The sequence below is a fragment of the Beta vulgaris genome, chromosome 9, assembly GCF_026745355.1.
Source record: "Beta vulgaris subsp. vulgaris cultivar EL10 chromosome 9, EL10.2, whole genome shotgun sequence".
NCBI lineage: Eukaryota > Viridiplantae > Streptophyta > Magnoliopsida > Caryophyllales > Amaranthaceae > Beta > Beta vulgaris.
In genome coordinates, this window is record NC_079210.1 from 43798571 (window position 1) to 43942749 (window position 144179).

Genomic DNA, 144179 nt, shown 5'->3' on the forward strand with positions numbered 1-144179 from the left:
CGAAAAGGGCATGTGGGCAATCCTTAGGGTTGGGCCATTCATCCAAGCTGAATGGAATCATGGGTAATAACTAATAAGAATACCCCATCTTAGCCAAATACACATATTTTTCTTTTAAGTCTTGATGAAAATGAATTAATGCTCCTTTTTAACAGTGGACTTCCATACTGGCTAAGAGAGGAGCCTAACATCACATACCGAACAGATAATCCTGCATACAAGGTGATCATAATTAATACTTCTTCCGTTTCGTTTTAAATGCAACAAATGAATATTTTATATCTCACAAATAATACCCCTTTGTTGCATTTAAAACAAAACAGAGGAAGTAACAATGTTTTTTTTCTTTTGACGGTATCATAATAGTATTATTAATGTTAATTCTTCATAATATTGACAAAAGAAAGTTAAATAGTTTGGACTTAGTTACGTAATAAGCTAAGTAACATAAAAATTATATATTATATGCAGGTGAATATGGAGAGATGGGTCACCAAGGTGGTTAACCTAATGAGGGATAACAAATTATATGCTCCACAAGGAGGTCCAATTATCATGTCTCAGGTGATCTACATTAGAATTAGACTGCCTGCTTTAATAATTTGCTCAGATCATATAGTAGTATTAGCTAGACAAATTTACAAAAATATCGAACGTTAAGCAAAATAAGCTAAAGTTACCCTTTTCTTTTATAGACCTAATAACTTTTTAGAGTTTTTACATGTATTTGCCGATCTTTAATTATTTTAGTGTTTTAAAATTTATGTAACAACGATTAAATTGTTTGATATAAAAGTGCGATCTTTTAAATTAAACTAGCAACGTGACAACTAAATTCATACGAAAATTTATTTCTCCATGGCTTCTCCTTCTATAGATTGAGAATGAATACGATCATGTAAGAGACGCTTTCAATGATGCGGCGGAGAGATACATCAAATGGGCAGGAACTATGGCTGTTGGCCTAAAAACTGATGTTCCATGGATCATGTGCAAATCTAAAGATGCCCCCAGTGAAGTGGTAAGATGAAAAAGGAAAATATAGTTCAATTTTCATTTTCTATAATTGAGATAAAGAAAACTTCATATCTAGTTTTTGTATATCATCATTTGTAAATGTTTTTTTTAATATCGAGGTAGATCAATGCATGCAATGGTAGGCATTGTGGAGATACATTCAAAGGTCCAAATACTCCCGGAAAACCATCTTTGTGGACTGAGAATTGGACTGCTCAGTAAGTAAATTTTACTATTGTAATTTGTCTACTAGTAATTTTTACCAAGTGTCACTTTGTTTTTTGTTTTGTTTTGTTTTAAGTTTCAATTTATCCTTAATATCTAAATTAAAGTTAATTAAAAAAAATAGTTTCTAGTTTTTTTAATGTCAATTATTAGGTTAACTCTAGTACTCTACTCGGTTTGGAGAAGCATTTTAGCTACCTTAAAGGATAAGGTGCTAACATATTTTAGGTGCTAAAATGATTAGTAGTGTTTGGAGAGCACCTACAATAAAATTTCAGGTGGCTAAAATGACTTAAATAATAAGTTAAAAAATTAACCCTTTCAAAATCAGGTGACTGAAATTTCGGAAAATCTTTCCAAAATTTTGACAACAACTAATTTTGCTAAAATAATTTATCAACTCAATCAACTAATTTTGCCAAACAGTTAAACTAATCAGTTACCTTATCATTCTAACACCTTATCAGTTTCAACTTTATCTTATCAGTTTCAGTTAACTTATCAGTTTTAGTTTATTTTCAGCTAGTAATGCCAAACGGATAACTTATGACTTTAGAAATCTCATAATCCAAAAACTGAAATTAATACCTAACAGACCCTAAATAATTAGCTATCTTATGTTTATGTTGAATGAAAGTTCTTATAATCGTTTCATTTAATTACAGGTATAGAGTTTTCGGAGATGCTCCTTCTCAACGAGCAGCTGAAGATATTGCCTTCTCAGTAGCTCGTTGGTTCGGAAAGAATGGAAGCCATGTCAACTATTACATGGTATATATTAAACTCCTTGTTTCAACCATTTCAAATTATCAAACATTTTTAGCTACGGTGACTAGGATCATTTAATAGGATTTCAATGTAACCCACAACACCAGGCTCGTTAAGAAAATAGAGAGTCCCAATTTTTTTTTCAAAAACCCACTACTTTTCTCTCATAATAGTTTACAATATTTACTTAGTATTTATTAATCCTTCTCATCGAAATTATAAAATTGTATCATCTCTCATTTTGTAGGTCTATTAGGCCTATTCTCTTCGACATAAAACAACTAAACTGAATTGAATTGAACTGATTGCAGATGAACTAAACTGAATTGAACCGAATCGAACTGATTGCAACTAAATTGAACTGAATTAAACTGACATTAATTAAATTATAACTAATAGAAATGATAATTGAAACTGAACTGAACTAATTGCAACTGAACTGAACTGAATTGATTGCAACTAAACTGAATTGAACTGAACTGAAAATAAATAGGGGAGAACAAACCTTTAGTACAAAACCACCTCTTTCTTTTAGAAGACCTTGATAGAGTACTAAGATGTTCAATCCACAATTTTTTTTTGAGACACCTTAATTAATAGTTGAGTTTTTTTCAATAACATGCATAGCATACCCATTTTCACAACAGGACTCAATAATATTTGATTAAATTTTTTTGTGTGTTTATCTTCATAACTGCGACTCTTATATGCTTATTATATTTTTGTCATTTATGTAGTATTATGGTGGTACAAATTATGGGAGAACTGCTGCCTCATTTGTGACCACGCGTTACTATGATGAAGCTCCAATTGATGAATTCGGTACTCAGCCGTTCTAAAATTCTCTCCTCTCAAATCAATACTACCTCCGTTTCAAATTAATAGTTACACTCCCACTTTTCACGCATGTCGATGTATTATTTTGAGTCTTTATATCTCTAACTTTGTATTTGTAAAAAATATAAAAAGTCGATATTCTAAAACTACATATCAAGACAAATCAAACAAGACCCCACATGACTATATTTTCTCTTATCCATAACTCACAAATGATAGTCAAAGGAAAATTTGTGAATAGTGTCAAAAGTGAAAGTGTAACTATTAATTTAAAACGGAGGTAGTATAAGATTATTCCGCATATCTCGTGCATCAAATAAATCTCACAATTCAACTCATACTCTTTATTGATGATTGTGGATTTGTGATTAGGTCTTGTAAGAGATCCAAAGTGGGGTCATTTGAAACATTTGCACCAAGCTATATTGCTAGCCAAGAAACCCATCCTGGAAGGGACTTATCGTATCCAAAAGAATGGTGCCGATTTTGAGGTATAAGATAAAACATTTCACAATACCGAATCTAATTACATTATTAATCGAATATTAATTTCGAGTAAAAGTAGTTAGATTCAAAATTTAGCAAATAAAGGAGGCTAAAGGACACACCATTTGTTATTAAACAAAAGAGGGGAAGGACATTTTAGTAATTCCACTTGCGTATTTTGGTAACAGATGGTTTGTTGTTTAGCCATACTCTTATTAGTCTTAGCAAATGAGCGCGGTTTCTAATGATATTATTATATGCAATTGGCAGGCAAATTTCTATGAAAAGGGAGACCTTTGTGCTGCTTTTCTATGGAACAACCACACTCATGAAACAAAAACAATGAGATTTAGAGGCAAAGAGCATCAAGTTCCACCTAGGTCCATCAGCATCCTCCCAGATTGCAAGACTCTTGTCTATAATACTGACTATGTGAGTATTATCAACGACAATGTCTATAATACAAAAGAGAATTAATTTGCCAAATGTAGACCTTATCATACTAAATATATACACATCGGTAGAAAGCAATGTTATTGTGACACCTTCGTTCACCTGAAAAACAGGGTGTTGTGTCGTGTTGTGTCCGACACAACACTTTATTTGGATACTTCATTTTAAACTAAAAACTTACCTTTTTTCTACAAAATAGCAGAGTCGGACACTTGGACACTCGTACCTGAGTAGACACTCAATCCGTGTCTGTGTAACATAGATAGAAAGAGATTGTGGAACTTCTTAGCAGACAAAACTATGTACTTAGCGCGCCACCATCGTTTTATACCAGCAAAACTGGTCTTAGTATAAGCAAGTTCAACCCTTTTGATGCTAAAATGATATGCTTTCTCTATTAATTTGACGAAACAGATGGTATCTCAACACAGTGCAAGAGAGTTTGTAAGGTCGGAGAAAGCTCATGCGAATCTGAAATGGGAGAAAACAACAGAGACTCTACCAGGTCCAGGCAAAGGCATCTTCTCCAGGGAACCAAAAGAGCAATACGTTACTACCAAAGACCAAAGTGACTATCTATGGTATAGAACCAGGTAAATCATTAGTCACCAACAATTCTATTCTAAATCGTACCAATCTAGTTGCAACATAGTCGATGTTATTTTACAGTCTCCAATATACACTTGTGACCATTAATATTTGAATTGTGTTATTTTTAGTTACAAATATTGTTATCATGAGTTCATGACAATATACAATGAAACAAGAAGATAAGATGATACTTTCCTTGTGTATTATGAGTAGTGAAACAATCTGATCAAAGATAATTGACTTTGACTATGAAAATGAAAAATAAATGTTGTAATTAATATATACGGACCGAGTAAATATATGTTCAGTTGGTCTTGTAAAAGACCGTCTAATTTTGGCCTTGTTTGGCAATTGGCTGGAAGCTGTTGGCTGTTGGCGGTTTGGGTTGGCTTGTTTGACTGACTGTTTGGGTTGGCTTGTTTGACTGGCTGTATCATGTGACTGATTTTATAAATATGTTTGGTAAATTTTGTTGCTGGTTGTTATATTGTAAAATGACCTAAATACCCTTCATTTAATAAAAATGTAGATGTGATAGATTTTGTAAATTTATAGATTAATTAGGATATAATGGTAAATTGATTAATAAAAAGCCAAAAGCTGGCTTAAATAAAGCCACTACAAAAAGCCACTTAGCAAACACAAATTTTGGCTCTTTGACCAAAACAAAAAGCCAACAGCCAAAAGTTGGCTAAAAAGCCAAAATCCAAACACCCCTTTAACTTAAAATTAGGCACAACCCAAGCTCAATATTAAGAGGAGAACATGCCACCTTTTTTTTTTTTTTTTAATATAGTGACTAGTTTAATCTATTTAGGCACTAGGTTAATCTATTTCGAGACCAATTTAATCGATTAAGTAATGACATTCTTTAATCCATTCAGTGACTAGTTTAATCTGTTCGGTAAAACTACTAAGTTGTTTTTTTGAAATTATCTGTCGTGGTTCGATAATCAAGAAAAGAAAAAGGAAGGAGAAGAGATCGAAGTGATGACTAGGAATACTAGGACAGTGTTCTGTTAGAGTAAAATGAAATGGACTTGTTAGAAAAATCCAGTGTTAGATTCGTCTAATTTTATGTTAAAATTAGACAGGCTATTCTAATGATTTGTGATGTATGTTTGCTACATTAACTTGTTACATGTTACCTAGCCTAACATTTTTTTGTTCCTTTCAAAAAAGAAAAAAAAGCCTAACATTCTTTTTTGTTTTTCTTCTGGGATCTTGAATGGAAATTCCACCCTCCAGTATAGATTTAGACAGTTCGGATTTACCCTTCAAAAAATCATTCCGACCCGTTCTACAGGTTCTGAGTCTCGGCCACGCTTTGCTCGCCTATGTCAACGGGGAGTATGTTGGTATGCTTGTTACTTCTTTGGAATTGAGTTAATGTTAATACACTCCTACTAAATATAGATGCCCTTTGATAATTATTATCCCTAATCTTTTTACTTTCTAGGAACTGCTCATGGAGTAAAGAGAGAATACAACTTCCCATTCTCAGTTGCTGTAAGATTGAAGGAAGGATTAAACAATATCTCTGTATTGGGTTGCACAGTTGGAATGCCGGTAAGAACAAGATTACTGACCTTTTACGCAAAAATTTCTTTTCCCTAGTTAAGGTAATTTTATTTAAGTATCAAAAAACATGTTACGACTTACTTTTACCCAAACAAGCAGAGACTAGAGCAAACCGTCTAGGATGGACTCCTCCAAACGAGAAGAATAAAGAAAAAACTAATATGACGACAAGCAATCATTTACAACTTTTTCTATATTGGTTATAAAAAAAGGATAAAGTTACAAGAAATAGATAAAAATCGAAAAGTTATACAGAGAAGTACTTAAAAGTTAAGAAAGATCGCAAGTGGTATGTTATGTTGTACACTTGTTTGTATGTTTTGTGGTCTAATATTATGCATGCATCAAAGAGTCCAACCTGGTTAGTTTGTTCGACTTTGAGTATGATTAGGTTATATGATTTGAATGATGAATGAAATTATTACTTAGCGAAGAAAAAAAAAAATTATGCATGCATGTAAGTCGACTGATGATGATATTGCTTACTTTTTTATCCATACAAAAGGATAGTGGAAGTTATATGGAGCGTAGGTACACAGGGATCAGAACAGTGGAGCTATTAGGTCTTGGTACCGGGAACCTTGATATCAGTTTCAACGGCTGGCATCACACGGTAAAAATTAAAGATAATAGAAAAAACACTGAAAGAATATTCATATTTGATATATATATATATATATATATATATATATATATATATATATATATATATATATATATATTATATATATATATATATATTTTGAAATAATTTATTCGGATTTTCTTTTTCAAATATATAGGTTGGTATGGAAGGAGAGAAGCTCAAGTACTTCACTGAGGATGGTGCAAAGAAGGTCAAATGGTCGACCGCTGAAAAAGGACCTGGGGCGCCTCTTACTTGGTATAAGGTAGTAATTATATGATGCTTTTTTGCCAAATAATAATAATAATAATAATAATAATAATAATAATAATAATAATAATAATAATAATAATAATAATAATAATACAAATAATAACACAATAACAAGAACAATAATAATCAAATTAAAACAAGATGATGTTTACTAAAGAATTAGAATATTACAAGTAACAATAGCAATTATGTCTTTCAAAATCTTACTTTTAAAAACTAAGTTATACTACTATAAAGATAAATAATACATACACATAGTTTTGCTTCATAATGGAGTGAGATAAATATTTGTATTTTCCCCTTTTAAGTTTAAACTTTGACTATTAAAATTTCTTGCATATATTTTGATATTTTAAATTTTTTTATAAAAAGTACTGCATTTTCCAATACTAATCTTATCATACTCCTTCGTTATGTTTTAAATGAAACGTTTTTTTACGCAATCCAACGCGGTTTTTTAATCATTAATATCTTTAGTTGCGCACACGTAAATAAAATATAAAGGAGTTATTATTTGATAGTATGCATCGAGACGAATCTAACAAGATCCCACTTGATTATGTTTTTCTTTATAAAATTGCGATAAATTGAAGTCAAAATTGATCAATGAATAATGTCATTTCACCCAATGTTTCATTTAAAGCAGAACGGAGGAAGTATATATTTTACAATTAAAAGGAATTACTCAGTCAATCTAATTGTAAAAGATTATGATAATAATATTGAAACAGAAGAGAGTATCAATCTTTGAACTTTTTCCGATAACAAAAATACAAAATGATGAAGGTCGATTACCTATGATCATCTTTTTTAGGCCTACTTTGATGAGCCAGATGGAGATGGACCATTGAGTCTTCGGATGCTAAACATGACCAAGGGAATGATGTGGATCAATGGCCAAAGCCTTGGGCGTTACTGGTCGTCATATCTATCAGTAATCGAAGAACCTTCCCAGGACGAGTAAGTGATCAATATATAGGATTTATGAGAATCGTTAAACATCGCCTCAAAAGTAATTAAAATAGCCCCAAATTCATTTTTATAAATTGTTTTACCCTTCCTCTTTTCCCCACCATCCACCACCATCTGCCACCCCTTGCAACCACGCGCCATCACCTACCTCCCACTGCTACTCGCCACCTCCTCCACCACCCACCTGGAAGCAGTGGAAATTTTTTAGGGCAATGAGCGAACGTTTGGCCTGGACGTTCGCCACATGGAGCGAACGTCGAGACCAGATGTTCGCCCATCTCTTTAAAAAAAATTCGACTCCTTCCAGGTGGTTGGTGGGTGGCTGTAGCAATGGGGCGGTGGTGGCGGCAGGAGGTGGATGGTGGTGGAGTGAGGTGGCTGGTGGTGCGGGTGGTGGTGGCGGCAGGAGGTGGATGGTGGTGGAGTGAGGTGGCTGGTGGTGCGGGTGGTGGTGGTGGTTTTAGGGAAAAAGAAGGAAAATGTTAGAAATATAGTTTTAACTTTTTTTAGGGTGATTTTAATTATTTTTGGGGCGATGAATAGAAGTTCAGGGATTTATGTAACGTTCTATAATGAGATATGGTCGATTGACATGACATATATGTACAAGTGTGTGAAATAGTTGTGTTAACCTGATGTAGGTTAACCTGGCATTCAATATATATATAGTGTTTACAATACAGACATATGACTAGTAAAGCACCATTCTACCCTTTACATATAATATTATCCTCTGTACATATAATAATATTATCCAATAATATATTAAGCATTTTTTAATGTACATCTTTGATATATATTGTAGCAAGATATATGAAATACTTAAATATGTATATTATACGTGTGTCATAGGTACCACCTCCCAAGATCATTTTTGAAGTCTAAGGATAACTTGTTGGTTATTTTCGATGAGGCCGGAGGAGACATTAACACAGTTCAAATAGAAACAGTAAACAGAGATAGTATTTGTAGCATAATAGATGAGGACTGGCCAGCTGATGTGTGGTCTTGGAAGAGAAAAGGAAATGAAATTGTGCCTGAAGGTGACACCCCACAAGTTAAGGCATCACTTAAGTGCCCAAAGGACAAGGTCATCAACCGTGTAGAGTTTGCTAGTTTTGGCAACCCTATTGGTGTTTGTGGATTTTATCTTCTTGGCAATTGCACCTCTCCTAATAGCGTTAAAATCGTTGAACAGGTAACATTTAATTTAATCAAGCCTTTAGTTACCATTTATGATAATTTACGTTTTTTTGTTGTTGCTAATAAGCGACTAAGTGCATGTGATGTAGACATGGAAGATTCAATATAAGATTTGATATATTTACGTTTTTAGTGACAATTTTTCCAAATTCTTTTTCCTTTTGTTGCAGAATTGTTTGGGAAAAGAGAGTTGCACAATACCTGTTGATAGGAAACTCTTCGACAAGGATAAAGATCCTTGCTCAAATATCAACCCGAAAACCTTGGCTGTGCAACTTAGATGTGGCCGCAAAGAATAAAATCTTTTTCTCCTTTTTGTTCTTATGAATGGATGTGGTCTATGAGTGCAATGCTATTCTGATATTTCTCTTTGTTTTCTAGAAACTAAACGTGGTAGAATACTTGTACTATAATATAAGTACGTATGTATTAGGTAGGAAGTTTCGAAACCGTTAAAAGCCAACTCGGTGAGGTAGAGCTTGGCATGTCTCCCAATCAAATGTAATCTAGACTGATTGGAGCCTAGAAATTTTTTGGAAGTAATTCGAGAGCATTGATTGATTGTACAATCTTTAGGAGGGTCACTAATCGACTCATTATGGTGTCGTGAAAATTTGGAAAGAAACAAGTAGACTACTCTGTAGAAGTTAGTGATTCTATTAATTGCATCTTTGATTCTTTGTTAACCTTTGTAATTTATGTTGTTAAATATTTGTAATGAATATTACTATGAAACTTATCATTGATGTTTTCAAAATTCACTATATATGTAAGTTCTATTGACTATAAGTAAGCATTACTGGGGGATGAGTGAAAAAAACCCTAGCCTCTTTCTCTCCCCTCTCTCCTAAAAAACCCTAATCACTTTCTCTTAGTTTGGTGATGCCATCATCCTTTCGATGGTGGTAAGCCCCCAATTCTTCTTTTTCTTCTAGTTTTCATTGTTTTTGTTATTAATAATCTTCCATTCTCTCTTTTTGAGAGTTTTCTACCCAATTTTTGGGTTCTTTCTCTCCTTTTATGGGAGTTTGGAGTTTAGTTTTATTCTCTTCCCACGTGGAAGTTTAAAAATTGGTATGAAAAATTGTTCATATTGGTTAAACTTCAAGACCATCAACATCGAAGTATTGGAAATTCGGATGCGGTCAACATGGTTAAATCAAGAATTTTCTTCCCCAAACTATGTCAGAATGATAGACTTCCCCATCAATATCTGCGTGATCTAGCAAATACAAGGGGGCTGCGCTGTATTGCTCGATTTCGTTCATTGTAGTTTATTCGTAGACAAATTTGATTTGATCTTGTCTAATTATGTCTTATTTTTCTTTAATACTTATTGTAGACGCGTTTGGCCATCAATTAATGAAATTTCTCTTTCAAAAAAAAAAAGTTCTATTGACTATTAATCTAGGAAGCAATAACAAACAATACTAGAACAACAAATAACAAAGCAAGAAAGAACACACAAGAACTTTTACGTACGTGGAAACCCAAAACTGGGAGAAAAACCACAAATATGCACTAAGAACCAATTAACCTTCAAGAAAGATTACAAAATCGCTCCAAGAACTTTCTCTAGCTTTCTCTCTCTTGAATACGTGAATAATGATGAATAATACTGTAGGATACGATAATAGACGTATTAGGGCATCCTATTTATACCCCTCGGGAAAAACGCGTTTTAGAATCGAAAATGGCCTAAACACCCACCGCCCGATCGGGTCGGGTGAGACCCGCCAGATCGGGCACTTAATGCCAAGTCAAAAACGCTCTCGGGCCCGACCGGACGAAACACGCCCGCGTCGTAAATCGTTGTAAAGTCCGATCGGGCGAAGTGGTCAGGAGCCATCGGGTGAAGCACAAAAACAACCCAACTCTTGTTTTCGTTGCGGGTCCCTTCTTCAGCATTTTGAGTTCTCCCTTACGTAACCTCATCTCCACACCAATACACCTCCATGAGCTCCATATTAACCATATCCCAAAAATCTCCCACTTAGAGATAGGTGTAAGTGAAAAAAATTCATACCTTCATCATCCTCCCATTCATCTAAACTCCTAATGCACCACCTTCGCTAACACTCAACGAAGACCAATGAAGGTCCTGCACAACCTTAGTTTATCATAATTCACACTCTTAGTGAGCATATTCGCTGGTTCTTAGCACCCAACACTTTCTCCAGACTCAACTCATTCTCCTCCACTAAACTCCTGATATAGTGAAAGCGCCTACAAATGTGCTTATCCTACAATGATACATGGGTTTCTTAGCCAAATGCACTGCACTTTAACTATCACTATAAAGTATCACTTTTTCCTGTTTAATCCCATCTCCTCAAGAAAACCGATAAGCCATATCATCTCCTTACCTGCCACCGACATAGCCACATACTCAGACTCTGTAGTAGACAAAGAGATACACTTCTGTAACTTGGACATCCAACTCACTGCAGTACCCCTACAGTAGAGACATATCTAAACGTACTTTTGCCTGTATCGATATCTCCACTGAGATCAACATCAACATAACCTTCAAGCTTTACTCCCTTCTGCCAGAAACAAAGCCCTATACTTGAAGTGCTCTTCAAGTACCTTGGTAACCACTTTACAACATCCCAATGTTTCTCACCTGGATTAGAAACAATCTACTAACAACTCCCACTGCAAAAGCAATGTCTGACCGTGTGCACACCATGGCATACATCAAACTACCAACAGCTGAAGCATAGGGAACATTGGCCATCCGCTCTTTTCTGCTTCTGTAGTTGGTGAATGCTCCCTTTTCAATTTGAAATCGCTAGGAAGCAGCGAATTTTTGGGTTTTGCATCTCCTACATTAAACCTCTTCAGCACCTTACGAATATAATCCTTCTGAGACAACTTCAACATACCAGTAGACTTGTCCCTGAAAATATTCATGCCTAAGATTTGTGTAGATTCACCCAAATCCTTCATCTCAAATACCTGTGACAGCTTTCCCTTCACACTATTTATCACTTCCATGCTAGCTCGTACCAGCAATCATCATATCATCAACATACAAAAGTAAGTAATCATAATCATTTACAAACCTCTGAAAATAACAACAATGATCACTATCATCTCTTTTGAACCCACTGCATACATGAACGTGTCAAACTTTATATGTACCACTGTTTAGGAGCCTGCTTCAATCCATACAAGCTCCTCTTGAGCTTTCACACTAACTTCTCCTCACCCTGAACTTAGAAGCCATCCGATTACTTCATGTAGATCTCCTCATCCAGATCACCATGTAGAAACGCGATCTTAACATCCATCTGCTCTAAGAACAAATTTTCAGCAGCAACAATAGCCAACAAGATACGAATGGTACTCAACTTCACAACAGGAGCAAATATTTCATTATAATCTATGCCCTCCTTTCGAAAACCCCTTTACTACCAATCTCGCCTTATACCTGACACTTCCATCAGGCTCTTTATTCAATTTGAAGATCCACTTGTTGCTAAGTGCTCTCATACCTGCAGGCAATGCAAACAACTCCATGTCTGATTCTTTTCCAAGGACTGCATCTCATCTTTCATGACTAGCTCCCACTTAGATGAGTCAGTCGAGTTTGTTGCTTCCCTATATGATTCTGGTTCACCTGCATCAGTTAGTAGCAAATAAAACATAGAAGGTGAATATTGAATAGGTGTTTTGGACACCCTTGTAGATTTTCTCAAGTCAACTTGACAGACTATTCTCCCTGTACTAGAACTGGAGCCTCTTGGTTGTGTGCTAGTAGCACCCTCTGAATTACTTGGCTGTGGGATATCTGACTCATTTGAATCAGACCCTACAAGAGTGTGAGCTTCATCTCTATGTTGCTCAACCCATTCTGGAACAATGACATCCCTTCCATCAATGCCTCCAATCTCCACAAACTCCTTCTCCTGAACTCCCACTATCTCCGTAATCTCAGATTTATCACCATATACATCCTTATACAACTTAGTCTCATTAAAAGTGACATCACAGTATCTCAAAATCTTCCTACCTTTAGGTTCCCAACATCGATATCCATATTTCTCATAACCATACCCAATAAAATAACATTTAACAGCTTTTGGGTCTAACTTGTCACGTTTTTCAGACTGAACATAAGCAACACAACCAAATAGTTTTAGAAAAGAAAGATTTACCTGCTTTCCATTCCAAACCTCCTCTGGCAACTTGAACTTCAATGGAACTGATGGTCCTCTATTGATCAAATAAGCTGCTATACTAACTAAATCTGCCCAGAACGTCTTTGATAGCCCTGCATGCAACCTCATACTTCTAGCCCTCTCAGTTAGTGTCCTGTTCATTCTCTCCGTGACTCCATTTTGTCGAGGTTTCCCTGGAATAGTCCTCTTCCGAATGATGGCGTTCTCCTCACAAAATTTTGTATACTCTGCCAATTCATACTCACCTCCATTATCAGACTTAATACACTTAATCTTCTTTCCAGTCTGATTCTCAACCTCAGCTTTCTACTTCTTAAAGGTTTCATGAAGCTCAGATTTCTTCTTCATGAAACAGACCCATACCTTCCTGCTGTGGTTACCAATGAAATTAACAAAATATCGTGAGCCTCTAAGGGATCCGACTGGGAAAGGACCCTACAAAGCAGTGTGTACCAATTCTAGTTTCTCAGATTTCAACTCTTTCTTGGCTTTTGTGAAAGTAACCTTTTTTTGCTTGCCATAAACACCACTCTCACAAAATTCCATGTCAACTGATTTCAACCCTGACAACTTAACACTCGAAACTAAAACTTTCATCCCTTTCTCACTCATGTGACCAAGTCTAGTATGCCATAACTTCGTCTTATTTACTGTAGCTGCAACAATCATGTCTGTACACCCTGCTAAGTGTATGAAGTTCCCATCTTAGTACCTCTAGCTAAATCATGGAACCTTTGGAAATTTTCCACTTTCCCTCACAGAACACAATTTTGTAGCCACAAGAGTCCAATTGACTCACAGAAATCAGATTCTTTGCTAGGCCTGGAATGTACCTAACATCATGCAGTTTTAGTGTCCCTCCATTAGTAGTCTTGACCACCACATCTCCCTTCCCCATAATATCCAAGATCTTATCATTAGCAAGATAGACCTTTCCTAACTTCTTTGCCTTGAAATCATGAAATAGCTCCCTCATGGGTGAAGAATGAAACAATGCCCCCGAATAGGATCCATGACTCTATGGAACTATCAACACTCAAAATCAGTGCCTCCTCAACCTCATTTGATGCAGAAAATATCGAAGAGTTGTCTTTATCCTCCTGGTTTCTCACTATGGTCAGATTTTCCACCCTTCTTCTGGAGATGTGGACAATCCCTACTAGTAGAATAATTGTTATTTGCTGCGGTCAAAAAGTGGCATATTGCTGCGATTTTGGCCGCGCATCAATTAAGGGGGCAGCAATAGGTAATTAAGATATTGCTGCGGTTTTAAACCGCAGCAATATTTGAACATATTGCTGCGGTTTTTGGGTAAAACCGCAGCAATATGCTGTAATTATTATAAAAAAAACAGGAATATCGCTGCGGTTTCTTGCGAGAACCGCATCAATATGTTTTTTTAATATTAGAAATACAAGTATATATATATCACTGTATATTTTATAGTTATTTTGTAACACAGAGAGAAATATATACAAGAAATAAAGAAATCCTTGATACTGGAATTGAAACTAGTAATAAAAAACATAAGGGACTGTTCGGTATTACCATGGTTTAATGTTTTTTGGTTTTTTGATTTTCAAAGTCATATGATATATATCCTATAATGAATAAAACATTAGTCAAATTTAATGGGAACATGATGATTTTGAAAACTGACAACTGAAAAGTGAAAACCACTTTTTTCTGGTTTCCAGATTTTGGTTTTTAGTTTTCCAAAAAGGGTAACGAACATGCCCTAAGCTTTGAGTCTTGAGTTTCTTCATGGTATTAGACCGAGGCTGTAAGATCTGATTGAGAAACTCAAACATATAAAGTAGAACAAGAGAAGAACATATCAGTTAAAATGACTGAGAAATCGAAAGAGAAGAAAGGTGAAAACCACGAAGTTCATCTCATGAATCCTTACAAGGATCCACTGGTTTTAGGAGTAAATGAAAGCTCCACAACTACATTGGGTACCATTGTATATTTTTTCAGAAAGCAATTTTGTAACTAGAGCATGAATGTCAAAAGTACTTTGGCTTCTAAGAATAAGCTTGGAATATTGGATGGAGCATGTGTGAAACCAAATATGAAATCTGATGATTTTCACAGATGGGTAAAGGCTGATTATTGGTGAAGAGTTGGACTCTAGCCACAATGAAGCCAGAGATGCAGAAAGTTTGGTATTTGTTGAATCGGCAAAAAGAACTATTGGAGGAGATTGTGGAGAGATATGAGCAAACAAATGCTCCACAACTCTTTCAACTCAAGAAAGAACTATGAGTTACAACAAAATGATCGGTTAGTAGGGGATTACTATTGTAAACTGAAGACCCTATGGGATCAAATATTCAACCTGGAAGGAATACCAGTGTGCAGCTGTGGAGTGATGAAGAGTTGCAAGTGCAATGTTCTTAAGAAATTGATGGAAATGGAAGCAACAAACAAGTTATTAAAATTTCGAATGGGTTTGAACAATGGGTATAATCATATGAAAACAAATTTCCTTTCTATGGACCCTCTTTTGCCAGTTAACAAAGCATATAACTTGGTTCTACAAGTTGAAAGACAGAAGGAGATTTTAGGAGAAATCAAAATGGGAAATGAGGTGAGTGCCATGGTAGCATTTGGGCAAGAGAAGAGTTTGGGACTCCTGAATTATTTCAACAAGAAGGAATATAAGGAGAAGAGGATGAAGAAGGCTTTAAAGAAATGTGATCACCGTGGGAAGAGGGGTCATGTGAAGGATGAGTGCTTCAAGATCAAAGAAGCACCTGAGTGGTATGAAAATCTTCATAAGAAGAAGTATAAGCAGGCATCAAATGTGACAAGAGAGCAAGGAAGCAGTGAGGAGAACACACCCTTCGATGGACTAGGGAAAGAAGAAGGAAGTGGTAGCATAGTGGACAATGCGGTGATATCAATTGTGGTACAGGAGGTAATGAAGGCAATGGGAGAGAAGCAAAGTTTTAGCAACTTGCAGGTAAAATTTCAGCTTCAAATGATAAGAATGCATGGATTGTAGACTCAGAAGCTAGTGACCATATCACTGGCAATAAAAACCTGCTTGTTAACATGAGAATGTTAGCGAAACATGTGAAACTTAGGTTACCTGATGGGATAGTGAAGATAATGAAGGAAGTAGGAGATGTGAGATTGAAAAATGACATTTGGATGCTAAATGTATTATATGTGCCTGATTTCAGAGTTAATTTGCTCTCAGTGAGCAAGTTATTACAAGGAAGCATGATGGAATTTGTGTTTGATAAGTGTTTCTGTCTAGAAATTAAGGGTTCTGATTCCTTTGCTTAGGGAATACCGGGTCAGATTCGAATGTCCTGAGTCCAAAGTCCGTACGCCGGAATCCTGCAAAAGTAACGGTTAGACTGCCCCGGGGGTTGTTCCGGGATCGCCTCTCCGACGCTCAAGTCAGTGATCAAGCTTAGAGAGATAAAGTCTAGAGAGAGATGCTCTGGTTTGTTAGGTAAGAATTCAATACCTTCTCATTGATGAGGGGGTTGAGTATTTATAGTGCTGGGGATTCCCAACTGTAGGCCAGCTGGGGGCACTGACAGCTGGGATGCACCATCAAGGTGGGGCCCACTGGAGGTTCTAAGGCCTTTATTGGGCTGGATTATCCCTGGTAAGCCTAACCCAGGAAATAAGCCCAAACAATTAGCCCCACGCCAGGAATGGGAAATATTGAGGCCTTGCTGAAATGTTTCCCGTTCGTGGCGGAACCTAGACAGTTTGGAACCCAGGCTGACCTGCTACTTAGGCAGGAAAAGGAGGGCACGCGCCGACCCAGTCTCCTCAAGGAGGAGGGGTGGCTAGAGTGCCGACCCGGTCTCCTCGAGGAGGAGGGGTGGCTAGAGTGCCGACCCGGTCTCCTCGAGGAGAGGGTGGCTTGAGTGCCGACCCGGTCTCCTAAGGAGAGGTGGCTAAGTGCCGACCCGGTTCCTCAAGGAGAGGGGGCTTGAGCGCCGACCCGGTCTCCTCGAGGAGGGGTGGCTGAGTGCCGACCCGGTCTCCTCAAGGAGAGAGGTGGCTCGAGTGCCGACCCGGTCTCCTCGAGGAGAGGGTGGCTGAGTGCCGACCCGGTCTCCTCGAGGAGAAGGGTGGCTCGAGTGCCGACCCGGTCCCCTCGAGGAGAGGGGTGGCTTGAGTGCCGACCCGGTTCCTCAAGGAGAGGGGTGGCTTGAGTGCCGACCCAATCTCGTCAAGAAATGGAGAGGTGTGATGAGTTACGGCTCGGACTAGGGACCAATGAGCTCCATGCTAGTCCGAGCCGGTGCCTACCCTCGCTAAGTCAGTCTGGGACTTAGGGGACTTACTCAACCAAGGAGGAGGCCTCCAGGCCGAGCGGTTGGACGCGGCTCGGATGAGGGGCCAATGAGCCCCATGCTTGTCCGAGCCGGTGCCTGCTCTCGCTAAGTCAATCTGGGACTTAGGAGACTTACTCAACCAAGGAGGAGTGCCTCCAAGGGCCGAGCTATTGGACGCGGCTCGGATGAGGGGCCAATGAGCCCCATGCTTGTCCGAGCCGGTGCCTGCTCTCGCTAAGTCAATCTGGGACTTAGGAGACTTACTCAACCAAGGAGGAGTGCCTCCAAGGGCCGAGCTGGTTGGACGCGGCTCGGATGAGGGGCCAATGAGCCCCATGCTTGTCCGAGCCGGTGCCTGCTCTCGCTAAGTCAATCTGGGACTTAGGAGACTTACTCAACCAAGGGGGAGTGCCTCCAGGGCCGAGCTGGTTGGACGCGGCTCGGATGAGGGGCCAATGAGCCCCATGCTTGTCCGAGCCGGTGCCTGCTCTCGCTAAGTCAATCTGGGACTTAGGAGACTTACTCAACCAAGGAGGAGTGCCTCCAAGGGCCGAGCTGGTTGGACGCGGCTCGGATGAGGGGCCAATGAGCCCCATGCTTGTCCGAGCCGGTGCCTGCTCTCGCTAAGTCAACTGGGACTTAGGAGACTTACTCAACCAAGGAGGAGTGCCTCCAAGGGCCGAGCTAGGTTGGACGCGGCTCGGATGAGGGGCCAATGAGCCCCATGCTTGTCCGAGCCGGTGCCTAAGGTTTTGACCACTGGCTGAGGTGACCGAGTGGGTAACCTTGAGCTGATGAACTGGCAATCTTGAGCTGGTGAACTTAATAACTTCTTGAAAACCCAAATGCCACGTGGCAACGGTGGATTATTGGGTTCTTGAAAACATGGTGCGATTCAACTTCTGGTTATTTATGACTTTGTGACGATTGATATTCCGAGGGTTGTGCTTTTGAACAGTTTTGGGCATTTGGGAGGCCCATTAAGGTGGTGAACAAACAGGCCCGGTCCAAGAGGTGACGTGGACACGGGACGAGGATTTTCCTATAAGTAGGAGAGGGGGAGAGATTTTTGTCACTTTTACAATTCTCTCTCTCTCTCTAAATTAGTTTTCTGCTCTCTCTCTCTCTACTTTAGAGTATTTCTCTCTCTAAGTCCGGGCCCATCTTCTTCGTCCGACCAGGTACGCACTTGTTTTGTTTTTTTCGCTAAGTTTTTCTTCTCTTTCTTTTAATAAAATCGGCCGACCCCCTTCTGTTGATAAATAATGGGGAGCTCGTCCGAGTCAGTGACACCCCTCCCTCACCTCCTTATAATTTAGCCGAGGAAGTGAGGGTATGGGAATGGTATTGGTGTCAACTTTAATAAGTTGCCCGGATCCCTCGGCTGTGCCTGAGGCGCTTTCCCTCCCAAGTACTCCTTCGCAAGCCGAGGAGGAGGAGGCCGAGGGTACCATCCCCCTACCCTGGGAGGTGTCCCTGGCCTATCTCTTCGAGGAGTTACTTAGACAAATATTTGTCTGATGGTGTAGTTAGGATAGCTATGCCGGGAGAGGAAGGCGAAGCGTCGACGTCCGGGAGGCTCGTATATCCGGAGCTTGATCCGAAGGGCGGACCGGGAGCAAAGTTTCCACTTCCGTCTTTAATAAAGCTTTGCTAGAAGATGCTCGAGGCCAAGCGGCCAAATTTCAAATAAAGGACCCTTATTACTTGTCCGACCCGATGCTACCATACCATCTTATCTCCACCGCCGGTTGCACGGCATTTTATTACAAGGCAATGGAACTAGGTCTAAGATTCCCGCTGACCCAATTTGAGAAAGACTTCTGAACGCCTACAATTTGTGCTTGGGTCAGCTTCTCCCAAACTCTTGGGGCGGCATTTTGCGGTTCAGGTGATCTGTGACATCATCGGTGTCAACCGACCCTGACCCTTTGGCGGCACATATACAAATTGTTCGAAATGCCAGCCGGGGATCATGGTCCGGGCTGGTGGTGCTTTCAGGCTCGGCGGGGCTACCGTAACCGTCTTGACCTCCCACTTCTCAAAGGGGTTCCGCCGAGGGTTCGCTTTTGTGTAACTGGTGGGGAATGGGGCATCCCCACCGTCCCCGTCACCGAGCCAAACCACTGTTTGAACTTCAAGGTGCCTGAGCTATCCGACGAGGAAGCCGTGGCCGCTATCTACTTTCAGCTGGAGGCTAAGATAGTCGACGTGGCGAGGTGTTTGTAGCGGGGAACTGGCTCCCGAGCTGCAAATTGTTCAAGAACGAGCATTTCCTGGCGGCCTTCGGCTTGAGTCCGGCCTTTCCCAAGGGTAATTCGGCAAGAGGGAGTCCGGTTGACTTATATTTATGCTTATTTCGACATATTGCTCTAACTCTTTTTCCTTTTGCAGAAGCCTCCCTAGCCTTCCTTAAGGAGACCGACCAAGAGATGGCCGAACGATTGACTTCCGCTGCCCTGAAGGCGGCTCGGATTAGGGCCGAGATGAAGGCCAACAAGATTAACAAGCCTGCTAAGCCAAAGGTGAGCACCTTTTTCCTCCGACCCGGTTAAGCTTTAGATTTCTTAATTTCTCACCAACTTTTAATGTGCTTTGCAGGATCCTTCCAACCCTAAGCCGAGGAAGCGCAAGGAGCGCACCGAGGAGAGGGTGGAAATGACGGAGAAGGCCCTGGCGAAGGCCCGAGCTGAAACGGAGGCCTCGGCCAAGAAGGCGAGGCAGGAGCCTTCTGGGGAGGTGAACAGCCCTCGCCAGGCTTCGGGGGATGACCACATCTCCCTTCGCCCGGAGGATTTTGAACCTGTGCGCAGTCCGAGCCATGCGCAGGGGACCTCGCATACCGAGCAGACCTTATCCGAGGCGCCGGTTCCCTTTACTCAATTGTCCAAGATGGACAAGAAAGAACGGATTGCCAGTGCCCTGGAAATACTGGTTACCCAAACCGACCGAGATCACATCAACGCGGTGAATGGGCGAAACGAATCGAGCGAACTTTTTGGCTCCTGGATGGACGTAAGTGCCTTAGCCTCAGTCATTATTTTATACTTTTCTGTTCTATTTTCTAACTTCTCTGTTTTGCAGTTTTCCATCCGGATGACGAAAGTAGCCGAGGACCGGCTCGAGCTAGTGAAGGAGGTTCAGAGCCTGAAGGAGGCGGCTCGGAAGCACTTCGACGAGGTCTACCAGGCCAAGGAAGCCAAGCGTCTGGCCGAGCTCCGCTTGGAGGAGGCCAACAAAAAGATTGACAAGGGCGAGGCGACTTGGAAACAAGAGAGGGAAGACTGGAAGGTCGAAAGGACCAACCTTTCTCTTGCCAAAGAGAATGCTGAGTCCGCCAAAGTTACGGCCGAGACCAAGCAAGCTCAGGCCGAGAAGGAATTAGCAGAGATCCGGCTCAAGCTCTCGGCGGCCGAGGTGCAACTAGAAGAAGCTCAAGCGGCCTCTTCTCGCTCTCAGGAGGAGTGGTTCGACGCCTGGCAAAAGTCGGACGACTGTACCGATTTCTGCGCCGACGTGGGCCAATCTTCCCATAAGATGGGCGAGGACGAGGCGCTTGCTAGGCTTAAGGTTGCCTTGGCTGATTCCTGTCCCGAGGCCGACTGGAATTCAATATGGTCCCGCTACCAGGAGTTGTCCGAGGCCGAAGCCGCTGAGATGAAGGCTAAGATGGCTGAAGAGATGAGCTCGGACAGCGGCTCTGATGATGAAGAAGAAGAAGAAGATGCTGGCAGCACCGAGCCACCTCCCTCAGAGCAACCTGCTGCCGAGCAACCTGCCACTGGTCCTTCTAATTAGCTTAGGATTTTATTTTCTTATCTTCGGCCTTGTCGGCCCTTTAGCTTTTCTGCTTTCGACCCCCTGTTTTTGTAAACTTTTGGTTGTATTTTACAACTTTTGATCAATTGGAATACAACTACTATTTTGCAACTTTGCCATTCGTCGCACATTTTTCGTTATTTGCAATATTACAACATTCAATAGACAATAAACTGGTAGGGTCTGATTCAAATGAGTCAGATATCCCACAGCCAAGTAATTCAGAGGGTGCTACTAGCACACAACCAAGAGGCTCCAGTTCTAGTACAGGGAGAATAGTCTGTCAAGTTGACTTGAGAAAATCTACAAGGGTGTCCAAAACACCTATTCAATATTCACCTTCTATGTTTTATTTGCTACTAACTGATGCAGGTGAACCAGAATCATATAGGGAAGCAACAAACTCGACTGACTCATCTAAGTGGGAGCTAGTCATGAAAGATGAGATGCAGTCCTTGGAAAAGAATCAGACATGGAGTTGTTTGCATTGCCTGCAGGTATGAGAGCACTTAGCAACAAGTGGATCTTCAAATTGAATAAAGAGCCTGATGGAAGTGTCAGGTATAAGGCGAGATTGGTAGTAAAGGGGTTTCTTACGAAAGGAGGGCATAGATTATAATGAAATATTTGCTCCTGTTGTGAAGTTGAGTACCATTCGTATCTTGTTGGCTATTGTTGCTGCTGAAAATTTGTTCTTAGAGCAGATGGATGTTAAGATCGCGTTTCTACATGGTGATCTGGATGAGGAGATCTACATGAAGTAATCGGATGGCTTCTAAGTTCAGGGTGAGGAGAAGTTAGTGTGAAAGCTCAAGAGGAGCTTGTATGGATTGAAGCAGGCTCCTAAACAGTGGTACATATAAAGTTTGACACGTTCATGTATAGCAGTGGGTTCAAAAGAGATGATAGTGATCATTGTTGTTATTTTCAGAGGTTTGTAAATGATTATGATTACTTACTTTTGTATGTTGATGATATGATGATTGCTGGTACGAGCTAGCATGGAAGTGATAAATAGTGTGAAGGGAAAGCTGTCACAGGTATTTGAGATGAAGGATTTGGGTGAATCTACACAAATCTTAGGCATGAATATTTTCAGGGACAAGTCTACTGGTATGTTGAAGTTGTCTCAGAAGGATTATATTCGTAAGGTGCTGAAGAGGTTTAATGTAGGAGATGCAAAACCCAAAAATTCGCTGCTTCCTAGCGATTTCAAATTGAAAAGGGAGCATTCACCAACTACAGAAGCAGAAAAGAGCGGATGGCCAATGTTCCCTATGCTTCAGCTGTTGGTAGTTTGATGTATGCCATGGTGTGCACACGGTCAGACATTGCTTTTGCAGTGGGAGTTGTTAGTAGATTGTTTCTAATCCAGGTGAGAAACATTGGGATGTTGTAAAGTGGTTACCAAGGTACTTGAAGAGCACTTCAAGTATAGGGCTTTGTTTCTGGCAGAAGGGAGTAAAGCTTGAAGGTTATGTTGATGTTGATCTCAGTGGAGATATCGATACAGGCAAAAGTACGTTTAGATATGTCTCTACTGTAGGGGGTACTGCAGTGAGTTGGATGTCCAAGTTACAGAAGTGTATCTCTTTGTCTACTACAGAGTCTGAGTATGTGGCTATGTCGGTGGCAGGTAAGGAGATGATATGGCTTATCGGTTTTCTTGAGGAGATGGGCATTAAACAGGAAAAAGTGATACTTTATAGTGATAGTTAAAGTGCAGTGCATTTGGCTAAGAAACCCATGTATCATTGTAGGATAAGCACATTTGTAGGCGCTTTCACTATATCAGGAGTTTAGTGGAGGAGAATGAGTTGAGTCTGGAGAAAGTGTTGGGTGCTAAGAACCCAGCGAATATGCTCACTAAGAGTGTGAATTATGATAAACTAAGGTTGTGCAGGACCTTCATTGGTCTTCGTTGAGTGTTAGCGAAGGTGGTGCATTAGGAGTTTAGATGAATGGGAGGATGATGAAGGTATGAATTTTTTTCACTTACACCTATCTCTAAGTGGGAGATTTTTGGGGATATGGTTAATATGGAGCTCATGGAGGTGTATTGGTGTGGAGATGAGGTTACGTAAGGGAGAACGTCAAAATGCTGAAGAAGGGACCCGCAACGAAAACAAGAGTTGGGTTGTTTTTGTGCTTCACCCGATGGCTCCTGACCACTTCGCCCGATCGGACTTTACAACGATTTACGACGCGGGCGTGTTTCGTCCGGTCGGGCCCGAGAGCGTTTTTGACTTGGCATTAAGTGCCCGATCTGGCGGGTCTCACCCGACCCGATCGGGCGGTGGGTGTTTAGGCCATTTTCGATTCTAAAACGCGTTTTTCCCGAGGGGGTATAAATAGGATGCCCTAATACGTCTATTATTGTATCCTACAGTATTATTCATCATTATTCACGTATTCAAGAGAGAGAAAGCTAGAGAAAGTTCTTGGAGCGATTTTGTAATCTTTCTTGAAGGTTAATTGGTTCTTAGTGCATATTTGTGGTTTTTCTCCCAGTTTTGGGTTTCCACGTACGTAAAAGTTCTTGTGTGTTCTTTCTTGCTTTGTTATTTGTTGTTCTAGTATTGTTTGTTATTGCTTCCTAGATTAATAGTCAATAGAACTTTTTTTTTTTGAAAGAGAAATTTCATTAATTGATGGCCAAACGGCGTCTACAATAAGTATTAAAGAAAAATAAGACATAATTAGACAAGATCAAATCAAATTTGTTTACGAATAAACTACAATGAACGAAATCGAGCAATACAGCGCAGCCCCCTTGTATTTGCTAGATCACGCAGATATTGATGGGGAAGTCTATCATTCTGACATAGTTTGGGGAAGAAAATTCTTGATTTAACCATGTTGACCGCATCCGAATTTCCAATACCCTGACAGTCCGACCGGGGTCCTGGCCGATCGCGACTTCTTCGTCCTCTTCGGCTGGTTGAGGGCGTTCATATTGCTTTGGGTTTTCAGTTATATACACCCCGAGGCTGGTTGAGGGCTGACCCCCTTCGTATTTTCTTTTTTTCGAGTCCTTTTGGACGTCGTTGTCCGAGTCCTTTTGGACGTCGGTATTTTTGAGGCTATTCACATAGCACTCTCTTGCGGCCTGTTGGTCGCCTTGAATTTTTCCTACCTTCCCGTCATCAGTCTCAAACTGCAAGAGGAGCTGGTAGGTGGAGATGGCGGCCTTGGCCTTGTTTAGCATGGGCTCCCCATTATTATGTTGTAAGGCAAAGGGATGTCTACCACCAAGAAGTCGATCGGTAGGCTTCTCCCCTTACCCTTTTCACCCATCCGAGTGGGTAGTTTTATTGATCCGACCGGGTGGACAGAGTTGCCCCCGAAGCCTATGAGCGGCTGAGCCATGGGGGTAACATCCCGCTCGGTATACTTCAGCTTTTTGAGGCAGTCAAGGGTGATTATATCAGCGGATGACCCGCTATCCACCAATACCCTCTTTACCTTTGTATTCGCTACCTTGAGCTCAATGACAGGGGGTCGTCGTGCGGAACACGCAACGTCCGACTGGGTTCCCCAAATGTCATGACGGGGCAGCTCACTCGGGGGAGCTGAACATCAAGTACCTGATGTTTAAGGTTCTGGAGGTGAGCCTTGCGCGCTCGGCCGGTTAGGCCTCCCGACGCAAATCCTCCAGCGATGACACCAATGAAGCCCTCAGTGTCCCCACTGTTCGACTGACCCACCTTTTGCTTTCCCTTTTCCTCGCTCGAATGTTTGAGGTAGTGGTTGAGCTTGCCCTGGTCGGCCAGACCGTTCAAGGATTTCTTGAGCTCCCGACAGTCATTGGTGGTGTGTCCACATTCCTTGTGGTAGTCACACCACAAACTTTTGTCCCTCCGAGACGATGATGTCCGGATGGGCGTTGGCCTAGGAAGCCAATTTTTGTTCCGGATGTCAAAGTAGATTTCCTTCCGGTTTTTATTGAATCGGGGGTCGTTGCCATTATCGGTGAGCCGTTCCCCTCGGCCCCCTGTTCTTTGATGCTTAGGCTGACCCGCATGACTCCCTTCATCCTTCCTTTTCTTGCCACCCTCGTCCGAGTAACGGCAGATATCCGTTGCTTGGATGAACCTCTGGGCCCGAGCCATGGCTTCCGAGTAAGTTTTGACTTCATTCTCGGCCAATGACCATCTAGCCGACCCGGTTGGAGGCCGGACATGAGGGCAGCGAAGGCTACAGCGTCCTGTAGGTCGGTTATTTTGAGAGACTCTTCATTGAACCTCCTTATATAGTCCGACAAGGACTCATTCTTGTCTTGCTTCACCCCCATGAGGTGAAGGCTGGTTTTTCTTTGCCTCTTTCCCGCCACGAACTGATGGATGAAGAGGTGCTCCAATATGGCGAAGTCAGTGATGACCCCCGCCGGCAGTTCTTGGAACCAATTCAGAGCCAACCTCTAGGGTGGTAGGGAAGAAGCGGCACCAAGTGGCCTCGCAGCTTGTCTGCACGCTCATTTGAGCCTTGTAACTAGCCATATGATCATCTGGGTCGGTTAGGCCCGCAAATGGCTCGATCAGGGGGGTTTTAATTTTACCCGGAGGTTGGGTCCCTAGGATTTCCTGACTGAAGGGGATCAGGAACTTGAGCCCTCCTCCAGCTAGCTTAGGGGGCTGAGAATGAGCCGAGTCCCCTTGGCCCTCTCGGTCATTTGCTTTCTTCCTGAGGAATCCCGAGCGTCATAGCCTTGGCTGAGGTGCTTCTTGTTGTTAAGGAAATCTCGGGCATCTTGGGGTTTCCGACCCGCACCCCCCCTTGGGGATTTAGACACGTGGGTCTCTGCATGCTGACGGGCCGACCCCTGTCGCGCTGACTTTTCTCTTTCCCGGTGGCTCGGGTCTCTCGCATCGGACCGTGGCCGGCTAGGCTGCGGATCCCGATTAGAACGAGAGTTGTCCCTCTGAGAGCGGACAACCGTGCGCTCCCTGGGCTCATGCTGATTGAGTGGGACGACTTGTTGTGGTTGCCTTTGTTGGAGCATGGCCATCATGTCCATCATGCCCTTTTGGAAAGTTTCCTGGAGCTGAGCCGTGATAAGGGCCAGATCAGACGCGTAGAGTGGCTGAGGCTCCACACGCTGAATGTGCTGAGACACCGACCGAGGGTCCAGAGTTTGGACGGTAGGTGATCTCCGAGCCGGGGAGGGGGTCCGCTCGGCCTCCCGGTTATGTGCAGGAAAGTGACCTCGCTCCGGTCGAGGATTCGGAGGATCCCTATTGTGCGCGGGGGAGTGACCTCTTTCTGGCCGACCGATCTGGTCAGAGGCTTGCTTAGCGCGAGTGTTCTTTGGTGGTGCCATTGTCAATTGGCGTTCTGAGCTGTGTAGCTGAGTGAGTAAATCTGAGTGAGTGGTGGCGAAGTAACTTTTTGTACTATCCCCACAGATGGCGCCAAACTGTTTCTGTCTAGAAATTAAGGGTTCTGATTCCTTTGCTTAGGGAATACCGGGTCAGTTTCGAATGTCCTGAGTCCAAAGTCCGTACGCCGGAATCCTGCAAAAGTAACGGTTAGACTGCCCCAGGGGTTGTTCCGGGATCGCCTCTCCGACGCTCAAGTCAGTGATCAAGCTTAGAGAGATAAAGTCTAGAGAGAGATGCTCTGGTTTGTTAGGTAAGAATTCAATACCTTCTCATTGATGAGGGGGTTGAGTATTTATAGTGCTGGGGATTTCCCAACTGTAGGCCAGCTGGGGGCACTGACAGCTGGGATGCACCATCATAGGTGGGGCCCACTGGAGGTTCTAAGGCCTTTATTGGGCTGGATTATCCCTGGTAAGCCTAACCCAGGAAATAAGCCCAAACAATAAGCATGGGTGCTATTTACATGACCCTACCACTAAAGGAGAGTAGATACATGGCATAAATGAGCAAGATCTATATAAGTTGAAGGAAGGATCAGAAGATGGGAAGAAGGAGAGAAATGAAGATTTTTGTAATGATGCAGATGCTGGACAGAAAGAAGAAAAGAAAGAGAAAGATAATGTAAAGTTGGAGCTTTTCCATGCTATATTAGGACATATATATTTATCTAAAATGCAGCACATTCATTTTTGAAATTGTAAACACTTAAAGCACTATTTTTGTGACATTTGTGCTCTTGATAAGCACCACAGGTTACCATTTATGCTTAGTAAATCAGTTGCTGAAAATGTGTTTGATATGATTCATGTTGATTTGCGGGGACCTTATAAAACTAAGGCTATAACAATATCCACCTACTTTCCAAATATTGTTGATGACAATAGTAGGGTAACCTGGACACATTTGTTGTCAAACAAGGAACAAATAAAGAAAATTTTGAGAAATTTCTCGTGAAATGTTGAAAATCATTTTCACACCACAGTTAAAACTGTAAGGAGTGATAATGGTACAGAGATTTTTCAATATGAATGTGGGAAATTTTTCACAGAAAAGGGATACTTCATCAAAGAAGTTTGCCAGGAGTACCACAACAAAATGGGAGGGTAGAGAGAAAACATAGGTTTCTCCTAGAAACTGCCAGAGCCATGAAAGTACATGCTAATCTACCAAACTACTTGTGTGTGTGTGTGGGGGGGGGTGTATTTATCTGCAACACGCCTTATTAACCTTCTTCCTACTGCTGTTTTGAATTGGAAGACACCTTATGAGAAAGTGATGAAGAAAGAGCCATGAAATTCGAGGAATTAGTATGGGCATTGTAATCTCTTTTGGGATCATGATGCTGGTTTTGTTGAATTATTTTTTGCTTTTATTGCTTGCTTCATGTTTTCCTTGATGTGTCTTGTTCATTTTTGTCCTTTTCCATTGGTGGGTATTTTGTTTTTTCTCAATATTATGATTGACTATGATTTAAGTGGAAATCGGAAATGTTTAATTTTCTAATTGTCACATGTATGAAGTATATTCTTTATGTATTAAGTGAAGTCAATAGCATATCATTCATCCTCTTTTTCAAATGGAGTGATTTGAGTGAGCATTTATAGGTGTTGCGATGTTTTTGCCGTGTAGATATTTCTCTCATTTGTGTCTGCTCAAATCTATCTGAGCATATTGAGCTTCTATACTAGTGATGGCAGGTTTTACACCTAACCAAACACACTTTGAAATTAGTGATGGCAGGTTTTATACCCAACCAAAAACAATTTCTATATTCTATTGTTTCATGCCACTGCCCCCTGCCTAGCCTCCCCATCTCCTGCTGCACTCCCCCTGCACACCCCAACCCTCCCCTCTGCTGCACCCCCCGTACACCCCTTCCCAGAACCTGCCTCCTCCCTTGTACCCCTGCACACAACCCCCTGAATATGATATATTATATGTCTAATGCATGCATTAGAAGTTTAGAATAACTCCTTGTGCTTTCGTCAGGCTTAGTGTTTTATGCATATTGGTTTCATCATGTTATGTAGATTTTCGTGCATGCTTTGGTGATTTTTCTTACTCTTCTACCTGTTACATGCAAGTTCTATATGTTGGTCTTAACTCATTAAAGATTAGCTTTTCACTAGGAAAGGCAAGCAAAGAACTTCATCCAATATTTTTGTAATATATATATATATATATATATATATATATATATAATTATTATATATAATATATATATAGTGAGTTCATATGAGAATGCATACTTATATGAGAAATGAGAATAAATTTTACACACCATAACTCTTATGAATAAGTGATGTAAGTCTAATTAAAAAGTGATGTAACTCCAAAAACAAAATATTTAAAAAAAAATTCAAAACAAAACAAATTTTTTTAGAGGGATATAAATCTAATGAATAAGTGTTGTAACTCTAAACCAATCGCGTGGTTGAGATTCATTCTCATTTCTCATGTAAGGAGCATTCTCATGTGATCTTGCCCCTATATATATATATATATATATATATATATATATATATATATATATATATATATATAATATATATATAATATTATATATATATATATATATGCAAAATGCAAAAATGCAAAAAGATTTTTTTTTTTGGGTCACAAGATTTGCGGTTTTCATCAAGATTTGCCCTAAGGGTTGTGTTTTTGGCCCGAAACCCTTGGGCAAAAAGGAAGGACCATTGCGGTTTTTGACCGCAACCTTTCACTACCAAGGGTTGCGGTCTAGGCCTAAAACCACAACCTTCCAATATGGAAGGGTTGCGGTTTTAGACATAAACTGCAAAAAGAGAATTTCGATGCTACCAAGGGTTGCAGTTTATGTCTAAAATCGCAACCCTTCCATATTGGAAGGTTGTGGTTTTAGGCCTAGACCGCAACCCTTGGTAGTGAAGGGTTGCGGTCAAAAACTGCAACGGTCCTTCCTTTTTGCCCAAGGGTTACGGGCCAAAAACACAACCTTTAGGGCTATTTTGACTTCAGCCCTTGACGTTTTTTCAACTAGTGCACGTTAACTCTTTTTATGTTTTTATTGCTTTTTACTTCTCATTTATAGTTTTAATTTTTACATTTATTGTTGGATTGAAGTTAACTAGTGAACCCTAGGTTTTCTTAAATTGCATTTGTTACTAACAATTCGTATCAAAGCTTGAGGTTTAATTTGGGAGGTTTCTAGTTGATTTTCTTGAAGAATATGTCAACAATGAAGCTTAACATTGAGAAGTTTGATAGGTTCATCAACTTTTGGACTATGGCAATTGAAGATAAAGACAATTTTGATTCAAAATGGTGTTCACAAGGCTCTTTAGGGCAAGGCTGATATCATGACGGCTTGTCATCTAAAGGAGCACTTTAAGTCTGAATGCTACAAGCTGAAAAACAAGCAATTGAGGGATGATAAGCCCGGGAAAGGCAAAGAACCCATGAACTCCGCGAAAGTAAGCTATGTTGATTTTGATAGCGAAAGTGATGCTTTGATTGTCACTCATGGTAGGCTCAAGAGCAAGAGCAAATGGATAATGGACTCGAGACGTTCTTTTCATGTGACACCCTACAAATACATGTTCACCTGATCATAGAGATAATGAAGGCATTGTCACCATGGGAAACAATGCAACATTAAGTAAAATGACATCATTCATTGATCAATTTTAACTCCAATTTATCGCTATTACCAGAAAAACATAGTCAAGTGTGATCTTATTAGATTCGTCTCTATGCATACTATCAAATTATAACTTTTTAAATATTTTTTACGTCTGCACAACTAAAAATATTAATGATTAAAAAAGCGCGTCAGATTGCATGAAAAATCAAACGTTTCATTTAAAACAAAATGGAAAAAGTATATGATAAGATGCTCATATGAGAGAATAATAGAGATTGCGAGAGATACACATTGTTTTTTATATGTATATATTACATATTATATATATTATTAATGTAAATCAACATCAAATTGAAAAAACGCTTTGGAAAAAAATGAGTTTGTACAAGTTACATATTTCATATCGTTCAAAATATGATCTCCTCTTGCATGAGCTACTAATGTTCTCACCTCTTTCGGGCGCTAATCTATCTAATCAAACAAGTTTTGATATATTTTTTCATGGTCCAAGGTGACCATTTTAATCTACTTACAACATCAATAAGTACAAAAGAAAGGGATACAAATTCAAAAAAGAAAAAAAGAGGGAAACAAATTAGGACCTCAATAAGTATTAAACCTTGCGGCTGCACCTCAATTGCACGGCCAGGCCTTTGATTGGTAATTCAGGACAATTGTTCTTGCCTTTGTCAAAAAGATCCCTATCAACTGGAATCGAACAGCTTTCTTTTCCCAAACAGAGCTGCTCACAAGGCACAACAAAAGAAATGAGAGTGTTAATAGTTTGACAACATATAGCTTTTTTGAACGCTTTTGCAACAACTAATTTTTCTCGTATGTTGATTGTTTAAAAGATATCTGATATCATGACGACGAAAAGTTAGGACAACTCATAATAGCTAATATGAAAACTAACAACTACCCGAACAATACTTTTTTTTTGTAGACACAAACGATTTATCCGAACTCTTCTTATTACAAAAGTGATTAGCTAGCAAATATGAGTATGCATTAATGCACCATCCAAATTCATGTAACTAAAATCTCATCATTGAATTTGTGATATTCAAGATCGAGGTAGATTAATTATAATGTTCTTTGGATTTACCATTATGAATTACATTTGAACGAATGTAAACAAAAACCACAAGAAAAGAGGGTAGAATATGCTTGCCTGCTCGACAATCTTTTGAGAGTTCGGAGAGTTGCAAGTGCCAAGGAGGAAGAAGCCACAAACACCATAGGGGTTGCCGAAGCTAGCAAACTCAACGCGGCTAATGACTTTATTTTTAGGGCACCTAAGTGTTGCCTCCGTCTTGGGTTCTTCAGCCACAGCACGGATATCATGGGCGTCCCTTTTCCATGACATTACGCTGGGTGGCATGTCCTCTGATATTAAGCTACAAATCACATCTCGGTTCACTGTCTCGATTTGAACTGTGTCGATATTCCCACCAGCCTCGTCAAAGATAACCAAGAAGTTGTCCTTAGGCTTAAGGTATGATCTTGGAACGTGGTACCTGCAACCACATCAATGGCACACTAGTAACTTCTTGCCCGCAACATGTCTACAGTTACTAATAAAAAAGTATCCAGGTGAAACTACTAAAAGATTTTATTGGTACATCTTAGTACTATGAGAACGTTAATGTGTTTTTGTTGGGTCTATTTATGGCCCAAATTCCATATGGCTTATTTGGTAAGGCAGTGAACATCAAAATATAATGCTCCATATGGCTTATTTGGTAAGGCAGTGAACATCAAAATATAATGCTCCATAGCATTTTCTAGAACACTAATATATTTCATATGATACGTTAAATATTGTGTGTGTCTATCTCTTAATACTTTTCTTGCCACATATTTCCAACTCTATTGTTTTTCACAATTTCTACATCTTTAATTTGCTTCCGCTACGCACTCACAACCCTAACATGTTTGTTGGTACAAGAACGACTGAGTGGTAAAATTTTATAGTTCCATTACAAGATTTTGTAACACAATTAATTAGTTTTGGTAAAAAAATGTAATTATGTTAACGGAATAAATTGAGAGTTTTCTTGATCTTACTCGCTTTGAGAGGGCGCGTTCCTTATTGTGAGGAAGCTCGACCAGTAACGTCCTATGCTTCGGCCATTGACCCAAACCACACCTTTGGTCATGTTCTCCAGCCTGATAGCTATCGGATCATCTCCCTCTGGGGCATCAAAGTGTGCCTACCAAAGAGTTTAGCTAGCTAATTATTATAATCAATCAATTATTAGGAGATATAATTGACTAACACGAAAATTTTAACCGTTTTCTTCATCTTAAGCATGAATTTTTCTCTTGAAAATCCAATCCTTTATTGCACTTCTTGTCAAAATAACAGATTTTAGTGGCACTTTCTAGCCAACAATTTGCCTAAATTAACTTGATGAATTTCAACAGTAAATATTTTTCTTTGTAAGACTACCTTATACCAAGTAAGATAATCACCAGCTCCCTTTGCCGGGGTCCATTTGGCTTTCTGTGCTCCTTCCTCAGTAAAGTATTGAAGCTTCTCTCCTTTCAAACCAATCTGCATGTAATTATCTCACATTTAGGCACTCTTAAATCTTAATTTATAATTCAGACTTCTATCTACACCATATTTTCTTCCAATAACACGCCAAAAAATATAACAAAATTAGTACAAGTTTAGTAAGGAAGCGGATGAGACATTTATACCGTGTGATGCCACCCATTGGAAGAAAGATCAAGTTCTCCTGTACCTAAACCTTGGATTTCCAGAAATTTTAGCCCTGTCCACCTTCTTTCCATATAACTACCGCTATCCTTCACACCAATGACATAAAGGTAATTTGATTAGTCATTTTGTAAATCTTGTTCAAGTTTGTTAAACATGTGTGCAGAAAAAAGTCTATTAGCCGAATTAGGTAGGTAATCAAATTGTTCTTAATACTCTTACACTAGTTGGTAGGCAGTAATAATTGACGGGATTGATAATTAATGACCTGTAGTATACACCGTTTCTTTTTAATCTACACACTTGACATGAACCAGTCCTTATAAAATTACACTATAAATTTTATTAATATTACCCTCATTAACTAACGCTTACTAAGTGGATCCTTAACGAAAAACCTATTAGGATGCCTTGAATACAGGGTTTAAAATGATCGACCCAATATGAGAGTCTTGCCTTTAAGAGCTATTCTATTTATTCAGGCTATTAGAAGGGAGTGTTAGATAAACCCTACTAATCATCTGCCTCTATTATGCTCTAATCTGTACACTCTTCTCTCAACCTAGTTACCATATTGTTTTTTTGACGGGTAGTTACCATATTGTTAATGAAACACGTTAATGTCAATTGTTCTAGATTCGTTGTTTGATTTGCTTTCGTTATAACATAGAAGTAATAAAGACTTAGATTGAGGGCACTAGTAACGTTTGGTTTGCTTTCGTTACAACATAATGAAGAATATTAAAGTGCTCTTACCGGCATTCCCATTGTGTTGCTCAAAATGGATATATTGTTGACACCTTCCTTTAATTTGACAGGTGATTGGAAAGTGAAGGAAGGAGCTCTATGGAATCCATGGCTGGACCCTTGAAAATAGAAAACAAAAGAAAATATAGAACTAGAAATAATGATCAATTAGACTCTTACTTATATTTTGTTTAAAGAACCAATAAATTATAGTACTAATCATACCTATATAATGTCCATTGACAAAGGCTTGCAAGGAGTGACCAAGATGGTAAAGTTGTAAGACTGGTTGAAGGGATTTTCTGAAAGGCAAGTCAACACTGTCCAATTCTACACTGGAAATAATTGGAAATTCATTCGTTAGAAATGTTAATTAGGAAGTATAATATAAGTTTGTTAAGTAAGCAAAAGCAATAATTAAAGCCTTAAACTTGTGTTTTGAAATTATCGGTTACCTAGTTTTGTACCACATATAGTCAGTTCTGTCCTCAGCAGTATGAAACTGCTCCAAGGGCATCCTTGAGTAAACATCACCTTTAGATGGGAAAGTTTCAGTGGTCTTCTCCCAATTCAGATTCTTATTAGCTATCTCAGACCTAACAAACTCCCTTGAACTATGTTGCGCTACCATCTGTTTGTCACATTGAAAAAGCAAAAGGGTGATCAAGTTAATTTTCATGTGTTCAGTAGCATTACCTAATTCGCTACACTCTTGAGTCTTGGAACTGCTGTTCAAGAAAGGCGAATTGGTACACATACAACTACAAGTGGTATACTTTTTAGGCTCATTCAACACAATTCCATAGAGCATAAGTATCCTTTTTTCTATCGTGAATTCTCAACTTGTTGAAATAAGTTTCAACAAAAATAATAATTTGAAATCAATTTATAATTTAATTTTTAGAAAGAATGAGTTTAAGGAAGCAATAAGCTAAGCTGAGCGAAGATATGATAAGTTCAGCAGTTTGAAATTAAGTTTGGAGTAAAATAATTGAGAACATATCAATACGTTATGTAACACTGCAAGTTCCAAGTGACTTGCTTTTACTTAATAGGATCGGGATATAGTGCAATTAGGAAAAACTTACGCAGTCTGAATTGAAGACGACAGTCTTGCAATCAGGCAAGATGCTGATGGACTTGGGTGGAAGAGTGAATTGTTTGCCTCTGAATTTCACTGTTTCTTTTGCATGAGTGTTGTTGTTCCACAGGAAAGCTGCACAAAGCTTCTTCCTCTCGTAGTAACGTGCCTGATCATTTCATATATATTTTGCAAATTAATTAGTAACAATCATATAATATTTGATAATAAACAAGAATGTATGCATGTATTGTACCCTCCGTACAAACGACTATAGCAAAATACTAACAAGGGTGTAATTGTCCTTAAAATCTATCGATCATTATAATATGAATAAAAGGGTGTTTTATTCTTATTCCAACTTTTCTGAATTTATTGGGACATACCTAAACAAACTGTTGGGGTTAAAATATTGGCCCAAGACAAATCAAGGAAGAGGAGATAGAAACTAAGGCGTGTATTGGGAGTTGGGACAGCACAAGGCCCCCAAAACCCATCTTCCACCATAAATACTTAAATAGTCCATTTGACATCAAATGAAAGGTGACTTCAACTAACTAAACAAACTCATACATTTGACAATTCTCTCCACTCTCTTGCTTTCTATTGCTTAGCCGACTGACTTAAGCATCGGAGAGGGTTTGCCCCTAAACCCCTGGGTTAGTCTTCTTGTTTTGCAGATGACGACCCAATTGGAGATTCGACACCACAATCCTCAAATCTGTACCCACATCCACATTACTATTTTTAGCGAAAACACTTACTTTATTGAAACTATTTCAACATGAAGATAATGCAACCTTTAGTTACTGGAAAAACATGAAAGGTCACTTCTACTTTTATCCATGTGATTATTTGCCTCTGAATCTACCGATCTCACACGCAATATGATTGTACAGTAAGTAGCTTACCTCCAAATCCGGGCCGAACTTTTCAACACCATATCTCCCTTTAAATATAGCCTTCTTGCTAAGTGTTATAGCACGGTGAAGATCCCGCAAGTGTCCCCATTTGGGTCCCCTTATCAAACCTAACAGTGAGTAAATCAGAGGGACTAGTAAGAAATCAAAATCCTAATTTTTGGGTTGCTTCATCTTATACATATACAGGGAGTACTCCTGAGCTCCAAAGGGAGTAATATATAGCTTACCAAATTCATCAAGTGGAGCTTCATCATAGTAGCGAGTGGTAGTAAAGGCGGCAGCAGTTCTTGCGTAGTTTGTGCCACCATGGTACTGCAACAACAATAATTATATAAGAATAATAGCATACAGAAGTAAAGAAGAATCATTTTTTTTTTTTTCAAATTAGCTTACACAACTTTTCAAGTCAAACTTCACAAAACGTTGGGCATATATTTTCATCAACATAAATAACAACATTGTCATGTGGGACTTGATCGATATGCATTTTAAGAGCATTGCATATTCACTATAAACCGAAGGCTAATTTTTAAAATTAATTTGCTCATTTGGAGCTTTCACCATTAGGAAATTTTTCTCATTTGTGGTTCTTCAAAGACAAATGAGCAAGATATTTCCTTCGATGTAACATGTTCACGGTATAACCAAACCAGGTATATGATAAAAGTTGTTAACATTTAGGATGTTAATACATGATCAAAATGTGTAAACTAATTTCAGTCGAGTGGATTATATCAGATGATTGGATACCATGTAATAGTTGGTATGACTTCCGTTCTTGGAGAACCAGCGGGCCACAGCAAAAGCAGTATCCTCAGCTGATCTTTGAGAAGGTACATCTCCAAAAACTCTAAACCTATAGTTACATAAGAAACACACAAAATATTATTGATCATAATAAAGAACAAGAGATGAATAAACCAAGAGATTTAAGTTCTGAGTGTTATACTTTACTCAAGGAGCAATTAGTAGTTATAATTACTTACTGAGCAGTCCAATTCTCAGTCCACAAAGATGGCTTAGTAGGTGCATTTGGACCCTCGAATGTCTCTCCACAGTGTCTACCATTGCAAGCATTGATCTTTTCCCAAAACAAAGATAGCAGCAATGATCAAAGAAGCAAAAGGAGTTTAAGACATCTAATTCTGTTTCTGATCTTTTTAACTTTAAGCCATGATCTTTTCACAGTTTCGTACTAATAAGATTACTTTAATCGACTCAAATTGATTCATTAATATATTCTCAATATATATATATATATATATATAACCCGTTATAGTTGAAAATCCTAGCTGAAACGGATAAGTTAGCTGTGACCGAAAAGGCACCAATTAAAAGCAAATAAGTAGCTGAAAGTGATAAATTAACCAAGAAAAAGGAGAGGTTACCACTTCTCCGGGAGCATCTTTTTGCTCGCACATGATCCATGGCACACCAGTCATCTGACTAACAGCCATGTTTCCGGCCCAATTAATATACCTCTCTGCAGCTCCATCTCTAAAAGCTCCTCTAACGTGATCATACTCGTTCTCAATCTAGGCAAATTAAACAAGGAAGAAATTTTACGCTTCGCCAAAACTGTCCAATGTTACTAAAACAAGACCTACCAATAATAAAATTGAATTGTATAATACCGTCTTACCATAAAATTAGTGTAAATTCACCCCACTTTGTTCTCTAAAAGAGTCACTTTATAAGTTAAAAAGAGGTCAAAGGATCACTTTTAAATAACAGATCATGTGCCTTAAAAAAGTCAATTGTACCATAAGTGACCCCTTCAAACCAACCAATTATCAACATCTCACCAGATTTCCAGATTATATGAGACTGTTCTTAAACAAAAATAAATTGAACCCACATAAGAATTTGGTGCAAAACATGCATGAAAATTGAAAACCCAAAAGTGAAGGTATACCAACAAAACCCAATAAACCTTGGAAAACTCAATCAACTTTTTAAGTGAAATCCCCTAATAAAAATGTACTACCTCCATTTCTTAATAAGTGCAACATTTCCCTTATTTGGAATAGTCACAATAAGTGCAACCAAGCTCAAAATGGTAAAAAAAGTTCAATATTATTACAAATATGCCACCAAAAAGTAAGAGGGGACCACAACTTTTTTATTTCATCACTTAAATTACTCTACTTTATTGTGGTCCCAATTTTCTCTCTCTACATTCCTTGGTAGTCCCCCACTTTCTCTATGTTGCACTTATTAAGAAACGGAGGAAGTATATATTCTTTTTTAGCAATTCAAATTTGTTATTGAAAATCAAAAAAATGTAAAAGTCTTGTGTATAAATGTTACACCATTGTTATTGTACAACAGATACCCCTCACGCACCTCTCATAGTGAGATGTCAAAATAGTATCTTACAAAAATTTTGATAATAAAGCTAAGTTAAAGTGGTATTATGATAATAAAGCTAAGTTAAAGTGGTATTAAAATAGAGTACAAAACTTCAATTTGATACCAAGATTATATTTTAGAACCAAATTACTCTATTTTGGCACTACTTTGACTTAGGTTTAGTACTAATTTTTTTGTAAGATGTCATTTTCCTTTCTCACTCTTTTGCTGCCATTTTCACACCCCAAGCTACCAACCTCACTCGAGGACACAGAAAATCAGAAAGAGCGAAAGAATACGAGGGAGGAAGAAGGGGAGAGAAAATCAGGAAAACCCTAACATTTGCTCCTGGTTTCATCGGCAACATCTCAGACCTATCTTTGCTCCTTGCTTCAATCCTCGACGGAATTCATCGAGTTCCAGCGTCGGAAGAATTTCAACCCTTTCTCTTGTTTCAATCCTAAATTAATCGACTTTAAAGAAACACCAACAACAACTCCTAAATTCATCGAAAGATAATTATACAAGAATCGTCGACGACAGCGCATGATTCTCGAGGTCAGTGGAAGAAGTGCCGGAACCCTAGCTTTGCTCGTTTCAATCCTCATTCCAGCCACCGCCCTCGCTCGACACCACGAAGAGGAAAGAGAAAGTGAAGAATATCAGGAGAAAGAGAGAGGGTGAACCGGTGAACGTGATGCACAGGGGAGGACGGAAATGTGTTTTTGGAATAATGATAATACACATATGGGGTGTTTGTTTAGGGGGATTAGGGGGTGGGAATGGGATATTATATCCCTATGGGTAGATATCTCATGTTTGGTTGAGGGGATATCTAAATTCCCATGGGAAGGGGAATGGGATTAAATCCCCTCTAATCCCACCAAAATAAGACATGGGGGGGCAGGTATTAGGGAGGGGGATTATTTTTGTTATGTTAAAAGACAAATTTATTCTTCATTAAAATATACTTCACCAATATTGCTTGCTCTTCTTTTGCTATCCTTCATTAAAATGGGTAAATTTGTAATTTAGCAATATATTCCCTACTTAATCCCACTAACATACCAAACAAGGGATTGGGATATATTTAATGAATTCCCACCTTCTAACTCCCCTTCCCAATCCCATCTTCTAATCCCCAAACTCCCAATCCCTCATACCAAACGCCCCGATAATGAGATGACAAACTAGTATTTCAACCCAAACGTTACCTGGTTTGGTATTGTGTTTCCAACTTGATATGTATTTTTTCCATTCGCACTAAAATATATCAAGGAAAACTTAAAAATTTAAGTGAAAGTATTGAGTCAGACCGTTTGACCCAATATGTTCGTCGGACGAAGGAGAATGGCGCGGCGGCTCCTTTTCTTGCTCAATTCTCTACCCTGATTTGATGCGAGTTTTTGCTTTCAATTCTAATTCTTATGATGTTGATCAAATGGTTGATGATATATGATTATAGCTTCATTGATGATGATAGTTGCATTGGTTGATGTCGATGTCCATGAATGGTGATGAACTGATGAATAATATTCGTGACTTCAAAGTAAACGATGCGTTCACAATGATAAAATCCACCATTAAGTGGAGGAAGGAGTTTAAAATCGATGAGTTGCTAAAAGAAGATTTCAGTGATGATTTGGAGAAGATGGTTTTCATGCATGGATTTAGCAAAGGTCATCCTGTGTGTTATAATGTTTATGGTGCTTTTCAAGATAAGGAATTGTACCAGAAAACATTCTCTGATGAAGAAAAAAGGCAGAGATTTATGAAATGGAGGATACAGTTGTTGGAGAAAAGTATTAGGAAGTTGAATTTCAACTAAAAAAAATTAAGACTAACTGAAAAAAAATGAAGACTAACTGAAAAAAAATTAGAAGCTAACTGAAAAACATTAACTGAAAAAAAATGAAGACTAACTGAAAAAAAATGAAGACTAACTGAAAAAAATTAGAAACTAACTGAAAAACATTAACTAAATGATAACCAACTGAAAAAAAATGAAGACTAACTGGAAAAAAATGAAGACTAACTGAAAAAAATGAAGACCAACTGAAACCCAAGTGCTTCTAACTGATATGGTCCGACTAGTTGTATTGTGTCAGACGAGTATGACACAATACCTTCACAACATTTAAAAGGTGCAAATATAATAATGTGTCACTTATAATAACAAGAGGTTACGGGTTCAATCTTGTTGCAAGTTAATTTTACTTTTGTTAATTGAAATGATTTATGTACACATTTGACAATTCTAGTGGATTAACAGAAGTGTTACGTGACGTGTATACATGGTTACGTACGCTTTTTATTATATTTGCATAAATGATAATAAAATAGGATAAAATAATAAATATTCTTTAGATAAATGACGCAATATGGATTTATAATGATATCAGTATGTGTAATAATTATAATGTATATAAAGAGTTGACAAATGGCAATGAGATAAGGAGAAATGATTTGCTAAAAAAAAGTGCATAAAGATGAGTAATAATGATATCAGTTATGTCTATATTAAACTATATAAAGCTCCACCAAAAAACTTCCTTGAAAGACAGGACTCTCTTCTCCCCCCCGACGGAGAAACCCTACCATCTGGTTTCGCTCCGTTGCGACGGCGCCCTCCTCTGCCATGGCCGAGGAGATCGCAAATTCTGTTTCTAGACTTCGGATTGATGAGGAAGAGGATCAAATACTGGACCTCGAAACTATAAACCCTAATAGCGAAAATCAAGTTTCTCTCCTGCTTATTGGGAAACTGTTAACTGAAAGATCTTATAATGTAGATGCGTTCAAGAAAACGATTACTACTGTATGAGCGCCACAACATGGTCTCGTAATTCGAACCCTAAAGCCAAACCTGTTTGCGTTCCAATTTTACCATTGGCGAGATATGGCGAAAGTGATGGAGGGTCGCCCTTGGTGCTTTGACAATATGTTGGTACTACTAAAGGAGGCAGAAGGCGACGAACAACCAGATCAGGTAACTTTAAAACACTCACCCTTCTGGATTCGTCTCAAAAATCTACCTTTTAATATGCGATCTGATGAAGTAGTAAAGGCATTAATTGGAAATATGGGGGAAATTATTGATCTTGAAGAAGATGTTTTAGGCATTGGACGATATAGACGAGTTAAGGTAATGTTGGATATATCTAATCCTTTGAGGAGATACCAAAAGCTGAGGGATAAGAAAGGTAACGAACTGCAGGCAGATTTTGCATATGAGAGACTCCCATTTTTTTGTTTGGCCTGTGGAGTTATGGGGCATGCGGAAAAAGACTGCCAGTTTGTTCTAGATGAAGATAAGAATGAAAGTTTAGGGTGGCACCTGGGGTTAAAAGCCACACCTAGAAAAGGGAGGACTAAAGAAGTGGAAGAAGAGAATAAGTTCAAACACTGTAAGAAAATTCTGTTTGAGAAGAAAGAAGACGAATTGACACAAATGAAGTTGGTGGCTTTAAAGGAAACTAAAAAACTCCCCTGCATTGAAACCAATGAATCGCGTGGGTTGACTAATACCCCACCTCTTGATGATGTTGATAATGATGTTGGAAAGTTGGACTTGTCACCACAAAGCACCATTACTCCTTGTCCCCTTGTCTCCCAACAAGGGCACATCCCCCAAAAAGATGACACGTCCACTGGTGTAATGACACAAAATGAGATGTTTATTTTTGCAAGTGTGAAGGAGCCCAAAGCAGGTAAACAGAAGGCATGGAAACGAATGGCCCGTGGGCCTATGACGGAGAAAGGAGATAGCCAACACATGGACTTGGATCAAGATTGTAAGGATAATAAGAGGCCCCAAGAAGATCCTACAATGGAGGTTAATAACATGGAGGTCACTATGAAGCGCCCAAGCTAAGTGACTCTCATACATTGCTCCCGTTTCTTTGGCGGAGGTTGGTTCATACCAACCCCGCCTAGCATTATGAATCTACTATGCTGGAACTGCCAAGGGATGGGTAACCCTTGGACAGTTCGACGACTCCGAAAATGGAGTAATCTTCATACCCCTGACTTAGTTTTTCTCTCAGAGACTAAGCTCAGTAAAGCTGCTGCTGAGAGGATTAAGGATCGTATTGGATACTCAAATGCCCTTGGAGTAGCCAGTACGGGACGAGCTGGAGGTTTATGTGTGTATTGGCAGGAGGATAATTTAACTTTTGATCTTGTTTCTTTCTCAAGCCATCATATTTGTGGGAACATCATTAAAGGAGGCCACTCTTGGCGGTTTATAGGTATCTATGGATGGGCAGACTCGAGTCAGAAGTACCGCACGTGGGAGCTCATACAATATTTGTGTGATGGGGTGCAAATACCTATATTGTTGGGTGGAGACTTTAATGAGATCTTAACTCATGATGAAAAGGAAGGAGGAGCCACTAGAGAGAGGAGAGAGATGGATCGTTTTCGAGAGGTTCTTAATACTTGCGAGCTTCGGGACATTGGGTATGTGGGTACTTGGTGGACGTGGGAGAGGGGAAAATCTGCGGAAACCCGAGTGAGAGAAAGTCTCGATAGGTTCATTGCATCAAACTCTTGGTTGCACCTTTACCCTGAAGCTAGAGTTGAACATCTGCTGCGAGTGAATTCGGATCATACACCCATTATGGTGAGTACGACAAGGAGATATAAAGGGGTGCAAAGGAGAGAGAAAGCATTCAAGTTCGAAACGGCGTGGCTTTTTGACGAATCATGTGAAGGAGTTATTCGGGAAGCTTGGAATATACCCATGGATGAGACTATCCTTCATAAGTTGGGTAGGGTGAGCGAGAGCTTGAAGAGATGGAGCAGTGGTAAGTTTGATAAGCTGGGGAAACAGATTGAACAAGCAGATAAGGCACTAAGCCTGGCCCAACGTCGTGATATCTCTCAATCAAGCTGTGAGGAATGTGAAAGGCTGGAACATAATTTAGAGGACCTGCACCGCAAACATGAAGCCCATTGGTACCTCAGGTCTCGGGTTTTGGAAGTGCGTGATGGTGACCGGAACACAAACTACTTCCACCATAAAGCTTCACAAAGGAAAAAACGCAACAAGATTGAGGGTCTTTATGATAATTCAGGGGCTTGGCAGGAGGATACGGGGAATATCGAAGCAATTATTGAAGATTACTATGCCACGCTGTTCACTTCGGCGGGCCAATCTTCTCAAAATCTCCAACAAGTTTTACAGCATGTCCCGGCTACCATTACCAGTGACTTCAATGAGCTCTTGTTGAAACCCTATTCTACAGAGGAGATTCACGCAACTTTGCTACAGATGCACCCTTGCAAGGCCCCTGGGCCGGACGGTATGCACGCTATCTTTTACCAAAGGTTTTGGCACATTGTTGGTAATGATGTAACTAAATTTATCAGTAATGTCTTGCATGGGTCTGTTTCCCGAGTCTTGTAAACAAAACAAATGTTGCTTTAATTCCGAAAGTTAAATCTCCCCGTTATATGTCTGAGTTTAGGCCTATTAGTTTGTGTAATGTGCTGTACAAACTAGTGTCTAAAACTTTGGTGATGCGTCTAAAGTCTATCCTTCCCCAAATTGTAACTGAAAATCAGAGTGCTTTTGTACCTGGTCGCTTAATCACTGACAATGCTCTGATTGCTCTTGAGTTATTCCACACAATGAAGAAAAGAAGCAGGAGTCGCAGAGGCACTATTGCTCTAAAACATGACATGAGTAAAGCTTATGACAGAGTTGAATGGGGATTCCTCCGGAAATTGCTGCTTACTATGGGGTTTGATGGACGATGGGTGAACTTGGTGATGGAGTGTGTTTCGACAGTTTCTTACTCGTTCATTTGTAATGGACGGGTCTGCGGGGAGGTCTCTCCTTCTCGGGGCCTTCGCCAAGGGGACCCCCTCTCCCCTTATCTGTTTATTTTGGTTGCTGATGCTTTCTCTCACATGATACAGACGAAAGTTAGAGAGAAACAGCTTCACGGGGCTAAAGCCAGTCGCAATGGGCCCGACATTTCTCATCTTCTGTTTGCAGATGACAGTCTCCTTTTTCTCAACCACCCGACAGGAATGCGAAATTATAGTTGATATTCTCAACCAGTATGAACTAGCATCCGGGCAGAAAATTAATTATGAAAAGTCGGAGGTGTCTTTCAGTAAAGGAGTTCGAACTGAGCAAAGAGAAGAATTGATGATGATCCTAAATATGCGGCAAGTTGAAAGGCATAGTAAGTATCTGGGGCTACCTACTGTTGCAGGTAGATCTAAAAAAGTGATGTTTGAGGCTCTCTTGGATAGAATATGGAAAAAGTTACAAGGGTGGAAAGAGAAGCTACTTTCTCGCGCAGGGAAAGAGGTTTTACTGAAATCGGTGATCCAAGCAATTCCTACCTATTTGATGGGGTTTACAAACTCCCTTCTGCAGTAACGAGAAGATAAGCTCGGCCATGGCTCGTTTCTTTTGGGGAAGCTCGGGTTCTGCTCGGAAGGTGCATTGGAAGAGTTGGGAAGCGATGTGTAATCCGAAATGTTTAGGAGGGTGGGTTTCAAGGACTTGAAGGTTTTTAATGACGCCCTGTTGGGGCGACAAGCGTGGCGATTAGTTCACAATCCAAACACACTCATGGGCCGGGTAATGCAGGCTAAATACTACCCTAATAAGTCTTTCCTTGAGGCTAGGTTGGGATTTGCAGGGAGCTATTCTTGGCGAAGCATCTGGAGCTCCAAAGCCTTAGTGAAGGAAGGAGTGGTGTGGCGCATAGGTAATGGAAAGAGCACGAATATTTGGAGCGATCCTTGGTTAATTGACGCAGATGGCTGTTTCATTACTAGCCCCCAAGCTCATGGTATCTCGAAGGTTTGTGAGCTCATTGACGAGCGTAACAAGGAGTGGAACTATGATCTGATTTCACAACATTTTAATGAACGAGACCAAAGATGCATCATGGCAATTCCCTTGAGTGTAAGAGAGCAGGAGGATTGTTTGACTTGGGCCTACTCAAAAGATGGCATGTACACCACAAAAACCGCTTACATGATAGGGAAAGGGGGAAACTTAGATATGTTTCATCAAACATGGGTGGAGATATGGAGTATGGAAGCATCGCCAAAGGTAAAGCACTTTTTATGGAGACTCTGCACTAACACTCTCCCAACTCGAGCGCTTCTAAAATATCGCCACCTTGTTGATGATGCGCTATTCCCATGCTGCGGAGTTGAAGAGGAGACGAGCACACATGCTATTTTTACATGCGCACGTGTGCAACGGCTGTGGGATGATAGTGGATGTGGTCGGATGCTAGCCTTGGTGGGTGACTCCTTTTGCGATATGCTGGCAGAATGGAGGAAAGAAGGAGCACAGTTGAAACAAAAGGCTGCAATGTTGGCGTGGAGTATTTGGGTGGACCGAAATTTCCGAGTGTTCGAAGGAAAGGTGACCCCTCATGTGGTTATGCTGGAGCGAGTTGAGCGAGCCATGAAGGATCATGCCTTGTATGCCAAGCGTGTATATGCTGTCACGGTACCTCGCCAACAACAAAGCCCTCGGCATTGGGTAGCACCACCTCCTGGTGTGGTAAAGTTGAATTTAGATGCGTCATTGGCTAACGAAGGATGGGCAGGTTTAGGGGTGGTAGCGCGCAACGACCAGGGGCAAGTGATGTTTGCGGCAACGCAACGAGTTCGTGCTTGGTGGCCACCAGAAATTGCGGAGAGTAAAGCTCTCCTATTTGCTATTAAGCTTGCTCGCCGTTATGGATATTTGGATGTGATTCTAGAATCTGATTGCCAAGTGTTGGTGTCCCGTCTTTCAAAAGCTGTGGTTTATTTTTCGGATTTTGATACTGTCTTAGCGGATATTTTATTGCTTTCATCAGATTTTAATTCAGTTGTATGGTCTCATGTTAAAAGAGATGGGAATTGTGTCGCCCATCATCTTGCTAAATTAGTGCCTTTTGGTGTTGAACAAGTATGGGAGAACCACTGTCCTCAAGAGGTTTCCCCCTATGTACTCTCGGACTTTTTGTCCCTTGATTAATGCACTATTTAGCGTTTCCCCTCAAAAAAAAAAAAATTGATATCAGTATGTCTAATGATGATAAATTATATAAAGAGTTGAAAAATGATAATGAAATGAGAAAAATGATATCTCAGCTACAAAATGATACAAGATTGTTGGAAAATGACATACAAGTCAGAAATAATAACATAAAGGAGTTTTACAAATGACATAAGACACCTCAAAAATGATATGCAGTACACAATTAATGACATGAAATAGTTTTATAATGACATGAAAAATGACGTATAAGTTAATATAATGATATTATTTTCTACGTTTTTTTCACTAGGTAGCCCTGTGGTATTTCAAAATTCATGGGGTACCCTGCTGTTTAAAAAATGCACCATATAACCTTACTTTGGGAGTAAAATGCACGAAATTTTCTTAATGACTAACGGTGTTAAGTTTCCGTTAGTCACTAACCAACCCTCTAATTCTAATTAAGCTCTCTAACGCTAACCTCGAAACCTTAACCCGAACCTTTAGCCCCCTAACACCTCACCCCTACCCTAAGCCCTAACCCTAACCTTAACCCTCTAACCACCACACAGCCTACCCCCACCCCACCCACATAGTCCGGCCTGCGGCCGCGACGTGCGTGAGATCTTGAATCATGAAGAAATTGTCGTCGGAGGTCGAACGCGAAAATCGCCAGATCTTCTACACCGGTTTCTCTCTCCTCCTGAGTCCAAGACCATCGATGGTCGAATACGAAGCCCATTGCAGGCCCTTGACCACGAAGACCATCGAAGCTTCTATGAAACACTAAACTCGATCTCATCACTCTCCGATATTGCATAGCTTCAACGGCAGAAAGTCGACTCACGTGAAAACTCGCCTATCTCAAAAGCCGAGAGCTCCACCACCATCGTGGGAGGAGAGAGAAGAAAATGCAGGTTTTGGAGTTGGGGATTTCACACGTGTAAAGGTTGTTATACCATTTCTGACGGTATATACATTACACCCAAGACGGACTCAATAAAGACGGACTCAATAAAAATTGGGTGAAAAAAGCACTTCAAAGCCGAAAAATTTAGACTAGATTAACCCATTGGCAACATGATTGTAAAAAATGGCTACCTGAGACAAAATAATTGGACCTCCTTGTGACGCATATAGCTTGTTTTCCTTCATTAAAGATACAACTTTCGTCACCCATCTTTCTGTACTTTTCTGTATAGAAAGTACAATGAAAACTTTGTCAAAATAATTTGTAAATATTGCAATATTTGAAAATAGTTATGATTAGAATTTGACAATTTAGAATATTATTTTTCACTGAACATATAAAGAAGGCCTCAGATATTATTTTGATAAATCCACTTGCAGTAATCACATGCCAATCATTCCTTTATATTCCATGAAAGACAAGCTATCGATTTCGCATTTATCCTATAATTACCATGAATGTCGGGTTATCCGTTCGATATGTGATGTTGGGCTCCTTTCTTAGCCAATATGGGTATCCTCTGCCATAAGATCCAACATTTCGCAAGGTCGTTAAAAGAATGAGAAGAACGTTCACAATGTACAAGATAATAACATGGTATTATTCCTATTACCCGTTATTCCATTCACCTTGAACGAATGGCCCAACCCTAAGGGTAACCCACATGCCTCTCTCAGCAATTAGTTTAAGGAATCTTACAACATCACTTTGGCCTGTGAAATTAAACTGCAAAAGCAATGCGAAACGTAAGTTGCTAGAGAATGAAATTCTACAGAATTTGAAAAGAAAATCAAAAGAAGTTCTTAAATTGACCTACATCACATTTCAATGCAATTATGCATACCCTCTTAGAAGATAGAAATCTAGTTAAAAGCAAGTATTTGACATCGTTATAGCCAATAAGTAGAATAAAATGTTCGTTACCTCGCCCTTAACAGGTTCATGCACATTCCAAAAGATGTATGTTTGTATAACATTCAAGCCGCCTTCTTTGCATTTGTCGAGGATATCCTCCCATTCCTAATATACCAAAGCAAATAACATCATCTACCATTTAGTATTATACCATGAGAACACAATATAATTTGCACGATTATGAGTCATTTTCCCATATGGCCTCGACGACCCCTTCGCTATGATCAATTAATATACTACCTCCGTTTTACAATACATACACCATTATCTTTTTTTAGATAATTCACAATACATGCACCATTTCTTCTTTTGGATGTTTTACAATACATCCCCTCCTTTAAAACATAATCACATGGGTTTAAAAAGGAATCACAACAGTACTCTCTGTCCTCACCCTTGGTTTGTGTGTCGTATAGAAATGGTGCATGTATTGTGAAACGGATGTAGTAGTTTCGTATTTCGAATAAATTGGAGTAATTTTCATTTTTACCTCGACGGGAACACGAGGATAATGGACTGAACCAGAGAAGAGGAACTCTCTATTGCCATGGATCCTCAAAGACCGTGAATCGTATGTAACTTCACCAATTTCTTTTATCTTGTCACAATGCACCACGACCAAGAACATAAGGCCTATGATAAGTGTATTTATATGACTTTCAGCCATGATTGGCTTTTTTCTCATGTCCTAAATGAAAAATAAATATATTAGATTGAAAACCAACAAAATGAAGGTGAAATATAGTAATGGGTGTTTTTAAGTTGTTTTGAGCAGCAGCATTATCTTGATCATAAGGAAGAAAATTATTCAAATTTTCATTTGAACTTACCCTGTGCAAGAAGCACCAAAAGAGGCAAATGATTTGATTTTGGTTCTTAATTAGTAAAATTGATGGATAATTACTATTTGTTTAATTTCATTTTGATCCTCTTTCTTCTCAGTTTGCTGCTTGATCTATTTGTGGATGTAGGAGATACAAACAAGTTATTGATCTAATAAAAGGTGTTTGACTTATTCTTTCTCCCCCTTTGCCCCTAATAACATTTTAGGTGTATTGTTCTTCGGGAGTATGCCAAATTAAAATTAAGTTCCTGAATTAGCAAAATTTTTTGTTTGTTTTGATGCAAATAACAAATTATTTGTGCATGGAAAGAATTAGTAAAGGGAACCTGAAATGAGAGAGGGAAGAAAAGGCCGGCTATGCTCCGCGAGTAAGGAAAACTATCATTTATTAATAGGAAAAATTCACAAGAGAGGGTCAACTATTACCTATTTTCTTCTATAAGTCTCAATTAAGTATAGATTATTTCCTATAGGTCCCAAGTTTACTATCAGGTGATTTTCATAAGTCCCGAATTACTTATAACCAGTTTAGAAGGTAAGATTTTTAAATGTTTACCATCTTCGAACACTTTCAGCAAGTGACAAAGACATATAAGATGGGGCCAACGTTTTAAAATCTTACCTTTTAAAACGTTTATAAGTAATTCATGACTTATAAAAATCACAAGATGGTAAACTTGGGACCTGTAGGGAATAATCCATAGTTGGGACTTATATAAGAAAATGGGTAATAGATGACAATTATTTATGCATGAAAAGAGTTAGTAAAGGGAAGCTGAAATGAGAGAGGGAAGAAAAGGCCTTAGCAATAACTAGTTATTAGGTCCGGACTATGCTCCGTATGTAAGGAAAATTATCATTTATTAATATTATACTTTAAAATAAAACACTAAATTTCATTTGGTTTAGTAGTTAAAATTTTAGTATATAAACTTGAGGTTAGGGGATCAAGCCCTATATGTGGATTACAGAGAGTAAAATGCCCTTAGGGAGCGCGCCACATGGCACTATTCCTTGTTTAAAAACGCCTCTTAATATATTAGTATAGATTTTAAACACTAGCATCTAAACTTGGCATGTTAAATTTTTAAAGACGGGCAATAAGTTATAGCAGAATATATTCTAATTTAATTTATAAATAATAGATATGATAGAAGATATCTTAGGTATATTTTTATGAGAATGAGATCAGAGTGTTCCCCCCCCCCCAAAAAAAAAAAGAATGAGATGGGAGTGTAGGATAGTGGAAAGAATTTGCTTTAAACTAGTGATGGCCACTGGTGCGGGTTGGGCGGGCCGGATCGTGGGCCTTAGTGCGCTAGACTGAGATTTCACGGCCCAGGACCGGACCATGAAATTCATGGGTTGGGTGGGTTGGTCCGCGGGCTGAAAAATCTTGGCCCACACCGGTTTGTTACTGGTTTTCACGGTTCGTGAAGCGGTTCTGACGGTGCGTGGGTCTAGTGGGCTGGACCGGGCTGGTGGGCCGGCATGAGATTTTTTTTTTTCAAAATTATTTAATCATTGAAATTATTCATTATTGTTATATAAAATCTTTAAAATGAATAAAAATATATAGAATTATTAGAATTAATGAATAATTTCATTATTTTAAAATTTGATTGAATTATAATATATGCAATTTGATTAAAATATATGCAATTTGATTAAAATATATACAATTTGGTTCAATAATAACTTGAATTGGTGAGGTCCTGTTCATGGGTTGGGCTGGACCGGTTTCGTGGTCCGAGCTGGGCGGTTTTAGTAGCAGGCTTTAGTGGGCTGAACTCAAGAAATCAGGCCCACGACCCACCCACCAATTTCACGGTTCAAACTGGGCTAGACATGGCTTTTTACAAGCCCCATCCACATGGCCCACGAGGTGGGCTGGATTGGCCCGCACTGTTGGCCATCTCTACTTTAAACTGAATGATCGTTCCCATACTAAGAGTTTAAATAGTATGAAGATACAAATTAAGAAGAAAAGTTCAAGGATTACTAGAGAACAAAGAGAGTACTATATAAATGAAGAAGTGGTAACATCTATAAAAAAGAAAATTATTAAATTATCGACCAAATTTTACAGTGACGGTATTGAGTAGTTAAAAATCATTCACCTTTTATTTAAAAATATAATAATATCTACAAAAGAACCTCAATAATTTACATCACTATCAAAATAATTTTAAATAAAAAAAACATGTCCATTTGTATAACTATATAAGATTGTCGACGCATGCGTCGCGTGCATATGCAACTAGTAGTATTATGAGGCAAAAGTAAATGAAAAGTAATAGGATTACTCTGGAACAAAAGGAGTATTAAAAATTAATTTACATTAATAGTCACATAACATACAATGTTGAAGCACTGCTCCCTTAATATGATGAGACTTTCGTGACGGATCATTGAATATTGTCATTTTTGTGCAATTACTCCCTTAACAATACAATTTGTCAAAAACTAACTTCTAAATAGATAATGCCCACCAAAATTCACCATGGCACATGGTGATCTGATGGATGGTGGCCAGATGGTGGCCAGTTGGTGGCCTTGCAATGCAACGGTGGTGTAAGATGATGTGGATGTGATTCCACATTTTAATGAAGTTTTCAAAATCTCAAAAATCTTGAAAGAAAGATTGGTTCTTGTCTTCTTGATGGTTTCTTGGTTGAATATTTGATGAACACATTCGAACAAACTCGAACAAAAGGATAGAGCTACTTGATCGAACACTCTTGAACTATCAAATAGGGTTTTGATTCAATTAAGTCACTCCTGGTCTAATTAATCAAGCACTAACTTCAAAACACTCCTGAAATGATGTTAATGGTTTGTAAGCAATTAACTCACATACAAGCATAAAACTCACGAAATAAAATTTGTCTATATTATGAATGAAACGAACACAACCTATATCTATATATATAGGAAAGAAAAACAAACTCCTACTATGCTTAGGACAAGTCCCTAAGTCATACTCCTAATACAACTTGAAATATAAAACATAAAGCAATAAAGATATAAAGAGTCCTTATAGAACTCAACTAGGCATGCTTACACACGCCAACTAGCATTCCTAACAGGTCTATGAATGTCTTCTAAACACATGTTCCTTCACTCCTCATGTCCACTCGAATCTGCCCAAGTAACATAAGTGAGAAATTCTCGTTTAGAAGCAAACAAGTTGAACCTCATAGTATCCAACACCAAGATAATTGGTTCCTCTTGTTCAAACGCCTTTGAATCCACATCATAAGACAACAAGAGAGAAGGGATGAGCAAGGTTGCAAGGGGGAGCAGAAACGGTTGCATGGTTGAGTGACAGTAGTGATGTGAATTGTGATTTTATCTGAGCCTCTGCTGAAATTAAAGAACGAAAAAATTTCAATCAGTTTTTTTTCTGAAAAAATGGTTGGTCACATATTCTATCCTAATATTAATTATATTAGTCGTTAAACACACAAGTCATAAGCCAATTTAAAACCAAGTCAATCAATTTTTAAAAGAGGCAAATTTACTTGTTTACCTCTGTTAAACTACCATTGGGCTACTTGATGTGTATATGGATGATATTAATAATGATAGTATATGCTGTTAAAGTAAGTAGCGTTCCTTTGATCAAATCGACGCTAGCTCATTCTTTTTAACTGTTCTCCTAGCATGTATGGTGAATTACAGATTTTATATAGTTATTTATTTTTTGTGCAGATTTGGTAGAGTTAGAAGCAAATTGATCCAACAAAAATATAAGGGAAATTTCATATGATACCACTGTAATTTGGACTTTTCCATTTGGTACCCAAAATATTTTTGGATTCTATATGGTGTCATTGTAGTTTAGACTTATTCTCTACCATAGCAATCCGTTAAATAAAACATTAGTTTTGGGTTGAATAAAGTTAGTAATTTGTCTCGTCTACGTGCCTTGTGCATCGAGAATAATTCAACTAAGGTTTGGAAGTCATTTTGGCTCTTATGGGTCAAGATTGAAGTTGAAATTAGAGAAAATGACTATACCACATTTTATGTCTCAGGAAATGCCTACTTATTTTCTTTACCAAATTGGACCTTAAATTTAATTGTTAAGGACAAAAATGACTCCCAAAATCTTAATTACGCAAAATTAGACAAATCCACAACCCTATTTAAACCCCATATTAATGTTTTTTTTAACATAATATTACGGTAGAGAATAAGTCCAAACTACAGTGGTACCATATAGAATCCAAAAAAAAATAGCTACCAAATGGAAAAGCCCAATGTACGGTGGTACCAAGTGGAATTTCCCAAAATATAATATAGTACAATTTATAAAAAAATAAATTTCATAATTTGGGAAATATTCATACAAAATAATATTTTAGACTAGGGGTACTCGTGCTAATAAAGTTGAGCAGCTCTTGAATTGCGAGCAATTCAAACTCGACTTAATCACAACTTGGTTAATACTCAATTCGAGTTGGCTCGACTCGAAGTTGAACTCAACTCAATATATTAACTCGAATTCATAAGCTTGTAAGCTGCTTAATAAATTCTACTGATCAATAAATTCTTAATCATGATATACATCACAATATTTCAAATGTCAACTATTTTTAGGATAAAATGTATATTAAGCTAAATATTTGTAAGTTACTTGAAATGATATTAACATTAAAAAATATAAGGTAATAGATTAATAAAAATAAAGGAAAAACTTATTGCGAATAATTTAGGAGAGCTAATCAATACATATATTTGCTCACGAGCAACTCGAGCTCGACTCAGAACCTTAATGAGTCGAATCGAGCTAAAGAGTTTCAAATTCTATAGAAATAGCTATGATCGGTACTTTCATATCTCACGAGTTGAGTAGACCATAGATCAGCTCGTGACTAACTCGTTCGATAAGCACCTCTATTTCAGACTAAAAGAATCAACTTCAAAAAAAAAAAGGAATTATATATATAGGATCTCTTGTAGCAACATCAAATAAGAAATATAGCCCATAAAAATTGGAATATATAATATCTAAAAAACCTAGGCCTTGGAGGGAAGGGAGGTAAGCGTTTTTTAGAGATTTACTTACATTAGAAAGTGCAAATATCTCAAAATTGGAGCTTTATATCTACAAATTGATTGACCAAACGGCACATACGATCATCAATGAAAGAATATGAGTTATAAAAGGCTTCTAAAAGAAATTGCCACATGTGTATAAGCATATAATTTACAGTTTTCCCTCTTAAACAGCTAACCAAACACTTTTGAGAGAATAAAGAGGACTCAATAGAGCTAAACCAGGTAATAATCAATCATATGTCCTATGTTAGGAATTAACCATCCATTTCTTTGCTTTTTTTGGGGTTATTTTTCTAAGGCTATTCCCATTTTCATAGCAATCATTGGTTTGTGTGTGTATATATATATACATACACCCCTTGGGTTGTAGTAAAACAAAATTTCTTTTTTGCTCAAGCCCAGGGGTATCCTCTTCCTGTCGAGGGAAGAGTGACCACTCACAATTATTGCCAAAATTTCATCCTCCATCCCCTTTTTTCTAAGGAAAAAATATGGAGGAATATCATAGATATATGCTTATATTAGCCCTTGTTTTCTTCATCCCCGTGCAATGTAAGGAAGTGAAAAGATTCAGTGATGTTACCTACGATTCGCGGTCCTTGGTGATTAATGGCAATAGAGAGCTCCTCTACTCCGGTTCAGTCCATTACCCTCGTGTTCCCGTCGAGGTACAAAAGAAAACTCATACACCTTGAGTAGGTTAACCCTGACATTCAATATATATAATATTTATACAGGCCTATGACGAGTTACAGACTATTCTATCCTTTTACATAAAATGTTATCTAATATATATGTTGTTAAATTCGTATGCTAATTCATGAAAAACATGCATGATCGGATTCTTGGTGAAACAGGAATGGGAGAATATACTGGACAAGTGCAAAGAAGGAGGCCTTAATGTGATCCAAACCTACGTGTTTTGGAACGTGCATGAACCTGTTAAGGGCCAGGTAAACACAATTTGGTTTCAGATATTAATTCATTTGAATAACATACGTCAAACCAATTAATAAGCAATGTTTCAAACTCCTCGCTATTGCAGTATAATTTCACTGGTCAGAACGATATTGTTAGATTCATCAAACTTATTGGTGAGAAAGGCATGTGGGTGACCCTTAGGGTCGGACCATTCGTTCAAGCTGAATGGAACAATGGGTAATGAAAATACAACACCTTATATCTCTATATATTCTACCATAAGTTCTTCGTTGCTATTATACCATAACATGCATGACAATGTTACCTTCCACATCTTTTAGAATGAGGAAAATTCTCTTTTAATGGAATTATGGGAACAATTCTTAGGAAGAATTCTTGTATTACTTTATCTATTGTTCCTAACTACTCCCTCCGTCCCATAATATAGTGCTTGTTTCTTTTTTATACGGTCTTCAAGGTGTAATTTTGACCTTTAATATCTTCAATTCCGTATTAATAAAAAAATATAAAAATTTGATATTATGAAACTACACATCGAGACGAAGCTAACAAGATCCTACGAAAATATGTTTTTTTATATATACAAATGAGAATATTCGATCAAAGATTTTAAAGTTTGACCCACCAAAAATGAAGTAAGCATTATATTATGGGACGGAGGGAGTATTTATGTTTTCAACATGTATGGCCTATTATCAACTCCCCACCCTAAAAAAATCCTTGAAGATCATTAACAAAAATTAGCAAAATTGAAATAATTAATGATTATAGCCATGTTGCAGAGGATACCCATTTTGGCTAAGAAAGGAGCTTAACATTGCATACCGAACAGATAATTCAGTGTTTAAGGTAAATATAATGATCTCAATTACAATACATTACTCCAAAGAAATTTTCGATATCGAATTTTGGGGTGCTTACAAATATGATATCTAGGCACATATGGAGAGATGGGTCACCAAGATCATAAGCTTAATGAAGGAAAACGAGTTATTTTCCTCACAAGGAGGTCCTATTATCCTATCTCAGGTGAACAAATTAAACATCTAGCTATAATTAGCTAGATAACAATTTAATGATCATATATGAATATTATTAGTTGAAGAATTAGCACTTGTAACAGTTTATTCCTTGATTAGGTGGAGAATGAGTATGATACTATTAGAGAGGCCTATAGATTCGGTGCTGCGGAGAGATATATCCGCTGGGCTGCAGATATGGCTGTTGGACAGAAAACTGGTGTGCCATGGCTCATGTGCAAGCAAAAAGATGCCCCTGGCGAAGTGGTAATTTTGTTTTTTTCTTTAAATATGTTCTTGTTATACCCTTTTGGGAAAGTAACCATTATATGGAATGAGAAAATATAGTTAAAGTGTAATCACCAACTTAGGCTTTGTCCTTCCTATCTCATGTTAATTGATTACTTATTTAGAAGAAAAAAAAAACATGAGTAGATAGAAGTACAAGTTTAGTTTAGGGCGAATAAGCTAATGATAAGCTAAGACTTATATAGTTTGATTAATGGTTTACAATAGCTCATGATTTATATAGCGACCGTCTAGTCAGTATAAAACGACCAAATGCGACCACCATCATAGCTGACATTCTCTCACTATTATCAGATCAATCGAGACAATAGAAGTTATTTTTATCCAAAAAAGTTATAGATAGATTTCTTTTCATTAAATTACTGGAAAAAAGTAGCCATCTTTATATAACGTAAGAAAAAAAAATGAAATCCGAATTATAATTGAGAAATTTTATGTTTGTGATAAAACCATTTAAATCATGATGTTGCTAAAACCGAGGAAGAATGTTGTTAGGAAGATGCTAGTTAAATTGAACGGAAAAAATACTATTGGAGCTTTTTTTTTTTCCTTAAAACTTAAAGTTTGTAATTGATTAAGGTGATAATAAAGAGTGTTCGGTTGATTCAATTTTGCTCATTTTTCCCCTTCTTGGTACAGATCAATGCTTGCAATGGTAGACATTGTGGAGATACCTTTTCAGGTCCAAATGCACCTAACAAGCCTTCTTTATGGACTGAAAACTGGACTGCACAGTAAGTAGTTCTTACTACTAATAAAACTAATTAAGATATTCTCCTGTTTTTTTACCCTTGTTTTTCCATAGTTTTTAGTAGACATATTGGACTATAAAATCATTTATGTGTGTATTAGTAATAGAAGACCTTAAAATCTGATGCTTTAAAGATATACTTCAAATAGGTATTGGGTTATTTGACCCTATTCAAAGATTAATTTTTTAAAAGAAAAATGAAATCTTAAACTATAAATCTAAAATCTTGACCATTTGCACCCACTAATAAAATAAACAAAAAAATAATAATTTGCACCTACTGATGTATTACTCTGATTCTACACTGGTATTGTATTTCCGAACTTGATATACATTTTTTTTCCATTCCTATTCAAATATATTAAGGAAAACTCAATATTTAAAAAATACAAATATAATAATGTGGACACTTAAAGCATGATTAAAATTTGGTTGAGATGGTAATCGTGTCATGTATAATAGCAAGAGCTTACGGGTTCAAATCTGGTTTCAAGCTAATTTTACTTTACAGAGATGACACATGACGTGTATACATTTTTCACATTTTGTTTGTTTATGTAACTATTCAGATTTAGAGTTTTCGGAGATGTACCTTCTCAAAGGGCAGCGGAGGATACCGCCTTTGGTGTGGCACGTTGGTTCTCAAAGAATGGAAGTCATACGAACTATTACATGGTATATAATTAACTAAGTACTCCCTCTGTTTTTTTTTTTCATTCCTACTTTTCTGTGCGCGTCTTCCAATATACGTTTTAAAACTTAAATATCTTCCATTATATATTACTCCCTCCGTCCCATAATATAAGTCCTGTTTCCTTATAAGGTGTCCCAAATTATAAGTCCTATTTCTATTTTCAATTAATAATTATGCCCAAAATACCCTCATGAAAGTAATTTTATTCTCAAAATGCCCTCATAATTTCAGCTTCCAATGTACTATAATTAATGACAAATTGGAATCTTCTACCCTATTAAACTCCTCTACACATTAAACCATGCAACATTAATGTTCAGTTTTTATTTTTTGTTACAAAGATATAATAATGTAAGTGTTTCCCAATAAAAATAAATAGTTTTATCCAAAATAAAACAAGATTCCACTTTACCTTAATTCCCGCGTAAAAATAGAATGAGGACTTATATTATGGGACGGAGGGAGTAGTAAAAATTATAACGATTGAATATTAATAAAGTACTAATTGAGATGAATCAAACAAGACCCCACATGATTATGTTTTTTCTTATAAATTGAGAACATTTGAGAAGATTCTCTCTATGCATGAATAGTGTCAAGATTCTAAGTGAGAAAGATAAAAAAAAAACAGAAGGAGTAATGAGCAAAAAGGCAAATACAGTATTTTCTTCGTTTCATATGTATCTTCCTAACTAGTTGACCTTTTCGAAAACCATTTAACTAGCGGCGAAGCCAGACTTGGTTGTGGAGGGAGAGAGTTTAACAACGAAGTCTAAACATAATTGTAAAGGGGGTCAGTTTACCAATAAAACAAGATTCAACCATTGATTACCATTGGTTTTCTTCAAAACTATGTTGAGGCCTGCAGGGTCCATGGCCCTATTAGGCCGCAACATAGCCACGCCACTGATTTTAACCCACATACCCTAGTATTTTTCAATAAAAGACAGTATATCTCTATTATATAAGTGAAGGGGGAGGCATGGTGTCCTCTTTTGAAAATATAAAAATGCCCTTAAAAAAAAGAAAATATTAGGAAAGAAAGAAGATAGAAGCTATTTTCATATTAAACAAGCTAAGATTAAAACAAATAATTACCTAATTTAGACACAAGTAAAAAAATTGAATTTGATTGAAAAGCTTTACACAAAAAAGTTTCAAGATCATTGATAAAATGAGAATCTTCAATTCTAAAATGGTTACCAAATATTGATAATAATAACATTACATTTTCACCGCATATTATTTTACAGAATATCAAACTTATGCACTCATAAAATATTGCTTATTGCCTACTATTTACAATTTCTATCATATAAGGAATGGTAAGGGAGTGATAATTAGTTCTAATTAAAACATTAGCAATCTACCCCTTAAACATATTAAGTTCACTATAATTTTGTTTTAAAGAACACAGTAGTTCAAAATCTACGATTTTACATGTAAAAACATGTCAATTCAAAAACAACATTTTTTATTTCACATTATGTTGCGCATAAAATTGTGATTAAGCATAAGAAAATGATATCATCTTTTTAAATTCCTACGCGTGCCCAAAATAAATGCTAAAATCTATGCATGCACGCATCGCGTGTCAAAAATGCTAGTATTATCTAAAAGGAAGATAATTTTGAGATAGAGGGAGTACAATATTAGAAAATTCGAACATTCTTTTTTCTTTATACTACCATCTAATATGAATTGTCGGTTGACGCAGTATTATGGTGGTACAAACTATGAAAGAACCGCTGCAGCCTTCAGTACCACTCGCTACTATGACGAAGCTCCACTTGATGAATATGGTAAAATAACCCTCATAAATCCTCTCCTGGAGCTAAATAATACTACAAACTATTAAACCATAATATGCACACACAAAAACAAAGATGAAAATTGATCATGAATCATTATGCTTGATTAGGTTTGAAAAGGGAGCCTAAATGGGGACATTTGAGAGATTTGCACCGCTCTTTAGCTCTAAGCAAGAAGGCTATTCTTGCAGGCAGATATGGTGTCGAAAAATTCGGTCCAGATTTGGAGGTAATACATGACATTCTTGGTAATGTATTTGTGTAATGCTGTTGACTGTTGTTAGAACTAACAAACTTCTCATTTCAACAAATCTAAGGTATTGCAACTCCTAGATTTTCATTATCATTTATTACTAGCTAGTTTCACTACAGCATGAGTAGAAATGAGAATTTGTAAACTATGAAACAGATCATTAGGATAATTGTAGTAAACTATGTACTGTATACCGTAGTTATTGGCTAACTAACTAGCTTAATTGCTCTTGAAATATGCAAACATCAGGCACGTTACTACACAAAAGGAAAGCTTTGTGCAGCTTTTCTATGGAACAACAAAACTCATTCATCAGGAACTGTGAAATTCAGAGGAATAGAGCATACTCTCCCACCCAAATCCATCAGCATCTTGCCAGATTGCAGGACTGTCGTCTTTAATACAGATTATGTAAGTTCTTTATTGAACCTTTTGAACATTTAGTATTACACTAAACATAATCAATCATGTATACTTTAATGATAACACTAATGCAAACTCTTGGCTTTTTAAATTAACTTGATCAACAGATTGTAAGTCAACATAGTGCAAGAGAATTTGTTAGGTCTGAAAAGGCTCACAAGGGTCTGAAATGGGAGAAGACTCATGAGCACATACCAACTAAGTTTGATCGCTACGCAAGGGATCCACAGGAGCAGTTTCATTTTGGTGAAGACAAAAGTGACTATCTATGGTACACTACTAGGTAATGTTATAGATCAAACATCCTACTATATTTAGTTGTAGCGAATTCTTGTATTAGATAGTCAGATCAGGTGATTATTTGCTAGAAAGTTTGTTATTCAGAATACGTATAAAGATTAGGAGACTGATCAAATATGTTTAGTCAGATCGTTTGATAAGAGACCAGTTGATTTACAAATTTTTGTATTTCCAGGATAGAATTGGACAATGTCGACTTGCCTTTAAGAAAATCATTTCAACCAGTCTTATGGGAAAAGCATCTGGGGCACGCCGTACATGCCTTTGTTAATGGAGAATTTGTAGGTAAGATTTCTTAAACTTTCTTGCAGATAATGTTTCTTCCTTGATTAAGAAAAAGAACACTCTTTGGTGACAATGTCTAGCATCTTCCTATTTTAAGGAACCAAACATGGAATCCACAGAGATCCAGGTTTCACTTTCCAGGCACCCGTAAGATTGAAGGAAGGTGTCAACAACATAACAATCTTGAGCACTGTGGTTGGAATGCCGGTATGAACAAGCCTTTTATATGAGATTTTATTTCGATCAAAAGAAAACAGTTTTGATGAGTAAGTTTATCATGTCGAAATCATTTCAGTTTGGTAAAGATCAAGTAAGAATTAGTATATAGATTATAGCATAATCATGCTAGTTATCTATTTGCACTACTACATAGTAAAACACTAGTATATCAAACTAATGTTAGCAAAATGAAGAAGAAACTAATGAGAATAATTTACTGCATTGATATAAAGGATAGCGGAAGCAATATGGAGAAAAGATGGACAGGGCTCAAAAATCTGGGACTCCTAAGTTTGGGTACCGGAAATCTTGATCTGTCATTCAATGGGTGGCATCACAAGGTACAAACATCATCTGATGGTCTTCATTATCTCCTCCGTTCCATATTAGTTGCAATAATCTAATTAATTCATATAGATGTCAAAGACTCAAAGTACTACATTAGAGACGGTGAAGGTCAAGTATTGCAACTAATATAAAACAGACGAAGTATAATCTTAGTGGATACATCAGAACAAATGATGCATAAAACCTAGTTGTAAATTGATGAATGAAAAATTAAGGGCCTGAAAACTGTACTGATTAAATGCAGATTGGTATGGAAGGAGAGAAACTTCAATACTTCACCGAGGAAGGAGCAAAGAAGGCGAAATGGACTCCAGCAGAAGGAGCAGGGGAACTCCTCACTTGGTATAAGGTAATACTTCAATTACACCCCAATTGTTGGAAATTAGAGTATGACTAATTACATTTTGGTTTAGTAAGTTTCACTTAAGTACACTATTACCACTTAAGCTAATTGGCATCTGTGTTTCAGGCGTACTTTGATGCACCAGAGGGAGATGAACCCCTAGCTATAAGGATGGAAAACATGACGAAAGGAATGGTTTGGGTGAACGGAAAAAGCATAGGGCGATACTGGTCTAGCTTCCTTAGTGTAAAGAAGGAGCCTTCTCAGAAAGAGTAAGTAAAAACGATCACTAGTTGCAACTACGAATAAACAAAAGTACTCCCTCCGTTCTGAAATATACTTACTGTACTCGAATACATTTTGAAAAGGTATCACATTCCAAGAGCATTCCTTAAGGCCAAGGACAACTTGTTGGTGATCTTCGATGAGTCAGGTGGGAACATAGACACCGTTCAGATTGAAACAGTAAACCGCGACATCATATGCAGCTACGTAGGGGAAGACATGCCTCCCAGCGTGATGTCATGGAAGAGGGATGAAGGGGAATTCTTAGCTGCAATTGATGACTTAAGACCCAAGGCATCGCTCGAGTGTCCTAAAAATAAGGTCATTAGTCGTGTTGAGTTTGCTAGCTTTGGTAATCCTAACGGTGTTTGTGGTTACTTCCTCCTTGGAAACTGCTCCTCTCCGCTAACCCAAAACATTGTTGAACAGGTAATAACCAAATTTTATGTTCAAATACTTTGGAGACTATATTTTCATATGATATATCATATTGTGATATAGTTTGAAACATGAGTTTGGGGGTAATTTTCGTAACATCACATGATATAGAGTCCACTTCTCTCTTATTTCACGTATAGAATATTTATGATTTTTCTATTTGAATACTCCCTTTTATATTTTGGTGTTGTACAACCAAATTTTATTATTTCTGACAATTCTTTTGGACTTGTTATATGTCACATCTATTTTTCCATTATATATATCTAGTAAATACTAGTATTTTGTAATGTCATATCGCATGACTTATTTTACTAACATAGAGATAGATTTCTCAACCATTTATCTTTAACATAATCCAATAAGTGTTCAAACTATTTTGTGACGGGTGATGTGAATATACCAATGTATGCAACGGTAATAAATCCTAACTCTTGTCTTATTTTGAGCAGCATTGTTTGGGAAAAGAAAGATGCACAATTCCAGTTGATAGGAAACTCTTGGATAAAGACAACAAGAAGTGTGCAGGAGTATCATCAAAAACCTTGGCTGTGCAAGTGAGATGCAGCCTCAAGGACTAGAAGAGCTTCTTTTTATTTTGTTGTTATCATTTTTTTGAGAAAAACAATGATGGGGAACCAAGACAATTAAGTAGCTAAAACAGGATTTATTTTGATGGGGGTATATAAAATTTGTTTAGTTTAACAAGAGTGGTCACTCACTCCATGGCTGGAGCTGTGAAAAGAAAAAGTCAAAATCAATTAAATGAAAATTTAGACTATATATGGGTCTTATGTTCAATTTTTATGTTATTTATATAATATTAATAAACGCTTTTCTACCCCTACCCTCGTAATTGATTCATAGGAAAGAAAGTTTGTAGATTAAACGATGAATAGGAATTGAGGATTGATAATAGTAAAATCAAATAATTATTATCATTTGTCAATTCCTTATTCGTGTTGATTTGTCTTGTCTTATACTCATTCTCAACTCTAATACCTGCTACTCATATTTTCAATATAATCCTTATTTATATCTAAAAGCTAATTGATACATGGGAATGAATGTTTTAAAGGTTGGATAGGATTAATGGTAATACAAATAAAATACTTGTAATTTGCCAATCCCTTGTTTGATTGGTGTTGGGAATATTTCTTTTTTACTTTCATTATTGCCAATCTGGTCATTCTATTTATCATCTTAATGCTCAATTGTAAAACCTACCCCTATCTGAATAAAGACCCCTTCTACCTCCAATCTCAATGGTGTTTGGTTTAACATGAGATAGATATCCTAGGAAGTTGTTTCCATATATGATCATAGTTTGCACTTTCAAAAATATATTTTTTATTAATCATGAGAGCAAGAATTTCCACTTGATTACGACGCTTGATATTTTAAGGTGAGAATATCGAGAGTCTTGAGGTATTCTCGCACAGAGTCTTTGTGGCAAGACTCAACTATAATTAAGTAAAATTTTGGACAGTCTTGGGTTGAGTTTTGATATTCAAGACTCTTGCATGCAAAGGGTATCTTTTTGGTCAGTAAAAGAATGTCATGTGTCTTTCTTTTTTTTTTAGAGTGAATCTGAAAGGAGTATGAGGAATAAAGTATAAAATTGAAATGAGTCTAAAGTGAATCTGTAGAACTAATAAATATTGAAAAGCTAATGTGACACAGTCTAAAATTTGAAATTGAGTCTAAGTAATAAACACACCCTTAGGCAGTTAATTCCTCTATATGAAGTAGAGAAAGTATACTCCCATATCTGGTATGGGAAAACTTTTCCCATACCAGATACTTGATATGATTAGCTGAACTTCTAAACCTCGCCCCCACAATTACTTAAAATCGCCCACAAAACAATTAAAATTACATTGGTAACCTTTTCACCTCAAATTTCAGATCCAACACCACCACCCTCACCTCCTGCCATCCCCCACAGCAACCTTTCTCTCTCCTTCGCCGACCTCCTCTCACTTTCGTCGGCCTTTCTCTCTCCTTCGCCGGCCTTCTTCACCTTCGTCAACCTTTCTTTCTCCTTCACGGCCTTTCTTTCTCCGTCGCGGCCTTTCTCTCACCTTCGCCGGCCTTCTCTCTCCTTCGACCTTTCTTTCTCCTGCCGGCACCTTTCTCTCACCACCATCGCCAACCATGGCCCAGTAAATCTCGAATTTTTTTTTAACCATGGGGGCGAACGTCTCGCCTGGACGTTCGCCCCATGGCCCGAACGTCGGGCCTGGACGTTCGGGCCATGGGTGAAACGTCCAGGCGAGACGATCGCCCATGGCTCGAACGTCCAGGCCTGACGTTCGGGCCATGGGGCGATCGTCTCGGCGAGACGTTTGCCCCATGGTTCAAAAAAAATTTCGACGCTAGGTTGGTGGCGGGTGGCAGAAGGACGGAGGTGATGGGTACTCAGAAGATCATCTGCGGCATGTTTACAAGAAGGTAAACTCGGTTCATCTGCGGCTCATTGTACCATTTTTCTTGGTCGATTGTGTGGTGGGTACTCAGAAGATCAGATGTTGCTTGTAGAAAATAACTCCAGTTTGCATACGCAGAAGATCAGATGGAGGTGGCAGAAGGACGGAGGTGATGGCGGGTAGTGGGAGGTGGTGGGGGAGGTGATGGCGGGTGGTAAAAAAAAAAAAAGGGTAAAACAGTCCAATAAAATAGTCTCAGGGCGATTTTAAGTAATTGTGGGGCGATGTTTAACAATGCCCATGATTAGATGTAGTTCAGATATGATTTAATAGCTAACTGATATGATAAGATATTGTTAGGATATGATATAAGATTTCAACTAACAAGCCCCCCAAAAAAATTAAGAAAAACAAAAAATTTATAACTACTTTTGTCATCAAAATTACATAAATGTCATGGTATCGGCACATATCCGGTATGAGAATATCATTGCTCATATGAAGTACTCCCTCTGTTTTTTTTTATCATTCTCACTTTCCTGTGCGCGTCTTCCAATGCACGTTTTAAAACTTAAATATCTTTCATTATATATTAGTAAAAATTATGACGATTGAATATTAATAAAGTACTAATTGAGACGAATCAAACAAGATCCCACATGACTATGTTTTTTCTTATAAATTGAGAGTATTTGAGAAGATTCTCTCTAAACATGAATAGTATCAAGATTCCAAGTGAAAAAGATAAAAAAAAAACAGAGGGAGTATAACTTAATGAAAGTACAAGTTCTTATTTTTATGCCAACCAAAATCCTGTATCTTCTTCCAATATCGAATGACTTCTACTACCTACATTTGTAATGTCAATAAGTAACCAACATCATCTCCTAGACCCCTTCCCACTAATAAAACATGAGAATTTTTTGTCTCAACCATGGAAGATGCTCGATCAAATCAGGAAACTGGTTTCTCCATAATCAAAGATAGATCACACAATAATTCCTTTTGGAAAAAGTTTTGGAAGAGAAATATATGGCCTACATGGAATATTTTCTCTGGAAATTTTTCAGCAAAGAACTGGTTATCAAAAACAATTTTAGAAAAATAAAATTCGAAGCGGACGGGCTTGCTTGATGTGCAATGAACAGCAAGATGACGATAACCATCTGTCTGGAGAACGTGAGATAACAATGAAGGCCTGGAAATCCTCTACTCTTGGTTATGAAAACTCAAAGTGGAAGAGAGCTGGTATTGGAATTTGGGCTAAAAAGTAGAAACTACCAATGGATGCTAAGGGAAGCTGACGAACAAGACGATATAATAATAGAGTTCATCTCAGATCTCAATAGCATGGAATATTTGGCTATCAAGAAACAAAAAGGTTTTCAATCTGAATCAGAAATCGAATCTAGTTGATATATAGTCCCTCCCCGTCTTTATTAGTTTATCCGTTTCTTTTGCATAAAATTTTAGGAGAAACAATGTTGTGTGACATAGAAAGAAAAAAAAACTATTATTTTATGTTAAAATTGAATGTGTGTATGATGGAAAGCTAGTTGTCTCATTCCAAAAATAAAAACAAAAGAAATGAGTAAACTAATAAGGGACATACCAAAAAGAAATATGGTAAACTAATAAAGACAGGAGGTAGTACTTCATAATGCGACCAATCCGCTGTAAAAAAAGGACCCAGATTACAAATCAGTGCATTACGAGGAACCCTCTCTAAAGCAACAATATTAAACGGCAATCGGAAGACAATTCGATCAGCCCAATTTAACCCTAATAGTTAACGGGATTCGGAAAAGAGCCTAGATCAATCAAGAAGATATCTGGAAAGCGGCGTATAGCTGGGTCTTACTTTAAGGATCACACCGCCATAGCACGAGATAAGGAGATTATTTATGGTTCCTCCTCAACTCAGAGTATGCAGCATTACAATGGTGTCCAGAAAGCGCGACAAATAGGTATAAAAAGCTTGAGAGTTCTACTTCTAACAGACTCCACTAATCTAGTTCAGGGGGTCTCATCAACATCAACAAAGCACAAAGAGAAACGCTGCCCATCAAAAGACCTTAATTTGGAAGTTGAAGATACGGAATTCACCGAAATATAACTGCCTAACTGGTCTCTCGACAACATGTATAAGAAGCCCATATAATAATCCTTTAGAGGAAAATCTTATGGTGTCCATTATAATTTGTTTTTCAACTGCCAAAAAAGGTCTTACGACCAGGTCACATTTTGTTGATCTAACATTAAAGAAATATTGACAATTAAACCATACGCAGTGACACACACTACCATATCATAAAAGATCAAATGAATAATTATAAGAGATCATTTGAGAACAGATTATTTCCTACTCATAGTCTAGAATACATTAAGTGTTCCGGAAAATGTAGGAAAATATCAAAGCATTAAAACTAATATGTACATGCCTGAAAGCGACAACAAAAGAACTTAACCCCCATTCATTCCATCCAAAGCCGCCGCTCCAAATAAAATTCACCTAAAACAATTTCCTTAGCAACTGAAATTGGGTAGATATACTTGGTACTACTGAAAAGATGATTGCTTTAGCGATCGAAAACAGCAAGAAACTCAGAAGACCACCTGAATCTATATGTGTGAGGTTAGAGGAGGAATTATATACAAAATGTACTACAGATCATAAACATGTTCCAAATACCTAAACGAACCCCAAAATTCAACCAGGCCGTCTCCAAAAGTTTCAAAATAAGAAAAACCTATATGCCACCGCTTTCGCAAAGGCATTATTTCAGCACAATACATGATCTACTTCAAAGAACATATTCAGCCCAAGTAAGAATGTCTGTAGCCATACAAACCTCGTTCTGATAACATGAAGACCCCTCACGACTCATGACAAATCAAACGATCCTTGTCCTTCATTGATAGCATAGAGCAACTTCTTGTACATAACCTCCTGCTCGGCAAATACAACAAATTTGGTGTTACTTCTCTTGAAATTATGCTGATAACATATCTGATACTTACGCCATTCTTAAAAGTTGCAAACACCTTGACATTTGCATTATTCACAATTCCACATCCCCCCATTATGACCACATCTTCAACTAATCATATGTTAATTTTGTACAATGGTATTGCTTTGTTCTTTTTTTCTTTTGAATTGAAAATGGTATTGATTTGTCATCATGTACATTTTGAAAATATCAACGATTTCATAATTTTTACTAATGAGTAATTAAAGATGTTGGTCAATGTTATGATTTAGCAATCATAAAAGTAAAAGTGTTGCCCTTTGTTTCCAAAAAAAGGAAGTATAAGGATCTCCAAAGGCAGCAGTTGGGACTTGGGAGACAAGTTACACAATACCTTTGTTGAGTAAGGAGGAAGCTTGAGGTAATTAGCGCAAGTCATGACACTTGGTAAATCATCATCTGCAGTTTCTGAAGCGCCTGTTCCATTTGAAGCTGGGGTTGCAGTGGAAGAATGCTGTGAAAAGACACAACAAATTTAGAGAAAAGCTGCTTGGGTAAATATGATAGAGAATCAAGAGAAACTGAAGTATGTCGGACATAAAAAAATTATACATTACCTTCCTCACAATAGTCAACTTGGGGTTCAGCACAGCCAAACCACCTGGTGGAAGACGTGGAGCACCGGTGACAAATTGACAAAAAGCACGTTGCTGATCTGGTGTGAATTCGCCCATAATCTCAAGCAACTGAAATAAGTAAATGATTCAGCATTCAGTGGAAAGTAAAGAGTAAACTTAGGCTTGTAGGAGTTCATTCAAGTTAGGAAAAGTACATTAACTATTGCAGGGCTTTTGGCTGTGTATCCATGATCAAATTTAATGTGATCAACAAGCATCTCAGGCTGCACAAGATGACAATATCAGCCAAACATTGTAAAGATAATTATTTACAAAACTGCCCAAGTAAACAAAATTTGAAAGCAGTTTACCTGCCACAGCTCTCTACGACCACAAAGCAAGCAATCAAGCTCATCTGGAGAAAATATCTGTAAGGAGGTGACGTCGAAGACCTGATCACAAGATATGATGATTAGTTAATACAAAATACAAGCCCACAACACAAACAATATCCCAAATGCATGAGATGATCCAGGTGACAACTCAACAAATCAGCCCTACACAATAAATCACCAGGTCAAAATTAACTCACACAAGTACTTCACGAACATAGCAGAAACATACTTCCTCCATTCTTTTTTAGTTCTTTTTTAATTGTAACATTTCTCTTATTTAGAAGTTTCGAATTAATTGGTGATACCTTCTCTCTATGTCTCTCCTATCACACGGGTCCCACTTTTTTCCCTATTTCGCATGGCTTTTCTTAGAAATATGTGCCAAGGGGTGATGTTGCAATAATAATGGAACGGGGGAAATACTAAGTAACAACCAACGTGCACCAACCCCTTCTAAGCATTGAAACATAACAAGCATTATCACCCATTTCAAAAGCACTGTGAAAAGCAAGATACATCAACGCAGCATAGGCTAGTATAGAGTGCATCTGTACAGAGTACTGGGTACTCCACAGTAAAGTAAAACAAGTTGTCAGAGACATCAACTGGTTGAAACATCTAAAGCCCCACACTAACGTAAAACAAGTCGTCAGAGACATCAACTGGTTGAAACATCTAAAGATAATTTGAAAGGAAATTTCCTACTCCCTTTGTTCTCAAATAAATGCATCCTTAACATCTTAAGGAGACCGGTGTCATGACGAGAGAGATAAGAGGTGTCATGACGAGAGAGATAAGAGAGATATAAGAAGAGTCCGTGCGATGAGGAAAGAACGGTAGAAACCACAAATGAGATAAGCCTTGTTGCATTTAGTTTAAAACATCCAAAAAGGGAAAGTGTTACTAGTCCGTGAAAATGCCTGTCTTGTCAAGGAGTTGGGTGCCATCTCACCGAAGCGTAATTTATCTGATTCGGTTATTTCACCAAATACCCCCGACAAATCAAAAAATTCACAATATACCCTCAATGTTTCAACAATTCACCATATACCCCTGACTTTTCATTTTTGTGCACCAAATACCCTTTTTTTAACTGTCGTTAACTCCCCGTTAACTTTATTTACCATTTTGCCACAATTAACTCCTAACCCTAAAATCTAAACATAATCCCTAACCCTAATCTAATTACTAACCCTAAAATCTAAACCCTAACCCTTAATCCTAAGCCCAACCCAGCCCCCTACCCCTCCACCATCCCTCCACCATCCCCCCACCCACCCTCCCTCTGCCGCAACCTCCACCCCTCCCCCCGCCGCAGCCCCCAACCCCTCCCCTCCCTCCTCGCTACTCCCACCCCCTCCCCCTCCTCCCGTCGCAATCTCCCACCCCCTCCCCCTCGCAACTTCAGACACTCTCTCACATGTTCTCTTTCTTCATTTTTTACGAACTTTTTAAGTTTTTTTCGTTTGTTCTTTCTCCTACGCGCTGATGTCTCCGTCGCTGTCGGAAATTTGCCGCTGATTCGTCTCTCACTTTCGCTCCTGCTCACTGGCGTCGTACAATAAAACGGAGGGTTCAAAGGTTCGTCGCCCATGAAACAAGTTCGATTTTTCGAAGGTCGCCGGCGTTCGAAGGGGAGGGGAATGGGTTTGGCGTTCGAGGGGAGGGGTGGGGTTTGGCGTTTGAGGGGGAAGGGTTGGGGTTTGGTGTTCGAAGGGTTGTGAAGTCGGGGCTAGGAATTCGGCGGGGCTAGGAAGTCGGCGGCTGAAAAATCGGCGGCTGGGAAATCAGCGGTGAGGGGAGGCCAGCGGTGGGGGAGGCCAGCAGTGGGGTGGGGGAGGGGGGGTAGGGGATGGGGTGGGGGAGGGGGGGAGAGGGTGGGGGCTGCCAAAGATTTAGGGTTAGGGTTTAGGGGTAGGATTAGAGTAAGGGTTAGGATTGGATTAGGGTTAGGGTTAGGTTAGATTAGGGTTTAGGGTTAATGATGGTAAAATTGTAAATAAAGCTAACTGTGGGTTAACGGCAGTTAGGCAAAAGGGTATCTGGTGCACGTTTCCGAAAACTCAAGGATATACGGTGCATTTCTGAAACATTGAGGGTATATTGTGAATTTTTTGATTTGTCGGGGGTATTTGATGAAAAAACCGTATCTGATTTGACTGTGAAAGATAATTGGAAGGGGGTTGAGGGAACACTGTCTACTGAATAGTGAGACGTAGGACCTACTTGGCTCACTTATCATGAGATTCAGCATTTATTTGAGAACAAAGAGAGTAATTAAAGATTGACAGTAAAGCCATTAAAACTGCTATTGTGAGTCAACATAACAGCCATGTCAGTTACACACATCAGAGAAAACAAATCAAAATTCACCACTTTCTCTGAGATGATCGCCTTCATTAATACTCCGTATCTAACAAAGCATTAAAAATGATAGACAAGCTTTACACTGATAGAGAAAAACTTAAAATATACTCCCTCCGTCCTCTATTAGTTTACCCGTTTTGACTTTTCACATTTATCGATGCAAAACTTTGAGTAATAATCTCTACTTAAGTATTTGTAAAAATTATAAAAATTTGATATTCCAAAACTACATATTGAGACGAATCAAACCATATTTCACATGATTATATTTTTCCTTAAATATAAAGCATAAATGATGGTCAAAGTAACAATGATGAATAGTGTTATAAGTCAAAGTGGGTAAACTAATAAAGGACGGAGGGAGTATATATCTAAGAAGGCATAAGAACATTTAAGAGTTCAAACAATCGATTAGAACACACCAAATGCTATAAAACCAGGGGTAAGTAAAATGTCAAAATCACCATTATTTTGTACTCCTTCCGTTTCTTTTTAATAGTTACATTTTGAGTTTTAACACTATTCATAAATTTATGTTTGACTATCATTTGTGATTAATGGGTAAGGAAAAAAATTAATCATGTGAGATCTTGTTTGATTCGTCTCGTTATGTACTTCTGGAATATCAACTTTTATAATTTTTACAAATGCAAATTTAGAGATATTAATGTTTAAAAATTTACATTTGCAAGTGTGAAAAGGTAAAGTGTAACTACAAAAGAAACGGAGGAAGTATAAATCAAAGAGAAAGGAAGACAGATCATAACCTGGTTAAATCCTGCCCTAAAAGCTTCCATTTGCCTTGTAATTCCCGTCTTAACTGTGGCATCCACTACCAATGATATGTAATCCTCCAAATTATTGATATCCACCTACAATTAGCCCACAGAAAAAGTTAGAATGGCCCAGGCACAATTAACCAGAGTGAACAAAACCTAGCATGAAAAAGAGTTTCATAGAACTTCACATTTTCATCCCCTGGTCTCAAGACGTAATCCGGATATCCAGGAAGTGTAAAATCCAAACATAGATCCTCAACTGGAGTTCCACGAAAGCACAGCTCAGCTATTACATCTGGATGATCACCACCTATTGATTCTAAATATTGCTTTCTGCAAACTAAGGCTTGTAATTCTCGTAAAGTTTTGCCAACCTCAGGATCAAATGAGAGGATATCATGTAAATCAAGTTCCTACAACACAGGATCCAAGTTAGCATGAGCAAAGAGAGGACTCTGATAATGGGGGAAAGAACATCTTAAGAACAACAAACACCAACTATAATCAAACATAAGTCCAAAAAAGACACAGGAGGAGATAGAATCTGTACTTTTGAAATATAAAACATGACAACTCAAGGTCTGAGATACTGTTTAGGAATTTCCCACAATGTTATTATTTATTTTGTAATTTTTTTGTAATGGGGGAGGGTTATACATGCTGCTTCCAAAAACTAGGCAAACCCATGGGTGCGCCTAGGGTGAACAAGAGAAGATTTCCTACAAGCTGAATGAAACGGCACTTCAATACCTGTCCAAGCACAAGCTTGAAAAAAGCAGTTGATAATGGCAGATCCAAAAGCCTCCCATCTTGAAGAGCTTTGGCCATGACTCGTCCAAGCAATCGGAAATGTTCAATAACTTTGCTAAAATGGCTACCCTCTAACGCATCGGCACTTGGCGGCCACGGTTGAGGAAACAATCCAAGCGGGGAATGAACAAGATTTGCATTAGCCACATTACTCAATCCTGAGGCGTCTTCAGATTTCCCATCTTTGCTCTGGTCATTAGTACCAAATTCTGCAGAAGACTTATCAAATGAACAATTCGTCCTCCACATTCCCAAATCCACTTTCTGCAAATCATGACTTAAAAGGGTGTAAAACTCCAATGTCGGACCTAATCCTGTCCCAACCTCACCAAAATACTCTACTTCAAGGACCGCCTTCTGGCTAGAATACATTTCCATAACTTTGGCTGCTGAATCTAAAATGCGATTTCTTGATACACGAACCTTCTGGCGCTGTAACCTCCCAACTCGAACTTCTCTTTCATTAGACCCTTGACCCTCACCTTGCTGTTGCTGCAAACGATATAAGGCCCTAGACAATCCAAAGGCAGTTGAATAGAAAAACTGCCGGCGAGTTTCAAAAGGAAACAAAAAGGGACATGCTTTAGTCAACTGGTAGCACCAGGACGGCAGGCTGCCACTGCATAGTGCAAGTGCATCTTGTATTTGTCGAGCCAATTTTGGGGTGAGCTTGCTGTTGACAAATTCTGAAGTAAGAACCTTAGCTCCAGTAACACTTAACTCATTTAGACTTAAAATCATTCCTTCTGAGAATTTATCAGAAGCTGTTTGAACCCTCAAGCGAGGTGCAAGTTGATTCAAACCTTCTAGTACACGTAGCAGTGATAAAATATTGTATGTTGGATTATTTTTCTCCATATCACAGGGAAGTTCTCCTTGCAAAATGCTGTCCAGGGGTAAACGGTGTGAGGCAGCAGCACTTGAACTGGGAGCAGATCCGCATTTGGTGGACTTTGATGGAGAGGCAGAATTCACAGCCCCATGGGACTTCTCAACCTGGCTTTCTGCCCTTTGATAGGTGATTGTATAGATATCACTCCATAGCCTGCTACCATCACTGGTGACGAGATCATTGCCATTGTACCTCTCATCATCTTCTTCATCAGTCACAAGCTGCCGCTGAATAGCCTGATAAATTGTCAAATTTGGGTTAAGTTGCTTCCCACCAGCAGAGAAAACTAATTTAGCAGGATCATTGGAGCCACCAAGAGGACGTCCATGACGATCTCTTCCTCCCCTAATACCCCTGCCATTAGAAGCAAGCCCAGCCATGGCAGCAGCAGCAAATGACATTGCCCCTCTGGAACCAAATGAACTCCCACTCCGAAAATCTGTCGAATCTGATCCCCTTACAGTGGCAGCTCTACTACTGGAACCTGAAGCAGGATTATTCTGACTATCACTGGTTGCAGGAGCAGCAGCACTTTCTTCAGCAGAATCGGTTAATTTCACATCATGAACTTTGTCAGCCATGCAAGCTGGAAGAGAATCATCTCTCAGTACCTGCAAAATAAGTTGCAACAGCAGATTAGGCAAGCTGAATTGATATAAAGAGACCCCACAACACTTAACTGGCTTCTTAACCACACTTCGCTCCAACAATCACAAGTCCACATAAAACATTTCACTTTTCAGGTACATGCTGTTCGTAATTTTGGGCTCAAAGCATAGCAAAACCACCAATTAAACAAAAGATCAAAGTAGCATCAAACATTAAGAAGGTAAAAGAAAAACAATCAAATTGGGCATCATCAAAACAGGTCAAGTTCTAAAAAAAGAGCATAAAATGTTTCTTCACACTTTTTGAATGCTCAAACAGAAAGCATTTAGGTATTCAATCAAAAAAAAAAAAAAACGTCTTCATAACTGTGCTAGGTGTAATATAAATTAAGAATCACAATCCAAATTTACATACATCATCATGGTCATCATCTTCATCATCAGAGATATCATCATCTTCAATCACCAATGCATCATCAATGTCAACAGGAGACATCTCCAAATCTTCATCCTGCAAGAACCAATAAGGAGTGCAATTCAAGAATTGGAAAAGTTATATAATGTTCCTAATATACAAAATGAACTTTTGTAAAGTCCAAAAAGCGCACAAATAAATAATTAAATACATATTTACGAGATGATCAATAAGGAAGCTTCACTTTAGACCATTATATAGGAGTACATGAATAAAGCATAAGCCAGCCCAAAAAACAAAGAGATCAAGGAGTGGAGGTAGTTGCTGCTGGTACTTATTTTCAGCTCAAATGAAGTCTCAGTCTAACTATGCATAATTCACAGTAACCAAGCACAAAATACACATAGAACACACCTCAGAACTAGATTCTTCAGCTGGTGATTTCAGTTGGGCATCTTTATCTGAAGCAGCTCGTCTACGAGCAGCATTTCTGGTTTGAGGACCTTTTGTTTCCTCTGGTGCTGGTTTTAGTATAGCTTTACCCTTCCCCTTCGAAGAGCTGTTAGTTTTGTCCTGAGATGCATCTTTCCTAGAAGTGTCTCCTATATTTACACCTGATCTGGATCTGGCTGACTGGCGGCGAGTACTAGTAGCAGGAGTTGAGGCTGCTGGCGATGAAGCACCAGCTCCTGTAGGTGATGGCCCTGACTCAGAATTTCCAACAGAAGTTGAAGCCTTTTGCCCAGAGTCACCTCGTTGAACTCGGGGCCAAAGGAAGTCTTCGACAGCCGCTAAACTTGCTAATGGATCAATGAGTACAACAGTATTTGAATAATCACGAAGGGACTTCTCTCCTGAAGCTCTACATAGACGCAACTTAAATGGTTGAGATAATGCACTCAAACCTGATGACAGCCGTGCACTGCCACCTGATGACCTAGCTGAATGACTTAATACAACTGGAAACCTTTCCAGTGAGGACAGAGCATTTTGAAGCTTTTGGACTAAAACAGTCATAGGAGCTACATTCCCTCCTGTGCCACTAGTAGGAAGGGCAATGGAAATAAATAATTTATATCTTTTGAGTGCTTGTTGTCTAAGCTTAGGAAGATTCACCTCTGAAATTTTCTCTTTGTTAAAGTATCCACAGGAAAAATAGTTGAGCAAGGCAGCAACAACACCACTGCCAATAAATTCAAACGTAGAAACACCATCCCCTTTACTTAGTTCCCCTAGCATCTCGGAAACTATTCCAACCAAGTTTTCCTCCTTGCCAGTGACTAAATCTGCTATATAAGCTCCAGCAGTCTTTGATTTTCCTTTCACTTTAGACTTCTGCTCCTCAACCCCGGCATTCAACCTAGCACATAGATTCTTCAGGTGCAAGAGATCATCAGAAATGCCAACATCAGTAGTCCCAGGATTAGAAGGGAAGTACTTATCCTTGAAAGATTTTGCACAACCACTGACAGTTGTGCGAAGATTAGAACTGACAGTTGGAATTTCAACCGAGGTTGGAGGTGAACCAACACTAACTGAAACTGAATTTTTCAACTCATCTACAGAGTTGACATCTTGCTGCTGGTTTCCACTTCTTCTCCTTAAACGTCTAGCACGACCCGATGATCCCAAAGTCGACTCACTCTCTTTTTCAGGAGTAGCAGAGTGAGCTGAAACCGAGCTTGATGGAGCAGCTATGAGAGAATCTACAGCATGAACTACTCCTTCCCTCACAAACATCTTGGAGAATGTCTCGGGGAGTTTTTCCATCAGTATCTCTGCAATTTGTAGAGCAGGAACTAATACTTGAGGATCCTTCCAAGCCAAAACACCAGAAAGGAAACTGAGTGGAAAAAAATGGATAAATAGAGTGAGAGCCCCGACAACCATAGTATTGCAGAGTGTAATAGACGATCAAACATGATTATGTAATATTTGGTTACTTGGTTGTATTTTATTTAGTATCATGTTTGTTATATTTTTCTTCAAATTTTTCTCGTTTCTCAAGCTAGGCATACCTAGGGGGGGAGGGAAAAAAATTTTAAAAAAACAAATGACAATGCAGAAAATAGGTATACTATAAATTGAAGCCTTTTAAACCAAAGACAAGCACCTTGAGATATTTGTCGTGCTATTCAGAGATGATATCAAATCTGCATTGCTGAAAAACATAAGTTTACCGATCACAGACAGGCATTTGTGGCGAACAGGGCCGTTTACACTTGATCCATGAATCTGCTCAGCGGAGATAAATTAAGAATTAATGCTACTGAACTGAACATGTAGAACTTAAAGCTAAACAAGGATCAAAAAGTGAAACCTGTATTAAAACAGGAAGAAGGTCCACTCCAAATTGCTGCAGAAGCTCAGGCTGTTCATTCAGAAGTTTCTCTCTTGCTGACACATCTTGCACATTACCATTTGTCTCATCTTGCTTGCTAGAACTGCTCATTGGTGACTTCTTAAAAAGGGGCCCTCTTACAAATAAGTTAGAGCTTGCTGGAAGGGAAATTGTTCCTTGCGGAAGGGGAGGAAGCAGCTCATTTGCAAGGTTCACAATCTCAAATATCTAAGTCAGGAACAAAAAGGTCAAATGTCATAATGTAGCTCCCAGACATACTGATTACAATAACTTCTACAGGGGGGAAAAAACGATAATATGTTATGTTAACTAACACAGCTATTCAACCACATTCCATTCTCAAGGAACAAAAAAGGAAAAATAGTGTCATGCACACAACCACTACTAAGACCACCTAATCAAAAAGCAACACATCATAGCACACCAGAATTAAAGCAGAAGAAAGTCCAAGAAGTGCTAAATCATTTGATAGCACACCACAATGTGACATGGAGTTACATTACCAACATCACAATATGAAATCACAGCTCCTAAGCTATCTGAACCTCACAATAGCAAAATAAAACCCCGTGAAGATCAAATAAAAGTTAGATACTAATATTAGATATCAATGCTCAAACAAATGATCCGGCCACCAATCGCAAACCAAGGTAACATCCCACTATAAGCAGACGGGCCTTTCCACCTCAGGATGGAAAGAATTATCTATCTGCAAAAACCTATGAAGCTATGAATCCGCGATTCTATAAGCATATCTAAGCTCTACCATATAATATCTAAATGCTACAGATGATTTCACTGTACAAGGACAAAGTTCCAGAAAAGGAAGATCGGGCCAAGTGCATACACCTCTTGAACCATATGGAGGAGGGGGGATTATTAGGACCAACCAGGGTGTGGTGAACATTATGTTTATAATATGTATCTGCATATATCATATCCATAAACTCATATCTCATCATGTTTCCCTCTTTGCAGCTTAATCTCTCTCAGAAGGTCTTCAATCTCTTAACTTTAAGTACTTACCAGGAATCATAAAGACTCTCCTATATCCTTCTATTCGTCAAAAAGGGGACCAAGAACAATCAACTCTCCTGAGTCAAGTATAAACATTCATAAGCTAAAATTAACAGCACATTTCTAAGGAATCAGACAAAACTATAATTTACTGTTGAACCATCACCAATCAAAGAATGATAAATGCAGCAATCTCTCTATTAGATACTCACAGACAAAACAAAGGAAAAGAAATTCCATCATCAGTGCTTTCAAATCTATATTCATTGCAACCAACACATATTCAACTCTACATGAGAAACTTTCTTTAATAATTTTCTTTAGTGTACTGAAGCGACCAAGGATACCAATATGCTTACCTGCTCCGGTGGCCTGCTAAGAGCAGGAGATACAGACATATTTCCCACAAGTCCAGATCCGGTCAAGATATCTTTGAGAATGCCACTTATACCAAGTAGCAGCAATGTCTTGGCTCCCACAGTAGACCCACTTGCACATGTAGCAAGAAGTCGGATCAAGCCCTACAAAAAAAAAACCAAATCACACTAAAACCAAATTTAAGAATACAGATTATACTGTAGAAGAATCCCCGTGCTTACGGTGTAAGTAGACGTGCTCAAAGAGGCCTGACCCCCACCAGAATTACTGGTTGAAATAAGCGAAGCAGCCTGGGTAACAAGACCATGATTGCAAAGCTCATCAAGTTTCTCAGCAGATGATGCAAAGGCCTCAACAATTCGAGTAAGGCAAACAGAAGCATGCTCCAGAACCTGAAATCCCATAAAACGCAAGACATGTAAACAAAAATCCAAAAGGGCTTTATATTATCAAACGCTCAAGATGGCAGAAAATCATGTCATCTTGCAGCCTACCTTTGCATCATGGTACTGAAGGAGGTTTGTTAGGTGAGGAACAGCTTCCATCACAAAATCAGCAGCATCCGAAGGGAGCTTCTTGCACATATTTGCAGCAGTAGCCAAAGCTACTCGCTAAAATGGGATAAGAAACACACATTATGCACATGGTAAAACACCGGTTTAGACGTATCTGCATCACATAACATCCAAAAACAACAAATAAAGGTAGACAAGGTAACCTGAACACCGGTTGAAAAGAAATCAAGATAAGAAAGCACTGCCATTAGCGCCCCAGCTCGTAAACACGCAGTCGGATGCTCTTGTGATATCTTCTTTAGTGCTTGCAGGGACTGTGCCATTCCAAAAATTCAATATAATCCCATAATCACTCAGTAATTCATCCAATATTGGTTCAATTTATCAGATATACATCACATACAGCTATACAAGTTCATTTGCATATCCAGTAAGGAAGCACAGAGGTGTGCCCACAAATATTTAGAATCTGAGCTTCAATTAACAACAAGGTGAAACTAAAATTGAATTAAATGAAACCACGCAAAAGCAAGGTAACATTTAGGAGAGGAAGAAGTAGATTGTGAGCCAGTGGACGTGGCCCCTAGGCCATATCCTTTACGCAGAAGCGACTTCACCTTCTCCTCAGACTCTCTTCCACAACTTTTGTAAAACCTAAAATATAAATCATAAGGTTATTTGATTCATAATGCATCGTTTGTCCACTTCCAATACGATCAAACCATATCTGCATTATTGTCGTCTAACATAACTAGACAAACAATTTTTCTCAGAACCTGAAATCAATATCCACTGGCATTGGAGTGAACATTGTTGTAGTCTACAATTTCACTCATGTTGTTGTTGATACCAAATTGCAGTTCACTCATTATTGTTGTCAGCAATACTGTGAGACTAATTTCTTAAAGCCTAAACCCTAAAATCTAAAATTGATGTGGGATATCTAATGCAATCAGATAGATTCGCGTACAACCAAATTTCAAACCATGATATTGACTACATTACTTGGATATCCTTCCCCAAAAACTAGCCACAATTTCAAGTTATTCAATTTGATGCAATTGGTCCTCATTTCAAAATTGCTTACTACATTCATGGTTAAAAGTTCCATATCGAAAAATAAAACATACAAGCTGTATATTATAAGAAAAGTGTGTAATACCTGCTCAGCCAAGTCCATATATTCAATAGTCAACAACCTAGCACAGAAACAATTAACAGCACCATAATGAACAACAGCAGCACACGAAGAAGGCAAGACATCAACCAAATGAGTAATAGCCCTCGCGGCAAGAAGCATTATATCAGGATTACTCTCATGATTAAGCAACCCAACAAGCACAGGAACAAACGAATCCACAGAGAACGTACTAAGCGAATCCTCTGTTCCAATCGACAGCAACTCACACAACTGAGTCAAAGCTTCCACTTGCTTCCCATCCTCACCATCAGCCCTCAATCCAGAAAGAATCTTCTTAAGCCTTCCACTCTGGTGGGAGGACGAGGAAGCCGACCCCATAGCAGACGAAGGGAGCAAATCATCGAGTCCAGCACCGAGCTTTCGAAGCAAACCCTGAAGTGCACTACTAGCAGAGGTCAAATTCTGGTGCAAAAGACCAACACCAGCACCTCCTTCACTATCATCATTGTCATTATCATCGTCATCTTCATCAATGTTCAACCCTAACGCTCTTTCTCTTTCATTTTCCCTCTCTTTCTCCATCTCATGTTCCTTCTCTTTACCCTTATCATTGTCCTTATCAGAGCCATGGTGGTTTCTCCCCCTTCGGCCGCCACGGGAGGATGATTCATCCATTGTTGCAGGAGTTACACTAACGTTAGACCGAGTTCGAGACCGAGTTGCCGGAGTAGCTGTTGTTGAAGACGATGAAGAGGAAAACCGAGACCGTTTCGAAGCACGAGTTGTAGGTCCAACAGAGGATGAAGAAGGGGCTGATGAGGATGCCTCCGCCCTCTTCCGACTCCGAGTTTCCATACAATTTAAACACACCCCTTTTTTTTAGGTTACGATCAATCGTTCGGTGATCCAACCATTATTTCCACCATTATCAACCTTTTTTCTTTCTTTTGATAAGATTCAAATTCCAAAACCAAAACCCTCGAATCAAATTCGAAAATCGCTGCTTAATCAGCTAAACTAACAAAACCCTAGATGAGTAGATTCCCTTTCTTTTGGTGGTAAACAAAGATTGATTAATCCAATCGAAAACTGAGTAAATCTTAATACCGATCAACTTCGTTCGTTGCGATATGCGAAATTTGTTCGCCGAGAAACGAAAGAGTAGCGTATTAGAGTGTATAAGAAAAAGAAAAAGAAAAAGAAAAAGAAAAACCTAATTATATAGACAAAAAAAGATTAGAATTTTGTCGAAGTATTGAATTGGAAAAAAAGAGAGAGAGAAAGTAGGGTTTGGTTTTGCAGTGATGTTAATTGAGACTAAATAAGAAAGGTGAAGGCAGAAAAGTGGTTTAATGGCGGTGATTAAATCCTAGGGCGGGGGGAAGTATGAGGATGCGTAATTGCGTATCTATCGGGGATTTTTGGGGGAGGAGGAGGGCCTGCCAAGTTCCTCTATGGATATGTTTAGTTCACCTGAAATTTTCTGATCTGAACTTATCTGATCTGATCTGAACTTATTTTTTCTGATCTGATCTGATCTGAACTTATTTTTTCTGAACTGATCTGATTACAAGATCTTATCTTTTAGATTTCTCTCAATATATAAGAAAAAATATAGTCATGTGGGATCTTGTTTGATTCGTCTCAATGAGTACTTTATTAATATTCAATTATTATAATTTTTACTAATATGTAATGAAAGATATTTAATAGTAAAAATAAGTTTTAAAACTGATAGATCTGATCTGATCTGATCTGATCTGAACTTTTTTTTTCTGATCTGATTAGATCTGAAATAAGCAAAAATAAGGTGAACTGGACATAGCCTATATTCGATTGCTCAAAACTTTGTTTAACAAAGAGCCCTAAATACTTTGCTTTCTCAAGACTAGGGGTTAGTTAGTCTTTGCGGTTTCTTATTAATCTACGCACTTTGTACATTTCTACTTAGTTAAGGTATTCTATTTTGATCATTATTGATAGAGTTGTATGTATTTTAATTCGTTTAGATGTATAGGTGAATTGAATTCGATATACATATAGACCGTTTAATTAAACTAAATTGGACTGTGGCTAAACCATCTATTTTGAACTCGACATCTTTACTCTTTTAGTTGCCATGTTACTATCAATGTTATAAGTGTGGCTTGTCATATTTTGAAGATTTCTCTTAACTATTCGAGATTTGTTCTTTGGTGTCTCTTTGATTCATTTCAACTAAATGTTCGTATATGAAGGTGGGTTAAGAGGGATAAGAGTTTATGAGATTAGGTTTATATATATGTCCGCTTTATAAACGGGTCAATAAGCACGTCGAGTGACCCTTTAATAAATGGTTTATTGGGTTTTTAACCCTTTTGATAAATGGTTAGGTTATGGAAAGTTCGTCTATTAATTGACAAACTAGACATAATTTGGTCCTATGTGAACTCCAATCATTGGTGATTTATGCGAAGCCCATAAAGAGCCAGAGTTTTGATACATTCTTTCATCCTAGAGTTTGGCAAAAATAATTGGATTTTGGGTATTATCTTTAGGCCCACAATGGATTTTTCTAGCCTAAAATAAGTCTTAGTCCTAAAAAGTCTAATGTCTAATAATTCTAGTTTACTCATAGTTTGTATTCCTATCTTGCTTTATTCCATTGTTAGTTACATTCTCCCTCCTTTCACTATTTGTCCACTTGGTGCATTCAATAATACTTTATATTTCTAAACAATTTTTTTCTCTCTCAACCAAAAGTCAGACAAAGGACCCCACGTTCTACTAACTCTTCTTCTCTTAATATTGATTGTAACATAGGTTATGTTTTTGGAATATATATACTAGAAGTTACATGCTCATGTTTTGATACTTTTTTTAATGGTGAAAATAGAGGGGAAATAACCCCAAAGACAAGACAAACTACAAAAGATATAAACATATAACTAGAAACTGGAAAAGAATAGCATAACTAAATTAATAAAGCAAAACAAAACAGACACAAATCAACTACAAACTAAACTATAGCAACTAATGAGACTAACCTCCCTTATTCAATGGCACCATTCTTGACTAAGTTACCCCACTCAAATTCTCCAATAAACACCATGAAGATGTTTTAGGGTCGCCTCTAAATTAAATTAGCAAAATTTTTATTTAAATGCAACCCGTAATTAGTCAATGGTAGGCGTTTGTCGTACACTCTTAACCAAATATAATTAACTTACTTTACCCTCACAAATCAATGTATAGCGGAAGTAACGATCGTATCCACATGGAGCAATAATATGAGTCAATAATTAATGCAAGCAAGGTCCTAATGTGTCCTAAGGGAAAAGTGATTGAAATATGGGGGGGTTTGGAATAATGCGCCATGAACTACAATAGGCAAATTAGTAAATAAGAGATAAATACAATAGTAAAAAGCATTGGACTCGATTAATATCCACTTTCAACTAAGTTTTCGATCATTGAACTCACAATCCTAACAAATCCTTTGATCACCTATTGGAAAACCTAGACTTTTATCCTCTTAGATCGTAATTAAACAAACACGATCAGCGTGGTTTGAAACCTTTTACTATTACTTAACTTGAACGATTATCACTTAAGTTCAAACCAATAGTAGCATTAAAACAGAGGAACAATAGGGTTGTTAATGCTACTTATGCAACACATTCAAGCAACAAGTTAAGGTCTCCCTAAATTCAGCATCAATATTCAGCATATAATGAAGAATCTAGCATGCTACGATGAACAAGGAACAATAATTATCCGATTAAGTTCCCGATTCTAGCATTAGATCACTCACACAACAAAACTAGTAGCACTCCTAACAGTATTGTGCAATTATCATAAAATCAAACATAAGACACTTAACAATAACCAATGAAGATATTAAGATAAAGAAGTTCTCACATAGACATTGTTGAAAGCTTCAATCAATCGATTCCAAGAAGATGTTTATGCTAGAATCCACATACTAAACATTACAAATCACCAAGGAAGATAGTGTTTGAAAATCCTAGAAAAATAAGTAGCCAAAAGTGTTATGACCTATTCTCTCGTGTACCATATGTCGAATAGGAGAGAATAATTACTAAACCCTCCTCATAAGGAAAACAAAACGCAAGTGGGCAGATACAACATGGATCGCAACTTGAGGTCGCATGTTCAAGACTGCCATCATGTTTCCTTATTTTTCCTAGGTGTGTGGGATGATATCAAATTCTACTTATGTAATATGGAATAGATACAAAAGACAGCCGAGCCAACTTGACAATGTCTTCTAATATATATTTATGGATTTGGAATGTTGATGAAAATTTGAAAAAATTATGAAATATCTTAGTATTTCAAGAATTTATCAAGACCAACTGATAGGTATGAAGACAACTCTTGTCATTTGAGCCAAAAAGGTTGTCAAAATGGATAAATGTGTATGTGGCGAGTTTCAACAATAGGGTTTTATGCTCCAATATGTAATTGTATATACTATAAGAAGTTTTCATATGTGATGTCAATATGGGTCTTCCACATTTTGGAAAAATTGATGAGGATTGGTATTCCTAATCATCATGATCATTTAAACAGATATAATGCCCAATAATAGGTGGATTATGATTAGCTTCTTTTTTCAGAAATAAGGAAATTGTGTTTCACTTGATTTCTCGCATTAGTTTTGGTAGGGAATTGATTAATTTTATCTCTCTTCACTTGGATGCCGTATTAGAAGTGAGTTCATATGAGAATGCATACTTACATGAGAAAACGAGAATGAATTTTACACGCTATAACTCTTATGAATAAGTGATGTAACTCAAAAAAATAAAATATTAGAAACAAAAAATTCCAAAAAAAAAGAATTTTTTTTGGGCTCAAAATTTTTTAGGGGGTATAACTCTAATGAACAAGTATTGTAAGTCTAATGCAATCGTGTGGTTAAGATTCATTCTCATTTCTCATGTGGTCCTGCCCTTACATATATATATACTAGAATTTTTTGCACGCGATGCGTGCTTGAATTTTTTTCGAAACAGAAACTCGATTTTCTTCGGCATAAGAGTCAAAATTTGAACATTAGATATTCGAAGTATAATTGTTTTTAGTTGCAAAAATTGATTGGTTTAGTTTCTGTCACTTAAGTCTCTCACCATTTTTTTTTTTTTTACTTTTTAAAGTTAAATTCTATGAACAAAATAGAAATTTCATTGAATTTATTTATGATTTCTGATATTATAATTTTTTAGTTGATTTTTGAATTAAGTACAATACTTCAAAAATTGTAAAGAAAGTGGACACTTTGACTTCAAGTCATTATTTTCATAGGTTGTAGTTTGTAAGTGAATTTTTAAGTTTTTGTAAAGTTTACACATTTTAGTGATTTGCATAACGTAAATTATGCGATTTTATGATTTAAGTTGACTTGTGAGTGATTGTTATAATTATATTTTTGGTATTTTTGTTTGAAGCCCCCTTTGATTTGAAAGTGAATTTGTAATTTAGAATGGGAAGAGGGGCAAAATAGGCATTTTAAAAGAGGACACCATTGCTCCCCCTTCCCTTATATAATAGAGATTTGGTATAATATATATAGTGCAAAAGCTAATTATGATGAGGATGAGAGGTTCTAAGGTTGACATTTATTATGCTATAAATATGGCTTAATAAACAATAATCCACATATTAAATTTCGTAACTCAAAATATTTAATTTGAATAGAAGAAAATCAAGCTAATTTCCATTAAACTATAACCAAGCCAGAAAAACATAGGTCTAAATATCACATTTAATAGATATTAAATCGATCAGCAATTCAAGCTTTTCTTCTATTACGATTCCCATCATGTTTAGCAGTTAGGACAAAGTGCACACACCTCAAACTCACTCTCTTTCTCCATATGTCACAAATAAGTACATGCACCCAAGTGCATGTAGAGCATGGTGCACCCTTTTCTAAACTACGTCATTTTATCATTTTTAGAGCCTATAATTTTTAAAAAATTATTGTTATTTGCTTCCTTAAATTTTGCAACTAAATATTTTTTTTTTCAAATTTAAATTTAAAAGGTATATGTTATTTTAGCTTAAGTATAGATGTTCATCAACTATATGTTCTTTTCATTATACCTTTGTTCTTTTATAAATATAAATTTACACGTTCTTTAATTTTAAATCGTGTGTTCTTTTTAAAGTAGAAAAATTGTTGAAAAAAAAAATTTGTATTCTTTCAGCATTGTGCACCCTAGTGTATAATCCACACTTTGGGGCATGTCGCAATCAAATCAATTTTGAACTTTGTAATTACAATTAGAAGATGCCCCACCAACAAATCATGTCATTATTACTCAAATTAGCAACAAATCAAGGCTTACTATATTAAAAAAAAAATATAGAAAAAAGGAACCGCTCCATTATTCCGACCTCTCCTCCTAAACGGCCGATTTAATGCTTCTTCTCTTTTCTCTCTCCTCGAATAAAATGTCGATCTTCTTCTCCCTGAGAAAAAGCAAGCGTTTCACAAAAAGTTGCCAATAATTCCAAAATGGAAACATTTATTCAAACACAATAAAGAATGTTATTTGCTTGGTAATGACATTACACGTTGTTACTTGTTAGAAGAGAGAGAAAGAAGACAAGTGGCTCAATTTTCTTATATTCTTCAAGAACCTTGCCTGCTGAGTAACGGATTTGATTCGAAAGTTTAACTTCTGATCTGGGTTTCAGGAGAATTTTTCTGGGTTTTGTTTGTTTCTTGGAAATATATAGGAAATTCGTAGAAAATTAAGTGATTTGAGAGAAGAAAAAGATGGGTTTATGGAGTCCAATTCTTCGTATTTTTAGTGTAATTTTTGGGTTTGTAGGATTTGGTTTAGGGATTACGATTGGTCTAACCGTTGGTTACTATCTCTTTATATACTTTCAACCCACCGATGTGAAGGTAATTTTTTGTTTTGAATTCTTTGAGTTTTTGTTGTTATTTTTCTGGGTATAATAATGTATGAATTCTTTAAAAATGTTGTTTGTTTAATCTTGTCTTATTGTTTGTTTGGGTTGTCATGCATATGTATGAGATTCGTGATGGATTGTAAATATTTGCATGTCATTATCAAAGGAATCCACATTTCAAGGGTGTATGTATCTATCCATTTGTCTCGATTTTGGGTGTTATGATGTTGATGTTTTGTTTGAAGAATAGTGCACACTTGCATGAGGTTTTTTTTTTTTTTTTTATGACTCTACTTGTTCGAATCTTTGAGAATTAACTTGGTTAAATGAGGGTTTGTAATTCGAGAAGACTAGCTGAGTTATTGGGCATAATGATTATTGCCACCGGACTCGGATTGTGCTAGTTCTTAGAAGGCACATTTTACAGGTTTGGGTGGGTCATTACTCATTAGGAGGGACTTTAAATTGGTGATGGATCCAACTTGAATTCTTTTGATGGGAATTCGTTCTGCCGTGTTTTATATTTTGAGGAGTGGGCATTTCGGAAAACTATAGTTTTTAGCTTCTAGGGTTTTGAAGTAGGTTTATCAGTTTATGGGCATTTGGAAATTGGAACTCCTTAGATTCCCCCTAATGGTGGTATTTGTTCTGGGTGCTGGCTTATTATTGTTATTGTTGTGAATATAGAAGAATTTGTTCTCGGTGATGTATGGGGGTAGATTTCTCAAGCTCCTGTCTGTACTGGTTTCTTGCCATTGAGGAAAGTTCACCTTGTTGGCTATATGGTCCCTTTGCATGAGGTTTATTGGTTGCAGGTCTAGGGTTAGGCGTTCAGTTGCACATAGAGGGTATGAATGTGTTTGACAGATGGCCAACGTTAGATATTCATGATGTTGAAATGTTATATCTTAACATAGGAGAATATGGAGTAAGGCAAGTCTTTTTTGGTCTTAATTATTCCATAATCCACTATGTATTATTTGAAGTGGGATCGTGTTTGTGAGTTGTGGAATTCATGGGGAATCCTTAGTATTTTTTCCAATTTTATCCAAAGGACTGACTGCCTTTTGCTGATGTTGTGGGTGCAAATACACTGGAATTCAGATGAATGGTGATAATAGCATAGTGTGGTAGTTGAGGGTTTGCTGAAATTTTCCTCCCTTTAGGCTACCCCTGAAGCCTCTTTGATTGGAATAAGGAGAGATCCTAATTGATATGCTTTCCTCATACATTTCTTTTAAAGAACAGTAAGCTTCAAAAGAATTTACGAGGCATATTAATGAGATTTTAGCATGCTGTAAGTCAGAGATTTATTAAGGCTTGAGCCCACAATAGGCGCCGAAGGATGAAATCCTGTCAAAAGTTTGTTGTTTTGGCTGTAAGTATAGCACCTTATCTCCCTGAAAATTATGTGTAAGGCGTAGTGTTCTGTGGCTTGTGTGAACCTTTGATGGAGTGATCTTCCACTAGAACAGTTGAAATTGATCAAGTTTTGAGAAGTGAAGGAGGAATTGGAAATGTCATTCTCAAGAGAACGGCTAACCATGCTATTTAATATGTGGGATTCCTACATCTTTTTACCTACTGAATTATCCTCAAGTCTCAAGGAGATGTAAGATCACTTGTATACACAAAATTGATGTGTAGCTCTGTTATATAATATATACTGTCAGTTCCAGTGCTGGTTGATAGTCTGTTTCCACGTCTTTATGGGGATCCATCATGAGGATATGTGATTTCCACGCATAAGAGGAGAATGGAGAACTTTTGTCGCATACGATGTATGCAGTTTCCGGTGAACTCGTGAGACTTGTAAAGCTTTGTCTACAAGCAAGTTTTTGGTGATTTTTATGCCTGGAGTGCAGAGAAACTTTGATTCTAAAGTTGCACTGAATTTCACCAGCTATTGTCTTGGAGAGTGGTGGGAAAGGGAAATACTGCTCTGCCATCAAGTATATGTTTTTTCATGTTGTTTTATTGTTGCACCATCTGAAATATGCAAGATGTAATGATGTCTTTACAAGCCCAAAATGACTCATTGACCTGTAGTATATGTCTCTTTAGGTAGCGTTATGTAATTATGTACAAAGTGTGTGACACGAGTAGCTACTGACCTATTGTTCTACTGGTCTGCTTATTGGTTATTACTTTTAGATCATGATTACATACTCTAATGCTACACTATGACTAGGTAAGCTCTAGTCTTGTTTATTTAAGACTGCAATTGAATGATGTGTGTGGGGGGAGGGGAAACCAAGTTATATTTGATGTCTTCTTTTTCTGCTCTTTGTGCCATTGGTGATCTCTTTGGTAATTGGCATTCATGCTGATGTGTTTTTTAAAAGAAAGAGGCACCGAGGCGACTGGGCAGCTGACTGTCCTGTGCTGTTGCTTGTTGATACTGGTGTTTGACTTATATATTGGCATCATCTATTTACTAATAAAGGTACCTTGTTTTGGATAGGATCCTGACATTCGGCCACTGGCTGAGCAAGATACGGCTAAGCTTCAGCGACTACTTCCTGAAATACCTCTTTGGGTCAAAAGCCCTGATTATGATCGTGTATGTACCCTATTTTTGGCTCTAACTGTCACAGGATTGCCCATGGTTCTGACTTTGTCTTGTGATCTATTCTTATCCCTTTCTCAAGATGGACTGGCTGAACAAGTTTATTGCTCAAATGTGGCCTTATCTGGACAAGGTATTTTCAGTTATCTGTGTTTATTTCTCTGTAATTGATGCTCTATATATGTTGGCTAACTGAGCGTCACTACTTGTACACAGGCAATATGCAAAACTGCAAAAAATATTGCAACACCTATTATTGCTGAACAAATTCCAAAATACAAAATCGACTCTGTGGAATTTGAGAAACTCACTTTAGGGTCTCTGCCACCAACTTTCCAAGGTCAGTTTCGTCTCTTCTCTTGAAAATATTACTCCATTCGTCTTAATTTTTATTTTTTTAATCAGTAATCCAATGTTATAAATTTTTCTCCCATCTGAAGATCATGGTAGTTTCTCTAATGTGAGAAACAACATTAAAACCCAGAAGGATAGCAGATTTTGCTTGTGGGTTCTGGGAGGTCACAAATAAGTTTGTGGATCTGGACATGGACGTGGGACAATGTATTATATAAGGACACAAGAAAGCTACAGCTATACAAAATAAAGAATGAAAAGAAGTGTGTTCTGAAGTCCAATATGTGTCCCTGCTTGAGTTTAAGGTATCATAATTTGTACATGCCGCCTTCTTAAAGGGTACACACACAATCTATGTAGCCGTATCGTCGAGTCTTGACAGTTAAAAAGGCTATATATAAAGAGATTTTGCTCTCTTGGACGAGATTTGAGTCACATGTACTGTTTTGGAATTATCTTAAAAAGTTTATTCTCTTTAGATTGAATAAATCATTATTGGATTTCCAGACCTACCCCGCTTGAAGTGTGAGATGATGGAAAGGGCAGAAATGATATTAGCAGTATCTTGGTGCTATTAGGGTGAATTGTTAATTCTAAGGGGTTACAAGTCTTGGAACAACGTGGCAATTTTTCGAGTCGGAAGGAGCATTTGTTTATAGGGGTGCAGATGGACAGTTTAGCTGCGGGACTTAGGGTTACAGACAATTACCGGAAACATTTAAGGGGTGAGAAAAGAAAAAGGAAAATGAAAAAATCAGTGTTAAAAGTGAATGATTATATTTCTGATCGCTCCTTTTTTGGCATACAGTTAATTTCTTATTGATATCACCTGAATGATTAAATCTTGGGTGCCTGTAAGCTTAGAGTACGGACGGCATGTTGTAGGAGAATCAATAACTGTATAATGGATGACGTCTTTTCTTAGACAAGAACTTATCTAAATGCTTTTGCTGCAAGTTCTACTTGTGCGCTCTCCACAATGGAATTAAAACTCTCCTGTTCCATTACATAACGGCCATTCTGTAACGGATTTTAGATTTGCCATTCGGTGAAATCCCGTTATAGAACGCCATAATAAAAATCACATACTTCTCGCCGCGTTGTCCGCAACGCGAACTTGCCGCTTCATAACGTTTTTATCCCCTTTACATCAGTTCTTTTCCTACAATGGCGGAAAATAATTTATGAATTAATTACATAGTTGATGAAACAGGAATACATGATACCTTGATAGATTTGATTTTATTTTTGTTGTAATAATGCTTCATAAACTAAAACAATACAAATAAGGTTAGAATATTTTAATGTGAATTTTTTGAAAAAATTCACGGCGTGTCGGCCGCGATCCGTTCCATTCATCCGTTTCAAGCCGTTTTCTTGACAATGCAAACGTCTGGATCGCGACTGCATCCTCGAATTTTTTCCTTGCTCTCCACTAATGGCGTTCTCTATATAATTATGCAGACACCCTTTTTTTCTGCATGTGTTGTGTGAGTCTGTACAGTTCTATGGTTAATTTCAGGCTAGCATATTTTTATTTTTTTTAAATTGGTCTTCCACTGGTGTTGTAAAATTAGATTGGCAAAATGGCAAATAGGATGAATCTGAATGGATATGGTTTCGAGTTATGAGTTGATTTCAGTATATTTAGGTGGTATGATTATGCTTTTACATAGACTAGCTAGGGTGTCAATGGTTAAGTGAAGTTCACTGATTATCTGAATAACGTAAAATTACTATTGTACGGGGTTTGTGAAACTGTATGAGCTCTACTATGTTGATTAGTTGATGTAATTCTGCGTTGTAAGTTGTCACATAAGAGGTATGGTGGACACTATGATGGCTATATGTAGTATCACACAATTCGCATCTCGCTCCGGAATGCAGAATTTGGGATTTAGGGTATTGCCTTTAGGAACAGGTCCCCTTCCTTTTCGGATTGGAACAGGCGAACTAATTTGCAATTCATAGTGGGGTGTGGGTGGGGGGTGGGGGGGAGGTGGGTGAACTATGTGGCACTGCATTCACGGCGTGTCCGTAAAAGTGTACCGAGCTGTAAGTTTCCGGCTCTGCTTTATTCTTCTGTTATCTTGCTCATTTTAGGTTATGGGAGGGGAAAGTGGTTTTGAGAACGTGCAACACAGTGGTGGGTGAATTATGTGACTGCATTCCCAGCGTTTTTTAAAAGTGTACCAAGCTGAAATTTTAGGTTGTGGGTAGGGGTGCTAATCGAGCTAGTCAATCGCGAGACACGGCAGGGCCCTGCTCGACTCAAAAATCCTGCTGGACTTGAAAACTTGTTAAGCTCGTCAAACTCATGCTCGTTAATTTTTTTTTGCAGCTCGACTCAAGCTCCATTAGCTCGACTCGAGCTCCTCGAGAATCATTTTTTTAATCTGTTATTTCTTTTAAACTCATGTTACTAGTTTATGATTTATGGTCATGGAGGCATGGACCATGAAGTAAGTTTTAATCGGGCTTGGTAACTTGGACCTTATTTCTCAATTTTTTAAAAACTTTTACATTAAATAAAATAAATTCTTAGAAAAAAATATATATATAGGAAAAAATAATCGAGTTGCTCGCGAGCTTAATGAGTCGAGCTTGCTCGACTCATGCTCATTTAGGTTTCGAGCTGAGCAAACTCGAGTCGAGCGTGGACCGAGTCGAGCTTGAGTTGCTCGACTTGATTAGCACCCCTAGTTGAGTGAAAGTGGTTTCGAGAATGTGCAACACAGAAGTGTTCATATTATGTTCCACATTAGCACCTTCCTGTGACTGAAAAAGGCTCCTGGTGATGGATTATATGTGAGGTTGTGCTGGATATTCTAAGCTTCTTGTAGACTGTTTGGGCCAGTCAAATATTCATGCTCTGTTATCTTCATTGATCCAATGATGATATTGATTGATTTTCACTTGATTCTTGTAATCTCGGTGGGATTCTTAGTGAGTAGCCTTCATGTAGCTGTATCTCAAATCTGCCTCCAACCTAATCTTTAACAGGGAAGTTAGGTTTTTGTGATGTTTAATGATATGCTGACATCTGAAGTATTATGCAAGCCTTTGGTTTGAACTCACCTCTCTGGTTTGGTTGCCATCCTTGTAGGTATGAAAGTCTATGTTACAGATGAGAAGGAGCTGATATTGGAACCATCTTTGAAGTGGGCAGGAAATCCTAACATACTGGTCGCTTTAAAAGCATTTGGTTTGAAGGCAACAGCTCAGGTATTGTACCTGTTTTCTTGTGAAAGTGCAAGAGGTTGATCTTAGTATGAGATTATGGGAGTTTACTGGCTGAGGATTTATAGATGTTATTGCTATTGTGTATGTTTTTTGGAATGTATTCAGGTGTTGGATCTTCAAGTGTTTGCTTCTCCTCGTATTACTCTGAAGCCCTTGGTGCCAAGTTTCCCATGTTTTGCAAACATATACGTTTCTCTTATGGAGAAGGTTTGTGATATTCTGGCATATCTGTTAAGTTTATCTTGTTCGTCTGGTGTATTATTACTTTTTTACGTGTTTTGTTTTAGTTGTGGCCTTGTGGGCGGGGAGCTGCGAAACATCCAATGTTGAAATTTCTTTTGAACATTCAAATTGATGCTTGCGTAGCACCATAAAATGTTTTATTCAGCCTATCTCTGTCATGTCATCATCAGACCCTTAAAATTAGATAAGCAAATACCTCAGGGTTAAATTGTGATATTATTGGGCTTAGGTTCAGTTTGTGATGGCATCCTCAACTTTAATATGTCTTCCAACTCTCTAAGTATCAACTTTATGAACATGTAGTTCTTCATATGTCAAGATTGTCATCTGAAGTAATTGTCTGATAAGAGCTGGCATCGTTCTGATATAGAAGAGTCAAATGTGTTTGAAATTCTTTAGATATTTGTCACTTCTGATATCAGAGGTTTGCCTCTGGAGAAGTTTTTTTTTTATAAAAAAAGCAATAGATAGAATAAAGTTCAAGATTGAGAAAGCACGATCCTTCAATCCAATAGTGTTGCTGGTTGATTGTCAATGAAATTCCCTGCATATCATCGTATGAACTCAATTTTTATGATCATATGAGGGCACATGCTGTTTGAATATGTAGCTTTTCGGAAGGGTGGTGGACAATTGGTTAATTTTTCCCTTTCCTTGTTCTTTGACCATTGTTGTCTTATTTGCCATTGCCAATTTCCAGTTTGCTCTTTTGTTTGTTTCAAGTGTGAGAAACACAATAGTGACTCTTGTATTACCTTTCAGCCACATGTTGACTTTGGTCTAAAGGTTCTGGGTGCTGATCTCATGTCAATTCCAGGCCTGTACAGGTTTGTTCAGGTACGTTGTCCATTATATTTTTTCACCTTGTTTTCAGTTTGCTCTGCATTCCCTAGTATTGGAAATTAGGAGTTCAGATTGTGCATTTGAAGAGCTTGTTTGGGGTTTTAGGTGAAAATTTATAAAGCCGTCCAGTTAGTGGCTCCAGAAGGAAATTTTTATGGTCTTCCCAGTTCTTTCATGTTGACATTAATGTCAGAACTCAGAACTGACGAGAGGAAAATATTACCATGCAGCCCTTTAGCTGACTTATTATAGTAGTGTTATATTTTGCCTTTTTTTTCAACTCCATTATGTGTCAGAAGAATTAAGGGCAATCACCACAGCCTGTCACTGGCTTTCTTATTCTTTTAGTGACTTGTACTAATATCACATAGAATGTGCTCATGTCTGGACGATCATGTGTGTAATTTTTGTCTTTGCACTTTGATCCTGACAAATGAATTAGGTGGTAGTTGATAGATAACATGGATTTATATGGGTGTTATTATGGGCCTGTTACTATTCTCGTCTTTTGAACACTGCAAGGTATTGTTCATCTATTTACCATATCTTCCTAAGCTGGATACTTGTCTCCTGCATTCTTCGTAAGACATGCTTTAATCTTCAAATGTTGTTTTATGTGTGAAATCGTGATCTACTATTCAATTTATTTGTAATCCATGTTTTTTTTTTGGTACACAACATTGCTTATATTATTTACATTTTATGCGTAGAGCTATGAAAGAAAAGCTGAAGTGCCTTGGCCCTTGATAATCAATCATCATTTCCGTTGTTGAGTTATGGGTATTAAATATATTGTTCGACTATAGTTATTTATTGAATTTCTTGCGAATTACAATAATAGTACATAGCATGCTACCATTTTCATAGTACTTCTTCTAGACCTCATTAAATTTCTAAACTGGTTGGCTTTAAAAAAAATATAGTGTTATAAAGATAAAATACATATTCAAATATTAGGGGAGAATTTCTGTTGCTGAGTAATTAGGTTTATTTCTTTTTATTTTAGGAAAAAGTTTAGATCACTTTTCTTCACTTAAGATTTTCATTTATGAACTTCTCTAGTCCTTTTCTCTTGCTGCAGGAACTAATAAAAGACCAAGTCGCCAATATGTATCTATGGCCACGTACACTTGATGTACCCATTCTAGATCCAGCAAAGTATGACCACTTTCTTATATGTGACATCTAAAGTATGTTCGCATTTCTATGCTATCGCTGCCATTAATCTCTGTTATGTATATGCTGCAATCTCTTCAGAGCTATGAGGAAGCCTGTAGGCATTCTACACATCAAAGTTATAAGAGCGATGAAGCTGAAAAAGAAAGATCTCCTCGGTGGGGCAGACCCATTTGTAAAGCTGAAGCTAACTGATGACAAGACTCCATCCAAAAAAACCACGGTGAAGCACAAGAACTTGAACCCTGAGTGGAACGAGGAATTTAAGCTGACAGTTAGAGATCCAGAGACACAGAGTTTACAGCTTAATATGTATGATTGGGAGCAGGTATTCCTCGGTGGTTTGATATGCTTTGATGTCTATGTGTGGATGCGGTTAATTTCTAAATTGCTATTTTCTGTCAATGTTAGGTTGGTAAACATGAGAAAATGGGTTTAAATGTTGTTCCTTTGAAAGACCTTACTCCTGATGAGCCAAAGGAGTTTACTCTTGATCTCCTCAAAACCACTGACCCAAATGATCCTCAAAACGAGAAGTCACGGGGACAAATTGTGATTGAATTGACATACAAACCATTGAAAGAGGAGGACGTCGGAAAAGATTTTGATGATTCAATGCAACAAGCGCCTGCAGGAACACCTGCTGGTGGAGGTGTACTTATTGTGAGAATACACGAAGGCCAAGATTTGGAAGGAAAGCACCATACAAACCCGTATGCACGTGTCATTTTCAGAGGAGAGGAGAAAAAGACTAAGGTAATATATTCCAGGTCATTATTTCTTCTAAAACAGTCATCTTCTTGTTTTGATGATAGGTCGTATGGTATGCACTTGATGAGAAGATTCTCGTGAAATAACCTGAAATGTTCCTTGTTTTTTCGCCATATGCATCATATATGAAATATACGTCAATTTTTTTTATATATTGTCCAAGGTGGGATGAGGAGAGGAGAGAGACCAAGTCATATGTGCACTGTGACACAAACTAATTTTTTAGGTCAATATATCTGGTGAATAGGACCATATTTTTTTTTTTTTGAAGGTATAGTAACCCACCCATTGCTATTGCAGACTATCAAGAAGAATAGAGATCCGAGATGGGATGAGCAGTTTGAGTTTGTTCTGGAAGAACCTCCGACGAAGGATAAGATGCATATTGAAGTTTACAGCACCTCATCAAGAAGCTTGCTGCATCAAAAGGTACTAATGCTGAGTTGCTATCCCCCTGGAAAACTACAAATCTCTATCTTATACTACTATTACTTTATCCATTCAAAATTAATAGCCACATAATACTATTTTGGGATGTTTGGATCACCTTATTTAATAAATAGCCACATATATTTAATTGCTGAATTTCTTTTTAGGAAAACAAACTACTCTCTCTTGTATAAGTTTACACACTTTTCTTTTTGGGTTGTCCCCTATTAGTTTACCAACTTTTTTTTGTTTTTGTTTTTAGAATGGTCCCACCAATTGTTTATTATTATATTTACCTTGTCACTTTTTTTGGCCCACAACATTAACTTTAATCAATATGCCAAAAAATTAATACTTTCTCTTTCCTTCTATGACCCACATACATATTTCACCTAAAACTTTGTGCCCAAAGAAGTAGTTAAACTAATAAAAACCGGAGGGAGTATCAGATTTTTACTAACACGGAATAAAAGATATCACGATCACAGAATCGTCTTGAAAACCGTGCAAAAACAATATAGCAAGTAAATAAAGATAGATGGAGTAGTAATTTATGATTGCATTTTCTGATACACCCTAACTTAAAATTGAGAGATGGTAAGAGCGTGTTCTCTTCATCTAAACTTTATCTTAAGTGAACTTATCTAAATTTAACTAAATTTTTAAAACTTACCTCAACTTATCAGGAACTTATCTGTACAAAATCTCCGTGGTTTTCAGGAATCGTTGGGGTACATTGATATCAGTCTTGGTGACGTGGTTAACAACAAGCGAATAAATGAGAAGTACAACCTGATAGACTCGAAGAATGGCCTCATCCTGGTCGAGCTCATTTGGAGAGCTGCCCCTCCAAAGTCGTAAACTCATCCTGTCTTATAACAATTTACTGGAAGATAGATAATCTGTTTCTGTAAATGTTGAACATATATAATGGTAGTTTCTAGTTGGGATGAAAATTTCTCTGGGCTTTTACACTGGAGGTTTAAGACTTTAGATGTCCAGAAACAGGAGAGTGGCAAAAGCTTCTGCTACCTTGAAAAATGGAAACTGGATCTTTTTATTTATTTGATTGATAAATGACACTGAATTCACTTTGTAAGACATGGTTATTCTTACTGTTGATGTTCAATATCAAACGCAGTTTTGGTAAGTCATGTGGGGGTGGGATGGCACCCACAAGATGAATCCTATGTACATCAGTGGATCAATGCCTTTTCGACTCCCTAATTGGATTGAATTTATGGCTAGGTCTGAACAGGTGGGCTGGTTAGTGGGTCTGGAATGTGTTCATGTGCTGGGCTTGATTTTGCTTGTTTAGGCTGCTCTCATTTGGCTCGCCGCTACTATAGGAAGCGCTTTTGCTTTTAAGAAGTTATTGTTTGAGCCAGCCAGCCAGCCAGCCAGCCAGCCCATTACTTAAATTATGATGTGAAGTTTTGCTTTAGCTAAGAGGTTTACAAATTTTCTCTAGGTGGTAAGCTTCATCAAAATTATCTTGTAATGCTAGACATCACCGCAGAACTTCTTAAAATCGTCTTGTTCCTACCAAACATTTCCCCCCTTCCCTTTTTTCTTTTCTTTTTTTGAACCACCACTTCCATCCCTACAACCACCTCATCCACCACCCACCAGCAACCCTCTAGGCTCCACCCCACTGGCCTCTCCACCACCGGAATGTTCGGCCAGAATTTTCCAACCATGGTGGAACATCTTGCCGGATATTCCGGCCATGGAGGAAACGTCTTGGCCGAACGTTTAATTTGGTGGTGGAGGAGGCCAAATTTTTTTTGGTTTCGTTGGTAGTTATTCGTTGTTTAGTTGGTGGTGTGCATGGTTTCGATGGTGGTTGTTGGGTAGTGAAGGGGTTTAGTGATGATGGGGATGAAAGAGAGTTAAGGGTAAAATTGTATTTTCAAGTATGTTTTGGGACGATTATAATAAATTTTGGGACGATATTTTCAATTGATCCAAAACAAGACGAAAAAATTCAGGTCAAGGCTAGAAGTTTTCCTGTTTGGTTCTGGTCGTTAAAATTTCCGAATTCTGGTTGCTGTCCATCCAATCGATTTTAAACCGGCGCATAAGCACACTTGCAGCCAGGAAATTCGTCTTACACCTTAAAAAACACTATGTTCTTTCTCTTCTGCACCATGCGTGCACGGCGGCGGGCTCGACACACGTTTGGTTGGAGAGAAAGAACTCGTGGTGTACTTTATAAGGAAATTATAAAGGTGGTGCGATTCAGGAAAAAGAATCCATGTGATTGGTTGACAGTAATTAATGATGGATTTAGGCAGACTTAATAAATATTGTCCAATTAAATAGCTTTTGTTACCAAAATAAAAATATTGCAATAAGATTTGAAACTACCGGAATAGATCTATATTACAAAAAATAAAAAAATGGATGAAGTAGCATTTAGTTAGACTTTCCTCTACATTTCTTTATAGTTAAAATTTACAACAATTTGCCATCAAACATTTCAAATTACTTATTACTGAAACTAAATTAAAAAAAAAGTTGCGTGTGACATTTTGTCAATTTATACTCTCAAGAAAAGCATATAAATATATTATCCAACAATTATCTTGAAATTAAAAAAAAGAGCATGATATATATTTAAGAAATTAATGCTTTGGCAATTGCCAAGTGCCAACAGCTGAAAAGCCCAGAGGTTTTATCTTCAACTGAAAAATACCCAATTGCTTGCATTTTAGCAACCAATATCTTCTCTTTCTCTCTCCTCTCCTTAACACAGAGTGACCACTGATTCTGAAGAAGCTCCAACAATGGCGATGCCAGTAGTTAACACAGAGTACCTTAAAGAAATCGACAAAGCTCGTCGCGATCTTCGCGCACTCATCTCTAATCGCAATTGCGCTCCTATTATGCTCCGCCTCGCGTAACTTTCTCTCTCTCCTTTGACTTCTCTTTCATCTCGTCCGAATTCTCTCTCTTACTTTGATTTTTCTATCTATCTCTCTCTAGGTGGCATGATGCAGGGACGTATTGCGCCAAGACCAAGACTGGTGGTCCGAATGCTTCCATTCGGAATGATGAAGAGTGCGCTCATGGTGCTAATAATGGTTTGAAGAAAGCTATTGATTGGTGTGGTATGTTGTTTCGTTCTTATTCAATTTTTCTTTTAGGTTCACTTATTATTTCTGTATTTCGGTCAAATTTTTCTACGCAGTTGGTGGAATTCGAGCATAAGTCGATTATTATCTCCATCAAAAAGTAGAATGTCATTGGATTTTTTTGTTTCAAACCTTTTATATGTGATTTTAGGGTTTGGATTTTATGTTTGTTACTCGTTAAATTTTCTAATTATATCCGGTCAATTTCTTTTGTTGCAATTTTGAAGTACGCAGTATGCTTATAGATTTTGCTTTTGTATTTTTTTTTTTCTTCTCTATGTATAATTTGTTACTTCTTTGATATTTCTGAAAATTTTAAGCTTATAAAAAATGCGAGATTTGTATGGTGCTCAGTTTATTTTCAGTTGTTCTGGATTGTCGAACATCATCACAATGCACAATTTAGCTTCAGAAAGATGCTTTTGAATTTTGATCATTGGGTTTGAGTTGAGTGACATAATTTGTCTGGAAACAAGTCTGCACTAATCGAAAATGTGTTGCATAGTTGGCGCGGGTTAAGTGTAGAATTTTGTAGAATAGTGAGTATGGCTCAAGTCCTATTGGAAATTTGCATTGAGGCCTGCTGATTTTTGGAGGATTTGAGAACTCTCACATGCTTGAGGAAATATCTGTCGGATGGACGAGAGATTCGCAGGCATGGGAGCATGCAGAATCGATGATCTGTTAATGTTCAGTTTACTGTGTAAAATTTACTTCTTTCTTTGTTGTGGTGTTGAAAGTAGCCTTTCCTAGCTGAAGAAAGATGCTCGCCTTTGATGTAACCATATTTGATAGGGGATAATTGGCCATAGAGTATTATATAATTGTATAAAGTGACTAGGACATAATTTATAGAAAAAGATTGATAGTGTGAAATTTACCTGTTTTTTTGGTGAAGCCATTAGAATAAGTGCTTTAGATTTCAGGAGATTGATGTTGGAGAGTGATAACTGGAACACTTGTTTGAACTTGGAGGAAGCTTCCTTTTTCGCTCTTTTCCTCCCCTTTAACCTACCTTTTCTTCCTTGTGCTTGGATTTCAAAATTCAGAGGGGTAATGGAGAAGATTTGGGGAAGGTGGAATCTGTTGTTGTTCTAGAGAGTAAAGCCTACTAGACGATGTGATGTAAATTAGGATTATATCTCCAATCTGTTGGTGTTCTAGAGGGAAGCTTTTCTAAAGGTCCATATCTTAAACACCGACAGACTACTTATTCCAATGATTTGTATTTATTGCAACTTTTGTTAAGCTTCTCAATATGATTTGGATATCTTTTCTTTTGCATCTACTAGCAAGCATTTGTATGTTGATGTAGTTGATTTTTGACTGTCTTTAACCTTTCGACTAAAAAATCATTTTATCCCTTTTTGCATCAACCAGAGAAATACAGTTTTGAGGGTCATACATTGAGAAGTAACAACATGATAATTTATGAGGCTAAGGTTAGTCTGATATTGCTCCTAATGCCCTGAACGTGAAAAGCTTCTCTGACAGAAGATGTACTGTTTTATAAGAGCATATCCACTGTATACATTCCACAGGTTTCCTCACCTTCTAGATTTTCTTACCATTTGCTTGTAATTTATGGATTTTCAGAACCAATATATATTTACCTTGGTGATGTAATTGCTAGCTTGGAGTAATTTGACATTAGTTCTAGGGACACAAGAACTTCATACGAGGTTTGACTATCCTGCCAAGCTACAATACACTATAGAGTGTAGATTGAACAGAAAAACTGAGGTCACCCGAATTGACAGGGTCAATAGTGTTATTAACAATGAAATTACCTTTGTACACAAAGAGAGATGTTGTGCTGATGCTGATGAAATTTCCTTTTCTGTTGTCCTATTGATTTTGGATTATGCCTCTATGGCTGTATTTGACAATTAGGTGATAGCCAAAAGTTGTTTTCAATAACTGCTCTCTACTAGCTGATATAACAACAACTTGCATAAATATGTTTGGTAACTTTTAGCTAATAATTTAGTTTCTGGATGCACAAGATGGCTTTTAAGGGTTCTCTCTTTAATGGAAGTTCATTTAGTAAATATAAGATTTATTGAAGTGGTACTCATATAGTTTCATCATAACCCGCAATAAAAAGAAATTGTCACCAGTTTTTATTAAGAATATACAAGAATATATTACATTTAACATGAGAAAAATACATAAGCTAACAATCCAAGGTCTCATTTTTCTTTCTTTCTTTTGTGAATTGCCTCTATTCATTTGTATACAATTTTGTTCTAGGTTTTAAAATCTAAAGTTTGTTTTGACTGCCCTTGTGCAATCCTTGTTATATGTGCATGAATTAATTTGCAAAGTAATCCAAAAACACTCCGCATAATGCTGGGGTGACAATTAATATTTAAGTTGAGCAGATTGTGGTCAATCAGCTCTTTATATCCTCTTTTCGCCAAAGATCTAAATTAGCAGATTGATCCTTCAATCCACTAATATCACCTCCAATTTGCCAAGTGCTAGCATTCATTGTAATACACATTATATGTTTTTCTTTTGTGTCATTGATTCATTTTCCGCATTTTTGAAGAAATATGGCGATATTATTAGAACGTAATGAACTTTAGGCGTTTAGATGAATAGAAAATGATAGTTTTTTCTTCAAAATGATATATAGTTATATATGTGCCTGATAGCGAATGGCATTAGCTTGGGGGTGTTTAGCCTGAACAAAATCCAGAGTATTCCATTTACAATGATAGATAGTCATACAGCAAGGTGCCTCTTTGCTGATGCAGAGGTTTTTTTCCCCTCTCTATAAGCTGTGGAGGATGAGAACTTTCTTGCATCTGTCCGATGAAGTTTATCTTTCATAAACTACATGTGTCGAATAACCAGGAGGTAGAGTTGGCCATGGCCTCCCTATCTTCCAATTCTATGTATAGTTGTCTCTTTCTATGAAATATAGACTTCTTTTTTCCTCGTAAAGAAATTGTGGAAGATTCTTCCTCTTAATGAAATAGAGCCCTAGGTAAAGGTGGGCATGGGCCGGCCTGACACGGTTTGGACCCGGTACAAGCCCGCCTGAGGCCCGACCCGGCCTATTGTCCGCTACATGGGCCTGCCACGGTCAAAAAATTTTATTTTAGGTTCGGCCTGACATGAGTCCGCCTATATGGCCCGTGGGCTGAACGCCCTTTCTCTTTATTTTGTAGTCTAAAACTGCTAAAAAAAACAACATAAAACACGGGCAAGGGCCACGGACAAAATATGGAAATTTCAGGGCCGGCCTGATCTCGTGGTGGACCGGCCCGCCATTGCCCTAAAACTGTGGGTCGAGCATGTGAATAGGCCCGACCCGGCCCATCCCCAAGTCTAGCCTTAGGCTCTATTTTCATCATCTTATCTTCACTTATTCTAGGAAAAAATATTATAGATAAGTTATCCCCAAGTCTAGCCTTAGGCTCTATTTTCATCATCTTAGCTTCACTTATTCTAGGAAAAAATATTATAGATAAGTTAAGTTGATAGCTAATAAGTATAGTCTAAGACCAATAAGTTCGGATAAATTAAAGTTTAGGCGTAAGAAGTTCAGAAAAAGTTCAGATCAGAGCTAATAAGTTCATTGTTCAAGGCTTATTAATGAAAATAAGGTGAAGAAAACACAACTCTAGTTCCTGGCTCCCTGCATTTTCACCCCTCTATTTGCTGGTTTTAGTCACATAATGTGACTTCAGTAAGTGCGCACTATTTACAAGTCTATGATATTTTTTTTTGAATGCATAACCACATAGCTATTCCTCTATAGTGTACCTACCATAGTGCTTTAAAAACAACTTCTCTAAGAGTCTTTGGCTAGCTAGGGATAAGGCTGCATACATTTGGATTTTCCCAAGGTCCTGATTAGTGAGATCAGGATCTATGCTAGGGTTGCCGTATTGTATCTACCATGCATTGGCTTTTTTGCTTGCTGTTGTTCTATCTTTAAATTATTATTAGTTTGATGTTCATCTCTTCAATGTATCTCAATGATTTTTTACTCTCCTCTTTGTTTATTTTCAGAGGAGGTGAAGTCTAAACACCCAAAAATTACTTATGCAGACCTCTATCAGGTGATTATACATTTAAATTTGTAGAAACTTGTAAAAATGTCTTATGCAGTTATGCTTCCTTCCCCTCCGCCCAACTCAATGAAACAAAACAATAGGATATAGATATAGCTGTGGAGATGTTTGTTGAAATTAAATTAGTTTTGCAAATTGCATCAATCATGTCTACAAGTACATGTCTACATGCCATTCTAAATGACCATGGAGTAGTATGCATGTTCTATTCCCTCTATTTAATTAAGTTTGATATGGAAGAAATGTTAGTTAACCACCAATAAATCATATAAGGGGTTCTAGGTCTAAGGGTTCATTAAAGGTAGTAAGCTACCATGTATTGGTCTAATGTCTGGAGATTATATCCAGAAATTTGTGTGTTTAATGTTTTTTTTTTTCACAGCTTGCTGGCGTTGTTGCAGTCGAGGTCACCGGAGGACCTACTGTTGACTTTGTTCCTGGTAGAAAGGTATGTAATTTTGGTACTTTAGGCGGAACCAGTTATACAGATTGGTTCAGCATGCTAAGATTTCCGTTACGTTTTTCAGGACTCAAATGTGTGTCCCAAAGAAGGACGACTTCCAGATGCCAAACAAGGTATTTTGTCAGCATTTTAATCTGTTGGGTTTGTATTGTTAGGACTTAGGAATTCTTTTTTCTCTTATCATCTATTAATACTGCTTCCAGAATCCAGACTGTACAGGATATGAAGTAATTTGTTATCCATCCTTTACTTGCTTCAGTGTTCTAAGTACAAGATGATATGTACATTATATGCTAACAACTAAGAATAAACTGGAATATTTTTGAACAATTTGGACTGTTTTGTTAGAAACTGTGGACATGATCTCATTAACGCTTTAAGTTGTTCAGCTCTTCATGGGGGTGCTGGAGCTCATTGAAGTGCTGTACCCGTTTGAATTTTCTAATTAAAACAAATCTCATGTTGAGGGTATATGTTTTGATAACGTCAAACTTCTTGCTGCTATTTATTTTTTTTATTTTATTCTGAATCCGTTTTCCTCACTGAGTAATGGTTCATTTTGTTGTTGATAATCTATCTCTATAGGTGCACCACATTTGAGGGACATATTCTATAGGATGGGTCTCACTGACAAAGACATTGTGGCCCTGTCCGGGGGTCATACCCTGGTAATATTCTTTCTGTCTTTATCAGCATTTCCTTGCCACTGGGATGTGCACTTAATGTCTGGCTGTGCTTTTGGTGACATAGGGAAGGGCACATCCAGAGAGGTCAGGCTTTGATGGCCCATGGACCCAGGATCCGCTCAAGTTTGATAACTCCTATTTTCTGTAAGAGATGTTATTGTTTTTTTTGTGTGTGCGGTTTTACCTTAGAGAAGTTGAGCCACTGGGTTGAGTCTCTTCTGTACAAAAGGTTAATGCCATTTAACATCTTTGATTCTTGGCTCACCAGGGAGCTATTAAAAGGAGAATCAGAAGGACTGTTGCAACTTCCTACTGATAAAACTTTGGTGGAGGATCCTGCATTTCGCCCTTTTGTGGATCTGTATGCTAAGGTACTTAACCTGACTTTTGAATGCTGCAACATTTTGCTTTTTTGAGCTTCTTGTATATGGCTTGAAGTGTAAGCCCCTATTCTTTGGGCACAGTTTCAGTTCAGTTCAGTTCAGCTCCTTTCAGTTTAGTTCAGCTACCTTCTTCTCACAGTTTTACTTCAGTTCAGTTGGGCTTGTTTCAGTTCAGTTCAGCCCAGCCCAAAAGAACAGGGTCTAAGTGTTGACATGAATTTTATGGAAATTGTCTACAGCATTCCGTTAGTAGTTGTGTTCAGTCTGGAAGTTCTTGATTGTTGCACGCTTGTTTGCCTAAAGTGTTTCTTGCAGTAAAGTATTACTTGCTGATTGAAAAAGACAAAAGGATGCTGTTCAACTGTCACATAATCATGTTTATCAGTCAATCTTTTTTGTGATCTAAGTTTCAACATGGAATCTCCTGATTGTTGTCTAAAATTAGTCATCTTCCTAAATTTTGCTTGGTGATAAAAAATGCTGAATAAGGAGTCAGAAATATTCCCCCAGAATTGTAGATCAGTTAATATTTGTCATCAAAGTGCTTTTACTGATTGTTTGGGACATGAATTGCAATATGTTGCACCGAGTCATTACTCTATTGCTTAGTTCTCTAGAAATGTGGTGGCTGAAGCCATGGAATCCCCTGATAAAGACTTTTTCAGCTACTGTTGCGGTGCTACTGTTTTCTGCGGGGTTGGCTATCTTCTTTATGTTTATTAGATTCACCTCGTTCCAATCTACTCTGAATTTGGGATCTAGATTCTAGACATCACTGCTAATGATAGGTAAATTCCTTTTGATGAATACTGAGGCAACAAATTTCTAACTTTTGGCATTCTCCTATATAATTTGCATTAGAATTTAGGTAGCAGGATTCTTTGTTTGGATTCCCTTCAAACAAGTCACTCTTCCATTGATCAAATCAGATATTTTTACCTGGTAGTCATATCCCGTGCTAATAAAATTGGATATGTGACCAAAATTTGACCCAATTATCATAATTATCTGCGATTATTATATGCTTCACATAAAAAATCGACCTGTTGACCCAATATGACCAGCTCTACTAGGGGTAAATGTCTGTATTCCACTCTTTTCTGTAAAGATCGTATACTCAATAGTTCTTGGTGTCAGGATGAGGAGGCCTTCTTCCGGGACTATGCTGCCTCACACAAGAAACTTTCAGAACTAGGATTTACTCCTAGTATTGGGGCCAAGTCTCCCAAGGACAGCACTGTATTGGCCCAGAGTGCTGTTGGAGTTGCAGTTGCTGCAGCAGTAGTCATTCTGAGCTACATCTATGAAGCTCGTAAGCGTGTGTAGAAGAGAGATTATACAAGTAAACACCATTCATATCCATTACATATAGTCTGTATGAATTAGTTACATCATGTATTCCAAGTTTATTGCTTATACTGTTTTTCACAGCTAGCCATCTAGGTATATATACAACCTTACCAGCTAATGTTATTTCTACCTTAAATGATGAACTGTTAGATTTTACAATAAGAGTAAAATAAGTTTGCTTTGGGGCTCCTGTACTATATCGTGTACTCCTGCTTATTCAAGGATGATACCTGGTAATATCTATGCACCCCTTGGATTAAATTGTAGATTCTTTGGCTCACTACTAACTTTTTTTTTTTTTTTTGAGAAATTGAAGAAAAAAATTAAGAATATAAAAATATGCCGGATACTCTTGATCCTTTCTTTAGTAGGATTAAATTGGTATACATACCTAAAACAAAATTCATGTTTTTTTACTCTTGAGAAATTGTTCCTTCCTTTAGTAGGGTTAAATTGGCATTACTTTTGCTTGTGGTATAATAAAAAATTTGGTATCATGACTTGGATAAGTTTTCTTTTTGATATATCCGGAGTGTATAATAAAAAATCTTGGATAAGTTTTCTTCCCAGGCAAATAAATGAGTTTGTCTTGTAAGAGACCGCCTACTTTTAAATTAAAATTAGGCAAAGCTAAGCCCAATATTAAAGCCCAATAGTGACTAGGTTAATTTATTTCGGTCACTACTTTAATCCATTTAGTTACTAGGTCTACTTTTATATTAAAATTAGACCGTCTCTTTTAATAATTTTTGCAAATAAATATGAAAAGATTTGGAAATTTGTATACTTGTGGTGAATGATTGGAAGATGCTCAACAAGTAGAATAGATCGGGTATCAAGTAAGGCTTGATTTAGTGGTAAAAGTTTGGTATCATGACTTTAAGTCATAGGATCAAATTCTATTATGGGCTCTTTGGGATGAGATTTTTCTTACCATCTTCCTTTTTTTCAAGGAGTTTGGCCTGTAAACCTTGACTGGTTATATCCGTGTAAGGTGTTAGTTCAGTAGGATCATTCATCTTACCAAACTTTTTTTAAAAAAAATAGAATAAATGGGTAGTTAATTAAAGGCTATTATTGGAATTCCACAATAAAAAGTAAAATGAAAAATTGAGGTGGACTAGCTAAGAATAAGATGAGTGAGATCCAAATCTCATGTGGATGTCCCTATCATATTCAGTTATAAAAACAGATAGGAGGAAGAAGAGTCGTTTAATTAAACCAAAAATTGGTGTTTAGTTTGAAGAAGTCACGTAGAAGCTTTATTTTTATGCTTACTTTTTTGTTCATTTATTCTCATGTGGGTCATTTGCTTCATGAAAACCTGATTATTCCAACAATTTTTCGGGTGTCTCACATGGGGTAAAGGACAACCTAATATAATGTTAGGTAGGTGTTTAGTAGAAAAGGATTTTCTTTCTTTTTTCTTACTCCTATTTTTTTTTCTTTTTCTTGAAAAAACAAAAGAACATCTTAATTTCTTTCCTATGAGTCATCCTCAAATGCCTAAGCACATGATACCCACGTGTTGCTGAGCTGGCTCTCACCATATTATCACTTGGTAGGCTACCCTCTTCACATACTATTTTTTTTTTTTTTTTTTTTGTCTTTGCTTTTACCTTGAGTTGATCAATGTCGTCCTACTTTCCACCTTTTATCACTTTCCTTAAAAAATATCAATAAACTTCCCATCTTCAGGGAATTTCTAAGATCTACTAGTCATTTTGGCCTTCACATACGCAACAAATCTTATATGAACATACCCTATATCTTATAAGGCGTAGTAAATATAAGGTAAAATCAAGCTTGACGAAATTTTATAAGTTCAAACAAATCTTTTATGAAAACACACTATATCTTACATGTTTGAAAGTTTAATAATATTGGGTGTATTAGGAGTCCAATGATAAAGTTTCTACCTTCCAACTATGAAATCGAACTTTAAGGTTGAGTATCAAGTACTAGTTAGTTTTCTCTCCTAGTTGAACTTCTAGTTAGTAATAGTTAAATGATCGGAATTTTCATTTGAGATGAGATCTCCTCATATATCTCCTGGACCCCATTCTCTATTCCCCTTCTAAGATCTGGGAATAGAACGGGTTTAAATACCAATATTAGCTACAGAAAAGGAACGCCCTCATCCCATTTCTTAGCAGAAATGGTATGGGCGGATCTCATAAGATTGTGTGAGCCATTTTATTTCTAGTATATTATTAAAAATACAATAAAAAAGTAAAAATGTTATAATTTTCGTAGGTGGACTTTTTAAAATGGATGTTTTTTTTTTTATATATATATGTAGATTTAGTGTTTTGTGGTGTTTGCTGTGAAATAAAAAAATGTGGAGGAAAATGTATTATGTATATGAAAGGTCGGCTATGGATAGAGACGAGGATGAGGTAGCCATGACAATTGACAATTAGTTAGGGGTTGAGATACCTAACTGATGGTGACTGAAATTGGTCATCTCATCTCTATTACTCTATATACAGTAGAAGGTGCATTGAAAAAAGCAAGATAAATTACGTGAAGCTATTAACCATCTTTTGAACAGTCAATTAATCTTTCTAAGTTTATTTTATTTTAGGGAATTCATCTTCTATAAGATAGCAAAATTAGTATTTCCAATTATTGGAAGTTGGAACACACCACCCCTCCTCATATTTTTAATTTTCAAGCTATGATCTATGGATAAGTTCAAACAATTATTATTATTTTTTTTTTTTTTTTTTTATTATTATTATTATTATTATTATTATTATTATTATTATTATTATTATTATTATTAGGTGAGAGAATAATAATTTCATAGTAAAAAGAAGGCAGAGGTACACATTTCAGCATCTTAAGAAAAAGCCCAAGATAGACTAGTGGACAGTAAGATGTGGGTGAAGAAGTAGGTGAAAAACAAACAGATGCAATTACACCATCCTGTCCTCTCTCTCTCTCTCTCTCTCTCTCTCTACACCCTTCCTAGCAACCTCCTCCTCCTTTACTTAGCTTGACTCTTCCAAAGATTCAAAAAAATTAAAAAAACTCCAAAAAAGTTGGGCAAAGGAAAGACATTCATACTGAATTTATGTAAATGTATACTCTACTAGTAAAGTCCTATCATCTGGTTGTTTAATATATTGGTCACTTTTATAAATGGGATTTGATTTCACGTTTTGGGTACCACTTATATAAGATTGAACTAATTTTGATAGTTAATATCTACAACCACATCAAAGCTTGTGAAATGTAGTAGTAGAGTACGTATAGGTGTAGACATCTTTGTCTGGATATTAATGTGACTACTTCTGTTTTATAATTTATGCAATACTTACTATTTGAAGGTCAAATTTTATCAAATTCGATTACGAATTATCACCATTAATCCATCATATAGTAACAAATTATTAAGTGGAATTTTGTTAGTAACATCTCTATGCATATACATGTATAAAATTGTAAGTATATTATTGTAGGAATTATAGAATGAAGGTACAAAAGAGGCAATGAACTCCTATATAATCTTTTCTTTTTTTAGTTGTTCGGATAACTTTTTTGTTAGTCTTTGCACAACCTTGACTGTTAGTATAGTTCATTATAAATTTGAAAAAATAAAAAAAGTTTCTATTCTCAGACTTTACAATGAGACAAATTCTATTACAATAACATTGTAAAAAGTATTATTTCTGTTTCTCAATACATGCAACAATGGAATACTCAATTATTAATATTGAGAACAAATCAATGCTAATATATAGAATACAAATGCTATCATGTAATATGTCTCAATATGTATTTTCAAATATTAAAGTTTAATAAGTTTTATTAATTAACTGTTAAAGTACAATAATGTAACTAATATAAAAGCAAATCGGAACCAAAAAAGAGGGAGATTTTGGGAGTCAAAGTAGTTGAATTGATTACACCAAAACAAAGCAGCAAGAATAGATTTTTTGGGTTGAGAAGTACTTCATAATAGTAGTATATCATTGAATTATTTTAATAATTACTTCTATAACTTTAGGAAATCATTTATCTTTGACCCTAAATGGCCACTTGCTGCTTTTAGTCCTCAATGTAAGCCTAAGGAAGAAATTAATCCACTATGGAAAATTCAAGTTGAGGGTACTATAGTTGGGGGATAAGAGGGAATAGTAGGTACCAATCTTTTTGGGTAGAGGGTTGGGGAACACAGGAATAAGTAGTTTTCAAATAAAGTAGGAGGGAGTAAAAGAGGGAAAAGGGCATATGCATATGCATACATATGGGGTGGTAGGTAACAAATAATCCTGCAAGATGCAGACTTTAGAGACTAGAGAGAGGTGAAAGAGTGATAATTCACTCCAAATTTTTTAAATATCATTTCAAATTATATATTTTAAGTGACGCATTTTATTACTGATCAGTCTAAAAGTCTCGTATACATTTTTAAAATTAAAATATTGTATTTTTTGTAGGACGGATAAAGTAGTAATTAAAATTTTGTTTAAGTATCGGATTTACCAAATATGTCCTTGTAAGTGGAGAATTTTGTCCACTCAAGTAAGTAGGTTTACTTCCTTTGGAAGAGAGAGAAAGTGTGACAAAAAGGGTGAATCAACCTCCTTTCTCCCTGCCTTATATCCCCTAACCCTACCTACAATGCCAACTTGCACCACAAGGATGGTAAGGAAAAAGAAAGGAAAAGAAAAACAAAGAATTGATGAAAGTGGAAGGTGAAGCAAAATGCCCACACACAAAAACAATCACAACACAAGCAAAGAGTAATCCTATTCCTAACCTCCCATAATAATTTGCCCTTTTTTGATGTTTGCTTTTGTCATCAAACTAGCTAGCTACTTTGTTCTATTGCCCTTTTAACCCAACTCCTCCAACCCTCCTTCTAGAAACCCTTTCTCTCTCTTCTTTTTTTTTCTAACTTCCCACATAATGCATGATAGATCACCAATAAAAATTAAAAAGAACCACAACAACTACTCCCATTTTCCCAATCTTTACTATACACTAGAATACTCATGTCCCTTTCTCTTGGGGAATTTTTTTGATTGTGTAGAATGCTTCCTAATTAATACTCCCTCCATCTCTAATAAACTTCTCAGTTTTCTTTTTCATATTTATCGATGTATTTTTTGTATAATTAATATCTTTTATTACATATTTGTAAGAATTATAAAAGTTTGATTTTTGTAATTTACATAATAAAACGAATTAAACAAAATCTCGTATGACTATATTGAAAAAAATTGAAAGACATTTTTAACTCAGGAATAGTGCAAAAATTAAAAATTAAAAGAAAACTCTATTATAAAACGGACGATAACTTCATCAATTTTAATTATAAAAGAAATTCCAACTAGGAAAGAAATCAGTACCTTAATTTGAATGTTAAAGTTGTATCTCTTCGTTTAAAATATACTAGCAACCAAGTTTCTTGGTACGTAGTTTAGCTTGATAACTAGTTATTAGGCCCGGACTATGCCTTGGGTAAGAAAAAATTTCATTTACTAATATAATACTTTATGATAATAATACCAAATATAACTTTGCCTAGTGGTTAAAACTTTAGTTTATGTACTTGAGGTCTCAAGATCAAACCCTATACTATTCAATTTCTTAATTTTTTTTATTGTACATGGATTAAGTTTCGTGTTTTCGCACGCCTTTTAATATATTTTTATAGATAGATAAAGTAAACATAAATTACTATTTCCTTCGTCCCAAAATATAGTTCTCATTTCCATTTTGATTATCCTAAAATATAATTCTCGTTTTTATATATAGTTCCACACTTTTCGTAATTTGTCTAGATAAACCATGTCCCCATCATTTATTTGTTTCTTGAATTTTGTTTTTTGCTTTGTTTATTCAACCCAAGTATTATTTACGGAAAAAAACCCCAGCCTCCCCTTTTTTTCTCTCTCTCAAACCCTAGTCTCCCCTACCCCTTCTTCATTAATTAGGGGCCGCCATGGATGTTTTCATCCATGGTAAGCCCCTTCTCTCCTTTTATTTTCAGTTTTTAGTTCATTTTCTTGTTTTGTTCAATAAATTAGTCTCTCTTTATGAGATTTTCTCAAACCATGTTATGGGGTTTTTAGTTTCCGTTTTGGAAATCTCCTTCTCCCCTATGGGAGTTGTGAGTATGGTTCTTTTGTTTTTAGGTATGAGAAATTATTCTCATTGGTTGAAGTTAGAGACTCAACATGAAGGTATTAGAATCTCGGATGCGGTCAACCTGACTCGATCAAGAATGTTCTTCCCAAACTATATCAGAATGATAGACTTCCTCATTAATAGCTGCTTGATTCAGCAAATACAAGGGGGCTGTGCTGTATTGTTCGATCTGGTTCATTATAGTTTCTTCGAAGATGAATTTGATTTAGTCTTGTTTAATTGTATCTTGTTTTACTTTAATACCTATTGTAGATGTCGTTTGGCTTTCAATTAATGAAATTTCTCTTTCAAAAAAAAAAAAATCTCTCCTAAAATCATAGTTTTCCCATACAATATTTATTTAAATAAACAAAAAACATTTATCTAAAAACATTTATTTATTATCCCTCTTATATTCTACTTACCTTAATTCCCGTAAAAAAAATCGGAGATTATATTTTGGGACAGAGGAAGTAGTTAGAGAATTTCAAATACTTAGTAACTTAATCAATTTTATTAGTATTCTTATATGGATATAAAATTAATTCGTCTTTTTTATCTTCCTGAAACTATACGTCTAAGAATTCGGTTTCAAGTATTCTAAATAAGGTTATACTACTATTAACTTAGAATTGTACTTTGCTTTGCTTTCTCCTGCTCTGTTGTCAACTCTCGTATTCATCATAGGCTCACCTGAGTTGCTGACATATTCAATGGGGAGGGTGGGGAATTCAATTTAAACTGCCTTAGTTCATCACTCAAAATAGTGCTATTTAATTTAGTCAATTTTGATTCTTAGTGTTTTGTTTTCAAGTCCCTACCAAATTCTTTTTTTTTTAATCTTCCACAAAGATAATCAATTTTCAATTTGACAAATTTGACAAGTCAAGGAAAACATGTTGATTGCTATTGGGCAACAATACACGAAACAAAGAGAAATAGCCTACAAATTTGGAACAAAAAATTGGCTTCCATCTATTTTAATTAAGTAGTATAATAAAGGAGTGTTTACCCATAACTCTTCAAGTAATGAGATCACTGCCCAATTTCTTTTTATAATTTTTTAGGCAAAATTAGCACCAATTAAGCTCCACAAAACATAACAATCACTAAATGATGCGTGTTTAAAATTCACTACCATATTAAAGAAATGCAATTTTATAGTATAACAAAATCTTACTCAAATAACACTGTTTTTTCTTAAACACATTTACTACAATACTTAAGGTTGTCTGGGATAGTTTGCTGTGTATGACCTTGAGTATAGAACAACAACTTTTTTTAAAAAAAGGTAAGAAAAAAAAAGATTAGTAATACATGAGGAAAGGTCCAACCTTATCGTTTACAAGAATAGAAGAAAAAACTGAATCAGTACAACTTTTGATATTGAACTTAGAATCAACTAAATGGCCCACATTAGCTATCCAGTCTGTTGTTTATTTGCTTACTGGTAGATGTGAAGGATAATCCAAGAAGTAAAAGAAAGTATGAATATCTTTGATATTATTTGATATTATGAGCAATCTGCCAGGGTGGAGACCAGAGATCTTTAACTGTATTAATGACCTAAAGATTATCTCCTTCAATGTAAAGGTGTTGAATGTTGTTTCATATTGATTGCGAGATGGATTCCTTGCTGGAGCGTACATGCCTCGGCAATGAAGACATGGGAAGAACCAAGGTTGTAGGCAACAACTCTGTGGAGATGACCAAGAAAATCCCTGATAATAACACCTGTTGTTGCGGGGTTGGAAGGTGGCTCCCAAGCTATAAAGATGGAGGAGGGATATGCCACTTCGGAAGGAGAAAAACAACTTATGTGTTGTACAAAACATAGTTTTTGATTAGTGTACATTAGCTTATAACACGTTCGGTTTTTTAATAGTCAATCATAGTACGACTTCTAGATTATTAGACTTGTATAATTATTTTTTTGTTAAGCATACACAATATTGGACGTTATAGTTTGAGCATACACAATATTGGACGAGAAAAAAAATATTAGAACAATACTTTTAACACAAGTTATTAAAAGAGACGGTCTAATTTTATGTTAAAATTAGACTAACTTAAGTTTATCATTTTATTCAAAAAGCCCATTACTTATCTTCTTTCTATTGAGCTTAATATGTTGCCTAATTTTAAATTAAAATTAGACGGTCTCTTGTAAGACCAACTCAACTTTTAAAGATGAATTTGAAGTATAAAATCTATAATTGAGCTTATATGTCAGATTACAATCTTTTAAGGAACATGTGTGCCTTAAGGAAAGTATATATTAATTCTTTCTAACTGCAATATTTTGATTTTTACGGTGTCTAATTTACAATTTTGATTATTACTATCTTAGAAATGATTAATTAGTAAAAGTTGCAAATATTTAGTACGGAGTCTCATATTCCATAAGATATGAAAAAAAGTATACGAGAGAGATAATGTAAGACTGAGAATCCACGTTACACAAGTAAAGTTGGATAAAATTATGATTTAAAAGAATAAAAAGTTTATTTGTAAATCGATTTAAAAAAAACTATTTTTTTTGTTAAATATCCCGTTTGCTCATAACACCAGTTAGAATACAATTGAGCCACATTACTTAGTTGTAAAACAAATCATTAACTAATTAATGGTAAACAACAATTATAAAAGGAGGGGGGTGTTTAATACTATTTGAGAATTACTTATCCATAAAAAAAACAATCTTGATTGAAGTGTCAAGTGGATCTACCTATAAATTCTTTAGTTTCTTCTTACAAAGAATAGGAAAAAAAGAAAGAGAGGGAACATACCCACTAGCCTAAAATGGTGTTAGTTCCAACTACAAATGATAAAATAATAGTAACATGTTTTTTAGTACTTCTTGCTGGTCACTTGGTCTAGTGAGCTTAACAACAGATTTTGAGGGCCTAACCAAATTCTTATTCTTAATCCAAAAATACATAAAAAAAAGTTGTTCAAAGCTTTTAGACATAGAAAAGGAAGAGATCTCATACATTGTCTCTACTCTCTACTCTCTTTAAGAGTACCTAGTATCTATTCTTTAATTTCCCACTTCTCTATTAACAAAATCAAATATATAAAAATACATTAGATATTAATGTGTAATCTTTACTTTACACCTAACTGAAGGTTACCTCTTGTTAATGACTCTTTTTACTCATTTTTTTGACTTAAAATAATAATTTATTTTCATATTATTATGAAAATAATAATCAAATATCATCAAAAGAGTAACCCCACCAGCCACTCTCCCTCTAACCTGTCTCACCAACTCACATCTAGAAGCAATTTCTCTCTCTTACTTTCTCTCTCTATCCATATCAATAGCCTATATAATCCCCTTCAATTCCTCAAAAGGAGTCAGCTTTGTTGCTTCACCCAACTCCCAAATTTAGCTTTTTCTTCATCATCATAACAAATTAAAAAAAAAAAATCCAACTAAATTTAACAACAACAAAATAAAAAGTACTTCTACCAATCTACCATATACCTTATAACTCATACCCTCTTTTTTTTTTATCTTCAACAATCTTAAGACTTGATTGATAATTGCCAAAGACAAAAAAAAGAAAGAAAGAATGGGGAGGTCCCCTTGTTGTGAAAAGGCTCATACAAACAAAGGAGCATGGACAAAAGAAGAAGATGATAGATTGATTGCTTACATTAAAGCTCATGGTGAAGGTTGTTGGCGTTCTCTTCCTAAAGCTGCTGGCCTCCTCCGTTGCGGCAAAAGTTGCCGACTTCGTTGGATTAATTATTTGAGGCCTGATTTGAAAAGGGGTAATTTTACTGAAGAAGAAGATGAACTCATTATTAAGTTGCATAGTCTTCTTGGTAACAAGTAAGTTTTTTCCTCTTCTTTTTTACCCATTATTCGGAACATTAGTTTTTTTTTTTTTTTTTTTGGCGGGGATTTGAAACTGTAACCTATCGTTCACAGCACCTCAATCTTAACCACTAGGCCAAGACGTCCGGTATATTCGGAACATTAGTCTATGGACTATATGATCATTAAAGCAAAACATTGGCCAAATTGACAATTTTTCTTTAATTAGGGATAAGGTAATAGTTAATTTTAGTATGGATCAAGTAGTTGGCGGGTTTTTGTTTCCAAATTTTAAGCAATTTAGTGGAGATTATGATACAAATTTGGTAAATTTGAGAAAAAGATTATTGGCTTTACATCATGGTAAGAAGTAAGAAGTAAGACCCACATGTCCCATTTTTTTTTTCCTCTTAGATGTTGTCCAATAAAAATTGATAAGTTTGAAAATTGTTGATATTAAATTAGTGGGAATGGGACTTTACATTTTTTATAGATGTTATATAGTAACACAAGTAACATACATATGGAGCATGGAACATGTCAAAGTATCCTTATTTTGATCTTACTTACAGAAAATCTTGATACCCATTTGGTGAAATTCAGATTAAATCAGTAGAATGAGACTTACATTTTATAGTAAATTACATAAAAAAAAACCCTTTTTTTTCCCCTTGTAGAAACACTTGAATACTCATTTGATGAAATTAAAATTGTGCTAAAACTAATGACTTATTTTTGTTTGTTTATTGTTTAGGTGGTCTTTAATAGCAGGAAGATTACCAGGAAGAACAGATAATGAGATAAAGAATTATTGGAATACCCACATCAAAAGAAAGCTTCTAAACAGAGGAATTGACCCAATTACACATAGAATTCTTAATGAGGTTACATCTCATCATCATGAATATTCACATTCATCTTCACCTTCACATTCACCTTCACCAACAACAACACCCAATTCAACAACAACAACAACAACAATATCATTTTCTGCTCCAATCACAATTCCCAAGAAAGAAGATGTTTTTGATATGAAAGATGACAACTTTAATCAAGAACCCAGATTAGAAAAATGCCCAGATTTAAACCTTGATCTGAGAATTAGTCCACCTTATCAACAACAGAATCATGAGTCATTGAAAACAGGGACAAGAATTTGCTTCACTTGCAGTTTGGGGATGGAAAGTAGTCAAGATTGTAATTGCAGTCAAACTATTGTTGGTTGTAGTACTACCAGCAGTAATGGTAACAGTATTTGTTATGATTTCTTGGGTTTGAAAAATAATGGTGCTTTGGATTATAGAAGCTTGGAGATGAAGTGAATAATTGATTTAATTTTGAGGATTATATAATATAGATTTATTTGCTAAATTTTTAGATGATAGAGGATATTAAGGAAAGTGATTTGTGGTAGTTCTTGACAAATCCTTCTAATTTTATCATGTGTAATTAGTGGTAGAGTGTATTAACCTAAATTTGATGATCATTTACTACTATTATGTGCCATATGAATTATGGAGTAATATAACAATACATATTATAATTGGGTTTTTTTTTTAAGAGTATATGTTTCATTTGTGTTTTTGTGGAGGGAGGGTTGATAAATCCATCTTTAAAGGGTGTAAAAAAAAGGATTTTTTTTTAATGATATAAAAAAGCGTTCGTATTAAATGGAGATTCTCGAATTAGCACTTTTGTGTGTTAGAGCTTTTGTCTTATCTATATGCGTTGAGTTTTTTTCGAAATACACCAATTATATTTGAGAAAGAATAATGTGAGATGACTTAAAAAACTGTAACATGGACATTATATTGATGTATAAAAAAAAAACTTTGAAAGTTGAAATCTCCCTGGGATATTTCATTGGAGTATATTAATGAGAAAGTGTTCAAGGAGTGTGATGCAACAAGGACACAAAGAAGTGTCCATTTTCTACCAACCCCTAGTCTACTTCACTTAGATTAATCAAATAATTAGCTTTTTAAAAAAAATAAATGATCAATTATGATAAAAAAAATTGATTATGAATAAGAATAGAGGTTCTTTAAAAGTTACTCCTTATGTTGTTTTTAATGGGTGCATTTCTTTTCATTACGATCATTAATGTAAACCCTCGATTTCTAATTTGTTTGATTAAGTGTTGATATAATATAAAAATTTGATGTCACAAAAATATACATTGGAAACATAAAACAAAAGTCAGGAATTTAATTCCGCCTAGCTCTTTATTTAAAGAGAGAGAGAGAAATGGAAAAATAAAAATGTGTTACTTGTTAGAGTATTTTTTTTTTGGTGAACCCTATTCGGTTTTCGAAATCCATTTTTGAATTCAACTAAGGGTGCGTTCTGTTCAACTTAAAAAATTAAGTTTCAGGTCCAATAAGTTCAGATAAGTTCAGATAAGTTCAGATAAGTTGCAATAAGGTCTAATAAGTGCAATAAGTTCCAATAAGGTCTAATAAGGTCCAATAAGTTCCAATCAGGTGCAATAAGTTCCAATCAGGTCTGATAAGGTCCAATAAGTTCCAATCAGGTCTAATAAGGTCCAATAAGGTCCAAATAGTCAATGTTTAATAAACATTTGTATTATTGTCCACTATTTTGTTATTCATAATTTCATATCACTATTAGCGGATTATGTTATTATTAGAATTTCAATTAAAGTACCACAATGATCATATAGTATTATACTTGTATTAGTGTCTATTATTTATTATTTATTTGTATTATGTCTATTATTTTATTATTTATTTGTATTATGTCTATTATTTTATTATTTATTTGTATTATGTCTATTATTTTATTATTCATATTACTATTAGCTGATTATGTTATTATTAGAATTTTTTATTAAAGTACCACAATGTATAGTATTATACTTGTATTGTTGTCTATTATTTGACTATTCATATTGCTATTGAATAATATTATAATCATGGTCAAATAATTAAGGTTAACAATAATAATAACAATAATAATAATAATAATAATAATAATAATTAATTTTTTGATTTTCTACTAGTGTTTTATAAAATTAAAACAACACTATTAGATATATTAGTGATGAAAGTTATGTATAGGCAAATATATAAATAGTAATTTTTTTGTTAAATTAATTATCATAAGAGATAATTAATAATCATTATTTTTTAAAGGACGAATTATAATAATAATTATTCCATAAAAAATTTTGAGGGGTAGTATTTACATTAGTGGTAATATTTATGTTATTCATGGTCAATGTTTTTGTCTAATAAGGTCAAATAAATTTCAATCAGGTCCAATAAGGTCTAATAAGTTTCAATCAGGTCCAATAAGGTCTAATAAGTTTCAATCAGGGTCAATAAGTTTCAATAAGGTCTAATAAGGTCAATCAGGTTCAATCAGGTCTAATAAGTTCCAATCAGGTTCAATCAGGTCCAATAAGTTGAATCAGGTTCAATCAGGTCCAATCAGGTTTTATAAGTTCCAATAAGTTCAGTTCAGGTTCAATAAGTTCAGTTCAGATAAGTTCCAATAAGTTCAGGTCCAATAAGTTGAATAGAACGCACCCTAATCCGGATTCGAGCCGGGCCAGGTCCCAATTGGGGGAAAACTGTTCCAGCACACATTGCTGCGTTCCCAGGATGCGAACGGAGACCTCTAGTTAAGCTAGAACAACTCCCTTACTTGTTAGAATATTATAAAACCTCAAAAACAAAAGAATGAATGAGATGTCTTCAAACGTTAAAAGTAGTTCAACATGTAATTCTCAATAAAAGCGCCTCCAAATTAGCAATTTCACATTTACATGCCTAGGAGAAAAAATCAAAACATAAAATATGTGCATAAAATTGAGAGAGTAGAAGATTCAACTACTCCTTCCGTCCCATAATATAGTGTTCACTTCTCATTTTTCACAAGAATTAAGGAAAATGGAAGGAGTTTTAGAATTTCACAAAAATATATACTTCCTCCGTTCTGTTTTAAATAAAACGTTTGTTTTTTCACGCAACCCAACACGCTTCTTTAATCATTAATATCTTTAGTTGTGCACACGTAAAAAATATAAAAAAGTTATAATTTGATAGATAGCATTGAGATGAATCTAACAAGATCCCACTTGACTATGTTTTTCTTTATATAATGGCGATATATTGGAGTCAAAATTGATCAATGAATAGTGTCATTTCACACAATGTTTCATTTAAAACAGAACGGAGGAAGTATTAAAGTATATGTTTATTGAGTATTTTTGTCTTGGAACTAGTTTTTTTCTTCTTTTTCCTTTAAAATAAATGAAAGAGCAATAAATATTCCTTGGAATGGTGTAAAACAATAAATAGGGGCACATCTTTTAAAAGAAAGTAGGGGTATTTTGGAAAGTTATATGTAGAAATGAAGGATAATTTAATCCAAACAAATTGATAAAAAAAGAAATAGGCACAACATTTTGGGACACCCAAAGAGGAATGCAAGCACTATATTATGGGACGGAGGGAGTACTATTTTAGAATTTCTTGCTGTTGTAAAAAGACTTGCACAGTGCACTGTTGTAGAAAGGAGTGAAAATACAAATACGTACGGTAAATGTTGGTCTTATCACTTATGCCTAGTTTGGTTAGACCCTTGATATAAGATATGCTTACATTATATCATCATGTAGCTCTGAATTCGCCATACAAGATGAACTTCAACTACCTTCCTGTCGGTATGAACTTTCATCATTATGAACAATCCAAGCAAATGCCTTCTATCTTTATTTTGAGGTCCTTTTTCACGATCCATCAATCTGGATTACACCCAGTGGCGGATCTAGAAAACATATGTAATGGGGTCAAAGTCACAATTACTTTGTATATCGAGTGGGTTCAACTAGGTTATATTTCTAATAAATTATAAAATATCTCAATTTTTTTAAGAAAAAACCAAAAAATCTATAAATCAAGTGGGGTCAATAGACCCCCCTGTTACTAAGGTGGCTCCGCCCCTGATTACACCTCTATCTGCAATACCTCGTAGAATGTTCCTTATATTCGTTTATCATAAAACATGTCAAACAAAATTATCTCCAGATGGTGCATTTCTTAAATGAATGCAGGCCCAATTTATGCATGCAGAAGATGAAATATGAGCTAGCTAGTCAGTCTATTATATATTTCGGAATCTTGTATTAGCATGGGATATTTAGTAAGGTGTTGTTCATCATCATTGTAATTTCTTTACGGAAAAGTTTCTAGCTATATGTTGTCAATTTTCAAAATTGTATGACTTTAAATTTTTTTGGGAGGTTCAAAGAAGATTTATTAGGGAAATCTTCTCTTGAGAATGAAACCTTAGCCATCTAAATTAGAAAGAAAGAGTTGAAAGATCTCTATCAGAATTGAGATCAACATCTTGCGTTGACCCAATTTCAATTCAACAACTTCATTAGTTTCTCCATATACATAATTATATTGGATCACAGTGAAATTAGGAGGGAGGGCAGTTATAACTTATAAGTGCCTTTGAGCAGTGGCGGAGCTATATTGGACCAAGTGGGGTCTCTTGACCTCCACTTGACTATGAAAATACGAAAAATATTTCTTATAAAATTAGGGGTTTTTCAAATTTATCTTAAAAAATTGTACCAATTAGCCCCAATAAGATTTATAATGCACTGAATATTATTTGAATATTATTTCTACATTTGCCATTGCCTTTGAGCTGCAAAGATGTTGAGTAGTGATTACTATTTATTAATGTCCTGTTTTTTGGACTTATTTTTAGTTCAGTTAATTTTCGTTCAGTTTAGTAGTTTCCTCTCATAGTTTTTATTTAGCTCAGTTTAATTCAACACAGTTCAGTTCAGTCCAATTCAATTCAAAAAAACAGAGCTTAAATAATCGTCTTTAATGTTGAGGTGCACCGCAAAGACGCTCTATGGTCTTAGTTAAGATTAGTTCATCATTCAACTTTAAGATATGATAATTGAAAACTGAAAATTAACGCATATACCAATGAACTAAAAAACGAGTGAATGTAAGATTAGTTCATCATGCAACTTCAAAGATATGATAATCAAAACTTAAAAATTGACGCAGATATCAATAAACTAAAAAACGAGTATGTTTCAAATGATCCGTAAATAAGTTAATATTAACAAACCACAAAAGTATGTAAAGTCGCCATGCATGATATCTTTCTTTATTTGTCCTTATTAGGAAAAGGTTCCATAATTGATGTCATGAGATAGATAAGCTGTGAGAGGAGGAGAACAAATATAAAGAGCGAGGTAGGTATTGGATTACACACATTGTCACATTGTCCCATTGTCACATACTAACATTAATTGTTATTTTGGTGCTGCTGTCACAGTACATTAATTGTTTATTATACTATAAAAATGGAAATTTAGAAGTTCACCCTCAAAAGCGTTTTATATCAGTGGCGTGATTAACTTGCCTAATGTCATTAGGACCCTAAGATCTTACCTAATCATAATTATATACATACAATCCAATCAAACCTGTCATATTGATTAAACTGGAAGAGATGACAAATTTTTGCAAGCTTTGCTGGTTTGATCTCTTGCGTTTTCTTTGAGCTCCTTCTCGATTTTTTAATGTATAGTCTGATCTGAGAAAAATATGTTATTATAATAAGAGAAACTAATTTGGTCTCATGATACCATTTATCGCATGATACCATTACCAATAGTATATCTGACTAATATTCCTTCTTATCTAATTTAATATATGTTTTTGTCAAATAGTTTTAGGTTTAATTTGTGTTAGGTTTTCTTCTCATCAATATATATATGGTACATCAATTTGAATCCATCAAGGACTCTTAAACATAAGGAAATACATCAAGCAAATTTAGTTTCCTAAAATATCTCAATACCCCCTGAAGTTGAAGCATGTGGATCATGAATATCCAACTTGCGAAGAAGAAGATCAAAATGTTGCTTGCCAAGAGTCTTGGTGAATATGTCGGCAAGATGGTTTGTGGTGTGGACATATGATGGAGCAATGAGACATCAATGATGGCATCTCGAAGAAAGTGTCAATCCAACTCTATGTGCTTTGTGCGCTCATGCAAAACTGAATATTTGGCAAGATGAAACGGGGATTGACTATCGCAGAATAAGCGAATAGCCGCAGGGTGATTAACCCCTAAACTTAGCAAAAGACCCTTCAGCCACTTTAATTCGCAAGTAATGGCCAACGAGCGGTATTCGGCTTCAGCCGAAGAGCGAGGCACGGGGTGGGCTTGCTTTTTGGTCTTCCAAGCAATAGGAGAAGCACCAAGAAAGACAAGGATACCGATGAGAGAGCGACAAGTAATAGGGCAGGCCGCCCAATCGGAGTCACACCAACCAAAAAGAGTAAGATCACAATCGACACGCAAGAGGATGCCTTAACCTGGAATCCCCTTCAAGTATCTAATGACTCTTAAAACAACATCCTAATGATCGATACGAGGAGCCTGCATAAACAGAGATAAAATGTGTATAGAGTAAGCCAAGTCAAGGTGAGTGACAACAAAATAAATAAGACGACCAATCGGGCGTTGATAAGGCTCAAGATCATCGAGGAGAGCACCAGTAGCAAGAGCAAGCTTATGATTATGCTCAATAGGAAAACTAGTAGGCTTCGAGCCTAAGAGACCCGCTTCAGATATAATATCCAAAGTGTACTTTTGCTGATAGAGGAATAAGCCAAAGCCACTGATATCCACTTTAATGCCAAGGAAGTATTTTAAAGGACCAAAGTCCTTCATTTTGAAACAAATAGAGAGATAGACTTTGAAAGCCTTTAAAGCAGCAGAGTCATTGCCAGCAACAATAAGATCATCCACATACACTAAGACATTTATTTGAACATAACCCTGGGTGAGGGTAAACAAAGTTTAATCAGAGTATTGTAGAAAACTGGACCCTTTCAAAGCAAACACAAGTTTGGCAAACCAACACCGATGAGCTTGTTTAAGACCATATAGAGATTTGCGCAGACGATAAACCATGTTTGGATGAGAGGCCTCAAAATTGAGAGGAAGTTTCATGTAATATCTTCCTCCAGATCGCCATGTAAGAAGGCATTCTAAACATCCATCTAATGGAGTTCCCAATTTTTAGCAGCAGAAATAGCAAGAAAGGCATGAACAGTGACCATTTTGGCCACAGGTGCAAATGTTTTGTTGTAATCAATGCCTTCCTTTTTATGATTTCCAAGAACCACCAAATGAGAAATCTAACGATCTAAATTTCCAGCGGAATCAAATTTGTTACGATAAACCCACTGACTACCAAGAGCACACTTACCATGAGGTAACGACTCAATGGTCCAAGTTCCATTGTCCTCCAAAGCATGAATCTCATCATTCATAGATTTGTGCCAACACTGCATCCCGCATATCCTCTTTAAAAGATTTGGGCTCCTTAAGAGAAGTGAAATTAGCAATATACTTCCGATATTTCACAGAAAAACTTTGAGCATTGATGTAATTTGCTATAGGATAAGGCTTACCGAAGGAATGATTAGGAAAAGAGGAAGGTGAAGATGGACTCTCTACCTGAATGAGTTAATAACATAATCACGAAGGAGGACCGAAGGGGTATGTGTGCGTAAACCACGACCCAAGGCAGTGGGCTCATTTGATGGGTCGAGAGCAGGTAAAGTAATGGGCTCAGATGCGGGAATAGGAGTTGGGGAAGGAGTCGGCTCGGTAGGATTGGGCCCAGTTGTGGGAGAAGACGCAGGAGACGCGTCAGCAGGGCCAGGAGAGGAGAGAGTTTGGTGTGTGAGTTGGGGCGAGGGGGGTGGGGTCTGGGAAGGAGATTGGGGGGCCGCATTTTCGACGGGTGGGTTTTGCTGTATTCAATTTGGGCTGGTTTGTGGGCCTGCGTGGACTGGGCAGGGGAGTCATGACGCACGGATAAGGTAAGGGAAGTGGATTGGGTAGTTTGTGGGGGAATTTGTAAATTTATAGGAGGAGAAGGTAAATTGGGCTAGACATGAGTTGGAGAGAGTGGAAAATCAGCAAAGTCAAGGTGCACACCATCATTTTGTTCAACAATTGCGTAAGGATCAATGTTGGCAGTTCCAGGTCACAAAAAGGAAATGTGCCTTCAAAAAATTTCACATCCCTTGAAACGAAAAACTCCTTACTATCAAGATAAAAAAAACTTCCAACCCTTTTTACCAAGAGGATAACCCACAAACATGGATTTTCAACTCCTACTTGCAAATTTATCCCCTTTAAACCGATGATTATGTGCAAAACATAAGGAGCCAAAAACCTTAATAGCATCATATATATGAAGGAGAATGACCAAACAAAAGCTCACATGGTGTTTTGATGTGAAGCAAGAGGGTGGGGGTGCGATTAATGAGATGAGCAGCGGTAAGAACACTTTCACCCCAAAAATAAATGGGAAGATTAGCATGGAAATGAAGATCCCGACCTACATTCAAGATACCTTGGTGTTTATGCTCAACCCTCCCATTTTGCTGTGCAGTATGAACACATGAGGTTTGAAAAAGAATGCCAGTAGTAGTAAAGTAATCTTTAAGACAATTGAATTCAATGTCATTATCACTTTGCACAATTTTAATGGTTTGGAAAAACTGACAATTAATCATAGCAATAAAGGTCATAAACATAGATAATACTTCAGTTTTATCAACTACCAGATAAACCCAAATAGCTCTAGAATAATCATCCACCAAAGTAAAAAAATACCGAGCACCACAAGAAGATACATGTCTATATGGTCCCCACAAATCACAATGAACCTTTTTAAAAATTCTACTAGCTTTATGATCACTAATGGGAAATTTAGTGCGAGGATGTTTATCACGAAAACACACCTCACAACCCTTATTCAAAGTACCCTGCAAAGGATGAATTAGGGGAAGTAACTTGACTATCTTCTCTGAAGGGTGACCCATGCGATGATGCTAAAGTTCCAAGGAAGATGCAACTTCACCAACCGAACCATGAATAAGATCCACCTCCAAAGCAGTAAAGTCCATTTCTCCTAACCGTTGTTCCAATCAGATTCCTCGACGGGTCCTGTATAACACAAAAATCATAATTAAAGTGAACAACATAATTCATTGTCGCAGTTAATTGAGAAGCATAAAGTAAATTACAATGTAAGTTAGGCAGAAAGAGGACATGAGTAATAGTAAGAGAATCTGAGAGATTAAGGGAACCCTCTTGCTTAGCCATAACAACAACACTATTATGCAAACCATCAGGACAAACATGACTACATATGAGATCAGATAATAAAGAAACATCACCTGTAACATGATTGGAGGCACCCGTGTCAAACAATCCAGTCAGTATTAGTGAATATACCGTGCAACCGGTCATCGAAGATTTTAGTATTACCAAAAAGTCCTGCTAACACCTTCCATTGGCCGGCGGTGATTAATATAGAAATGGTACCAGCTAGAGGTTGGCATGGGCCGGGCTGGGCCAGCACGTGGTCCGGCCCGGTCCAACACGATTTGGGCCCAGTCTGGCACGAGCCCGCTCGAGGCTCGACCCGTTCCCTGTTGCCGGTTGCTCGCTACGTGGGTCGCGGGCCTGTCACGGTCAAGAAATTTTATTTCATGCCCGCACCGAACGCTTCTTTCCTTTGTTTTTTAGCCTAAAACTGTCAAAAATAGAAAAAATATACCGTGCAACCGGTCATCGAATATTTTAGTATTACTAAGAAGTCCTGCTAACGCCTTCCCTTGGCCGGCGGTGAATAAAATAGAAATGGTACCAGCTAGAGGTTGGCATGGGCCGGGCTGGACCAACACGTGGTCCGGCCTAGCACGACATGATTTGGGCCCAGCCTGGCACGAGCCCGCTCGAGGCTCGGCCCGTGGGCCGCGGGCCTGTCACGGTCAAGAAATTTTATTTCATCCCCGCACCGGCACGAGCCCGCGTGGGCTGGCTCGCGAGCCGAACACTTCTTTCCTTTGTTTTTTAGCCTAAAACTGTCAAAAATAGAAAGAAAAAAACTGCAGGAGGCACGAGCTCGGCCCGTGGACAAAATTTGGAAATTTCAAGCCCGACAGGACCTGCCACTCACGGGCTCGGGCCCGACCCGCCATTTCCCCAAGCCCACGGGCCGAGCCCGTGAATAGGCCCTGCCTGGCCCATGCCCAGGTCTAGTACCAACAGCCTCTATCACGGCACCCGGGGCCATGACAACAGTTTCATCAGTAGCATTAGCATGCACAGGTTCGCGGCTGCGAGCGGCAGGGGCAGCGGTGGCTCGGGCACCCCCACGACCAGCAACGTCAGCTTTGCGTTACTATCACCAGGCGGGATATTCATGTAACTCGAAGCATTTGCGCATCTCGTGGCCGGATTTTTTCGCAATCAGTATAGTGGAGATGTGATTCGTCTTCACGGACTTGAGGACGAGTGTGAGATGAGGAAGAGGAGACACTGCCACGAAGGGATGCTCGCAAAGCAAAATTCACAACTTACGGTGAGTCTTCGGATCGATGCAACAAACTTATATGAGATGTTCATGGGAGGCCATTTGGAATCACTTCCATGTCTTGGAACGGAGATATGACAGCCTTCATAACTATCGATGTTCCATTGGAAAAATACATTAAATATTTTCGAGGAAATGTAGACTGTCTCAACTACTCTGGAATCATCGCGACATTCAGAAAGGCCCCAAATAAAAATCATTGCACCCCCAAAATCTCCATGAATTGTGCAATGATAAGTCGTCTTTATATATAGTTTTTAGACGCATTTAGGTTGCATTTTAGAGCATTTAGTTTCATATTTAGGTTCATTGTTGCATTATATTCTTAAGTTATATTTTTCTACTCCTATTCGGTATGTTTTCTTGTTTTTAATGAATTTCAGGCATTGAGAACGTATTTTATGATTAGATGAACTTGACGATTAGGAGCACTTGGAAAGAAGCTACAATGAATAAGGATCGTATGGATATGTCATAGTACGAGTTTGAGCAAAAATGAAGCGTAAAATCATTAGAAGAAATGTGAAAAAGAGTCACGTCTACTCTTCTGATCATAACTTTTGATGTGATTCTTATAATCGAGTAATTCCAGTATATTTGGAAACTAGACTTGAAGAGCTTTCCAAAGATAGGTGGCACGTCCCGAGGAGACTTCTAGTCAAGAAGTTATGCTTTTCGGAAGATTGCACTGTTTCTGCTGGAATCTGCCACGTGTACGCGCGGATCACTAATCCGCCTATTAATGATATATTTAAGACTTTCCTTATCTTGTAAATTACTTTCCAAGTCATATTAGGTTATTGAATATTTATTTAGATATGTTTTCATTCTTTCTCTCTCCCCCCCCCCACGTTATTTTAGGTTTTAGGTTTTAGTTTTCTCTCCTCTCTTTCTCTCCAGTTTTTAGTGTAAACCCTAGTTTTTATTCTTCATTAATTCATGAATTCTATTAGTTTCTTTCCTTGATTTCTTTATTATGTTTTTCTTTGTAGATTTAGATTTCATTATTTATTTCATGATAGAGTAGTTTCTTTTATCTATGGTTAAGTGAACCCTAGTATGATTTAATTCATGATTGTTTCTTTGAATTCTCATATTAATGGTTGATTGTTCTTGCTTAATTGATTGTGCATATTCCAATTCTAGATTAGGGATAACTAGTATTGTTTTGATTCCATTGTCTTGATCACAACGGGAGTTGGATTTTGACGGATTTGAGTATTTCAATTAAGGGCATGAAGTTCTCCACGGGAGTAGGTAGAATGGATTGTTGGAATGGAGTAGGCATGAAGTTCTCCACGGAAGTTCTCCACGGGGCAAGGACTGTGTTTTTTGAAAAACGCAGTTCTTAATAGTGAAGGGTTGCGGTTAGCCTAAAAACGCAACGAAGGGTTGTGGTCAATGCAAAAACGCCAACCCTTTTAGTGAAGGGTTGCGGTTAGCTGAAAACCGCAACTCTATAAGTAATAAAGGGCTGTGGTTTTTGGGCTAACCGCAACCCTTTATGGGTTTTTTATAAATTTTTTTTTCCACGAGCGGGGCTTAAAATGTTAGCTGCTAGGGTTTCTCACAATTCCCCTTCTCTCATTCGATCTCCTCTCCCTCATTCTTTAACAAATCTCATGTCAACCCTCCTCGTTCTCACCCTCATCCCTTCTCTCTCACCCTCCTTCCTTCTGTCTCCTTCCCTATCTGGCGGCAGAAAACACCATACAACCTTCATTCTACCTCCTTCCCTATATGGTGGCAGAAAACACCATGCAGCAACACAACAACACGCGACGACGCAACAACAACACGCAACGATGCAAAAACACCATAATTCACCACACAACCACCAAAACAAATGAAGGAGAGAGAACCACCACATAGCCACTGGAACGAACAAACGAAATAACGAATGAACGCAAACACCACAATTCACCGCCGTCACCAACAATTGATTCTAGATCTAGGGTTAGTTTAATTTCTTGGTTTTTATTTTAATTTTCTGAATCTTTGCTTTGATTATTTTTCATCTAATTTCATATCTAGAATTTCTTCTCTTATTTTGTATTTTTTTTTCAAAATTTGAATTTAGGGTTTTTTTCTAGCGATTTAGGATTTTATTTCGGATTTATTTGTAATAATTTATCCAGATCTTATTGATTTCTTTTCATGAATTTATATTTTGTACTATTCTTTATGATTTCGTGATGTTCTTCATAATTTCGTGATACTCAAATAAAAACAATATAGATACTCGGTAACTGTAGTTTTTGGATACATTTAGAACAATGAAATGCAAAAACAAACAAAAAATATGGGTGACAAGGGCTGCGGGTTTTAGCAAAAATCGCAAACCTTTGTACAAGGAAGGGTTCTGGTCTTCGGCCTAAACCGCAACCCTTCGTTGTGAAGGGCCGCTAAGGAAAGGGTTGTTGGCCAAAAACGCAGCCCTTAGGGCTATTTTGACCGTAACCCTTGTGTTTTTCTCCACTAGTGTAAGTGAAAAACCAAAATAAAAAGACGAGTTGGTGGGTCGGTCTTGTACCGACTAGACCGACCAAGCGCTAAACTAGCGTGAATCATGGCCAAACTGGTACAAGTTTGACAATACCAGCCAACTTGAACCTAAACTGAACCGAATTAATCACCTAACCGATCCAACTCAGGTCCATGCAAAGCTGAACCATCCTATGGCTATGTTGACCTTTGCTTTGGTATCATTCAAATTTTTGCAATATCATTTGTTATCCCAACTCTCGCACTTTCTCTATCACAATATCGTGCATATATCTTCTATTGTGGCATTGGATGAATTACAATTATCGGCCATCTTGCTGTTTTGAGGAGCATAATGCACGCGAGGTGTCAGGTATGTATTAACAATGTAACTATCTCAATATGCAATTTGTATCTATAATACTAAGTAGTACTATATTATAATTCGTTCATTGTTATTCGGATGGATCCCAACTCCATCATAAACAAACAAACATATAACTAAAAAATGGTACCCCTAGCAAATTTTTTTACACTATATACCCTCGCAAGTTTACAAATTCACCATATACCCTTCATTTCTCAAAAAAAAAAAAACCAGCTTTCCCTTACAACTAAAGGTGTTAAACGTTCGTTAGTCATTATGCCCTAATCTCTCCCTAACCTTAATTAGTTAACCTAAACCAAAGCCAAACCCTAACCCTAACCCCAATCACCACCCCTCCCCCACCCCTTACCCGTAGCCACTCACTGCCCCACCACCCATCCCCCATCCCCCCTCCACCACAACCCCCTCTTCTCCCCTCCCCGCCAGTCGCGTCGCCCTCCTCCCCTTCCCTTGCAGCCACGTAGCCCCCTCCCATCCCCTTCCCTCGCACCCGTCGCGCAACCCCCTCCCTCCCCTCCCCCCCCCCCCTCTAAACCCCTTGAAACCTTCGTACCTGAATCCCCTTCAAATCGTCGATTTTTTCATTGATTTCAGGAGAAGGGGAAGGAGAGGGGGTTGCGTAGCGTTTGTGGGGGAAGGGGAAGGAGGAGGTTGCGTGGCTTTTGCGGGGGGGGGGGAGGAGAGGCGGTTGCGACATGCCGACAACAAGTGGGGAGGGGGTTCGCGACAGGCCGACAGCAGGTGGGGAGGGGATGGGGTTCATTATAGGTCGACAGCAGGTGGGGAGGGGAGGGGGTTCGTGACAGACCGATAGTGGGGTAGGGGGTCAATTGGGGAAGGGGAGGGGTCAACGAGAGAAGGGGAAGGGGGGTGGTGGCGAGGGGGTGATGGGGCAGTGGGGGTAAGGGGTGGGGGAGTGGTGGTTAGGATAAGGGATAAAGTTAGTGTATTAGATTAGGGTTAGGGATTGATTTAAGTTAGTTAATTAGGTTTGGGGAGAATTAAGACCTAATGACTAACAGAAGTATAACTCCGTCAGTTAAAAGAGTAAGTGGATGTATTTTTTGAAAAGTGGAGGGTATATGGTGAATTTGGAAACTTGAAAGGGTATATGGTGCAAAAAAAATTTATCAGGAATATATGATGAAGAAACCGAATAAAAGAAATATACTCTTTTATAAATATTCTAACTGAAATTTTTATTCAATTTGTTTTCCACGATGAATTGATCCTGCAAAACAACATGCATGCGGAGTACTTTGACCACTTAAAAGGAAAATAATTAAGAAAGATAATATAAGCTCCTTTTTCATGTATAGATGTAGACATATATGATGTAGGTATGTCAATTATAAAGGCTTTGCCTCACCTACCTATATAGAAGTCAATAGGCTTACCATCAAAATTAAGTTGATTCCCCTTCTATTATGGCTTCCCTAAGATGATGAGGATTTAATTTGTAAGAATACATTGCTATCAATCAACATATATTATAGAAAAGAAACTATTAGGAACAAGACCTTTCTGATTAGTTTTCTCCAAAAATTAATTTCACTCGACATAATTTTTTATTATTATGCTTGCTTATTAAATATTTAGAATGTGATTGACTTATTTTTTTCTAGCTTGTTAATTCCTTATAGCTAAACAACTATTCACGAATGACCATCCACGAGTTTCCTCTTTTCTTCTATATTTGTCTCTTTGAAAATCCTTATTTTCTTTATTGATATAGAGGTTACCACCATTTTTTTGACAAGGTAAACTCTTTAATTTCCTCTTTTCAATTTTTTTAGTGTTTTTTAACATCTATTAAAAGACATTCCTAAACAAGAAACGTCGTCACGTGGTGCTTTCTCTTAAAGTGTTTAACTCCATTTAATCTACATATAATAAAAAAAATAAAAAACGCATTGTATAAGATTCAATCCCATGATCACAAGAATATATACTAAAGATTCAACCACTAAAACAAGTAATACTTGATCTCATCTTTTCAAAGTAAAATATTAATAAATGAAATACATAATTACTCGAGCCATAAATCAGACCTAAAAACTAGTTTATTAAATAAAAAAAAGTTTCATTTTCTCTCTATTAGAAAACTTCTATACTTATACATCGAGCTTTAATTTATCTCTCTTTAGGAGAATGTAAGGTACTTTCGTTTTGCTTTCATTTTCCACACACAAACTAAACTGATCACTAATCATTCTTTCATGGAAGATCTTTTTGGCTCTAATATCTTAGTTGATGTAGGGGACTAGAGCTAGGGTATTGTAAATCATGGCTAGGTACGGCGGTGTCAATTGGTCCACTATATAACTCCACGTCTCCACCCATAAAAAATACTCAATCTCACCAAGTTGTCTTATATACTATTCACTTCTCTCAATGAAGTTTCTTCATTCTTGACCAACTAACGATCAAGAATGAATTTCAAGTTTTCGTGGTTGTGGCCTTGTGGGTCTAAGTTCACTCTTATACTACTCACTCTTTATCTCATTGATGTTATAGCTTTTGGCTTTTGTGTTCCTCACTAGTTTTGAGTCATAGATGAACACTCTCCACTGAAAATATTGTTGTTGTTATTGTGAGATAAATGGCTCAATCTAGATTTTGAGTTGACAGTTGGTATTGATTATTGAAGTATACATTGTCAACACTCGTTATTCAGATTAACAAGTTATTAGGCTCGGGCTATGCCCCGGGTAAGAACAAATTTCATTTATTAATATAATATTATATGATAATAATACTAAATACAACATAGCCTAGTGGTTAAAACTTTAGTATATGTACCTAAGGTTTCAGGATCAAACCCTGGACTATGCAATTTCTTAATTTTTTTTATTGTACATGAATTACATGAACTATAACTCTCTAGGGAAAGCGCCACGTGGTACAGTTTTTGGTTTCACACGCCTTTTAATATATTTGTATAGATTGCAATTATATTACTAAAACATCATTAACAAAAACACTCAAATATTAATTGAAAATAAGGGCTAATATAAATATTTCGGTCCTGGTGATATCCAGGTCGGTTACAATCATCAAATATGTTATTATTTATACATTCCACAATTGATTTTATTAGCTTTTCGTAATTTTCTATTTAGTGCAAAAATTAAAAAATGGACCATGTACATAATGGCATGATAAGTTGTTTTAAGAAAATACTTTTAAGAAATTGGGGATAAAAATAACATTTTTTTATGAAATGGGGGTGAGATAATGTTATTACCGTAATAAAAGTGTTAGCGATCAAAAAGCTTGTATTTGTCTTTATAGTTACATAAAATTATTATAAAATTTTGTAATGTTTTACTTTGAAACATTAAACATTGAAATTGTAGTTATAGTAATAACATAAAATTATTATAAAATTTTATTATGTTTTACTTGGAAACATTAAACATTGAAATTGAAGTTGATTAGTGGTTAAACTCTCACCTTTCATTTCAAATGTCATGTCTTTAATTCCTAGTAGCTATACATTATTGAAAAAGTTTAAATGAGATCATAAACATGTGTATTAGAAACTTGAGAATAGTGTCACGTAACACATTCATTGGATAGTACTACGTAGCACTGTTTCATTGATAGTAACACCTTTTAATATATTGGTATAGATTATGATAATTACAAATTTGATTTAAGAATGTAAAAATTATTATATAGCAAGGTCCATTTAATAGGTTAATCCTTTTCTTTATATTGAATAAATAAGAAGCTAAAAATGTTAATTCATCAAAAGTGAGTAAATTCTTTTTATATGTAGACAAACACTTTCATGCATGTCGAAATCCAATAAATTTTTTAAGTCACACTTCCGATGCTCTACTTGTGAAAATTAAAGAGGAACTCAAATAGTGTTAATCCAATTAGGCTGATGAGAAGTATTCAGGTCAAGATTGCATCAACAAAAAATTGATTGTAGTCACTAAAATATGAAAAATCAACATGGAAAATAATCGACCATGCTTACCTTTTCTTCTTATCAACCTTTTTTGTTCTTATATGGACAACGTGTAAGCCAAAATATGGAAAAAAAACTACACCCTCTCAATTTTTTGAAAGTACTCCTTTAAAGACAAAGAAGATCACAAGAGAAAGAAGAAAAAGAAAAGGAAAAAAGGACGTATGATGAAAACCAACAGTATCCTAAAACAGTGGCCTTTCCTGCACAGTAAAGAGCAACTCACTTTTCAACGTCTTATTACTCCTTTTATTTCACTTTATCAATGGGTTAGGTAGATGTTAGAAGCTTCTATGGGATATTTTTTTCCTCTTCCCCTCTTCAGCACAATGGTGACATCCAGAAATACTTCTTCTGTTTTTTAATTACATCATTTTATTTTTTACGTTTGTCAAAAATGTTTATATTTCTAATTACATAATAAAAATTTGATATTTGATACTTTTATTGAAATGAATTTAACAAGATCTCACTTGACTGTTTTTTTTTTCTTACTTAGTAATGCGAGATAGATTAATAAAGTTGGTTGATAAATAGTGTCAAAAACAAAATGATGCAATTAAAAAAACAAAGAAAATATATACTAATTCCATTTTTGGATACTCGTAATATAAAATTTTAGTTTGCTACATGAAGATTATTCGTATATAAGTATATTAATCAAGATTCGTATATATATATTATATATTAATGGAGATTCGTACATATACTTATGTACTCGTAACAACTATTTCGTCCGCTTCTTTTTTAAATGATACACTTTTTTCCTTTTATATGAGAACTTTTTGTGAGAAGTGTGTCACTTAAATAAAAACAAAGGAATTATATGTCTATACACTCACTGGGCCCCTATGCTCTAGCTTGTTCCACTTTAACTTTTATAATATCTCTTATCGCGCAACTTTCATTATAAATAACTTTTATTATTTTATTAGTAAAAATGGTAAAGGCTAATAATTTAAAATATTTTTTAAAAAAATAATCTATAATCAATATTTTATATAATAACATTAATTTTTATACTAATAAAGAAATGTAACTAAATTGAATCATCTAAACAATGTAGAAGCCAAAGTGTTATTGTTTAGAACTTAATTAAGGACTATGTATTTTCATCCTTCTCTATCAAAATAGGTTTATTATTGTGTTATTTTATAATAAGTTAGATTATTCAACTCTCACCAACATCACATGCATGACTTGTGTTGTGCAAATTAGATCCTGCACTGAGGTGTAGGATGAGCATCCTGCACCTTGGCCAAAACTACGTCGTTTTGATGGTTTTAAGAGAGCCAAAATTTGGCAGGCTTTTGGCAGTATTTTTGAAAGTGGGTCAGCTCTTTCTCTCTCATCACTCACTCATTCCCTCTCTTTCTCTCTCATTTATTTTTCAAGAAACATTTCAATTCTCTCTCTTATTTATTTTGTTCTTCATTTATTTCTCCCTTATTTTCATTCATATCTATTATAAATTTTCAAATGTTGATATTTGATTTTATATTCTGTTTTGCATTTTTAAAACTTTTTTTAATGTACAAATGCATATGGTTTGATGTACAATAATATACGAGTGTACATTTAGGGATTTTCAGTGATCAAAGTAATGACCATCAGTGTACATTGTGGTTTATCCTTATTTACGTTGGTTGCGGTTCAATTCTCTCTCTCATTTATTTTGTTCTTCATTTATTTCTCCCTTATTTTAATTCATTTCTATTATAAATTTTCAAATGTTGATATTTGATTTTATATTCTGTTTTGCATTTTTAAAACTTTTTTTAATGTACAAATGCATATGGTTTGATGTACAATAATATACGAGTGTACATTTAGGGATTTTCAGTGATCAAAGTAATGACCATCAGTGTACATTGTGGTTTATCCTTATTTACGTTGGTTGCGGTACCTTTTTTTTATTATTAGCTCCACCTACAGTTGCATGTACATGCACGTACCTTGCATGTACACTTTGTTGACATTCATGTACATTAACTGGGTTACAATCATGTTGTTATGTGTTGACCTTTTGTTCTAGTACCCATATTGAGTTTTTTTTTTGTTTTGTTTTATCTGTGTCTATAGAATATGTTATGCATGCATGTTAGTGAAGCTAATGTATATTTAGTCATACACAGTGATCATTAACGCAACTTTAATGTACACTAAATAAAGTCAGCTCTATAAAATAACTTGAACATCCAGTCATAACAACATTGTACATTGAGGCTTAGTAGTTGAACAATCTTGCTAGAATATTTGTACATTGAGTCATATCCAGTGAACATTCAATCAAACAATAATGTATCCTTATTTTCAGTGATCAAAGTAATGACCATCAGTGTGTATTGTAATTTATCCTTATTTACGTTGGTTGCGGTACCTTTTTTTATTATTAGCTCCACATACAGTTGCATGTACATGCACGTACCTTGCATGTACACTTCGTTGACATTCATGTACATTAACTGGGTTACAATCATGTTGTTATATGTTGACCTTTTGTTTTAATACCCATATTGATTTTTTTTGTGGCACCTGGAGCACTATGAGGTATAGGACTGTAATTGTACATATTGAATTTCATTAGTGAACAAATATCAACACACTAGTGCACAAAGATTGCAAATTACTCACTTGACATCAGCTTTAGGAATTGGGTTACTTTTATTCTATTATGTTTCTTTGTACATTCTTGGCTTCGTGGTTGTTCATTAACAAAATCAAAATGTACAATGACATCCCCCCATAAAATCGTCAATAACACACAATGAACAATAATAGACATCCAAAGTACAATCCTTGTGATATAGTGAACAATGTGATAACACACAATGAACAATAACAGACATTCAAAGTAGAGGTTCAGATATTTCTTCAGATTCTTTCCCTTTGTTCTCAAAAGGGTGGCCAATGATATTTCTTCACTTTGTGTTCTTGCAACCTCAGAAATTTAAAAAACGAAATCATTAAACATGGAAGGAGGTTGAGTGTGGAAAAGAGAGAAGTGGTGAACAGTATATGGGGGAAATGATGGCAGTTGACATCAAATCAGTTATTAAATGGTGAACAGTAAATGTCAAATCATTTACTTTTTGAATTTTCGATTTTGTACATTGGATGTAAGGGGAATGTACATTGGCTGTCAAATCAATTACTTTTTGCATGTTGAATGGTGCGTTTTATTCTTCTTGCCTTGCGTTTTGGAGCTGGTGTAGGATGCTCATCCTACACCTCTGTCCACCATCTACGCATTGCTTGTGTTGGGCCCCTTTAGGTACCCCCGGCAAAGGTCCACTTGTATAGGGTGTCATTGGATCACATAGAAATACAAATATACTTCTATAGTTCTATAGCGTAACTACTAAATACTATACCTTTTTTTTTTGAGGGGACTAATTACTTAACTAGCCGACATAGAAATTCCAATGTGATTTAACGTAATTAATCTAAAGTGATACTTAGATCATACTACCATTTAGAGTATTTACATGTATATGTATAGAGGAGCATCAAGTGATACCCTAGTTAGTAGTGGAGCCAAAATTCTATATTCGAAGGTGCACAATTGGAGACACATAAAAAGGAATTATGAAAATTAAATTTTGTAGACCGTGTGTGGGGCGCGAAGACAGTCTGCATAATGCGAAGTCAATGTGTGTTGCGCGAAACCGGTGCGTGGCACGTGGAGTTTGTGCGCGGGATCTGATTTTGCTAGTGCACGTAGCGCAAAACTTTGCGAAGAGCGCAATATGGCTATGTTTAGTTCACCTGAAATTTTTTGATCTGAACTTATCTGATCTGATTTTATCTGATCTGAACTTATTTTTTCTGATCTGATCTAATCTGAACTTATTTTTTCTGAACTGATTGATTACAAGATCTTATCTTTTAGATTTCTCTCAATATAAAAGAAAAAACATAGTCATGTGGGATCTTGTTTGATTCGTCTCAATGAGTACTTTATTAATATTCAATTATTATAATTTTTACTAATATGTAATGAAAGATATTTTATAGTAAAACGAGTTTAAAAACTGACAGATCTGATCTGAACTTATTTTTTCTGATCTGATCTGATCTGATCTGATCTGATTAGATTTGAAATAAGCAAAAATAAGGTGAACTGAACATAGCCTATATTGCGTGCGACACCCGCTTTTTTTTACACGAAAGATTTTATTTTTTCTAATTTGGGAGTGCACGTGCACCCCATTTCCCATAGCTGGCTCCGCCACTGAGCCTAGTGGTATTGGCATCATCTCTATTCCCAAATATCTTGGGATTGAGTATGGCCCCATGAAGGGAAGGATTTTCAATTCCCCCTACTTGCAAGGACTTCATCTTACCTTATAAAACAAAATGTAATATAAACTTGTAGTTAGTCCACTCAAAGGAAAGGAGCTTAAATTAAATGGTGAGCTTTCTCATCTTTCCAAACAGAGTCGAGGGTTCAATTCTTACCCAAGCATTTGCTAGGGATTTAAGGGGAGGAGGGGGTTGGGTCGTGTACTTGTGTATGCTTGTAATTGGCCTTTGGGTGAGGGTCCTGAGCTAGGACAACACAAAGGATTTCTTCTTACCTATTTTTTTTTTTTTTTTGAAAAAAAGTTAATCCACTCCTAATTAATTTTCAACTTAAAAATTTGTATATAAGTTACTTTTTATTTTTTTAATAGTAGTAGTTATGAACTTAGAATTCTTAAAGTTCAACATTTTATAGTTAGATTTAAAATTGTTTATAATTTATTGTGTTATATATTTGATAGGTATGAAAAATACTTAACCTATAATGGTATATTTAATTATTTCAGACAAAATTGGCTTCAACACCACAAAATATGGCTCGAGTGCACACAACACTACAAATTTCGAGTAATAGCCAAAACACCACAAACTATTGGTTTGGGTGCAATGCGTGTCATAAATGATGACGCGTGTAACTTTTATCGCTGGTGACTAGTGATAAGTTGTCTTACACCTGTCAAACATAATTCCTAGCAAACCTTCTAACAATGTAGCAGAGTAAGTAGTGTCGAATCCACAAAGATCGAGATGGTTGTTTTAATCTAACTTCTAAGGTATGGAAAACTAAACAAGATCATAAATATGGGAATTTATTCTAAACTAATGAAATACAAATAGCAAACACTAGGGGGAAAAACATAAAGGGCTGCGCAGGAAGGGCTGCGCTTTTCTTAAAAGCGCAGCCCTATTAGTGAAGGGCTGCGCTTATTTAAAAAAGCGCAGCCCTACTAAGCAGAAGGGCTGCGCATTTTAAAAAAAGTGCAGCCCTTCACTAGTAGGGCTGCGCTTTTTTAAATAAGCGCAGCCCTTCTGTAGGTAAGAAGGGCTTCTGTAGGTAAGAAGGGTTGCGCTTTTAAAAAAGCGCAGCCCTTTCTGAAAAAATTTGAAATTTCGGAATCGCAGGCTTTGAAATATTGAGCGGGGATTCGTCAAATATATTATCCCTCATTCTCTCTCCTCTCTCACGTCCCTCATTATTCCTTTCCTCCTTCTCTCTATCCTCTCTTCTCTCTCAAAAACTCCCATAAATATTGCGACAAAAACCTTGAAATGATTTGCACTAAACATGGCGACGGAGTCCGATTGCCTATTGTGATACCTTTTCGGAAGCGGAACGAGCCAACGAGTCAAACTCACCGCTATGCCGTGACGTTTAGGCTTTTTAAGCCATCCGAGTTCGTTTAAGCCTCCAAATACCCATTTTACGTTTTTCCGAAATTTTTTTTTTCCTTAAATTATGTATTTGGGTTTTGTTTTATGTATTTAAACATTATTAGGTTGTAGTTCTTGTATTTTCAGATCTATAATGTCCTTGTATACTTCTCTTTGTTTATAAGTTTTGATTAATGTTCTTGTATACTTCTCTTTGTTTATATGTTTTGATTAATGTTCTTGTATACTTCTCTTTGTTTATATGTTTTGATTAATGTTCTTGTATACTTCTCTTTGTTTATTTTGATTAATGTTATTCTTGTATGCTTCTCTTTGTTTATTTTGATTAATGTTCTTGTATACTTCTCTTTCTATATAATTTCTTGTATTTTCATCTTTGTTTTGATTAATGTTCTTGTATACTTCTTGTATACTTAGTGTATACTTCTCTTTGTATATTAGTTTTTGTTCCTTTTTTTCATTTTCGTTTCATTCTTTTTATTGTTTTGGGTTTAGTATTTTCGTTTCGTTTCTCTTCTCTTCTGTTTAATTTCAGAAAATGTGAGATTATGAGTAAAAAAATGACAAAAAATTTTTTTTTTTATTTTTTTTTTCTTTTGGTAGGAAGGGCTGCGCTAGTTAGGAAAAAGCGCAGCCCTTCTAGCCCAGAAGGGCTGCGCTTTTTCTTAACTAGCGCAGCCCTTCTGGGCTAGAAGGGCTGCGCTTTTTCCTAAAGCGCAGCCCTACTTAAAAAGTGAAGGGCTGCTACTGAAAGGGCTGCTGTCAAAAAGCGCAGCCCTACATGCCTTTTTTAGCGCAGCCCTACATGCCTTTTTTAGCGCAGCCCTTCTTCATTTTTTCCACTAGTGAAACTAATAAGATATGGGGCAATGATTCACCGTGTTTATAATTTTAATATTTCAAAATACCATCAATAGTTCAATTAATTAGACATTTAGAGCACAAGTTAATTCTACGATCGGGTCTTGCTTAATGCTCTCAAATCAATATATGCAGTACGGTCGCTAACATAAATCAGATTTGCTAATTATGGGTAAGCCTCTAAAGAGTATTATCTCTTAATTTATGACTCGTTATTAACAAGATTAAATCAGACAATTGATTAGGTTTCAAGATTAACAAAATAAACCTAATCAATTAGAAATAATATCAATGACTAACCAAACCATCTAGAATATTCATCAAGATTCATAGCATGTAAACACAGATTACCAAACCTTGTAAATAAAAACTACTTAATTATGAAATGAATAATAAAATACAAAGGAAAACATAATTAAAGAAATCATCGAAAGAAAGAGAATGAAATAATAGATTTCATGAAAATAAACCAATCTTAGCAAGAAGTGATTTCCCATCTAAATAATAATCCCTCTGTTTTTTTTTTATTGTTCTCACTTAGAATCTTGACACTATTCATAATTAGAGAGAATCTTCTCAATTTTTTTTCAATTTATAAGAAAAAATATAGTCATGTGGGGTCTTGTTTGATTCGTCTCAATTAGTACATTATTAATATTCAATCGTTATAATTTTTACTAATATAGAATGAAAAATATTTAAGTTCAAAAATGTGTATTGGGAGATGTGTACGGGAAAGTGAGAAAGATAAAAAAAAACAGAGGGAGTACTAGGAAAGTAAGTTTTTTTTTTTTTTTTTTTTGACAGAACTAGGAAAGTAAGTTACAAGATAAGAAAAATCGAAAAAATTATTAAATGGGTGAATATAGTAATCCACAAGTATAATAATAGATTTCAAGAGAAACCGTCTGAACTTTCGAAAGGTATAACTCTTTGACTAGAAGTCTGCTCGGGACGTGCCACCTATCGTTGGAAATCCCTTTGAGTCTAAATTCCAAATTTATTGGAATTATTAAATTATAAGAAATACATTAAACGTTATGGTCAGAAGAGTAGACGTGACTCCTTTTTCACATTTCTTATAATAATTTTATGCTTTATTTTCGCTCAAACTCGTACTAATTATACTCCATGAGGATCCTTATCATTGTAGTTTTCCTTACAAATGCTCATGATCCTCAAGCTTAGCTAATTATAATTCAAATATGTATTCGTAATTTGAAAGTCATAAAAAAACAAAAAAAAAAACTTACCGAATAGGAGTAAAATAGCATAATTTAAGAAAATAATGCAATATGAATCTAAATGCTCTAAAAGGCAATCTAAATGCACCTAAAAACTATATATAAATATGACATTTCAAATAGTAGGCAATCTCAAGCTTTGTGTATGTAAAAAATACTGTTTGTGTATAAACAAATAGTATTTGTATTGTTATTTCCCTTATTTTGCTACTTAATAAATACAAACAACTCAAACACTATTTGTAATTTGTTTATATAGAAACACTATTTGTTATATACACAAACACTATTTGTTAGATATATCTACCGATTAGATGTTTGTTATTACTCGTTGATAATACATACTTATATGGCATTTCTTATAAATGCAAGGAAAAAAAGAGTGGAACTTTTTAGAATACTTCCTATTTTTTCTGCAAAATCCTCAAAATACCCGAAATCGTTCCAAAATTGCAAAAAAAAACAACTATCTTCTTTGTTTTAGCGATACCATATTGAATTTTGACATTATTCAAAGTATTTGACCTTCTACACAAGAATAATACTATATAATCTTTTGGAGTCTTCTTAGATTTGTATCGTTGTATAACTTTCAAAGAAATCAACTTTTTATAATCTTACTTACACACCCGTAGTCCATAGAGATATATATTGATATTTAAAGTTGTGAATTAAAAATTCTTTTTTGGGGGCCCCTTTCGAAAACCTTTTAGTAAGAAGAATTTTCCGCTTCTAGGTTGTCGTCGCATAGGATTATTCACCCATACGCCTAACACGCTTCAGACTCCCCATATTATTGAAATTTGTTTCTACCAAGACTTGAAGTTTGGTCTCCCATGTGGGAGATATTGGACCGAAGGGTGATTGGTGTGAATCGGAACATATGCTACTCTTTATAGATACGAAGAAGTATATGAATGGTGAGGCTGAGGCAAAATGGAGGGAGATAAAAGATAGAAACTGAGGGTGGTACATACGTACGTGATAGACACCTCAAAATCTTAAATCTCTACCAACTCTCCATGTAACTTTTGGTTTTGGGCTTTTGTAGAGGTGGTAGTTGGCGGCTGTCCATTTCCCAACCAATTCTCATGTGCGTTGTTTGCGGGCTGTGGGACCCACTTCTCCTCTCTCTTCGGGGAGCATTAATTGATTAATGATTTAACTTGATGATGGCAATGACCCAATGAGTGTAAAAACTCGGGAATACAATGTGAAGAATTAAGCTATAGTTAAGAATAACTGAATAAGATTACTTTTAGTATCAAGAATGCACCCTTTTTATCTTCAATCGACAAAATATTTAGCAAGAA

The 144179-nt window shown here is 36.8% G+C and overlaps 8 protein-coding genes across 11 annotated transcripts in view; 6 read left to right on the top strand and 2 right to left on the bottom strand.

The window, feature by feature from the left end:
• LOC104904208 (beta-galactosidase 14) overlaps positions 1–9610 on the top strand; it is a 10331-nt gene extending 721 nt beyond the window's left edge. The window contains exons 2-18 of the mRNA XM_048636522.2: positions 1–63; positions 156–222; positions 472–564; positions 878–1021; positions 1141–1235; positions 1908–2013; positions 2748–2832; positions 3220–3338; positions 3604–3765; positions 4201–4379; positions 5626–5735; positions 5837–5946; positions 6464–6571; positions 6741–6848; positions 7671–7816; positions 8681–9026; positions 9202–9610. The exon at positions 1–63 is cut by the window's left edge and continues 50 nt beyond it. Coding sequence (XP_048492479.1) covers positions 1–63; positions 156–222; positions 472–564; positions 878–1021; positions 1141–1235; positions 1908–2013; positions 2748–2832; positions 3220–3338; positions 3604–3765; positions 4201–4379; positions 5626–5735; positions 5837–5946; positions 6464–6571; positions 6741–6848; positions 7671–7816; positions 8681–9026; positions 9202–9330 — 2170 coding nt within the window. The 3' untranslated portion in view covers positions 9331–9610. The remainder of the gene's footprint in view (positions 64–155; positions 223–471; positions 565–877; positions 1022–1140; positions 1236–1907; positions 2014–2747; positions 2833–3219; positions 3339–3603; positions 3766–4200; positions 4380–5625; positions 5736–5836; positions 5947–6463; positions 6572–6740; positions 6849–7670; positions 7817–8680; positions 9027–9201) is intronic.
• A 10350-nt stretch (positions 9611–19960) lies between these two features.
• On the top strand, positions 19961–22347 carry LOC130590232 (uncharacterized). The gene is made up of 5 exons (XM_057392276.1): positions 19961–20053; positions 20130–20543; positions 20613–21312; positions 21720–21844; positions 22279–22347. Exons 1-5 carry the CDS (start codon positions 19961–19963, stop codon positions 22345–22347), a joined length of 1401 nt encoding a protein of 466 aa, XP_057248259.1.
• Positions 22348–30721: 8374 nt separating this feature from the next.
• Positions 30722–48762, bottom strand: LOC104903928 (beta-galactosidase 14). Its single transcript, XM_010692070.3, has 19 exons — positions 48568–48762; positions 48087–48182; positions 47776–47888; positions 47616–47682; positions 47294–47386; positions 37221–37367; positions 36819–36913; positions 36583–36688; positions 36060–36144; positions 35821–35939; positions 34917–35078; positions 34284–34459; positions 34054–34163; positions 33838–33947; positions 33063–33170; positions 32809–32913; positions 32424–32569; positions 31528–31873; positions 30722–31095 (listed from the first exon to the last, which is right to left on the bottom strand). Exons 1-19 carry the CDS (start codon positions 48760–48762, stop codon positions 30967–30969), a joined length of 2508 nt encoding a protein of 835 aa, XP_010690372.3. The 3' UTR covers positions 30722–30966.
• Positions 48763–54393: 5631 nt separating this feature from the next.
• Positions 54394–63237, top strand: LOC104903929 (beta-galactosidase 13). Its single transcript, XM_010692071.3, has 19 exons — positions 54394–54656; positions 54846–54941; positions 55034–55146; positions 55713–55779; positions 55867–55959; positions 56070–56216; positions 56898–56992; positions 57579–57684; positions 59421–59505; positions 59625–59743; positions 60017–60178; positions 60298–60473; positions 60666–60775; positions 60873–60982; positions 61228–61335; positions 61587–61691; positions 61812–61957; positions 62054–62399; positions 62861–63237. Exons 1-19 carry the CDS (start codon positions 54480–54482, stop codon positions 62987–62989), a joined length of 2490 nt encoding a protein of 829 aa, XP_010690373.1. The 5' UTR covers positions 54394–54479; the 3' UTR covers positions 62990–63237.
• Positions 63238–66379: 3142 nt separating this feature from the next.
• On the bottom strand, positions 66380–81545 carry LOC104903930 (E3 ubiquitin-protein ligase UPL3). 3 transcript variants are annotated; one of them, XM_048635937.2, is made up of 18 exons: positions 80124–81545; positions 79165–79275; positions 78941–79057; positions 78668–78838; positions 78428–78589; positions 77010–77258; positions 76803–76924; positions 75104–76532; positions 74690–74785; positions 72715–74277; positions 72153–72377; positions 71953–72057; positions 68795–68875; positions 68639–68707; positions 68424–68552; positions 68201–68320; positions 67690–67787; positions 66380–66511 (listed from the first exon to the last, which is right to left on the bottom strand). In XM_048635937.2, the coding sequence occupies exons 1-17, from the start codon at positions 80955–80957 to the stop codon at positions 67722–67724; spliced, it is 5649 nt and encodes a 1882-aa protein (XP_048491894.1). In that variant the 5' UTR covers positions 80958–81545; the 3' UTR covers positions 66380–66511; positions 67690–67721. The 3 variants fall into 3 exon arrangements, with proteins under 3 accessions (XP_048491894.1, XP_010690376.2, XP_010690374.2); XM_010692074.4 differs by lacking the exon at positions 66380–66511 and adding an exon at positions 67144–67349; XM_010692072.4 differs by lacking the exon at positions 66380–66511 and having other exon boundaries at positions 67144–67787.
• Positions 81546–86473: 4928 nt separating this feature from the next.
• LOC104903931 (synaptotagmin-2) lies at positions 86474–97810 on the top strand. 2 transcript variants are annotated; one of them, XM_010692075.4, is made up of 12 exons: positions 86474–87024; positions 89497–89595; positions 89684–89734; positions 89818–89941; positions 93062–93180; positions 93304–93405; positions 94204–94278; positions 95366–95442; positions 95542–95788; positions 95872–96216; positions 96532–96660; positions 97381–97810. In XM_010692075.4, the coding sequence occupies exons 1-12, from the start codon at positions 86893–86895 to the stop codon at positions 97519–97521; spliced, it is 1641 nt and encodes a 546-aa protein (XP_010690377.1). In that variant the 5' UTR covers positions 86474–86892; the 3' UTR covers positions 97522–97810. The 2 variants fall into 2 exon arrangements, with proteins under 2 accessions (XP_010690377.1, XP_048492325.1); XM_048636368.2 differs by lacking the exons at positions 86474–87024; positions 89497–89595; positions 89684–89734; ... (2 more) ...; positions 93304–93405; positions 94204–94278 and adding an exon at positions 95028–95064.
• Positions 97811–99300: 1490 nt separating this feature from the next.
• On the top strand, positions 99301–106964 carry LOC104903932 (L-ascorbate peroxidase 3). Its single transcript, XM_010692076.4, has 9 exons — positions 99301–99562; positions 99649–99773; positions 103824–103873; positions 104268–104333; positions 104413–104461; positions 104934–105016; positions 105099–105178; positions 105303–105405; positions 106555–106964. The coding sequence occupies exons 1-9, from the start codon at positions 99450–99452 to the stop codon at positions 106741–106743; spliced, it is 858 nt and encodes a 285-aa protein (XP_010690378.2). The 5' UTR covers positions 99301–99449; the 3' UTR covers positions 106744–106964.
• Positions 106965–116096: 9132 nt separating this feature from the next.
• On the top strand, positions 116097–118295 carry LOC104903933 (myb-related protein 308). Its single transcript, XM_010692077.4, has 2 exons — positions 116097–116752; positions 117492–118295. The coding sequence occupies exons 1-2, from the start codon at positions 116490–116492 to the stop codon at positions 118057–118059; spliced, it is 831 nt and encodes a 276-aa protein (XP_010690379.1). The 5' UTR covers positions 116097–116489; the 3' UTR covers positions 118060–118295.
• Positions 118296–144179: the final 25884 nt, after the last annotated feature.

Coding starts and splice junctions, on each gene's coding strand:
- LOC130590232 (XM_057392276.1), top strand. CDS start 19,961: ATGGCCGAACGATTGACTTCCGCTGCCCTGAAGGCGGCTCGGATTAGG. Junction 20,054..20,129: donor ACAAGCCTGCTAAGCCAAAG/GTGAGCACCTTT, acceptor TGTGCTTTGCAG/GATCCTTCCAACCCTAAGCC. Junction 21,313..21,719: donor TGCCGAGCAACCTGCCACTG/GTCCTTCTAATT, acceptor TAACTGATGCAG/GTGAACCAGAATCATATAGG.
- LOC104903928 (XM_010692070.3), bottom strand. CDS start 48,762: ATGAGAAAAAAGCCAATCATGGCTGAAAGTCATATAAATACACTTATC. Junction 35,079..35,820: donor AGTTCGGCCCGGATTTGGAG/GTAAGCTACTTA, acceptor TGAAATGATCAG/GCACGTTACTACGAGAGGAA. Junction 33,948..34,053: donor TGTCAATGGACATTATATAG/GTATGATTAGTA, acceptor TCTATTTTCAAG/GGTCCAGCCATGGATTCCAT.
- LOC104903929 (XM_010692071.3), top strand. CDS start 54,480: ATGGAGGAATATCATAGATATATGCTTATATTAGCCCTTGTTTTCTTC. Junction 54,942..55,033: donor ATGAACCTGTTAAGGGCCAG/GTAAACACAATT, acceptor TCGCTATTGCAG/TATAATTTCACTGGTCAGAA. Junction 60,474..60,665: donor TATCTATGGTACACTACTAG/GTAATGTTATAG, acceptor TTGTATTTCCAG/GATAGAATTGGACAATGTCG.
- LOC104903930 (XM_048635937.2), bottom strand. CDS start 80,957: ATGGAAACTCGGAGTCGGAAGAGGGCGGAGGCATCCTCATCAGCCCCT. Junction 79,276..80,123: donor ATATGGACTTGGCTGAGCAG/GTATTACACACT, acceptor GGAATGGCACAG/TCCCTGCAAGCACTAAAGAA. Junction 68,553..68,638: donor AAAGCCCTGCAATAGTTAAT/GTACTTTTCCTA, acceptor TACTTATTTCAG/TTGCTTGAGATTATGGGCGA.
- LOC104903931 (XM_010692075.4), top strand. CDS start 86,893: ATGGGTTTATGGAGTCCAATTCTTCGTATTTTTAGTGTAATTTTTGGG. Junction 93,406..94,203: donor ACGTTTCTCTTATGGAGAAG/GTTTGTGATATT, acceptor ATTACCTTTCAG/CCACATGTTGACTTTGGTCT. Junction 96,661..97,380: donor GAAGCTTGCTGCATCAAAAG/GTACTAATGCTG, acceptor CGTGGTTTTCAG/GAATCGTTGGGGTACATTGA.
- LOC104903932 (XM_010692076.4), top strand. CDS start 99,450: ATGGCGATGCCAGTAGTTAACACAGAGTACCTTAAAGAAATCGACAAA. Junction 99,563..99,648: donor CCTATTATGCTCCGCCTCGC/GTAACTTTCTCT, acceptor ATCTCTCTCTAG/GTGGCATGATGCAGGGACGT. Junction 105,406..106,554: donor TTGTGGATCTGTATGCTAAG/GTACTTAACCTG, acceptor TCTTGGTGTCAG/GATGAGGAGGCCTTCTTCCG.
- LOC104903933 (XM_010692077.4), top strand. CDS start 116,490: ATGGGGAGGTCCCCTTGTTGTGAAAAGGCTCATACAAACAAAGGAGCA. Junction 116,753..117,491: donor CATAGTCTTCTTGGTAACAA/GTAAGTTTTTTC, acceptor TTTATTGTTTAG/GTGGTCTTTAATAGCAGGAA.